The following is a 128,663-nucleotide window of genomic DNA, read 5'->3' on the forward strand; positions in this document are numbered from 1 at the left end:
AGCGCGAGTCCCGGCGGGCGGCAGCGGCGGCGGCAACCGCGGCAACGGGGCTCCATCTCCCGGCGCGCTTGGGCTCCCGCTCCGCTCCGGGAAGCGCCTTCTCGGAGCGGCGGTGCCGATGTGGCAGCCCGGGTGCCCCTCGCAGCGGAGGAGGCGGGGGGCGGGGGAAGGAGGAGGCTGGGCTCCGGAGGCAGCAGTGCCCTGCCCCGCTGCGGGGCTCGGCGGAGGCGCCGCGGCCCGCCCCCGGCTCGGCCCCGCCCCGGGAGCGCCGGGCCGGCCGGGTGTGCCTCGGCGGGGAGCCTCGCCGCCGCTGGGGGCTGCCGGCGCGCTGGGGGCCGCCTCAGCGGGGGCCGCCTCACGCCGCCCTGAGGCGGCACTGGCCGGCAGCCCTGTCTGTCTCCTGCCCCTTACTCAGGAGCTCTTCATTGACGGCAGAGCCTTGACCGGCGTAGTGAAGGGCGGGTTGTCTCCTGTCAGAGGAGCGCGGGGTTGAGGCGTCCTTGACTAGACGGTTGCTCTCGGGGTGCCGTGACATCTCCCATGAAGGCTCTGTTTGACAAACACCCCGGTTTTCTCCTCCCCTCGGGCCAGACAGACCTCTCCCAGCCGGCAGCCGGGGGGTTGGAGCTGAGGGGCGACAAGCCAAGGCCCCTGGGCTGCCCGGCTGCTGCGTGGTGCCTGGTGGCATCTCCACATCAGGCCAGCTCGACTCGCCCGAGCTCTCGGCTCGCATGCCTGAAGGCTCAGACATAGTTTTGGAGGGTTTCAGCCTGAATTTTGAGCCGTTGCTAGAAGGAGAGGAACAGCCTGAACACCCAGCGAGGGCTCATTTTCGAGGGGGGTTTCTGAGGATCTTCATGGAGCCTTGATGGCTTTGTAGGTCACTGTTGCTCTGGTGTTGCTAATCACAGGAGCCGTACAGTGCAGAAGAGGGTTGGTTTTCTTTACAGTGTTCAAACGCACAGTGTGCCCCAGAGGCGTTCTGTTCCTCTGCTGGGAAATTTGCAAGCATATATAAATGAGAATATGTGTGGGAGTTGTAAAGGTTAAAGGGTGGTTGGGAGAAAAAAACCCCAATTCTCAAAATGAGGAACGTAGCTTGAAGAATGTACTGCAAGTGTGTTCACTTAGAACTAGGCCGCTAGAAACAATATAACCCAGGCAATCCAACAAATCAGCCTGAAAAAAAATGACAGATGTCTTTGAGCATCACGGCAGAATAAAACAGTCCTGGGAGGCTGTCTTTATGCAGACAAATATCTCCAGCATAATCTGGTTTCTGGCTGTTACCTGCATCCGAATGTGAGCATTTGAATTTGTGTGCGCCCTTCACTTAACGATGCAAACACAGGCAGGGTGTACCTCCAGAATAATAATAATAATAACGGCAAGAAAGCCCTGCACTGCTGCTTGTAAAGGGTGATGGGCATGCTTGCACATTCAGGAAGGCATTTCATAGATTCATAGATTGATAGATTCATAGATTGGTCCAGGCCGGAAGGGACCTCCAAAGGTCATCTAGTCCGACCTCCCCGCAGTCAGCAGGGACACCCCCAACTAGACCAGGTTGCCCAGGGCCTCGTTGAGCTTCACCTTGAATATCTCCAGGGAAGGGGCCTCAACCACCTCCCTGGGCAACCTGCTCCAGTGTTCCACCACCCTCGGAGTAAAGAACTTGTTCCTAATATCCAATCTAAATCTCCCCTTCTCCAACTTAAAGCCATTGCCCCTTGTCCTGTCACTGCAGGCCTTTGTAAACAGACCCTCCCCAGCCTTCCTGTAGGCCCCCCTCAGGTACTGGAGGGCTGCTGTGAGGTCTCCCCGGAGCCTCCTCTTCTCCAGGCTGAACAACCCCAGCTCCCTCAGCCTGTCCTCATAGCAGAGGTGCTCCAACCCCCTGATCATTTTAGTGGCCCTCGCAGACCCGCTCCATCAGGTCCATGTCCTTCCTATATTGAGGGCTCCAGACCTGCACACAGTACTCCAGGTGAGGTCTCACCAGAGCAAAGTGGCAGAATCACCTCTCTGGATCTGCTGGCAACACATCTCTTGATGCAGCCCAGGATGCGACTTGCCTTCTGGGCTGCAAATGCACGTTGCCTGCTCATGTCCAGCTTCTCATCCATCAACACCCCCAAGCCCCTTGCCTCAGGGCTGCTTTCTAATACCTCATCCCCCCGTCTGTATTTATACCGAGGATTGTTTCGGCCCAGGTGCAGAACCCTGCACTTGCTTTTGTTGAACCTCATGAGGTTCATCTGGTTCAGCAAGCTGGGGATGGCTGGAAGTTCAGCAGAGAAACAAGAAGACTAAATATTAATTCCTGGTTTTTATACTAAGAGCACACGTCTCTGATGTGGATTCAACTTGTGTATGTTTTTGTTCACTACAGTTGCTTTCATAGAATACGAAAAAAGCCTGAGTGGAGGTGTCTATCAGAGTGACATGCTTTACGCTGCTCCTACGTTTCTGCATTTAAAGTGCATAACCTTGTGCTCGGAGCTGGAATGGATCTCCTGCTGCTGCTCCTAAAAGCTACAGGGTTCTGTATTTATAACCACAGAGAATGTATTTAAAAGGGACCGCAAAAGGGTACGAGGAATGTAATGGTTTATCTAAGTGACAGTCCTGGCATTAGACTCCAAGCTATAAAAATATTTTATCTAGTTAGTTATTGGAGTGGCTTCTCCAGTCCCTAGGAATATAAAGGCTGGAACTCCTTGACCTCATCCATCTGATCCTGGCATTGTACAGATCCTTGGAGCAGTAGCTCAGGAAGGAAAGGCAACACGCAGTCAGATATTGAGTGACACAGAGCATGGTCATGGAGCCGGAGCTGAAGTATCTTTGGATAAACATCCAAGCCAGGCCGCAGGAATTCAACAGGATGCCACGGAGCTGGGAGCCTCTCCCGCAGGCAGAGCGGATGGAGCTACAGAGCTGAGAGGCAGCATCAGCTGGCTCCTGCGAGGCTTCCCAGCGGGCTCTTACCGTCTGAAGTGGGAAGAAAGAACAACCTCACACACCCTTGAAAATGTGCCAGCTGCTGGATGAAACGGTCTGCCTTTCAGACTTTACTGGTCAGGGAATCATCAGATATTCCCATACTATGGACGATGCAGTTGCCGTGGTCTGATGATATAATCAAGGCAAGATCGGTACGGAAAAGCAGTTACCTTTTCACGGACTTAGAAAACTAGACTACACTTAGGAAAACAGGCAAGCTCTTGAGCACACAGCTCCTGGACAAACACTTTGCGCTCCAAAAGATAGCGTGTTTGTTTGGTTTTTTCTCCCCAGGTAAGTTAGTTGATTTAGTGAATAATTTCCAACAAATGTTGTCTAAGCTGTTCTTTAAAAAAAAAACAAAAACCACTGCTGGCCTGGTTAGCTTCAGAAATTATTTGAAGTAATAGGAATAAAAAAATACAGGTTTAGTATGTACAGGTTTAAACAATTACGTTACATCAGCTAAACCTGTTCCTGTGCTTCCTCAGACTGAGTTACTTAGATTCTCCTTAAACTCATCTATCATTTGAGCTGACTTTTACCTGTCTTTGTATTTTATTTTGGTATTTTTCAGCTAATCAACTTAAATCTGAGAGGCACAGGGTAACAACCGGGGGACTGTTCTGCTTCAAGAAAAGTGTTTCTATAGAAAGATGCTCTGGATCTTGTACTGGATTTTGAAGGTCTGTACTGGATTTTGAAGAATTTTTCTCATTTTCCAGGCCCCTGTTGTAGATGCAGGATAGTTCCTTGATCTGGCACGAGCAACTAAGAAACGCCATTTTGCATTTTGAAACTCTGTTTCTCCCGTCTCATTTTTTATTTGGAGGGATATTAGCCCGCAAACACACCCAGCTGAGTGTGTGAGTCATCAGATTGGAACGAAAGACGTGACTCATTTAGGCCCATGCGAAATGCGAAATTCAGGTCCTCTCTGAACAGGGGTCCTGAAGCTGGAGAGTAGGATACGTTAAGCCCTGAATCAGGAGCTAAAATAATTCTGAGTTGCGAACTCTTGAAAACTTGCCATAGTTATTTCTGAATTGCTCTTTGGGAGGGAGAAGCAGGAGTTTTTTGAGAAGTACACTCCAGTGTACTCCTAAATGCCTGTGCTGTTTAATTCCATCGGCATTAATGTGAAGGTCCTTTGGTGGGAACTTCAACATTGACTAATTTATGTCAGGAGTAACTGTTCTTTGGCCACAGCAGGGTGTCGCTAGAAGTGCCTCCACTTTACCTGCAGTCCTCCTTGGCGTATGTTCCTTCACATCTACATGGAGGAGGGTGCATACATTTTGCTCATGCAGGGAATATACTTTTTGCTGTTTAGCAGAGGATGAATTGCAAGGATTTGGGGGAAGATATTAGCAAGGAGCAAGCCATGACCAGAGGAATTGTTCTGGTAGACCAATTTTGGTCTGCAGGGCATAGGCTGGGCACCGCTGGTTTGGGCCATTATATTTTAAATACATATGCATTCACAGCTTTGTCAAAGCGAATGAGAAGTATGCTAAAGGAAAAAAAGCCATCATTGTAGCTTTATATGAGATTGGTTACATTCCCAGTGAAAGGTGGTAGTTCTGAAGTTGCTGCATGAAGAACGGGAGGTGCAAGAGGAGAAATGGCGCTATTAGCAACTTGGGATCATTCAGTGTTTTAATTTTCTGGACAGGTATCGATCAAGATGTAACAAAGCTTGTATTGCTTTCACCTTCATCTAGATCACAAAAGATCTTTAAATAAAAGATACAAACATAAAAAATGAAATGTCTATAAACCTCAATAATGAATCCATTAAAGAGTACTACTTTTTAAGTCTTAGCGTGGGAATCCAGACTGTGTTATTTTGCAGCTTGACTGATGAGGTACATATAGGACTAGAAATGTTATTACTTTACTTACAGTCCCAGCCTCCCAGATAAGTGCCATACAATCATGTTAAAAACATTGAATGCTTTATATGCCACCATAAACTCATATATTTGGAAAATTGGTGGGTTTACTTTCATACATGTTTGTACATAAAAATATGGTTAATGGAATTATTTTACTAGAAACATTTCAAGCAGATTTTATTACAATTATATATAAGATGTGAACAAAAATTAAATACAGTTAAGCGATGTGTCGAAATATTTACATTGAAGGGAAGATTCCGAGACATCACTCTGGTATTAGTTATTATATGAACAGTGACATACCTAAAACAAGTCCATTTCAGTAGAGCTGAGGACTTATGATGACTTGCCTGATATTCCTTAGAGTGTCCTAGCCCAGAAACAGCAAATGAGAAACCTTAAACATCCTTATACATAAGGCAAAAATACAGCTATATGCTTGGTACATCTATCGCTGTTTCCAGCTGTTGCAGTAATGGAAAACTTAAACTAAATTACTCTTAAAGACTCACATGGGATTCTTCCTTGCAAAAGGATATCCTTAGGTTGACAGAAGAAGCTTCCGCCAGTTTTTCATTCCATGAAATGACTGCTTTGTTGCCAAAAGGCCACATCAGTCAGGGGCGGTTGGGGTAATGCAGAGTAGCCTGAAGTTTGGAAGTCACGAAATTGCTCACAAGGACTGGAGCAGCACTGGCAGCCCTGGGAAATGGTAAGCTATAGAAGAAAAGACCAAGTTTATTACAGTCGTAGTGTCCTCCTGAATTGCACAGTGCAAACATTAGATGCACCTCAAAATGTTAACCCTGGAATTCGTTGCTTCTACCAGGGTCACAAACTGGGAATCTACATTTTCATGCAACAGAATAATTGAGGCATTTCTTGAGAGAGAGCACTAACATTTAGAAGGTGTGCTTTCAAAATGAATTTTGGGTACCATGAAATAAGGTACAGTGAGCAAAGTTTATCTGAGGAATAGGAAACTCTCAGTAAAGTATTTTACTGAGGTTGTTTACCTATAGATTCTTCTCCATTTAAAAGTCACTAAAAGAAGAAGTGTATCTAAATATATCCCATGCTCAGGGCATGTTTAATGGGAGGGATTTAGGAAAATGGAAATGTTAGCGTATCCTTAGTGTCACGTTTTCATCAGTTCCCACGTATCTGTGGCTTTCTAGCAATATATTTTGATATTCTTCAACAAGCTACCGCATTCCTTTTGATACACCTGCAACGCTTTTTACCCAATCCCATAGGTAAAAGCTGTATCTATCTCCCTTTGTATTTATACTTTTAAAGTATACCAGAGTGAGTTGCAAAGCAAAGCAGACTATTTTCACTATTTCCATGGCAAGGGTATAGACCTAGCAGATTATGGATTGGAGGTCAGTTTCTCCTAATATTTTTGGATCAGGGATTTTTGTAAGAGTATTTAATGTTAAAGGTCAACCCAAGATCCAAAGATTCTGTTTTAACAGCACGATAATATTTGACTGAGTTTTACTAATAAGCTTTATGAAGCAGCATTAAGGTTAGCTTCAAGTCAGCACTGAAGCAGAATGTTGTATTTGAGTTTGTGGGTTGGATAAACAGACACATATTTAAGTTTGCTGGTATAAAGCAGGCTGCTGATCTCAATTACAGCAATCTGAGATCAGAAAGAAGCTTGCGGAATTATTTTTTATACGTTGCCTTGATTTATAATTAGCTTTTACTTGGCAAGGTTCGGGCAGCCCTTTCCCATCTTTGTTGTTATTCCTTTATCCGAGAAACCACAATGTGGTAACTGCCGGCAGCCGTTGAACAGAGCAGGGTTTTATGCCTCTGAAGAAGGATGAGGATTGAAATAAACCCAGCTTCTAAAATCAACGGCAGAACCCTTGTCTGGGTGTTACACTCTATCAGGCCTTGTTGCTGCAACAAAGCACAGTTGTATCACCCTGCATGTTTACAAACCTTGTTGTAGTGTATCTACTAAATTATTTTTCTTAGTTTCCAGCCAGACTAGCTGATGAGTTACAAGGAGGGAAGGAGGATTCACAGGATTTGAAGCCTAATTTGCCTCCCATTTTAATTGTTATGGCCTCACCCCATGCAAAAGAGCATCTTAACTAGAAGCCCCAAAAGTCAGAGCAGGGTACCAGCCTGGCTCTCCTCCGCCACGTGGTTGAAAGGAGCGGCAGATTGTGGCTGAGTTTGGAAAATGGTTCCCCATCTCTTCTCAATGGGCTCACCTCTTATGTGCTGAGACTGCAAACAGAAACTCCATTTTTTTTGTCTGCTTTTTCTGGTGTCTGCACACCTACTCCAGCAGCTGAGATAATGTAGTTCCAAGAGCAGCAACCCATTAGGGTCGCAATAAAGATTTTGCCAAAGGCTTGGAGTGTCCTCTCTTTCTTTTGAAGGGTTCAGCAGACCTCAGCAGGCTTTAGCGGGCACTTTGGAACTCGTAAGAGGTGCTCCACATCAAGCAGCTTAGGAGATAGGCACAGAATGCAAACAAATGATTGATCAGACGAGACAGCCAAGGCTGACAGGACTTAAATAATGTTAATGTTGAAACCACATGAAAAAAACAAGGACTGTGTGTTCTTTTCACTCTTGTTCCCCCTGCCCCCCAGTCACAAAAGGTGCTGTAAACATAAAAATGCCTTTTAGTACTGCTTAAATGGAGTTATACGGGAGAAGGCACAAGAAACAGGGCAGGGGGACAGGGTCGGTGTGTGAAAGAGCCTGGTCTCTCCGTCCCGCTCTGTCCTCCATGGAGACTTCCATGCACCGTTTTCTGCACTTGAGGGCAGCTTTTCCACGGCAAGAGGGAGGAACCTCTAACGCTGTAAGAGACAACCTTGCACACGGTAATTAAGATTAGCGTGTTTGCTAAATATGAAGCCTGTGTACAGGGCAGATCTCTAGAGGGCACACAGCTTCGGCAAGTAGGAGGCATGGCAGTTTGGACTTTTGAAAACAAACATTCCCAAATTGCACCTCTTGCCAGCTTCAACAGAGCCAGAATAACCGTCTTAAAAAATATTTAGGTGTGTTGAAACCATTTGTTGACTTTGAGACTGACTTAAACTGCTCATACATTGATGACAAAAGCATGTGTTTAAACTGAAGTTATTGAGTAAACTGGTATAAATGATATTATTAAATAAAATCGGAAAAAGGTTTGCAAAGAAATAGCAGCACATGAAGTTTAATCATACAAGGAGATACTTCGGTCTGCCCTCTTTTTACTGTATTCTGGGCACAGTTGTGCTTTCTGCAGCCAATAAAACCCAAACAAATATTGCAAACAATTGCATACAGCGTTATTAAACACACAGAAAAGTTATACATGTCACTGGTAGCCATGGTCAGGCAAAGACATCCACAAAAACCTGAAAGCATCCAGCGGTTTCCATTGCTGTGCTTTACAGCTCATCTATTATTTAGCTCAGATCTTTACCTGGATTTAGGGTTAGTTTGTGAAGGTGGCTGGTTGCGGGGTTTGAGCCATCTATACCGTTGCTGCTCGGTCGTTATTATAACAGTTTCAATTTCAACAGGTTTCTCTGGACTACAACAAATTTTTCCACTGTCTGGCTCACCTGTACTTTGCATCCTCAAAACACGATACAAGCATTTTGTGTCGGATTTATTGCTTCCGTCTCCCTTGAAGCACTTGAAATCACCTTTAGAAAATATGCATACATTAAATCAAGCAAATTGTACGTTTGAATGAATCTGCTCCAAAGATGCTTTCCAAGTCGTCAGGCAATACAGTCTGCAAACCCAGCTCTCCCCTTGGAAAATAAACACATGGGCAGCGTATCAAAGACATCCCAGGAAGATGTTCTCAGCCTCAAAATACGGTCTTTCCCCATTATTCCTCCCAAAGTAACAGGAATGATTATGTGAACCATTTAGCAAGTCCTAAGTTTGGTAGAGAATTTCTTCTTTGTTGAAAGAGCGCCTTGAAAGCTTTCTCCAGCATTGAACTTTATAAAACTTTATAAAAGCATTGTCTTTATAAAACCTCTATGTAATGTTTGCTTGTTTACTTCTTGTGATCAGAAATAAAACAGAAGGGTTAAGTTAGACACAAAGGAAATCAGTACCAAAATTGGGATCTGAAATACGTTCTTTGCTCCTATTTAGATTTTTCTTTTTCTCTCTTAAAAAATTTATAGAGGATTATTATTTTTTTTTTAAGTAAGTTTGTGCAGTGAGAAAACTTCTCAAAATTTTCCTTATGGTTTTTCACAGTTTTTGTAACATATTCTGAAATGGCCGTTTCAATGCAGTTTGTTTTCCTTCAAGAAATAACATGTTTTATTAATATACGGACACCTCGTACTGCTCCATCTTTAGGAAAATGTTAGCTTTCGCCATTATGTACGGTCCCGGTGGTAACACCGAACGTCATCCTTTTATTCCCCGTTTCCAGTCGATAACGGTGGGAGGTTCACCTCTGTTTTCCTTCCTCCTGTGTCCTTGCTGGCTTTCTGCCTATGGCCGCGGGGTAGCGGGTGTCTATTATTTCTTCAAGCAGTTACACCAGGAACTTCAGGCACGCATAGCTCTTCAAATTAACTTCTCCGTGCCCCTCAGCAGCTGCTGCTGCTGGTTTATCACTTTATTGCCAGATGGGCAGCAGGCACCAGTCCTGAGCCAGGACCAGCCGAGATGCCATTCCATCCTCAGAGCAGCAGCGCTGTTAAATTCCTCAGCGGAAACTGGAAAAGCTAATTAGCTATATTTTTTCATTAAAAATCACTTTCATTTTTCTTTATGCGTGTTATTAATAATTGCCAATAAGACAGGGCTAATTTTCTACCAAAGGAAATACTGAAGAGCTATTATGTGGACTTGTATGTATGATTCTTTCATGGGTTCTGAATGCAACTCCACACCACTCCAGCACAAAATTAGCCTTAATCTCAAGTATTCCTAATTTTCTTCTTTATTTGTCAAGCCTTCCGGATTTGTCTCACATCTAGCAAGACATACAAAAATATTAAATTTTTTTTGCTGTGAAATAGTTACATTTTAAAGGGTGAACTCCACCTCAGCTCCTCTAAAATGCACAAAAATTTCCATAAAATAATTATTTCACAGGGTAAAAAAAAAAAAAGACAAAAATCAATTACATACATATCAAGTTGAATTTGACATTTAATTACTTGAGCAAATAGTTACAGTGTGTGATAGCAACATTATCCTTTGCTATAAAAAGCAGACTGAGTTGTACTGCTAAATCAATTATATTTATTTCATGATATTCTCAAATACAGTATATGTTTATAGAAACTAACATGCTCTTTGCTAATTATGTCTGGATTAAGACCATGGCATGCTCTATTATGAGCCTCTCCGTTCCACAATAGCTTATTGCAATCATTAGAGAGAGGCTGCGATGCCTTTTTTCCTGACCTGTGACGCTTTCTGTAACACCTGCCTTGGTTCAAGGTGCCAAAAGAGAACAGCTGGATTCCTGCAGATGCCTTTACTTCCTTCCTCACAAAGCAGATGTTGTGAGCTGTTTCCTTCTAGATCGCCTTCATCGATTATATCATAGATGCACACTCCATTAATGACAGAGACGTAAATAATTGCCTCTAGTTTGAATTCATGGGCGAACAGTACTTGCAGTCCCTCAGGACCTGTACTACCCTCAGGAGCACTGACATCAAATGCGCAGATATCCCGAACTGTCAAGACCCAGTTCAACACAGGTAATATTTATTTTGCTAATTCTAAGGAAAATTGTGTTACAAATGCGAACTACTTGTCTGGATTATGCATGGTTAATGTGCTACTAGAGGTTGACAAGTACAGAGGAGGATCACATCTTTCTTATTGGCGTCCATGGCATTGAAAAGGTTTTGGTTTTGGTTTGTTTTTTCTCTTTGTTTCTATGTTTGTTTTGTTTTGCTGTAACTATTATTATTTTTCCTGGATTTTTTTTTTCTTTCTTTCTTGTATGGAGGTAGAATGAAGTCTCATCAATCGGTTCCTTAAAGAAATCAGAAAACTGCCAAGAAAACTCATGTGAAGTGTTGAGCTTCTGTTGAGAGCAGAGATGTAGTATCCTGGCTCTGTGTAAAGACCTTCAGTCTTTATGATTTAACTCTCTTGTTCCCTAGTGGCCCCTTCCTTTTAAAATTTGTCGCGCACTTCAAACTTTCAGCCCTTCAGACGCTTCATGTTACTTCAATATCCACTACTCCTTCAATATCCACTTGCCCATTTGCCCAAAACTTGCTGGGCAGAAAGCAGACTACATTTCGTAGGCAATACCTGTGGAGATTGCTTCAGAATTAAGACAACTGATCATAAAGTTGGTGTGTAGTGATAAAGTCAATCCCAGTAGCTTCCCAAGTGGTACAAGAAGCTTTTTGCAAAGTTACCCTTTACAGACATACCAAATACAGGAACGACTCATCGCACTGGTATTTGGAATCCATGAAGCATTTATTTTTTTTTTATTGTCTTGATTTTTAATTAGCATTTTACTTAGCTAATTTTGAGCAGCCCTTTCCCATATTTGTTGTTATTTCTTTATCTCAGAAACTACAAATGGAGTCCATTGCGGGTAGTCAAGTTGCTCAGGCATGATTTTCCTTTGGTAAATCCATGCTGACTGCTCCAAATCATCTTCTCCTTCACGTTTGCAGAAGACTTTATTTGCGCTGTGTGTCTTTTAGATAGCATGCAGAAAATCTTTAATCAGAGTATATTTTTATTGCTGCTACACCTTTCTCAGCACGTGTTTTATGGTACAGTACGTATACTACGAGCACTGAATGTCACCAATGGATAGCAAACACAAGCAGAGCTGAATCCAACCCCGGTCCAGATCTGAGGACTGTGCTGTGCGTGAGCCTTCACACTGCGTGTCTGAATCCATTTGCCACACTGGAAGAGACTAAAGAAGGATGGACAGGGAGAAGGAGAAGGTTAAGGGCCATGTTACCTGTCTCCCCTCCCTCCCTGCCACCCTGCATCTTCCAGTAAACTCTACCTGCAGGGTATTGTCCTCTCATTATGAGCTATTTCTGTAAATAGATAACAAACAGAAGGAGGGAGATTAATAAAAACTCTACATGACAAGTAGTTGCATAGCTGAGGGCTTGATCTGATTCAACAGAGCGTTACACTGGCTGTAGGACAAGTTATCCTCCTTGACATCAGAGGTTTTGCATGGGAAAAAGCAAGGAAGCACAGAGGCATTCAGGCTCACCTAGTCTTCAGCGCAACAGAAGGCTGCTTCAACAGCAGAGGCGATAAAGTAGTTGTAACTCTGCTGCAACCCATTACGAAGTTCCTAATTATGAAGAATTATTTAGGATTTCCCCCAAGGATTTCTTTTTAAAGAGCATTGGAGATTATCTCTAAAGACCTCTTCTAACGTGTCACACTTAAAAGCATTCCAGCTTCTCAGATGTGCTGCTCAGGGGAGCTCTTTCTATTTTATTGGTATCCACTAGAGAAAAATAAGCAACAGCCAAGTCATAAAAAGGTTGTTTTTTATTACTTAACATCACAGCAATTTGCTGTTGCTAACCTCGTTGGAAAATTGCAGGGAGCTGAAGATGAGTGGATGAGCTGATTCACTGGGGAACATGATTGATTGATGATGGGAAAATAATGAGAAGTCCCAAGGAAGCACATAGCAGAGAGAAACTTCAGCAAAAAGAGAGCTTTAAAGAGAAGCATTCTATTTTTCCTCTTTTTTTTTTTTTTTTTTTTTTTTTTTTCCCCTGAAAGCATCCAACATTTTCATGGTACACTTTGATCTGCACCTTTTTGCCTGGGTTATTTTCACGCCGCAGAAGGCCCTTCTTTCCTTTCTGTGCGAAAGCGAAAAGGCAGCACTTGCCCTCCCTGGAAGCAGCTGCAGGATTCACAGCTCACCCAGAGCTCCTAAGAAAGCAGATTCACACAGGTAGCTTCTGTTTCCTTCTGACAAGGTAAAACCAGCTGGTTTTAAGCTGTTTGATAAGAAAAGTCTAGAATAGCTCATCCGTGGTTGGAGAAAGCAGATGTATACCCCTCGTGACTGGACAATAAACTGCTCTTCCAGACGCCAGGATTTAGATCAGAGCAAAGCGCGGCTAAAGAGCCCCAAAATATTTCCCCGCCTGTTTCCTGCCCTTGCACAGACTGTAACAGTCTCTGTGGTTTGGAAGCAGAACCCAAGAGGGAAGGTGTGATTTCAAAGCGGCACGACATGAGGTAGAACGTTCAGTGTGGCCACAGGGTCTTCTGTGCCCGCTGTCCTGTGGAAGAGCCAAAAGGTTGCAAATTCAGGGTGTCTGTGGCAAAGATGACCACTTTGTGGCCTGGAACAGCATCTCTGCTTTACTGTGAGGGGAAATCAAGGAAGATCCAGTCAACTGAGGGGACAAACCACGGAGCCAAGGGGTTTCTCCTTTCTCAGAGCTCAAGCAGGACAAAAACGTGGCAAGGGATGATGATGACACTTTGTACCAAGATCTCAGAGAGGAGAGGACAAGCATACATGAGCTTTAGAAGAAAGCCATGCCAGAGGGAAGCCAACCTGCCTGCCTCTAGCAGAACTTTGCTTTCAGGGGAACTGTGGAAACGGGTGAACTTTCTGGTTCTTCCTCACTGCTGGTGTATACAGGCGGTACCGCATTGTCCTACCCTTTAAGGTATAGATTACCACACAAACGTGGTTCTCCTTTTTGAGTTTTTTTGGAGTTAAATTTAAACATACACTGCACTAGCATGGCTAGTGTTACTACTGCAGCAGCTATGCTTTATTTCCTACGTTTCTGCAATAGGGCGATTAAAGTAATGAACCTGCTTTTAAGACAGAAGAGCCTCCTGTAAAGGAAATAGTCTCATCAGCCTTCTGAACTGATCAAAGTAGTCCTGTTTCAGTGCAGCGCAGACCAAAATTACTACTACACCAAGGTGACTTAAACCTACAGTTGAGCCTTACGCCTTCCCAAGGGACTGCCACACAGGAGCTCTCTTGAGGGTTTTTTGGAAGCCCCATGTCTTGGACGCCGCAGGTCCCTTGGCAGCACCGCTGTCAACAAATACACACAACATCCCCTGATGGCATACTCTCTACTATGTGGCAGCAGAATCTAACACTGAAATATATGCCCTCAGGTATGGAGACAACTTTTCTTGAGAAACTTGGCCGGAGGCTGCAAGGCTGCTTTAGCAATTGTGCAGGACAGCTCTAGAAAAGGGGAGCAATTGTAAAGGGATTATTCCCAGTGCTTACTTCAGACATCACTTTCCAGCCTAACTATGTAACCAAAAATAAGAAAACAATGACTGTATCGTCATTAAGATGTTAATTAAATAATGACACAGGTAAAAAAAAAATAATATAAAAAACAAAGAGGAAATTATTCTTTTGTTTTTACTTCCTGAGCTTTTATTAGCTGGCTGACGCAGGCCAGCTCCCGAAAAAGCACTTCTTTGACAACTGGACAAAAATCAAAAGATAAATTTGAAAGCCATCTCCTTTGCAGCTCTCGTGACAGACTCTTTTCAGCATGCAGTAAGACTCCTTTAAAAATATTACAAGTCAGTCTATCTAAATATAGAGCATACCTTTTAGGAGAGGCTCTTATCTGCTAGAGCCGTTGTGTCCCACAATAATTTATTCTGTCTGTCCTCACCTAATGTTCAGGATATCAGCATGCCAATCAGATTTTCCCAGAGAGCATATTATTAACCTTTGCACTTTATAAAGTGTTGGTTTTAGCTGTATTGTATACAGTATGATCCCAGGATCCTATCAAGGACTCGTCCTCTATGAACCTCCCACAGCCCAGCAACATGGGGTCTTCTGAGAAAAACATGTCCTTTGGGATTTCCTTTACCATATGGGAGGGAGGAGAGGGAAAATGCTATTAACTGGAGAGAAAGAAGAGTAAGTTATACCAATTACAGTGGCTTCCGTATGACCGACTCTGAGGCAGTTTCAGGCACGCAATGGGATGCAAACACTGCAGCAGATGGAGACAGGCTCACACATCTCTCTCTGGAGCTCAGTCACTCCCGGATTTAGTCCAGGTTCCCTCTTGGGAAAAGCCCCCAGGAACGAGCAGCTCTAATTGCATTATCCAGAAAGATTTTGGACATGAGGAGCAGAGACAACTATGAATGAGACCTTGATACAAACGCTTAGCCTCTTGTTGACCTCTAGACACTTTTTAGAAAGTTTACCCCTTCTGAGTAGCTGTAATTCAGCAGAATTATAGCTTTGTGTAGGCTATATAGCTTTATGCAGCCACCTTTAGTGCTGGGGAGTGAAGAAAATAAGAATACTCAGAGCTGGAGAACCTAAGAGAAGGAGCAATGCAAATAAAGCACATCCAATAAAAGACGTGTTTGTGCTCGATTTAGATTCTGTTGCCATTTATATATAAAATAAACTGGTTAGTTCAAGTTATTCAGCACCTGGAACATTCTCTTTACTGCTTGCCAAAAATAAATTATTAAGCCTTATTCTTTGTGGCAAAGGACACTGGAAAGGGAAGACGTGGAGAAAAAGACAGGAGAGTAGGCGTTGGGAAATACTCAGAATACTCCAGGATGGGTTTGTAAGCATTTCTAAGTACACCTGAAGCCACTGAGAGACCAGGATTTCTGGCCCATGAATATGAGAGACTTCAGGAACTGCTCAGCCAGGAATGACGTGTGGAACAGACCTCACAAGTGAGGACGCCTGAGCCCTTGTCGTATTCTTAGCAAAGGAGGAAACGAATATTTCAGTAATTTTGCCACTGATTAAGTTTGAAATTCTAAGTGAAATAGAGAGCCTTGATGCTGTTTCCCTGCTCACAGACGTTTCCATGCATAGTTTTGTTCATATTTACTGCTATGCCAACAAATGTGCATCAAATGCCTTTCCACCGCTGCTTTTTTCCTCAGAACCTCTGCCAAACCATAGGATTGATTGGTTTTCAGTGTTTACAGACTGTTTGAGAGTCTATAAACTGTCATTCATGCAATATATACACAAAAGCAAAGGAAGGAGAGGAGTAAAAATGTCTTGCCTGCTTTGATGGCAAAATGGTCTGTACAACAAGGAACTATAAATTCTTTCATTCTTTTCTTTTAAGATTCAACAGCTGCCAAACTCATACTCTGCTAAACTCCAGTATTTCAAAAATGCAGTGACTTAACTGTAAGGGATTTTGCAGATGAATTGGAGTGCCGTCCCTCTAGTTCTGAAGCTGGCTTTTCCAAACCAGCTTGTACTGCCCCTCTTGTGTCTGGCTGTGGAGCTTCTCCCAGCCCCAACTTGGACCCCGTCTTCTAGATGTCATGATCCTTCCTCATATTCTCTCACTTCTGTCATCAAGAACCACTTTAATCCTTCAAACTAAATATGGAGATGTTAATTAGTACCAATTAGATTAATATACATGTTAGAGTCACACAAAGAACTTGTCGGTGGAACCTGAGAAAGGAAGAGGGAAGGAAGCAGAGGAAGAAGAGAGAGTTTACTTACGGAAACCACTTCATAAGCACCAAGGACACCTCTGGTTGTTATTTCTGACGTATAAAACCAAAGCAAAGTCTTGCATTTGGACCCATAAGCCTGGCTGAAACCAGAACAGCTGCCAAATAATTAGGCCATCTTGGGAAACTCTTTTTCAGTATTCTCCATGACACTCTTGTTTTCTCATGTGAGTTACTCAGTAGAGTCAGCAGGAGGAACGAGTCACTGGGTGAAGGAGAGAGGAAGTCTCCAAGAAAAGGGAGAATTAAAAGATTCTTCTTCTGGAAAGAGCACACAAAGCTCAACTGCTTCCCTCCAAAGAACTGTATTGGTCTGGGTGGATATTAGCAGGAATAACCGTAGAGGTGCTGTGAGGAGAATGAAGCAGAGCAGAACCATGCCACCCAGACAAAAAGCAGTTTAAAGCTTATGCAGAGAGGCCTGTGTTGGCATGGATTTAAAAAAGGATGGTGAAGTGATGCAAGCAGAGCAATAGGAAAATATTATCCCAACAACGCAGTTGCCACTACCACTCGTAAATTCTATATAATGGATAGTAATGAATAATCAGTCACCATCTTGATAATTAAAAGATAATTGTCTTACTCTATGTCTGTAATGTAAATGGAAAAGTGCTCACCCAACTGAAATTTGTGCTAATCGTACCCTTTTTCTGTATAGGCTTGCTTGAATTTGCTTATTTTGGAAACAAAGCAAAGCTTTAACTTCATTTGTTAAAACTCTATAGGCAGCAGAACTAGCCAGTATTTTACTCTGCCTCGTGACCTATTAGCAAAGGTCCCAGAATCAGCAGATTTACAGGTGCAGAATTTTTAACTGTTCCCAGTGTAAGGGATATAGGTGACTTATGGTTTGTGAGATTGACAATGAAATAGCTAGCTCTGACCTATGTCTCAATGATGTATGCCTCTGGTGGATATTTACCATTTTGCACCAGCACATTTCTGTGAGATGTCCTGAAGGTCTCCAGCATTAAAATTAAGACGACGTAGTCGGGTTTGGTCATCACTTACAACAGAACAGATCTAGACTAACACCAGCATTAAATTTACATCAGCAAGAGAATGAGACACCAAGAGCACTTGCCTTTTTTCTGGAAAGAGCCAGAGCAAAACATGTTGGTATTACCTTTCCTACAAGATTTTACATTGGCAGAAGTGATGGGAGAGTGGAGAATGTGGCTACTAATTCACCAGCCTCAGAATTAATTTCTAAACTTTATTATTGTCTCCACTGAGACTCTCAAATTATTTTTGCTATAGCATCATTCCAATTATTTTCAGCTGCTCAGCAATTAGAATTTGTAGAAAAATTCTGACTCTTTGAAAGTTGTGCTCATTCTGAATGGGAACAGAAACAGCTTTTTATAGTTTCTTAAAACACAAGTTTCTGGAGGAGATGCTGTTTCAGGAAATTTGAAATGCGTTACCCTAAGATAATTAACTAGTAAAGAACTTTGAGTTTCAAACATGACAATTTATTCTGAAAAGGATCAAAATTAATCACACTGCCATTGTTAGAATGCTTTTCAGTTCTTTTCATCAGAATTTCGTGAAAACCAATGCCTTTTTTCAGATGGTTCAGTTTTTAATGAAGCTTCATTTCCCAAAGGAGAAACTTTCCCACAGTAAATTTCTTACCTTTTTAATTTTATCTGTTGTTTTATATACTCTGTTCATCTGAAACTCAGTCACATAAATGCTGCAGATGCTTGTACCACCAGTACTGCCACTTTTTCTAGGTATGCGTCTCTTACTCCATCTGCCAGTACAAAAGTGTATTACAACACATACGTTTCAGCTCTACGTATTTGGCATTTAATAGTTCGAAGATTGTCTAAGGGTTAAATATCGATACCAAACTATACCAGTAAATGCTGTAAATCTACAGTACACCCCAGCTTTAAATCTAGTTTTCTGTGTTTGAAGTGAATGCTAGCTAAATGAGGCCCTTCTGCTTTTTAAGGTGATCAGAGGGAAATGGGTAGATTAGGAAAAGAAGCTTATCTAAAAAAAAATTAGGAGGGAGGAATAGGGCTTGAAGTTGCAAAATACAAGACAGTATCTCAATTAAGAGGAAAAAGCTTTCCAAAGAACGGATGTACTTGGAGCATGGTGAAGAAATTAATTGGTTCTCTTTCTTTAGGGTAATAGGGAATTAGAGAGAGGCTGGAGTCGCATTGCAGACCTGTTGTGTAATTTCCCCGTCTGCTCTTACAAATAAAGTGGATGGGGATTTGCTTTAGCTGGACAGCCATTTTCCCAAAGGCAGGGTAAAAAACTAAGGAATAATGCTCAGCTGTAGGTCCAGGCAGGACACAGCAGGGCCAAAGGGAGTTGAAGCAACAGATTTGCGGGTGGGAAACTCAAAGGTAAGCCCTGGCAAATATTTACCAGGCTGGGTTTGGTAGATTTGGACCCAACATCTGTTCTGAAGGACAGGAAAAAAAAGAAGCGTAGAACAAATACCAACACAAGAATTAAGGCTTGTTTGCCAGAGATTACAGACGTTTATTACTGAGCACGCAAATGGAAATCTGACCTTTGGAAAGAAGATATGATTAGACAGAGCGTGCACACGGCAGACAGCGCCGCTTTCCCACAGGAAGGGAAGGACACTGGAAGCAGCAGCGGCTGAAGTACGCTGGGGTTTATAAAGTGGAGGCTGACACATTCCGCACACGTGTCACCTGCATAGCAAATAATGCAGATTGTCCTGGGGAGGAGGAGAGGCTGCTCAACCTCCTTGCAGCTCTGGCACCTCGCCAAGTCGGTGAGACGCGTAAAATCTGGCCACAGCCTCTCCGGCAAGCCCAGGGTCTCTAACTTCTGCAGACGCATCTTTGCCCTTACTTTAGATGGTCCAGAGTTAGCAAGGGAGCTGTTCCCAGGCTCCCACGAACGGTGGTGATGTTCTTTCACTAAAGGCTGCTTTAGTGGCTTAAAAATGCCTTAAGATATAATTTGTGTCCTATTCAAGTGAGATCCACCTGGTAAGTACATGCATTTACTGTTCAACTGCCTGTACATTCCTCATTGTTGACAACATAAAGCAAGAAGGGATGGTAAATCTTAGCTGTTAATTAAGGCTATGCTGAGAATTAAGGACTCTGCTGTAATTGGCCATTTTATTGCCACACACAAGAACCAAGGAGCACAGCACGGACTGCTTTAGTGTGGGCTAAAAAATATGAAAGGTCAGTTTATATAACTCATCCACCAGCTGTCCTTCAGTTCATAGAACCATAGAATGGTTAGAGTTGGAAGGGACCTTAAAGATCATCGAGTTCCAACCCCTCATTTCCCCCAAAATTCCATGTAGATGATCCTCTGATGCCTGTCACCTCCCAGGCAGACTCCTGTTTTCCACGTATGTCTGCTGAGCGAATAGGAAGAATGGTCATAGAATCACAGAATGGTTAGAGTTGGAAGGGACCTTAAAGATCATCGAGTTCCAACCCCCCTGCCATGGGCAGGGACACCTCCACTAGAGCAGGTTGCTCAAAGCCCCATCCAGCCTGGCCTTGAACACTTCCAGGGATGGGGCATCCACAACTTCCCTGGGCAACCTGTTCCAGTGTCTCACCACCCTCACAGGAAAGAATTTCCTGTCAGGACTAGAATGGTCCGTACAAGGCTTTGCACAGTGCGAAGCAAGAAGGTTTGTGGGAAGGAAGCTGGGATGGGGATAACAGGACTGCAGAGGGAGCTGAAGAGAGTGACTCCTCCGGACCAAGGCCCAGGGGCTATGAGAATCTTGTCTGTTACAAATAAAAAGAGACATCAGCTGGGATCCTGCAAGTGTTTAAAAAAAATAAAAATAAAAGGGCTTTTTTGTTTATTAAAAAGATATAATATTAATATAAAAATAATACAAAAAATATTTTTAAAAAATTATTAAAAAAAAATACAACTGCCATACATCTCCATAAACTTTCTCATCCATACAAGGATTTCAGACATTAAATCCCCTCTCAGTCAAGAAACTGGAATTGTCTAAGAATATTCACGTTGGCAAATCAAGCGCTGAGTAAAGACCGGTGGGGAAAGGATTAAATCTGTCACTTTTTTAATTTTTTGTGCATTGTATCCATCACAGATTTTTTCCTTATAGTCACCAGAATTAAAGCTCCCTCTTTGTAATCTTTTCAGATAATTCAGTCACTTTCCACCTTGAGAAATGGAATCAGGAGCCAACAGCTTTGAGTTATTATAGCATCACAGAATTGTCTAGGTTGGAAGGGACCTTTAAGATCATCTAGTCCAACCATCAACCTAACTCTGATAAAAACCATCACTAAACCGTGTCTCTAAAGATAAAGAACATTAAAGATGATCCAGTTAAACACACAGTGCTACTAAGGAGAGAGGAGCATCCGACAGACTGTGCCAGCTTCTGCAAACAGTGCACATCCTCCTCTTCACGTGGCCATGGGGGAAGAGTGCTCTCTGTGTAAGCACTTTCCCTGCTTTAGTTTGTGGTTTGCAGAAACTGATAGCCCATTAGCAGGTATCTTAGGTCATCATCCTAAGATTTCCTGGTTTAATCAGATACACCACAAATGCTACCAACGCTTGTAAACTCCCGAATTCTTATCTGCGAGGAAGGCTTAGTGTGGGCACTGCTCTTTGTGCAGATGGAGTCTGTACACCGATGCATTTTATTTCCACTGCTCTCATTTAACCTGTTCATATCCTTCCAACTGCAGATGTTTAAATGCAAAATGGAGGGAAAGAGAAGAATATAGGAGGGGAACCAGATGTGGCTGGTAAACCTCTTTCCGTGCACCACAGACTAAACAAAATTGCTGAACGTCATGCAGGAATAGGAGACTAGCTTCGCACAGCTTTAAATCTCTTGTTTTAATGACTTAGTAGGTAAGATTCAGAATTTCTAAAGCGTTCAGTTTCAGAAAGTCACTGGGAATGAAAAAGCCAATAAAACAAAGAAGTTACGTTGTTCCAACCGCCTTCATGCTGTTTCATCAGATAACAATTCTGATTTTTATTTAAATAGAAAAAGCTCAAAATGAGTTAAAATGACTAGAGACACCATGTTTATACTTCAGAATATAAATTAGAAGTTTATAAACTCTATTTTCTAAAAAGATAACATAAATTTCCTGTTCCTTTTACATTTTAAGGGAGAGTGATCTGAGTATTTGTCAACGTCATTTCAATGTTTTACAACTTTTGTCAAATGCATTATTTATTTTCAAGCGTGTTTGATGATTTACTTGTTTAGTTCTGAGCAAACACTTTAAAGTGCGAGGTTGGAAAGATTATTCAAATATTATTGTTCTTTTCCACCAGCTCTGGTTGAGAGCCAGAAGGCGGCATGTTTGCTGAAAACCCACTGTTCTAACACTGTAATTAGGAGAGACTGGAGAAAATTCCCTAAAGCTTTTGGCTAGATGGTATTAGGCTGCAGTGTAAAAAAAAAAAAAAAAACAAACCATCTAAATTAAAGGAGGAGTGCTCCTCTCGTGCCTGCAGCCTGGGTCGTTTTTGCTCGAAAAGTGAAAACAGTTTGGCTTTCGTACGCTTTTTACAACAACATTGCAAGAGATGAGAAGAGAAAAACTACAGATGTCTGAGAGTTAAGAGTAGACTGTTTAAGATAAAAATCTAAGAGCCACGTGCTATTCAGAGACTCAGTTTTGGGGGGGGGCCCATTGGAGGCAGAGCATTTGCCTCTGTGGCCGGAGGAGAGCCGGTGGCTTTGTCTCTGTGGCCAGAGGACAGCCGGTGGCCGTGCCCCAGCAGCCCAGCTGGGACAGGGACAGCCCTACTTCTAGACCCTTCACATGTGGTATTTCTGTCCCGACTTCTCCAGTGGAGGCTGCGACAGATGTGAGGGCAGCATTTCCTACGGCTGTAGCCTGAGCTGTACCTGATCTGTAGATTGACGGAGTTTCAGCAAGCCCGGCTGTTAATCTCCCCTTTTCAGGAAGATGATATGTATATTTATTTATACTCGCATTGGTACTCATGGATGTAAAAGCAAATGTGAAAGGAACAAAAGGAAACCATTAAAGTGGAAATAAAAATGAGGCTCGTGGGAACTCTGATTTTTAATTAGAAACACTGCACATCTATTATAATTTTAGCTCACAGAGGTTAATAGAAAATGAGATCAAAGGCAGCATGTGTTTACCAATGGTAGAGCATGCCAGACTAAGCTTCTTTGATGTGCTAACAGATCTGAATAGGAAATGCAGATCTCATCTATCTGAACTTGAGGAAAACATTTAATGTGCTGCCACTTGGGACTGTATCTGTTAGATGAATGAGAAAGGAACTCATAAAAGAGCTGTAAAAGTGCATGAGGTTTGGAACAGGGCAGATGACAATATGATTCTGTTGAAAGGAAAATGGCAGTGCTGGAAGGAGGTTAGTAGTAGACATCCTTGAGGATTTGTGGTGGGTTCAGCCATCTTCTGTAGCAGTACTTACACAGTTCCTCCTCCCCCAAGCCCATAGGTTCCTGAGGGTTTTTTTTAACCAGATGCTCCAGGGCTGCTCAGCACACAAATGTGATGCTGCCCTGGACCCTGGGCTGTGTCACCCAGCTGGTGGGAGCCCATGTTGCAAGCCCCATCCCTGCCTGCTTGAGAAATCCTCACTTGTGCTGCAAATGTTTGCTCCAGGGAGGGCTTCAGTACCCGGCAAGTGCAGGGCTGGCAGTGCTTCCCACTTCCCTCCAGCATGGACCACACGAGTATCATAAAACCTTCTGGACTCAAGTCCAGTTGATAGCACTGCCAGGTCATCTTTCAATTGGTAAAGAAAATAGGCTCCTGTGTTGGTTGGAAGCAAATAATCATCATAGAATTTTTGTTCTTAATCATAAATTCTTAATTTTTTAAATTTTTAATTAAAATTGCAGATGTGACAAAGCAGAAGACTGCAATATCATTCAAGAGGAGCAATGGAGGCACAGCAGTGCAATGAGCTTCCATCAAATATATTGTAGGGCCATGCCCTTTGGACCTACAATAAGGTTTGTGTTACAGACTAGGAGTTCATCATCTGGGGAGATGATGGACCAAGGATGCATTTTCAAAGAAGCAGAGATACCAAGAAAGTATCGTTTGAGCTACTTCTAGCAAAGAAAGATAAAACGACATTTTCCTTGCGAGCTACTTCTGGAAGATGGCATAAAAGCCTTGTTCCTTGCTTTGAAAAAGAGAAGCAAACATGAACCAGTGCAGAGAACACAGACATGACGAGGGAACTGACAACTTCTTTTAATGAGAGGAAAGCTAAAGAGTTTAGTTTAGTTTAGTTTAGTTTAGTTTAGTTTAGTTTAGTTGTTTAGTTTAGCTAGTCTAGCAAAACCAAGGCTAAAAGAGGAAGCACTTATTCTCTGTAAAGCTATCAAGACCAAACCTCAAGGAAGGAAAAAACTTTTTGGCTGACACAATAATACATGGGAAGAAACTGGCCACGAATATGTTTAATCTGGAAAACAGAAAAATATTTTTAACTATCAGGGAGAAGGTTGTCTCTAAGTAGAGGCAAATAAAAGCGTATGCAATTTTAGGGCAGCCCCTAATCAGCATATGGAAGGGGCCACCTTGAACATTGCCATCCTAGAGCAGGAAAAAGAAGCTGTAAGGCGTTTCTAATTTGCAGCTGGACATACAGAAGGCCAAGGGATACCAAATTGCATGGCAGTAAAACCTCCTCTCAACAGGAGACACTGCTCTCTAAGCACAGGTTATTAACACTGGGATTAAAAGGCCAGTCCTACACCAGAACAGGCAATTTCTTTGATCTGGAGTTAGAAGTGAAACTGGAATTAACTGTGTGTAGTCCCTGTAGACCTGCTCCTAAAAATAAAGAAAGGCAACGAGAAGTGCAACCAAGCCCACAATAAGTAGCTTCAACCAACATTCAGATCCGCAGCTGAAGCTGAACTGCAATGGCAGAGGGTTGGTTATAAATCCTCTGCTTTGGAAAAAAACACGCGACATTATAGAAAAGTTTCCATACACTTTTGCGCTGAATTACTGAGACTCCAGGTAGGACGTGCGTGCATTTAAAGAAAAAAAGACCTCTGGACGTTACCACGATGACAGCCCTTGCACTCCCTGCCTGCCAAGCCAGGAGCCTGCTGACCTGAAACTTTGTTTTGGGCATGGATCCGTCTGGGAAGCATCCTCTGCTAAACAGAGCGGGTGGACTGCCGCCTGGGGGGGTGCCGTTTGCTTTGTGCCACCCTGGCTGTGACTGGTGACAAATTGTGACACTTCTGATTCATTTCCAGGCTGTAAAACGTGACAAGCTTTGTGCAGACCACAAGATGGCACAGCTGTAGTAGCTATATAGAACTGGATAAGGCAGCCCGGCATGAGCTGATTAAAAATAAAAATTAACATAATATTTAATATCAATTAGAGATGGGGGGGAGGGTGAGCAAAAAATATCCTGTTCTGGTGAAAAAGCTCTTATTTCTAATTGAAGAGCAGTGTTTTCTGAGCCTATAAACAACAGACAATGCTGAAATCTTTGATTTTCAATAATCAACTGCTTATATATTTTAAAAAAAACATTTCAAAGCAGAAGGGACTTTTGAACGAGGAAACCAGTTTTGTCTGAGATGTAATAGAATCCTGTGACTCCAGATTATTTTCAGTTGAATGTTACAATGATTATGGAATAGGTTTTTAGTGTTGGGGTTTTTTTAAGCTGGAAAATTCTTTAATACCAACAAGCTCCCTCTATCCCACGGACAATTCCATCTGCAGCCACTTTCAATTTTTGAATAGCAAAAGAGTTTGAGAACAATCCCTAATAAGATGTCAGATACCAATGACCTTTTGAAAATAGTCTTTTTACGATACAATCCACAAGGCAATGAATGCACTCTATGAGACAATAATGTTTCTAATGTGGATTTATGGGAATCAGATTCACTGCTGTGAATGACCCAGAAAATATTATGGAAATTTAACCCAATTATTACGCTGGCAGCGTATCACAAGGAACTGGATGAGATAGGTTTATTGTCTCCAGGATATTTGTTTTTATTATCCCCTAACTACTGAGATGATTTGAAGTAAAAAGAAGCAGACATATACTGAGGACTATGCAAGGAGGTGGAATTTCATTATATTTATGTTGTGGTGTTTTTTTAACAAAAATGATGTGATTTGTGTCATTCATCAGTGAGTTTTGCTATTTGTCCTGCAGCTGTTCATCATGTAGCATAACAGGGTGATGACCTGTGATAAAGTTTTCTATGAGTGTCTGCAAGAAAAATATTAACTTTCCGTCTGTTTATGTACTGCCATATTCATCAATATTTTTCACAAATGCCAGAGATTTGGAGCAGTCTCATTATGGCAGAATCTAAACTCATGTAGATACTGATATATGTCCATCAGAAACATCTATATCTAGTCATCTAATCAATATCCAAAAGGAAGGAAAATAATAATTTTATTAGTCAGGTCCTCCTGGAGAAAATCAGAATTCCTCATTAGCATCCAAATGAAAAAATGGCCTTTCCAAATTTGCTACATTTCATCCCAGCAAACTGTTCTCTGAGTTGGAGAGTGAGGAGGTTCACAAAAGCCTGCATTTTTTTTTAAATGATATTTGAAATTTAATTAGCAAGTTTTTCATTTGGGTTGACAGTCTTCCTTATTTTAACTGGGAAATGCCTGTGTCTGTTCTTGCTATGTCTGGTATAATATTTATAGAGAATGTCTTAGTAAGTAAAAATCTAAGTCGCTGACATTTGCTGACAATCATGGATACGACTTTTCAAAACAACCTGAGGGATTTGAACGCATAATGTTCTTCCCCCTCTAATTCTTCCCGTACTGCTGTCATTATTATCCACTGCAGTGCTGGGTCTACTTCAGGGCTCAGTCCTACAAACACAGAATGCAGTTCCAGGAGGCCTGGAGTGATGGGGGGCGGGGTGTGAGTCTTCAGATTAAAATCTTTCCCAGGGAAGGAACGCACACTCAGAGCTCTGAAAAAGGAAAAGGAAAATAAGGAAAAGAGGAGGAGAAGAAGAAAAGGAAAAGGAAAAGGGGAAAAAAAGGAATAGGAAGAGAAGAAATGGTGCTTGATTCCTACAGCTCTCATGCTAACTGAAATGAAAGGAGTCGACTTCTCCCACTGTTAGATCCCCTACTCACACCAGCAGCATTGCTTCAGGGGGCTCTCCAGAGCTCAGCAGACTGACACCAAAAAATACAATTATTCTTTTTTCGTATTAATATAACAGCACAGAAACAGACCAAAGAAGTATCAACTGTCTATTTGTTTTTTAACTGAGGATAATAAAGAGTCTGTAAAATTTCACAGCGATGGTAAGTATTCCACGCAGAAAACTCAGTCTTGCAGTTCCCATTAATTTTAATGTGATTTGCACAATCGCTTCCTGAATGCTAAAAACGCCTCTCACAGTGAAACACATACAATGCCCCTGTTGTTTTATCACGTCCTTTGATGATTAAGTTTGTGTATTTTGGCCTTTGTAGGGAATACACATCCTAAAATCTTGTTTACAGTTCCCTGCTAGTATTGCAGCGAGTGAGTGCTTTTTGAGATCATACGCCTGGCGGTAGAATTCTGTTTTCCTGCCCCTATGTGTATATTTATATGCACTGATGAGGCCCCCCCCAAGCCTTGCCTTCTCCAGGCTGAACAGTCCCAGCTCTCTCAGCCTTTCCATGCCACCAGTAACTAGTGGTGCACCACAGGGGCTGATACCAGGACCAGTACTATGTAACATCTTCATTGATGACGAGGATGGTGGGACAGGGTGTACCCTCAGCAAGTTTGCAGATAATTCGTGGTTCCAGGGGCTCCTAGGCACATCAGTGTTACTGAGTTATTTGTCTAGGACCCTACAGAAAGTCTGCCATATGGCCAGGAATTTACCCTAGCTGTCCTGGGACTTCACAGGACTGACTCCGGGACAACGACAGCATTAGTGGGATGCATTTGTCCAAACCACTTACTGCTATTCTCAGTCTCCCAACTCATCTGTAAGTAGAAATTCCTTGGGAGTATTTTATGTATAATTTCTCCAATATTCAGAAGCAGGCCAAAACTTTGACTTTCATTACTGAAAATTCTCTCATTTTGTGGCATTATTCTCCTTAGCCTAGGATTGAACATGATAAGAGCTGGGGAGCAAACAGAGTGCTTTTCACTGAATGCTCTGGCAATATAAAGTTGCTAGAGATCTTTTTGAAATAAGATGGCTCCACATCTGCTTTTTTCTGCAAGAATTCAGTCCCTGAAAAAAAATCCTCTGAAAGCAGAACAGAGTATCAGCTACGCTTGTAACCGCACAATCACAAACATCAGTCAAAAAGACATCGAAGAGCCCTTGGCTTTCCTTCAGGTGGGAAGTACCAGGAGATGTGCCACCAGGCTGTGAGCATCGCCCGTGGCAGGAGAGAGGGCTGCCCACAGACTCCGTGAGCGTGGCTGTAAGTGGTGAAATCACTGAGCTGGAATAAGGCAGGTGGCCATTTCCGAGAGCAGAATCTCAACGTCTGCCAGGGGTTTTCAAACTGAAAAGCAAAGGAAAGAGCTGGCATCATCACATCAGGTACTACTTCATGGGAGATGTGTACCTCAGGAGCAGCAGCAGCCTGGGAGAGGTAGAGATAAAATTCTTCATTTCACAAAACCATTGGAACAATATAATTTTTCTAAAAAAAAAAAAAGAAATCAAATTTTCTCAAATCCAGCTATAGAAATGGATTTGAGACACTCTTCTCAGATCCATGATCTTGTTATTGGATTCGTGTAATTAAATCCTTGTTGCATATGAAGAATGATGGCCTGCAGCTAGAAAAATATTTGGGCACCTAAAGCAGAGCTTAGCCACAGAAGTTTCGCCATGACTCCGTGTCATAGGTCTCAGACACCCTCCCAGACTGCTGTGCTATTACATGTATATGTAATATGTATATTACATGTATATATGCATTTACTTCTGGCCCAGTTGTGAGGCAGAAAGCCTTTGGCATTTTCTTAGTGGCAGTCCTCAAGCACTTCTTAATTCAAAACATGTTACTCATAGCTTGGCACTGGTGGGAGGGTACACAGGCGTGGAAGAAGAAACAGTAATTATTTACACACCCCAACAAGCCTCAAGCACTTGAATAAATTAACCAGACTCTTAAATTAAATTACTCTGTAGTCAATGGCTTCTTGAGAAGAGACCAGGGCCCTCAAGACTGGACTTAACCCTCTCTCCCTTCTTCAGCTGTGTGGAAAACTGTCCTCCCAGGTTTGACTTTTATTTATTTGTTTATTTATTTATTTATTTATTATTATTTATTTATTTATTGACTGAAGCTTTGCAATGCAAATAATCTTATGATCGCCCTTCTGAAGGGGAAAGGAGCTGGTGTGTACAGACCCGGCTCAGGCCCACTGCTTGTATCTGAGTCTACTGTGAACTGGACCTCTTTGGGTTTGGAGTAAGTATGAAATTATTTTAGTCGTAGACTAACAATAGCAGTTTTCTTCCACCTTTTGGCTGGGAATGTTGCAAATACAAAGAATGAAAGTGCATCTTTTTTACTGTGCTGTTGCATTGTTATGCTTCTGACTCTCTGTTTTGATCTTTTCCTTTCTTCCTTGTCTTAGATCTGATAAGTAAATATCTGACTTAGCCATCCAGCCACACAGCAGGCTTTTTCTCAACACGAGCTGTAGCCTCTGCTGGATGCCCTATTACAGTCATTTTTATTACACTGCTTGCTTCCAAAATGCTCCTGCAGGGCTGGTCATAAACAGAATGTACATAGGGGACTCCACATGGTATATTAATTATCATCACACATCTTATGCATTTCACACGTCCCTAAAAATTTGCCCTAAAATCTACCAAATTGTCTGCATCCACCTGAAAGTGTGTGTAAAAAAAAAGTGTGTTACATCTTGCAAGGAACAACCAATATTCCATGTACAGTGATGTGTATATAGTTTACTCGTGCATTTCTAACGCACCGCTGTGCATTACTGACCCAGACCTCTTCCATCTTTACTATGTTTATCTTTACAACCATAATTGTCTATCCCAGGAGTATTCTGTGTCCCCTCCAGACAGAAAGGGGGCTGGTAAAGAGAGGCTGAGGTTCATAGCTGCTGGTCTAGTGCCTGCCTTGGATTCCAGGAGATCCCGGGCTTGGAGTTTCCTACTGGCTGGGAAGAGTCTGTCAAAGGCTCCAAACTATTAAGAAAAATTAGGCTTGGAAACCTACATGAAAACTGGATTGAACGAGTAGGTCTCCAGTGATTTTTTGCAAATATTTATAGGGAAAGCATGCAAATAAAAAGAACAAAATCACGTTGTAGTGCAAGATGTGTGGTTTCCTGCTGCAGGAGCTCTTACCGACACCGACACAGGCATCTCCCTGAATCCCTCATGTGTAATTAGGACTTTACCTTACATTTCTTTTCCTGGTGATTTAGAAAAGAGCTCCAACACACACAGATTGCATCCAGGCTCACCTGCTGATGTACAGCCCGCATCCCAGTTGCCTATGCTGGATTGCTGTTGGAGTGCCCTGTGCTCCAGTCCAGCCTTTATCTTGGGTTTCCTGTCCACCAAAGACTGGCTATGTGACCAGAGGGAAAGGACGAGGGCAGGAGGGGCATGGAAGCAGACTCAGGTCTTGCCCCAGGAGTGATCAGGATGAGGATCAGTTTGTTCCTGGAGCTGGGGACTTTGAGGTGCTTTTCATTCATTGAACTAGATGTAGCCCCACACTCCCTGTATAGGTAGTTGACCCAACGTTATTCCAGGCTCATCATCACTCCTTTTGGGATTCAGTACATCTGTCGTTGCTGTGACTGGCACAGATACCATATGGAAGGGGACTCACTTTTCCATCCTCACAATGCCATTCATGGAAACGTGGAGCTGTAAAGATACTGGCTCCTCACTTGGGTCAGCTTAGTCCATGTGCAAGACACAAGGTGATGGAGAACAAGGGTGGTCTCTAGCGTCCTCTGTTAGTGCTCATATAACAAGCCATGGCTGCACACATACTAAGTCTGAAATTTATCTTTTTTTACAGCTTACAGTCAAGAAAAGTCATGAAGGAGCTATTATTGGAGGCAGCACTTGAGTACTCAAACCAGAGGCTGGTTTGGGGTTGGCCTGCAGAGCACCAAACCGGGTGGTCAAACCGTGACAAAACAACGTGTTTTGAGAGGGGAAAGGAGCCATCGTATCATGCTAACTCAACTCTTTAGATAGGTACCAATCAACTCCTGCGGTGAAAAAAGGACCACAAAGCAGATCCATTTCCTTAGCTGTGGGCAGAGAGTACTTTTCACTACAGAACCGTGGGGTACCCGAGCGTGCAAGCCGTTCTTCTGCTGGGAAGGTTATATTTTGACATAAGCATTATATAGTGTTTTTCCCATCATTTAGAGGCAACACACATAGCTAACCATCACGGAGTGATTTAGAAACTTGATTAGACAGTTAGGCAGCTCACATTTCCTCAGTAAAAAGGAAGCTTTGCTGTCTACCTGTCTCAGCATGGATGGCTCTCGTTGCACAGTCCACTGCGCACCAAGTGTAGGGTAGCTCTTCCTGCCAGTTTTCATTTGTTTGTTTTCCCCAGATAAAAGGGCAAAATCATTAAATGCTGGCTGACCACTTCATTTCACATGAATGAAGATGTTGGTACAGTAGGCTGCTTTCTAAATAAAAGTTTAATGACTTGACACACGGCAAGGAGAAGAGCAGGCACTATTAAGTTTTATCCTCATCCTCACGTGAAACAATTCTTATTTCTTGTAATAGATGAGGAGCAGCACGGGTCTGTGGCTGCAGAAGTGAGCGTGTCGCTGGCTGCTGACCTCTGCTAGCTTCGCCTGGGCATTTCACAAAGCCATCGTCCTCCCGTCAAGGCAGCAAGTACCATACCTGTGCCCCCCACATCACGGGGAGCCACGTGGCGCGTTCCCCTCTCCTCCGCCTCACAGCCTCTTGCTCGGAGACACAGGGAAATCGTTGAATGAATGGGGGTAAAAATTCAGAGCTTTCATCCTGCTCGTCTTGTTGAAGCTGAGATATTGCTTCAAATAATTTTAAAGCGGTATAAATAAGCATCACCAGTACGTCATGCATATAGTCTACTCGCAGATTTGTTTGATCGTCTGACCCTGAGAACTAAATTCTCTAAAAGTGATTACTTAAACAGTACTTTCATGTTTCCATGTCATGCAAAGGCGGTTTGCAAATAAGTTTTTTAATAATGGAAATAATGCATCCTAATATAATAAAAGGCATATGAGTCCTATGAGTTATTTTTTGCTTCTTACAATTTAATTTTTTGCCCTAAAAATATCAGGATTGCCCCATTTTTTTTCTTACTGTTTTAAGATTTCTCTAGACAAACAAAATATTCCCAGTGAATGTTAAGACTAATCGAAGGGGAAAGATACCGTTTCTTCAATGGCAGTCTTTTCATTCCAAGATAGTAATTAGTCAATAAAGATAATAGGCAAATTATTATTGTTGATGTTGTTTTTGTTATAACAGTTAACAAAACCCAGCGTGTCTATAGTGTGAAGAATCTTTCCCTGATCTCCACTCACCCTCCTGGTTCTTGAGACGACCTTTGGACTTTTTTTCTTCTTTTTTTTTTTTCTGGAAAGAAATACATACTCATACTTCCATTTTTTTCATACTCATAAAAATAAGATTAAATATAAGCCTTTCAGTGTTATTGAAAAGCAAGAATAGCCTGAGATGATTCTTCCATCTCTTTTTCAAGCCATCTTTAGGAAGTGAGATAAAAAATTCTCACCCTGTGTAATGCCTTGTCTTTCCTTTTGGACAGTTCTCTCTCCCCTCTCTCAGGTTTCCTTCTGAAATGCGGAAGGGGGGGGGTGAAAGAAGCAGGAACACCCATGCCACAGCCAAGGCTTTTCATTGATGAAGGTGTTTTAAAGTAAAAACTTCACTCTTAACATTTGTTAGGTGATAGCAGCCATCCAGTACTTAAAGGGGGCCTACAGGAGAGATGGGGAGGGACTTTTTTATCAGGGAGTGTAGCGATAGGACAAGGGATAACAGTTTTAAACTGAATAAGGGTAGATTTAGATTAGATATCAGGAAGAAATTCTTTACTGTGAGGGAGGTGAGACACTGGAACAGGTTGCCCAGGGAAGCTGTGGATGCCCCATCCCTGGACGTGTTCAAGGCCAGGCTGGATGGGGCTCTGAGCAACCTGCTCTAGTGGGAGGTGTCCCTGCCCATGGCAGGGGGGGATGATCTTTAAGGTCCCTTCCAACCTGAACCATTCTATGATTCTGTGATAATAATCTATTATATAATGTATAATATATAATATTATTGTAATATATCATGTATAATAGCAAAGCCATCCACTGGTGGTGTGTGGTGGGAGATCAAAGACAAAGCCCCCGGTAGGCAATGCCCGTGCAATAACTTGGCATGTGTCTGAAATAACACCCGGGGGGGGGGGGAACAACTGCTCTCCCCCCTCACCCCGGCATCCTCCTCCTCACCTGCCCTTACCCTACAGAGCCTCCTCCTGCCCCATCCCACAGCTCTCCACTTGCTCCCCCAAAAAACCACCAGCACTTCCAGGTCCCCACAGCCCCTGGGTTTTGGCGGGGCCGCTTGGAGTGGTGTATTATACTCAAGGACCTCATTTTCAAGCCCGAGTGCTTTTGCAGAGTGCAGCCCCCAGGCAAAGCATCCATCCCCGGGGCCGGGCGGGGGGGACCGGACCGCCCCCCCGGCCCCGCCGCCGCCCCCCGGTCCCGCCGCCCCTGCGGGCGGTGTCGGCGGCTGCGGCGGGCGGATGGCGGCGGAGCCGGGAGCGGGGCTGCGCATCTTCCGCGATGTGAGTACGCGGCATCCTTGACAGGAACCCTTCCCTCCGGAACAGGCAGCAATTGCAAGACGTTGGGGGCGGAGGGGGGATGTGGTGTGGGGTTTTTTCTATCTTTTTTCCTTGGCTTTTTTCCTCTCTCCTCCTCCTTTATTATTTTTTCTTTTTTTTTTTTTCTTCTCTTTTTTTTTCTTTCATCTTTTTTTTTTTTTCTTTCTTCTTATTTTCTGGAACTGCAATTTCCTCCCTGGGGTGGAAGGGGGTGAAGACCAGCAAGGCTGTGAGTCTTTCCCTTTCCCTTGCCCTTGCCCTTTCCCTTTCCCTTCCCCTTTCCATTTCCCTTCCCCTTCCCTTTCCCCTTCCCCTTCCCCTTCCCCTTCCCTTTTCCCTTTTCCTTCTCCTTCCCCTTCCCCTTCCCCTTCCCTTTTCCCTTTCCCTTCTCCTTCCCCTTCCCCTTCCCTTTTCCCTTTCCCTTCCCCTTTCCCTTTTCTTTTCCTTTTCTCCTTCCCCTTCCACTTTCCCTTCCCCTTTCCCTTTTCTTTTCCTTTTCTCCTTCCCCTTCCACTTTCCCCTTCTCCTTCCCTTTTCCTTTTTTTTAACACTTTTCACCATTTAAGATATTAATGAGGGGAAGGAGTTTGCATCCGATGGTGCGTGTGCGTGAGGAGAGCAGGTTAGCAGTTGGGGGTCATTAGGAGAGGCGCTGGGGTAAAAGCGCTGTCACTTTTCAAAATGCCTTGCTTGCATTTATGTTTTGTTTTTTTTTTCCTGGGCTTTTCACTGAAGAGTTTCTCACCCTGCAAAAGTTTGGTTTTTTTTTTCCCCAAATTGTGCAGGCTCCCTCCCATCCCGTTAGACGCTGATGGATTTGAGGTGCCCAGGGTTGTTGTGCAGAGCAACCCTGAGCCCCTCAGCCCTTTCGGGGGGGTACCAGCGAGGTGCACCTGGCCATCCAACCCTTCAGGGGTGCTGTGCTAGACTGTCACCAAGGGCTCAGCATCTCACAAGATGCAGCTGTAAAGTTGTTTTTTTTTTCTAAATTTGCCCAATACAGAGTGTTTCTTTGGTCCAAAACAAGCCCTGATAGGCAAACTCCCACCCAAAGATCTCCGAAGTATCCCCTGTCCCTGATAAGACCCACAAATCTTCAGACCAACTCTGCTGCCAGCTCTCCAGCTCTGATCTGCTTCAAACCAACTTTTATACTGGTGTTAGTCCACAATATCAGCTGGAAATGACACACTCTGTGTTAAAGGGCCCTTTATCTTGATGTTTTCTGTAATGTGCCCACATTAGCTTCCCCAGCCTTTTCCTCACATTCCTTCAAGCAGCCCCCCCATCTGCTCATCTCCTGATTTTTCTAGCCTCTATGAGAAATCATTTAAGTTAGACTCTTTATTGACTTTTATTATTTCCATTCACGTGTATAATGGAAATGCAGCTTTTTTTTTTTTTTTTTGTCTTGTAAATATCTCTTGTAAGAGAAACAGGAGAGTCACAGGCATGCATCACAAAGACAGAAGAGAACCCTAAGTTGCCAGGAAAGAGTTAAAAAACACCAAATGGAGCCAATTTAACAATTTAATTCAACACACTGTGTTAGGAAACTGCACGTGGTCAGAATATCTGATAAACTGAAAACTTCTGATTTCACCCAAAGTATAAAAAAATAATTAAAATGAAAGTTATTTGTTTAATTTTCAGCAATTTCTTAAACCAGTGTCAGGTTCATATTTATAGAGAAGCAGATGCCTTGCACAAAACTGATGAAGAGGAGAGAGGAAGGCTGCTGCCGTACTTCTGCTTTTACATCTGGAGGAAAACCTTAAATTTAAACCTAGTTTCTGCCTGCTTCAAAGCAGGGGCTGGACCCAGAAAAGGCAGGCACTGAGGTCCTGGTCCCCCTGGGGGAGAGGATGAGAGTGAGACCTGATTTCCAATGCGACCTCCTTCCTGGCCTTGTGTCAAAGTCCCTGTCTGCTCGAGGGCACCACTCTTCCCTTTTGTCAGCTGTAGCTGGGCAGAAGGAAGCCATTAGATCTCAGAGCATCATGTTTTCTCCACCCTCCCCAGATTTCACAAATCTCTCCACTTCCAGCTGAAAGTCTGCAAAACCTTTCAGCACACTGGCTTCGCCATCTCTTAGCATACAGTTACTAACTCCAGAGCAGCACCGAGTCCGACAGGCAGCATGGAGGTGGGTCCCTTGACAAGCAGGCTGACTTTTCCTCCAGGTGACACAAAAAGGAGACAAGGCTGCTCGCCAATGAGACGGGAGAAAGACCACCAACCCCCCAAAAATCCAGCCAAACCCAGCAGGAATCTGGAGCTGTATCTTACCTGTTAAGCTTTGTTCAAAGAGTTTTTATTTTATTCTAATAATGCTTTTAATGATCTTTCCTTTGGTCTGCATTTAGTCTTTATTTCTCACTAGGAGAAAACTTAGAGTTTAAGAGTAAAAATTAAAGACCCCTACATGGTCCAATCTGCTTACTGAAAATTGAGTTGCAAAGTATGATTTATTTGGATATATAGGGAGGGAAGACGTCGTCTCACTAAGTTTATTTCATACTTTATGTGCTGTAAACCTGGTCCAATGCAAAGTTCAGCTTAGAGACCATCAGTGAAGTCCTGGATGTGGGTCACAATTTCGTTAGTTCCCTGCCAATTCCACGTTACAGAATACAGTCACAAAGATGCTCTGACAGAGCTTGGCGCCTGGATCCTTGCGTTTCTCATTTGGTTTCACCTCTAGGAGCAGAGCAGTTGTGCGTGTGCTGGACAAGCTGTTTAAATACTACTAGCAGTTTATCAAAGTGGAGAACGTTTCCATGGCTGTCAGCTCTCAAAAATATATGTGCCCATTTTGAAACTCTTTTCTTTACTGATATTCATAGCAGCAATAGAAACTATATTGGGAAGATGTGCTTTCTTCGCTTGTCTAAACTGGGTATAGCATTGCCCAGGCGACTCCCCATTGCGGTTCAGGCTGAAGTAACGATGGGGACTGCATCTGGAAATGAAGCAGGGTGACAACGGATGCACCGGTGGCCAAGAAAGCCAATGGCATCCTGGCTTGTATTAGAAATAGTGTGACCAGCAGAAGTAGGGAGGTGATTGTCCCCCTGCACTCAGCACTGGTGAGGCCACACCTGGAGTATTGTGTCCAGTTTTGGGCACCTCAATACAAGAGAGATATCGAGGTGCTAGAGCGGGTGCAGAGGAGGGCAACAAAGCTGGTGAAAGGCCTGGAGAATAAATTGTACGAAGAAGGATTGAGGGAGCTGGGACTGTTTAGTTTGAGGAAGAGGAGGCTGAGGGGTGACCTCATCACTCTCTACAACTACTTGAAAGGACATTGTAGAGAGGTTGGTGCTGGTCTCTTCTCACAAGCAAATAGCAATAGAACAAGAGGGAATGGCTTCAAGCTGCAACAGGGTAGGTTTAGACTGGACATTAGGAAGAAATTCTTCATGGAAAGAGTGATCAGACACTGGAACAGGCTGCCCAGGGAGGTGATTGAGTCACCATCCTTGGATGAGTTTAAGAGTCGCTTAGATGTGGTGTTGGGGGATATGGTGTAGGGAAGAACTTTGTAGAGTAGGGTAGATGGTTGCACTCGATGATCCCAAGGGTCTTTTCCAACCTAGGTGATTCTATGATTCTATATCTGAAGTGTCATATGGTGACCAATGCCACAGCAAAACCACCTCCTATGGAGAGGAGGGAGCAAAGAAACTGGAGGAGATCCCCTCTGTTTCTTCCATTCCCTATCCCTGATCCCTTCTTCAAAGAGTGGACTAATGTGGTGGCACCTGCAGTGGGACACCAGCAGGGACAGGCAGGCATACTGGTGTGTCACCAGTAGTAAGACAGGGCCACTGCACCTGCATACAGCCCCAGATGGATTGGTGCTGTGTCCTCCCACCGATGGCAGGGCTGGTTCCTGGGAGGCTCTGCCACCTCTCCTAGCAGGATGCACCCCTCCGGATCCTCTTCTCAGACTTTGCACAGGGAGTTACAGACTCTCACCTACATATTTAATTAGCTTCTCCAGCCGGTGCCATTTACAGTGGGGAGGAAGGGCAGATCTGCACACCGTGAGGGTAAGCTGGGGTCACACACAGGTGGCATGGCAGAAGTACTGCAGGGAAGGATCTACAGCCCTTGCCTTCCCAGCATATAAACCTCTATGCTTTCCCTCTACCCTTTCTTCTGTACCTGGTTTCTACTCGCTATCAGAGCAATCCTCAAATTTGCTCCCACACATCTGATCTCACTGCCTCCCACACACAGTCTGATCCCTTCATGCCACCCAGCCCTTCTCCTGGCTTATCCCTTTGCTTCCTCCACCCACACAAACCTGGAGTCTTTCTCACCATCTCAGATGCTCAGCACATCCTCCCAGCTATCATCAGCCTTGCTCTGCTTCTTTAAACCACTTCTCTCAACCCCGGATCCAGTATCACGGTAGCCATATGGTATCAGGTTTTGTGCCTGAACATTGTCCTTATAAGCCATGCACAAACTAGAAAATAAAACTCATTCTTATTAGGGTCTTGGTTTTCAATGCACACAGCACAGGAGGAGTTAAAGACAGCAATACTCTGAGGGAAGGATGGAGACACACTAAGAGCTTTTCAATTTTACGCAGCCTTGCGAAAATATGACGTAGAGCTCAAACTATAAATGCCCACTAAATGCAGCATTGTGTGCTATTAATCCATGCAAAAAGAAGTGATTCTGTTCTCTCTCTCTCTTTTTGTTTAGATATTAAGAAGAGCAGACAAGAATGGTAAGACCCATCATGTGTCTTCCCCCCCTCCCTTCAGAAAAAAAAAATTCCATCACTGATTCAGCATTTTAAGTCATGCTTTAAACATCCTAACAAGAAAACAAGCCATCCATCATGTCATTTTATGTTTTCTACAGGTTCAATGCAATGTATTTTGTTGGGCACTGATCCTCCCTACAGGTTCTTTAAGGGCAGATCTTGTGCTTTCACACTTTGGCAAGTGTTTTGATTTGCACTTTAGGTGCATGTGGGTGTTTTCTTAGTGACATCGTGTTCACAAGCAGGTTTGAAATACTTCTTAGTAGCTCCATCTTATTACTTTTTAAAAACACCATGGGCTATATCCAGCAATTAGACTTGTTTCCTACATTTGGCAGTTATGTATTTGTTTGGCATGTCAGTAGGCAGAATAAAGCCTTGCATTCAACTCACATATTTATAACACAAAAGGTATGAGGTTTTTGTTATGTTCTTAATTGAAAGTTTTGCCCTTGTGCTACTGATTAATTTTCCTTCCACATGTGGTTTTTCCCTTATTTAAATTCGGTAAGTTGGAGCATAGTACTATAAGGCTTCACAGATGCTCCCAGTTTGGCCTCAGCAGGGGAAGGGCCTTGGTGTAAGGACTACGATGGTAACCACTGGATTTTTTTGCTGGTGTACATAGTCATGGTCTTGAACCTGGCTTTAACTCCTTTTCCCATCTCAGAATTGCTGCACCGTTTTGGACAAGTTACATTGTCATTTTTGTGCCACATACCCCAGCAGAGAAATGAAGCCGTTATCAAGTCCCTGTGTCACACAGAATATGAGATTCAGTGTGTTTGAGGCTATGAAGAGCTTCTGTAGCTCTGCAGTTACCATAATAGTGTTTATACTTAACTTGGGTAACCAGATTTAGATCTTGCAGGATGGGAGGGAAACTCAAGCTTGCAATTACTTAGGACTGTGATGCCGAAGTACGGGAAGAAGGGAGATGCGACTTCTTGCAGACGCATGGGCCAGACTTTGGTCTTTTCCTGAAGGCATTGAACAGTGTCAAACCCACAGCTCAGACAGGTTTAACCCTGACAAGCAATTCCCTGTCAATCCTCAGAAAACAGGTATTATGCAGGTTTGATAAAGTGTACTCACAGGTATCTGAAGGCAAATGGCTACCATTTAGAAAATCAGAGAGAATAACTTTCAAGGAAGACCTGTTGGACAGTAAGGGGCTGCCATACAGTTTGATGCTATATCTGAGCCTGTTGAACAACCGTTTACCGTTGCTGAGAGGGCAATCCCACCCCACAGCCCACCTCCTCCTGCATATTCCTGCAGGTGGTAACTGGCACTTCCCACAAAACCATGGCAAGCTCCTTCAGAGAACTCTGGAGCCAAAAAATCCATCACTGTGGTTTTTTGGTAGTGTTTTTGTTGTGTCCCTCAGTCAGCTTGCCAGTGGCTTGCGAGGGCAGTGATGGTGCAAGTTGAATCCCAACATGAGGGCTGGGATGGGGAGGAGAAGGACCTTCCCCTTCAGCAGTGCCTTTCCAGCTTAGCTAGATGCCAACCGCAGCCAAGCTCTGCTGGCATCCCCCTCAGACCTCCTAGTGGTGTTTGGAATAGAGGTTTATCTGTCTACCCCAAAGACTGATGAGAGTCAGAGCGCATGGTGCAGAGCAGCGGTCATCGTCCTCCTGGAGTCAAAAAGAGTCCCTACTGCTTCATGTCCCTGTCTTGGACTTTGAACTCATGCTCTCTCCCAGCTCACATGGATCCACAGCACTTCTCTGCATCAGGAAGACCTCCAGTCCTCATTGGGGTTACCTCACAGTTTATTACTTAGATGTTGCTATTAAAATGGGGGAAACAGCTCACACGATCAGTGACAAACTTGCGTGTTCCAGAATGGTATGAAACCACATCAACCTCAGAGACTTTGGTCACTGGCATTCGTACCTATATATGGATGCGTTACAACATGTTATTGGGAGAAAAGTGGCTAAGTTCGGTCCCTTTAGTTCTATTAATTTAAGTCCATGAACTTGAAATGGTTTCAGCTCTTATGTGCTTAATTGTGTTTGCTCAATCACCAGTTGCCCGTGGGACTCCCACTTTGCTAATCTAGCACTGCAGAGGCTCGGGCCACATTAATAGGGAGGAGATTTGTTTTAAGGCTGGGAAGTTAAGTACCTTCTCAGAAAGGTTGTGTGATATGTGGACGCTAACCTGACATGTTTACACTGTTGTCAGCACAGATTATTAGCTTTTGTTAATGACTAGGATACTTAACGCTTCCAGTGTCATCCTGCTGTAAACCAAACATACTGGTTTCCAGTGACTAATGCTATGTTACTGTCCATGACGCCTCCCTGTTAAGTTCTCCCATGAACTTTTGATGGGACTCTCTCAGAGCTGCCGTATTCATTCTCTCTGTGAGATTAAAATACCCCCAAAAAAATTTATCATCAAAAACCTTACTAGCTACTTTCTTGAAGGCAAGAAAAAAATACATCCAAGAAAGTGGATCAAGCTGATAAACAGGAGTATTATAGGAGATAGCGTTCTTACTATGAATTTAGGGACTGTGGGACTTCAGGTTAGCCTTCGAAAACAAGGAAAGACAACTATTCTTGCAAAGAAAATATAAAATAAGGGATCAAAAGAGCCAAGAAATCCTGTTGAATTGCTGTTACTCAAAAATGCTACAATGATTTGTGACAGGGGGGTTTAATTGAGAAACCTTTTCCATCAAACAGTCACTCCCCTATTCGAAAGTAGCCATATAAATGTTGTTTCTTCTGGGGTGGTAGCTTCTTTCTTTGCCAGCCCAGGTACATATATCACTCTGATACCCTCCCATTTCTGGGGATACCAGCTGTGCACAGCTTCCACAAGAGGATCAGCTTCATAAGCTCTATCTATAGCTCTTATTTCATGGCTGAGGATCTCCGCTCTCTATGGAGCAGATCGACACTCCTTCCATAACTCAAAAGGTCAGGTGGTTTTCTTAGAGGGAGAATAAGGCATAGGGAAGGGATATCACATTTTGAAGAAATATATTGTTCGTAATATTGACAAAAGCAAAAGAAAACCCTGAGGGAAAAAAAATGCAATTTCATAAAGGTGAGATGTTGCACATTGACCTTTTTGGAAATAAAGTTTCAGGCTTGCATGTCAAAATGAGTTTTTGGTCAGGTTGACTTTACGAAACTCCATGCGTTCAAAGGAAAGCATGCGGATTTCACACAGAACTAATTTGGAAAAATTCCAGCTAAAAGCAAAGTTCTTCATTTATTTCATTCCTTTTGCTCTATGAAACAAAATCAAAATCATTAAATCTCTCTCAAAAAGTAAAACCTTGTCCCTAGCCTGCAAGGGAGGGGGTAAAGAAACATGGGAAACTGGAACTGCCAAATGCAGTCTTTCCCAATCAAGAAAATTTTTTACCTCCCTCATTTCACAGGCGACAGTGGTTGCCACACACACATGTGACTGCAGCACCTGTATGTGCTTGTCTGCATGAGGTGTTTCTCTTACCTTCTGGTACAATGAGAGGGATGCGACGCACCCTATTAGCCTTGCAGTGATTTGCAACAACGTGAAATTATATCAGTTGTTGGGAAAGGTCACCCAGGGGCCTCTCCTGATCACGCAGCTTTGACATGTGCCCCATTAGTTTAGCCTCATGCTATAATTCCCTCCTGTTAGCACAGGAGTAGAAATTCAAATATAGACTATGTTGCAGAAATCCAATCACAAACAGTCTGACTGTCAAAATGGAGAAGAAAAAAAGGTAATAATCTACTGAGAATGAAACTCTCAATCTTGCAAACATAAAAGTCTTCCTTCAGCTGAAGGAAGATGCTTCAATACTGGTGGTTCGACACTGAGCAGAGTCAAGGGGTAGCACAATATAACTGGAGAGCAGTGCCCTGCCTTTGCCTGCATCAAGGTGGGGGTCATTTCTCTTCCCACCCTCCTGGGGAAAAAGAGGGCTGCTTTTCCTTTTTGTCAGAGTCTTTCTACTTTATCATCTCCAGCTTTTTCTTGAGGGGAGCCTGGCTGCTGGAGATCTATTCTCTTATGATGATGGAATGACCTCTTATGACCAGGCTGGATAAGGCTTTGAGCAACCTGGTCTGGTGGGAGTATAAGCTATATCCCAAACATCCTTACAGCTCCTAAGAGGAAGATACTTGAAAACATCATAGGTAATGTCTCCTATAGAAGCAGAGACCTTCCAAAAAACCCAACCAAACAACCTTAACCGCAAGGAGCACAGTAAACAGTACGCTGCAGGCAGCCAAGAGTGACTGCCACCAAACGAGGGAAAATTAAAAAATTGACTGAACAAAAGAAGACTACAGGTCCAGAAATAGCAAAACCTGGATATCAAATACGCAGCACAGACCAGCAACAAAATGTTATTAATGCCAGAACCAGTGCATTTATGTCTGGTTTCATTTTTTCTCTGATATTTCCAACAAGCACTCACTGAAAGCTTCCCCCCCCCTCCCCCCCCCAAAAAAAAAAAAGTATCTTTTATAATGTCACAGAACTAGAATCTGTAAAATGAAAAATACAGTCAGATGAGACTAATCGTCTCATTCTGTCATGTGTCTTCATTCAGCACCCCCTGGTGTGCATGATACAGAGCAGGGACACCACACGTTTAAATGTAGGATTCTAAAACTGTGTAAAATAGCATGATAATACATGCAGTAGCAAAATCGTTGATTGCAGTGATCTGGGAATTTCAGCCCAGCTCTAAAACCATGTGAACATTAGCTCAAAACAAACCCTGTGGGTCATACATAAAGGATCTTTTAAAATAAGGCAAGTGCAGCAGTAGCATCCTATTGCTCCCACTGGTGTCAGTGGAAGAGCATACACATTTGAGTCACCTGACAAGTTTTCCACAGAATAACCAAAAAGCCACCAAGCTGCACCTGTGCGATGGTCAAGAGAAAATCTCACAACGCTTACTCGAAGAGATCAAAATAGGTGTTTTCATATTCATCGTTTATTGACAGTGCCATTGCTGGACAACCACTGGCCTCGCAGATGAGTCTTCCACCTGCTGCATCTGCTCCTGTGTCTCCAGGTGAGCTCTGGCAGGATGGTAGCTGCCTCACTTACAGCAGTTCTCAGACTTCTGGCAACTTCTCAGTGGCTCTAGTTTGTATATTTTTGTCTGCCAGTCAGGAGTGTTTTGGCTCCAAGGAGGATGGGCAACTCTGCCTGTTTTTGAAGAAACCCTGCTTTTGAGAGACATCAAAGAAGATACGCAAAAGCGAGCAAGTCTTGCAAAACAGCTTCTTTGAGATAACGTTGCCAAGGCAAACGCTGCTGAAGATTGATTTGTCTGAGGGATGCATGGCTTCAGAAAAGTTTGTCTTTCATGAATCATCCATCCCCTGTTGCTTTGCCAGCGACAAGGATGGAAGCATCTGCAATAAAGGTTTCTGCTCAGCTGCTGTGAAGCACTTAAACCAGAGAGTGTTCATCTGGGCGCTCCGAGGGCAGCGAGGTGTACCCCAGGGAGGCAGTGCAGAGGATATGTGATGCAGCCTTTAAAATTAAAGCCAGTCTTGACACTTGTTAAAAAAAAAAATCAACTGGCTAGGAAAAGGTGTCTTCAATTAAACAGCACAAGGAGGGCTTGTCAGGCGTTGGTTCTGAGCTTCATCTGAGCACTGAGGAAGTGCAGGGGTGGCCTGGGCCACCAGCAGCTGAGTCCCCAGCTGCACGAGCAAAGCAGTTACACTCATACAAGATCAGAGAAATACACTGGAGAACCAGAGCTTTTTTTTTTCAGTAAACATAACTGTATGAAGTCTATAAGTAACCAAATGGGTTTAAATCTCCTTGGGTTTTGCCAGCAACAAGCTCAGTGATGTGTCACTCAATGTCAATAACATTCAAAATGTTTTGGGGAATAAAGAGCAATGAAGCAAAAGGCAATGTTTGCTCTTGGATGGTAAAATTTAAAGAAAATAGCTAAAGTGCCCAATTTGGCTGTTGAAAGATCATCGATTTTCTGGATTGATGTAAAGCCAATGATCCTGAAGAACAGTGATAAACAGACAGATGTTTCAGGTTTTGTCATGCCCAGATTGTTCTGTAAGTAAACTCATAATATATTTATCTCAGAAAAGTTGCCAAAAATCACAAGTTTCTTGAGTATGTGTATAACTTGCATGCAAATCACCCTTCCCAGCAAAGGCTAAAGCTGCAGAGGCAGTTTGATTAAACAATCAATTGTATCTGTATGAGCCAAAGGAAGCATAGCTGTGAAAAGAAGCTCATTTCAACACGCTCAATATTTGATATTCCTTCTCTGTAACCAGTGCCAAATGGCAGATGTTTTCAGATTCTCAATTAGGTAATCATGGCAGTTCTGTCAAAGAAAATTGCTTACCTTCAACACAGTACTGTGCCATCTTGGTTTTTAGCTCTTGTAGATCCTGACATTTTATTTTGATCATAATGATGATTATCTCCAGCTACAATCTGTCTTCTCGTATTAAACATTTCAAAATGTTTCTGGTGAAGCAGGCATTCAATTTGTCCAATTTTGAAACCTCTTGAAGATTACATATTCGAAGCCATATACTCAAGTCAAAGAAATTATGAAATAAGAACAAGTAAAAGTCTGAGGAAACTCCTCAGCTCCACTGTTCAAATCTCTATGCTGTAGTACAACATGTAGTTACAGGATTCAGATGCTGCCTTTATAATAGTTTCTTCATCACTGTAAAATTAGGCCACATACATTGTAGGTTTGTCTTGTGCTCAGGGCATCAAAGTCTTATGCTCTATGGTTGTTTAGTGCCCTATGGGTCATTCAGTATGTTACTGAAGGAAGAGAAAGAGTCATGTGAACTTAAATTTAGTGCTACCCAAAACAGAATTATGAAGACCTGGGCTCTGAAAACATTCTCTATGCTTCACGCAGGGGGCCAATCAGTTTAGATACATTATTACTTAAGTACCGTTTAAACATTCCAACTTCTAAGTAAAAGCAAAAGGTGTTTTATTTTCTTTGGCTTTTGTTTGCTGATTATCAATCTTGCACTTAAAACTCACTCAGATACACTAGTCAAGGAGGAACAAATTCCTATAAGTGTTTTAATGGAATGATGGATTTCCCTTATCCTGACCCATGCGCTTCTTCTGAAGTCATGCCTGGACAGCAAAGAAAAGAGGACACTTGTTCTTCAGGACAGAAGCAAATATCAGCTGTTGTTGAGGGATCCCTGGTGAAATCTCATGGACTTTGTGGGGTCAGCTTTCCATTTACAAACAAAGGATGGGAAGCCCACAGTCCAGCACCTTCTCTAGGATTTTCAGAGATGCCTAGATGAAGTGAGATACAAATATGATCCCTTATTCAATGAAATGGTTTAGTATTTATTGTAATACCCGTTAGAAAGCATTGATGGTTGTGCAGAGATTGATCTGACAAAAGGAGGGTAAAGCTTCAGTCTTAAGTGGTAACATCCTGAAAATACCGGATGAATCTCTGCTTAGCACCTCTCAGTGCAAGGATTTTGCCTCATGTAGTCAAGGGCTTGCTATAATTAAAGCTAAATTAAGAAACAGATGAAACAGACTCCACTAAATAATGCAGTAGAGATTGTAATAAGGACTTACTCTTCTTGAATTAATGTATAACCTATTACTGTTCTTCTAAATGTTATCACATGGTACTACCCCTCCCTCTGAGTCCCATTAGTCCTGTAGACACTTCCTAACTACATGAACGTGTTATTGATGATGATCAGGACCCATGCGGTGATGACTGGTGTCGTCCCAAACAAATGAGAACAGATTCTTAGAAGATAAAGTCAACTTCTTCATAGCTGGGCTTCACTGTATGTTACGTGGCCAATCCAAACTCCATCTGGAAATCCATCTAAGGATTTTGAATGACCTCTGATATATGTCCAAAAACAGTTTTCTCATTCCAAATTTTTGGCGTAATCTCCAGATAAATTACATGCTGACAAATAGAAATTTATTTTCTATGCTGACCAAGAAAATTAGCTGAAATTCTTTCCAGTGGAAGAGGACACGAAGCTGGCTTTCTCTTGCATGAAAGTTGAACTTTCTTTTATTTATTTTGTTAATTCCACAACAAGCATAGAACTTTTTGAGAAAGATATATTTTATGAAGAAAGAGAGAATCAAAATCCTGCAAATTGGTGCAGTGTATTGATCAGTGTCCTTTAGACACTAATCTCCTCTAGAGAGGAGAGCCAGGGTCAGATCCCTACTGCGACTGAATTGTGTGCTAGAGTCTCAGTCTCTCACGTGGGAGGCAGGGAGTAGAGGAAAGAAAGAGGAGGAAAAGGAAAGGGAAATAGATAGCTCTAGATAGGATGAAGTAAACAAGCAAAGCCATAAATGAAACTAAGGCACTTTCCATTTCTTCATTGTTTCAGATGATGGAAAACTGTCCTTTGATGAATTCAAAGCTTACTTTGCTGACGGAGTTCTGAGTGGAGAAGAACTGCATGAACTTTTTCACACGATTGATATACGAAATACTGAGTAAGTGTCCCCTTCTTACAATCCGAGTGCTACTCTCTGTACCTGAGAATGGAAAAAAAACCCACATCAGGCTGATTTTAGAAAACAAATCTAAGAAGAAAGCTGCTTCAGGGAAGCTAGGCTGTGTCAAATAGCTCTAAACTGTACAAGTGAAGTGTTCCTAAACCTTGTAGAAATAACTGCATGTTCCAATAAATGTGATTTGGGTACTGAGAACACAGGGTGGAAACTGGATGCCTTTTATGTTCCCCACCCCTAATAGTAAAGAAAAGGATTAGTGTCTTCCTTGAGGCTTAAGTACGAGTTCCTCAATTCTTGACTCCGCTGATGCACTACTTGAGATGAACAATTAGAGCAGATGTTAAGCAGGGAAGAAATAAATGAAGCAATCACAGTAAAGAGCAGAAAAAACAATCCTGTCTGATGCTGGCATGGTTATTGTGTTGGTGTTGTCACTTAGGCTGTTTGGACATCCCCGTTACTGTTTGGCTTAACAAGGCTGCAGGCTGGGGCTGTGAAGAACCTTACTTACTGCTTTCAACAGAGCCAAACTTGTGCCATTGCCTGCTCTCTTAAGCTAACTTTTCCTTATCTACAGTGATTAAGGTGAATTGAAAACTGGATGAATGAGCAGGCCCAGAGGGTGGTGATCAGTGGCATGAAGTCTAGTTGGAGGCTGGAAACTAGTGTTGTACCCCAGGGGTAATACTGGGTCCAGTCCTGCTTAACATCTTCATTAGTGATCCGGATGGTGGGGCACAGTGTACCATCAGCAAGTTTACTGATGACACAAAACTGGGAGGCGTTCTGATATGCCAGAAGGTCATGCTGCCATCCAGAGTGACCTGGGGAAATGAGCTGACAGGAACTTCATGAATTCCCACAAGAAGTGCAAAGTCCTGCACCTGGGGAAGAACAACCCCGTGCACCGATACATGCTGGGGACCACCCAGCTGGAAAGCATCTTGGCAGAAAAGAACATGGGAGTCCTGGTGGACACCAAGTTGAACGTGAGCCAACAATGTGCCCTTGCCGCAAAGAAGGCAAATGATATTCTGGGCCACATTAGACAAAGTATTGCTAGCAGGTCAAGGGAGAGGATCTTTCACCTCTACTTAGCACTGGTGAGGCCACATCTGGAGTAGTGTCCAGTTCTGGGCTCCTCAGTATGAGAGATATAGACATACTGATGGAGAGAGTCCAACGATGGGCCATGAAGATGATTAAGCAACTGGACCATCCCTCCTGTGAGGAAAGGCTGAGAGAACTGGGATTGTTTAGCCTGGAGAAGTGAAGGCTCAGGGGGGATCTCATCAATGTATATAAATACCTCAAGGGAGGGTACAAAGATGACAAAGCCAGGCTCTTTTCAGTGGTGCTCAGTGACAGGACCAGAGACAATAGGTACAAAGCAAAACACAGGACGTTCCCTCCGAGCATCAGGAAACACTTTTTTTCTGTAAGTGAAAAGAGTGACTGAGCACTGGCACAGGTAGCCCAGAGAGATCGTGCAGTTTCCATCCTTGGAGATATTGAAAGGCCATCTGGATATGGTCATGGGCAACTGGCACTAGGTGGTCCTGCTTGAGCAGGGGGGTTAGACCAGAGGACCTTCAGAGGTCCCTTCCAACCTCAGCCATCCCATGATTCTATGACCGAAGAAGAGAGTAAATTTCCTTTTTATTTGCTTTCTGGCCATCAGCAGTTATTCACAGCAGATCTCCCATTTATTGTTAATTAGGAGAGTGTTACTAAGCTAGTGTTCTTTAAATTGGACTGTTCCTGGGGTAGAGAAGGTCCCAAGGAGAGGCCGTTTATTGCTTTTGCAAAAAGGTTATGAAGACACCGTGTAGCAATCATGGTTACAAGGAGCAAGTACAAAGTCAGTGTTGCTTTCCTCAACTGCATACAGTGGAGCAACAAGTACTAAGATGCTATCACAGCCCTGCTCCCAAGTAGGAGCTGTAAAACAGGATCTCATCTCATCCAATGCCAAACTATGTTGTGTCTCTGGAGTTTTTTTAACTCCCACAGGGAAAAAAAATAACACACTTATTTTATATTTCATCTACCTCATAAACACCCAGACACTAACTCACAGTAAGATATTAGTAGCCTTGTTCCTCAGACACATGAATTTGGCCATCACCTTAATACTTTAGGACTTCCCCATTACCCCAGGTAGCTCCAGACAGGCCTTTCCCCTCGGCCAGTTCTTCCTGACAGTGGCTCTCCTATGACTTTTTCTCCTTTGGATGTCTGTGTCACAGCATCGCAGCCCTCCTTGCTCCCCTCTTCCTCAGCTCTTGCCACTCCTCCTCCACGAGCACCCAGTTCTCGTGACAGTTGTCTATCATCAGCCCCAGATGCTAACCTGAGCCCAGGCCCACCACCCTGGAGGCCTGTCAATGGCCAGGCGTGATGCTGGCCATTGACATGATGACTACCCTTGCAGCAGAAGGCCTTTAAGTCCAGCTGAGGGCTTTTTTGGGAACCAACTCAAAGCTTATTTTTCTGAAGAAGCCTCACTGAAGGCCTCGTGTGCTTGGAAGCTTGTCCTTTTTTTTTCCACCGTTATCAGCTAGTCTAATGAGTATATTTTCTCTCCTTGCAAATTTTGCCTCCCTCCAATCTAGGCGGAATTATTAAACCACTATACCTTTTCCAGAAAGCGTGAAGAAAGGAATCAACTGAAGTCTGAAATCTGATCAATGCTGTACAAGTGTGTGCTAGGGAGCATGTATCTCAGTTTATGATCACTTATGAACATCTTCCAGGGTGATAAATGTCAAAATTTTAGAAACATTTCTAGGTTTCATTAGCCAATATACAAATATTTTTTGGTAAAAATATCAATAATTAAAGTAATTCAGATATTAACTATTTAATCTATTGCTTATTTCAAGCCATTTAAATATACAGTCTATATGCAGAACCACATTTCTTTGCTGTCTTAAGGGCTTGGTTGCTTTTTTATGAAGGTTTCTGAAGTACTTTCTATAAGCAGTATTTTCTGTATGATTATATGAAGCCATGAAATGCCTACAGTTAGGAATCCACTTTTAGATCTGTTCTCTGCAGTCCTAAAAGCATTCACATAGGCACCTAATTCATATAAAAAGAGGAATATATCCCCTAGGAATAAACGCCTAAATTACTCTGTGGTTTTGTTTTATAGCTCTGATCTCACTTATGTTTCTGTAAATCAGGCATAACCTCCCCAGAATCATTAGATTTAAGCCAGCACAAAATGGAAGTATGGAATTGGACTCCTAATCCCAAAGCATCCAGTAAACCTTCCTATGTTGAAGACTCTTGGTACTAGAATGCAACAGAGAAACAGGTTTCTCAGATGTATTGTTCTCCTTAACAGACAACACGGGAGGAGCAGCAATATTAAAATGTTCTCTCTTATGGTAAGAAGAGACAGCTGTCATTGTTTCCCTAATTTCCCATATTTCCCTAATTTGTCAAAAATATTTACATGCTATAAATTCAAAGCAGAAGGTTGCAGAAATACTGCTAAATAAATAGTTGTTTACTGTGTACAGAAGAAATAAGTGTAACATTTCAATTTCCTCGGGTTTCTTAAAATCAGTGGCAAAGACTGAGAAACAAATAGGATCTTGAACAAATACAATGCATGCAGTCTACCTAATCCTACCAAAATGAACGACACACTTCTAGGAACAGCATGGGAATTTGTTTAGCAGATTAAGGGCCTTCATGAAAATTTTTAACTCCGAGTCAAAAGACTCATTTCACAGTCAAGGACTCATTCATACAGCTTTGGACTTCCTCGTGTGTACCACATATCTGCATAAGAGCAGTTTTATTTTACCATGATTCCATTTGCATTCGTCAGGGAGCATGCTGATAAGGGCAAATGTCCCGGTTTGAGTAAAACCGAACCAATTTTCTGTTCTGTAACTTTACACCCTAGCTAGGCCTCCTCTAACTCTCTGAAATGAATGGCATATTGTGGAGAAAACTGCTCCTTCTCAGAATGATAAGACCAATGTTTGTGCCACATGCCAAGGGATGGTGAGCAGAGAGGCCCTTGCTTATACTTATTGCTATAACAACCAAGGGCAGCCAATTTTGTTATTTGCCCCCTTAGAGGGTCGAAAATGGAAAAAACGTAGAGGGGTCACATCGGTGGGGAGGAGTGGACAGGAGAGGTGACCCAAACCTGACCAACTGGGGTATTCCATCCCATCTGCCCCATGCTCAGTATAAAAGCTGAGGGATCAAAGGGTCAGCCCCTTCCTGCGATGGCCGACGTCCAGAGAGGACTCTGTCTGTTCATCTGCCTTTGATCCCGATCCGTGTGTTCCTGACTCCAGAGCAGTTCCCATTCGTCACTGAGTCCAGTTTGGGACTTCCCCAGTGCCTGCCAGTGACGTGACTGTCATCCTGGGAGCTTAATACAGTTTTGTATATATTGTATCTATTTCATTATTTTCTTCTTTATTTTTATTTTAATATTAATTCTTCATTAAAGTAGTTTAGTTCATTCTAAACTTCTGAATCTCCTTATCTCTTTCTCCTCCTCTCTCCTCTTTTGGGGGGGAGAAGGGGGGGGGGCGAAGGGCCATCTGTTGGTCTGGTTTTGGTAAATTCGGCCGAAACCACGACAGCAAATATCCTCGACGACTACGTAAGATTTCTAAGAAAAAAGACAGGTGTTCCACATCTATTTTTTCTTTCTTTTTAAGCTTGTAAAGCCTTTTTTTTTTAATTTGTAAAATATTTTTATTTGTAATTTTTTATTATTTATAAACCTTTTTATCTTTAGCAGAGAATATCTGGACTTGAAAAATACGTAGAAAAGAGAAAAGTGAGAATAATATTACCTTTTTCCTCCCGGGGAATAGGTATACCTGAAGAATAGGTGCAGCTTTGTCGAATGCTACAGTTATTAGCCGAGAACAAGTAATGAAACTGGCAGAGCAGCTGTCTGAGAGAGACATCATTCTCACTGTCCAGGAAAAGACTGGCAAAAAGCAGAGCACAAAAGTCACAGAGAAAACGTACTGTGGAGGATCATATTTTCATGTATTTCAGGGAATTGAACAGGTGGAAGACTAAGAAAGCCTACTAAATCACCTTTTCCAACCAGAAGAAAGAGTGCTTTCTATTGACTGGTTAACATTTGTTACAGTGTAGAACCTAGATATAAATAAGAAAACATGCTTAAAGCTTAGATTTAAAACAGCAACAAGATGCTTTGTGAGCATTTTTTTCATGAAGTCTTTAACTGATAAAAGGCTTAGTGCCTGACTTTGCGGCTGAAAAGCATTCTACACTGCTTGATCTTTCTCTTTAACAGAAGCAAATACATTTTAAAAGCTTCCCTTTAGTACCTTTGAAAGTTTTTGAGAACCCTGCCGTCATGCAGGCAGCAAGATGGAGCATGCCAAATATCGGATATAGCAAAGAGAGGCAGCAGGGACCGTATAATATAAATTCCGTGTTAGTATAGCTTTCCAGCAAAAATCACATGAAGCAGATATAATAAGGAGGTGAAAACTTTACTCACTGGCATTTGCTGAAAAGGGCAGATTATGTAAAATTTCTCGAATTAACCAGCTAAGAAAAGCAGCAAAATGTTCATTGAACCTTGGGAAGTTTTGTAATACAAGCATTAGGAGAGTCATGTACATATCAAACAATCCCCAAACCACCTATTTTGTGATGTTTTCACTTGCAAATTACCCAAGGGAATGAAATTAAAATCATGGTTTGTCCCAATAATTCCCAAGTAGCTTATGGCTGGTTTTGAGTAGGGGAGGGTGAGAAATTCTACTCAGCTGTGTATCTAGTAGAAGAAGATTCGCACAGATTATTTTGTCTCTCTTATCCAGTTAAAATACAGACTCTGTTAACCTCTAGGCAAGTCATCTGTCTTCTCTCTGCTTCACTTCACTATTTACAAAATGCAGACTGTCGTTCCCTATCCAGGAAATATTTCGTAAGCATTGAGATTATGCAGTGATTTACACTACACGTAAATGCCCAGGACAGATGGCTTGGGAATCATGTCACGATCTGCTAGATCATTTCTTGGAGTATCTCAAGATTTCGTATCTAGCTTGTCACAAGAGCAGACTTTGGGTTGTTTCCACCTGCATTAAATCTTTTAGCTGTGCCAGCATTCAAAACCTCACTGTCTGTGTGCATGGGTTTTTGTACTTCAAAGCCTGAAGATAAAAAAGGAGAGGTGGCCTTGGGGTGATATCCATGGGCCACAAGCTCAGGAAATCTCAATTCCTCTCTCCGCTCTGCTGCAGCAAGCTTTCAAAAAAACATTCAAAGCATAAAAGACTTACACTGACTTAACACGTTTTAGGGAACTAAATTAACCAGGTATTAAAATCCCCTGTTACGCAGGTCCTAATGTCAGTCTTGTTGAAGAGAGACTTAGAAAATCATTAGCTTTTAAAAAGACCAAGCCCAGCTAATGTAACGTACCCATTATAGGGCAGATAGGTTATGGAAGACTGCTAAAATGAACAATTACCATTTTCAGTGTGATAGCAGGGCAAATAATAGGGGATTTAACTTCCTGGTAATGAAGGTTGTTTCTGCCTAACCAATTCTGATCCCTGCACCTTGCTACTTGGTGCAGACAGGTATTATCTTTTTACAAGGTGAAAGAAGAATCAATTGGTACTGACCAGAATCACCAGGAAAAAAGGATGAGTAGGAGTTAGTTACCACCACATAAAGTTTCCAAAAGATAAGTGGAATAGGAATCCATTATGCCAGGATGAATTTATAATTACAATTTGTCTAGACCATAAAGTGCAGGTTATTCATCCAGGGCAGATCATTGCTTTTACTGAAAATTTGCATTAGCTAAGGATCTTCCTCAATACATCATTTGGGCATATATTTTGCAATTGGTGAATATACTTATGTGTAGACTGGCTATTTTTTCTATTTCATAAAATCTATGTATCCTTTTTATAACATTTTAAACATTAACTAAATACCAATAAAGACACATCATATAAATTGATTGCTTGATTGTTTAACTTACTTTCTTTTTTTTTGTTTTGATACAGCCTGAAACAAATGCATAAATTAATATACATCACATGCAAAATAGATTAATAATGATGCTCTCACTATCTAGACAACCAGATTAGGTGAAGTAGTGTGTCCATGCAAAAAGGAAGTATTTTTTCCCATATTCTAGTACTGCTGCGGTGTTTTACCTTTCTTGAAGATGTTTTAATACAAGAATTATGTTGTAAGAGCTAGCAATCTAAAAGATAAATTGTAAACAATTAAATTTGTGGAGAGGTCTTCTGTCCCCTTAACCATAACCCAACATAATAATTAATTTAAAGGCCAACTACTAGATACACAGAGTTACACAGAAATTCCCCCCCATGGACAGATCAGCTCATACCTGTTCACAAGGGCTTAACATAGGTGTGTTTTTTTAAAAAAAGCCTTCTATGACCACAAAGAAACAAGAGGACTGTAGACCAATGGGCCACTGTGGTGCCCCAGTGAATTCCAGTCTCCTGCTCATTAATCGAGGCAGGGAGATAATACCAAGAATTAAGTCATACATGAAATTAATTTTAAAGTTCTTCAGTGAAACAAGTACTTCTGATTATTCAGAGACACTGTGCTCCAAAAGCTACAAAAAGAGACAGTAAACTGCTTTGATTAAGCCATACAACTGTCATTCCTGATGTGTAATTACATATTCCTGATGTGTAATTAGCACAAGGTGACTGCTTTAGGGGAGTAGCAGTGAACTGTTCTTCCTTAAATGCAGTTCCCAGTGTTGTCGTTACTTCAGATTGAAGCTGAAAGCCAATTAGCCATTTGACTTCCACTGAAAGTCACTTCTCTTTGTGCTTTCCAGGGTCTCATGAAACCTTTGGGCAATCCCTATTCAATCACTTTAGCATTAAATTGTATAAAGAAGCTATTATGGAGGATCCCCACTCAGACATCCTCACTCTGCCAGTGTAAGGAAAGGCTTTGTGTTGATGCAGCAGTGATTAGCTCTGGGCGGATACAGCCAGGTCTCCAGGTTCTCACCCCTTAGCACTTGCATCTACTGCAAAGCAATGTCTTCTATTAAAAAACCCTCAAAAAAAAATGAAAGTATGGGCAAGGAATCAAGAACAGTGGTTATTAAAGAGTTAAGCTTCAACCTAGAGTTGTACAATGATCCTTTCCCCCCCTTATTCATAGCAGTTTGAGTGTTTTGCAGATAGCCCAGAAATAAGCACACTATAAGCATCCGGGCAACATTTTAAGCTCTGTTGAATGTATCAGGAGGCCATGGTAGATCCCCACAGCATGTTGGGTAGGAGTCAAGGCACTACAGCACAGGTTAGACCAACGTGAGGTCATGGCTGTGAGTGGGGAAGGAGCAAGAGGAAGAGCTTATCTTTGTCTCCTGATTTGACACATATTTGACATGACATCTATCTTATGTATATGTAATGTCATAGCTGGGAGCTTTTCAGTGCTTGTCCTGAGCCCTCAAAAAAACTCTATGCACTCTATGTGAAAGCTTTTCGGAGGGGTTTTGGGAGGATGAAGGAAGCCCAGTGTGGCTCCTCTGTCCCCTCCCCAACATCTCCAAGCTACACGGTGTTCAGTGAGGTCCTGCAGGGCTGGTGGGAGCAATGGGCAAGGTGTTGGAGGCAAATGCAGGTGCTGCAAAAGTAGCAGAAGTCTTTCCTAGGGCTAACAAGGAGGATGACCCCTTCCAAACTAGACTATTCTGTGACAACACACAGCTCATGGAGGACATGGTCAGCAGGTCATAGCTGAAGTAATTTTGAAGCTGAAGACCCACATGCTCTGCTGTCTTGGAGTATCCTAGTTATTAATGCCTTGATCGAGTGAACGTGAAACTTGTTTTGGGTGGGTAGCAATTTGTACTGTCACGGCACGAGTGTAAATCAATGCACACAGCTCAAGGCAAAGGTGACTGACGCTCAAAGCCATCTGGAGGTAGAAGTGAGCTGGTGATGTTAACAACAAGAAACACTTTACGTTTAATAAAAATTGCAGGCTTTTGCAAAGCAATAGCTGGGAAGTTTAAGGCTGAGGAGAGAAGAGTGGAGTTGTCTTGCAACCTTAAGCATTGTGTTTCTTAACATATTCTCCTAAGCACTACTTGAGCCAAGAAAATTTTACAGATTAAATAGGAAGAAGAATCATTGAATGTGACTGGCTTTTGCTGACTCTCAACTTGAAAAACATTGCAGAATTTTCTGGTGTTATTTCTGTTGCTATTTCATTTCTTGGCCCTTTCGAATTGCTAAATCATAACATATACACCAAACCCAAATCTGAAGATATTCTTCCTCCCATATTTGCATCTAATCAAGAACAGAAGTCGTATTTTTGTTGTAAACTTGATATTTTAAGTACTTTAACAATGTGAACATCATTCCTACTGCCTAGTTTGTATCTTAACATTTCTATGAGCTCTCATCTGGTTTCTAAATCCAGTGTGTGCATATGTTCAGTGCAGCTGCTTGGGGTTTGTAATACTGCTGAAGTATTTAAACTCCCAATTATCCCAGCTCAGAAAACCTCAACTTGTGGGGTTAGCATTCTCTAAACAATTAATTGATTGCATTACCTGCACTTCACACCTGCCCTTACTGAATGCTAAACAGCTTGCATGCAGCACAATTCAGCTTCAGGGGAGGTAGTTCGGTGGAAATATAGCGGTTTTGCTTGCATGTGTTATTGCCTGAGTAATTGTACTGAAAGTAGAGAAAACTATCAGCAGCACAGCTTTTTTTTTTTTTTTTTTATACATGGAGAGAAGTATTCAGGAAAAGTTCGAAATTTGTGGCTTATGGGGTGAATGCTTTTACAGCTCATTTCCTTGGTAAATCTGCCCCTGCTTATTTCCAATGTCAACTCTGGCAAGCCCATGCTTCAGCAGAGCAAGAATCCTTGACATGGTTAACGGTTTAGTGAATAGGTTTTAGCAGTCATGGCAAATGTAAACCTCCCTTTTACTCTTATCCTTCTCCCTTCCCTTCCTCCCCCTTATAACTTCCATGGAAATTGTTTTTGCATAATGGCATCCTCAGGGAAAAGGTGTCAGAAGGTAATGAGAAGATTTGGCAAAGTTACAAATTAAGAGATACGCAGAGGATCTCGAGGGGATTCAGTCTGCAGCACTGCCGGAGAGATAGTGTGATAAATGCTTCACTGATTACTGACTCATACGAGTCAGTGGGGAATCAGTCTTGTTTTTCTCACTTTTCTCACTGGTAAAATGAAGTCCTCAGCCAGGACCTTAGTTACAGGGTAGGAGGGTTGCTGGAACTATTGAGGTAGACCTGATAGGTATTGAGGTTGCACCAGCAACCTCCCAAAGGCAGGTATCCCATTAGGCTTTTGTGTGTGTCACAAGTTATAGATAAACTATGCAGAAGCCGGAGATGAGCTTGGTGAGGACCTGGCAGTCTTGGCCACCTGCAGCTCTGAGCTTATGCTGGCCATTTGGGAGAGTCTGTCATGCTGCATGTCCTGCACGTGTAGCAATGGGACTTGGCACTATGGAGAGATGTCTGCTCTTGCCTGTGTATGTATCAGCAGGGTGTCTAAGGCTCCCTTATGGCCAAAGAAGTCACCTAAGAATTAATACTGCTCACCCAGGCTTCAGTTGTGTTGCCTAGGCGTAAGGCCTTTAAGATACTCCCACCTGAAACACCAGCCCAAGGTGGACAGGATGGCACAGGAGAAGCAGTTGGGAGATGGGTGGTGGGAGAAATGCTAGGGCATCTGAAACAACACTAGATACCTGTGTTATATCCAATTACTCAGGCTCCTGCTAGCTAGTCCACTGAAAATCCCCCAACTCTATTGAATACACTGGGGCTCATTTGCCAGGCAAGGGAGGTTGGACATCCAGTACACATACAGACATCTACATTCAGGACTCTGAGCCCCAAAGCTAATTCACATCCCTCCCACCTGCCCAGGTCTTCATTAGCAGAGCCCTAGCTCCTCCCTCGGGTCAAAAGAGAAATGCTGAGATCATCTGCCCTAACAGTAAACTCCAAAAGGATGCCAATTTGATGTCTGAGAGCAAGAGGTGGGTTAGCATTATGCTTGCCATTGTGGGAACCCATCTGACTGCGTTAGCCTGCAACCCAGTACTGTGCACTGAAACTAAAATTAAATGCATGATATATGGGACCACAGTGCTTCCTTCAAGACTCTGGTTCTACAGCTAATAGTGACAAATCCTCAGCAATGTAATAGTAGTCTAAGGATAGTAATTACCTGTGCCTTGGATATTTGCTTTTGTTTCAGTTGGAAGGCATATTTTAGTCTCATGCTATTGCTGATTTATCACGGTTCAATATAAGCGCACAGAAAAAAAATAATGAACTTCTAAGCACAATGAGGGGAAAAAAAAAGATTTACTAAAACCAGCATGAGATACAGACAGGCTCTTTAATTAGGTGAACTGCAGGTGAGTGAAAAGCGTTTTTTCTAAAGATGTGTTATTGAGTGCAAAAAATTGCAGGAGGAAAACAATACATTGGGTTTTGACCATTTTTTAAAACTAGATCTTTTAGATTAAATAAGAAATACAGGCACATGGTGCAGCACTGACATCAGAAAGGTGTGTTTGCTACTACTTAAGAGACATAATTGCAGCTATTGGCTTTAACTCTCAGACTTTTCAAGACAATAGCTACAGAAATCTGTTTGGAAATGAAGTACAGAGGAAAAGCCAAGATACTGGTCAGAATGAGCTGATTATACAGTTCAGCATTTCATGACTGAACAAAACCAGTTCACTGAGAATGATTTACACAGTCTTGATACTGATGGATCCTCTGGTCAGACAGACAAGCTGCAAATAGAGTTGGCTGGACATTTTCCATATGAATGGTTATTTTTAATGGGAAATTCATCTTTCTGCAGAAAAAAATGAGAATCACTCACACTGGGAAAGTCAAATGGTAATAAGTAGTTTCAATTGCATTGACCTAAATGGAGCTGACCTCCCATGTTTCATTTCATTTCAGTTCTTCAGAAGATAACATTGGCTTCCCAGCAGTGAGCTCATTGCTTAATGGCAGGTTTAACTTTCAACTTTTAAACTCTTAACTTTGAGAGCCTAGTCCCTTCCACAATCTGGGTCTCCCAAAAAACCATAGCAGTTTGGCATCTCTATCCACATGTGCATTTCCAAGGAGCTTAATAAAGCAAAATAAACATTTTATTTCATGCAACAATAAGTAATTTAATCTCAGTTTAAGAAAAAAAAAAAAATCATTTGGGGGCAAAACCAGAAGTTGATACTTTATCTTCTTCTACAGGGTGAAAACTCTGAAATTTGCTCCTTGTGGCAAAAGAGCCACCGTGATGTTACCTCTCATCTCCTCGTTTAGATTGGTGTGATTCACACTCTGCTAAAAGATGATAGTTCTGCAGCCCTTGTACATTTCTCTAAAGATTTTAGCAAGTGCTGTAACTTTTGATAGTATTACTAAAACTCTTTTAGCAACACAGAGACTATTATAACTGGGGTGATCAAGGTGGCTAGCCAGCTATGTAGTCATCGAGTCCCTGTGAATCATTGCCTAATGCAAAGGGCTAGAGTTGGGTTTTTTTTTTTTTTCAGATGAGTTGTTAATCACTGAAAAAAAACCCCAAACCTTTATTGTCTCCTGTAGTCCTGCCACACGCAGAGCAGTAAGTGACAGTTCTGAAGTTATCACTTAGCCTGGAGCTAAGAATATGCAAAGTAGGCAATTATTTAGTGCAGCAAGATGGGGGATATTAAAACAGTCGTGATCCCACTGCCTGTATCAGAGCCCAAAAAGCCGAGCTGGCTGCTGCCTTTGAAAGGCCAGAGGGTGCAGAGCCCAGCCAGCCTTGGGGTTGAAGAGCAGCAGTGTCCTCAGGGCAGCGGGAAGTTTGTTTTCCCAGGGAATGGCCCCGGGAGCCCTGTCCCACTTTTGCCCATTCTTCCTCCTCTGCCTTTTCTGTGGGAAAAGGCCAACGGCTGGGCTTGTCCCAGCTCTGCATCCTACTGATGGCAAAAGGCAGCTTTGCCTCCACTGATAAGAAACCTTGAACAAACCTGAGCGAAAAGGTCTTCGCTGTTCCAAAGGAGCTGTGAAGCAGGATATCCTTAAAATGGAAGTGCACACATAAAACTCCTTTACACAACACCCTCTGTAGTGCTGGAGCACTTACCACGTTTTGCTGACTTGAAGGCTTTCTTGTTGCAAAGAGCTTACAGCTTTTTGGCTGAGATTGTCCACGGGTGACTATTCGGTGACCCTGGCACAGTCTAAGTAACACTTAATTCCTTTCAGTCACAAATTATATGCTTCTACTTAACAATCAGAGATAGCAGCCTCAGACTTCCCTCCCTAAAACCAAATTTAGCAAAGAGACATGCAAACGGGACCCAAAAAAAGAGTTGGTTCGAGCCTCTGAAATAAATCCTCCTCATATCTGAGAATGAGGAGAGATTGAAGAAGAAAGCATTATCTTTCTCCAGCTACGATAGTCATAGCAATGAATTTCCTAAATTAAGTTAGTTCATTAAGCCTTTCATATAGCATTGGATTCTTCAATAAAATAACTGCTTTAGATGACAGAGTCTGTTCTTTATATATAATTCTTGTATGTCATTGCCTCTTCTTGTGGTCCAGGGAATATACACGGACCTTCTGCTGGTACCTCTGCCTAGAGGTGCCTTTCATCCCAGAAAACGGTACGTCTCAGGTCAGTGGATGGGTGGAAGAGCTTTAACCTTCCCTCCTCCCTGGCTGGCCCCAGTCCACAGCTGACTGTGGGGGGCAGAACTAGAGCGCGATCACAGCTGCTTTGCACTCCTACACTTTGGGCCACTTCCAGAAGTACCACAAATAGGCACTTTTGCCACAGTTCATTCAAGTGGATTTGCTTACGTTTCTGTCACCGAGCAACAGGGATGATCGACTTTGCAGCGATCAGGACTGCTCAGTGCAGTGTTTGTAATAGCCCTTTGACAATAGCTGATGTTATTAGGGAGGGAACATTTTAGACATGAAATCAGACACGTAAAAGGACTGCACTTAGTAGTCAGAAAGCAAACTGAGAGCAGAAGTTTAAAAAATGATCATGCTGACATGACATGAATGCTTTTGGCTGCACATCATGGTTCAGGTCCTTATCAGGAGCGGAGTGGGGGTGCCTGGATGTGAGTCATCCAGCAAATACTGCAAATAACGTGTTCAGCATTGCCAGATTATAGGCCTAAATAGAAGCATTCTTGGCATATGTACCCACTGAAATGATGAACAGGTGCCCACCATAAACCTGAGTATTGAGTTGCAGAAACAGCCCTCTGGTGCGCACCGCACTCCTGTACTATTAAATATATTCCAAACTTCTTTAATTGCTTCTGTAGCATCCAGCAGGGAGCTCAAAATTGTTTGTATACAGAAAAAGAATTTTTACGTTTGTTCACGACTGTGTTTGAAGCAGCATGTTATTATTTCTGAGAGAATGAAATAATTAGTGACACAAAATTATAGTTTCCCAGCCTAGAAGAGCATCCCCTTCAAATAGGATGCCAAGAACAATGGAGCCTCAGATGGTATTTATAATAGAGAAGGAAACACTATGAGTATGCCAGACTCAAATCCCTGCTCTTTATGTCAATTCTGTGTTCTGTCACAGGCTTCCTGAAAGCTGCCACACAAATCACTTTGGCCAATAATTTTCTCATTATTCAGGTGCCCAATTCTAACTGAAAATGAATTCGGCACCTAAATACTTTTCCATTTTTACTCATAGTCCATTCGCAGCTGCATCGCTTCTGTCAATAGGACTAACAGCAATGTTCTGACGACAGCAAAGCTGAAAGCCTCCGAGCCACTCCCTCACTATATCACCACACTGCTGAGGATGCTGCAGAAGAACAAGGACCAGAATGGATTTTAATACGAGACTTCAAAAGAGCATGAATTTGACTGGCTAAAAACGGGAAAGGCTGTTTTAAACACAGTTATCAAGCTGTACATTAGGAAGCGCAGAAATGTCTTTTACAAAGAGAAGACATCAGGGCAGATGAGGAGGCAGAAAACGTGGGGACAATGTACAAAAAGTAGGCATTATAACAGTAAACTCCTGTCATTTAATATCACCATATTCTGTCACTGCTTTTTGAGTCGGGCAATTTTCCTGCTGTGAAGGTTTCTGTTTGCGTTCAAGGAGCAAACATCTGGACTGTTCCAGAAATAACTGTGAACTACAGAAGTGGTTGGTCAGACACGTTCCATCATTGATGCCATAGTGATCTGTGGTGAATAGCCTTAGGAGTCGCAGACACTTTTTCCCATCACATCATTTGTCAAGTTAAGAGTTAAGTTTCTCAGCTTCGGCGCTGATTCTTACAGACTATGAATTTCATCGTACCTGCTACCAAGGTCATTGGAAAAATCAGATGCAAGACCCCTTTGCAGCCATCCAACTTGGCCCGTTCAAATACAGATCAGGTCACCTTTAGTTAATAAAAGTTGTGGGAAAAATCTCATATATACATCATCAATTAAAAGTGTTCAGAAGTTTTTATAGCCCTAAGCATGCAAGTTTGTGACAACCGAGGATCCTGCCATTTCTCTCTGTTTCTCTCCCTTATGAAATAAAAGCCAGATGTATGGAAGTTAGAATTGGTGAAACTGACTTCAAGATAATACTGTATCATCATTTTATTAAAAGGTCAATAAAAAAGTCCATTTAAAAGATGTGAAAAAAATCTTGAGTGCAATCCGTCATTCAATATTCACCCTTCAGCAATATTCAAAAGGACATTTGTGCTTTTAAGTTTCTTTAATAATCAGTTTCTTCCCCTCCTTGGAGGAAAGTCAATATGCCAGCTTTCAGAATTGAGCTGTAGGTCAAATGGTTTATTTTTTGCCTATTAAAGCCTCAGAGAGAAAACATTACTTAACAGTTGATCAAAATGAAATCTGTTTGAAAGGAACAGGTTTGAATTGTATAGAATACTTACACACATTTATGTATATATATAAAAATAATGTTTACATAATGCCCAGTGAAGACTGCAAACAGGAGAAATCTGTTGGGTTTGCCACTCGTTTAGCATGGAGAGCTGAGCTCTCTGAGCCATGCTATCCAGCATGGCAGCCGCAGAAGAGGGATGCAGGCAGGAAGGTGGGGGAAAAAAAAAACAAAAAACCCACAAACCAATTTCTGGTGTTTAGATGCATTTCTGCCAGCACTAGGACCAAGCACGTAAAGCCTGAGGAGCAGTGACTGTGCATCAGGATGCACAAAGGCTAGGTGAGGAACTTCAAAGGGGGTTGTTGGCAAGTAGGAAGGTGCCAGTGGGAAGATGATTCGGAAGGGAAGCTGTGCCTGCAGCGAGCTACAGCCTTTGGCTTCAGACAAGCCTCCCTAAGGTGGCAGAGCAAGGGCAGAAAAGACCAGGTACTCACATCTACTACTACAGCCCAGGCAGGGAGGCTTCATATCCCAGTCAGGCTGATCTTTGAACCCTACTATTTACCAATCCAACATAAAACATTACGAAGCTCACTAACATTCTATCCTCTTATCTTTCCAGCAATCTTGACACGGAAGAGCTCTGTGGTAAGTTCCTTTTTAAGGAAGAACATAATGTATGCCTGCAGCATCCCTGTAGAAGCAAACATACCATGTGATATGATTTTTTTTTTTTCTGTTTAATCTTTGTAGTCAAACAGAAAATAATTTCAGTTGAAAGAACTCCTGGGACAATGCAGATGGATGACAAGAGCCTGAAAAGATTATAAGCCATTACGTGCAGAAATTACTTTGAAAATGTTTTTCCTAATCAATACTTCACATTCTCTGAGCTTCAAGTTCTGTTCTGATGTAAAGATAGACAGATAACTTTTATCTTATTCCCTTTTCATGTGAGATTTTTTTTTTTTCTAGCTAGTTCATCACTTTCAAAGGTATGAGTCTTTTGGCAATTTTGAAAGAGATTGTCATTTTAGTATCCCACTGGAGGAGAAAGTTCGTTATTTTGCTCTGACTTGATCCAGTAAGAACAGAAGTTTGACAACTTCTCTCATCCTTCATCACAAAAAAACCCAAACTCCTACAAGGCCTAAAGTTTAGCCCAGTCACCCATTTCTATGCCGTGTTCTGAGCTGTGAGTCATTTCCCCAAAACCCTGTTTGCTCTCCAACTGACCCGACAGCACCTGATCTAGGAGTGCTGCTTGCAGCAGAAAACAATTCACAGAAGACTTCTGCAAGTCCTCCCACAAAATATCAAAAAACCAGTTATGTTTGACAAAACCCACCTATTTCTGGGGGGAAAGATGGTGGTCTGATAAATTTTCCAATGGTCAACAACTTAGAAGACCTTTAAAAGCTGAAAATGCTGTCAAGTTGAAGACCAGAACACTTACCCACAGGATGACTCTACCCATAGCCAAGAACCCACTAAGAGACCCCCTCAAGCCTGTAGCTTATAAATATGTGACTAGAGACTCAGCTGATGTGAATTGGGCTGTGACGACTTCTGCTGGTTGAGAATCTGGCCAAAATTACATAAACCTGGCCAAGGAAGACAGGGGGTTTTGTTCCACAAGGGATTTAGTGCTGTTGATGTTGCACTGGAGGGTTATAGGTTTGCTTCACACCTGATCTCACTGGCTTCCTCAGGCTGGTCAGAGAGCTGAGGTGGGTCTCAGCCCAGCATCGCTTCTGTTTACTGTGTGTTTTGATCAAAACCAGGTTGTCACTAGGGTATTTCTCATCTGTGAATCTGATACTGAGTTTACCTGACATGTGTTTAAGCTAGTGATTATACAGCCCTTTCTGAGTTATCTCAGTTCTCCTCAGAAATGAAGCTTCGCTTCCAGGATACTAATTCACAATACGATTTCATTCTTAATCATTTCGTTCAACCTCTCAGCAATACCAAGGCATGTCGCAGTGCTTCTGAAACCTTCTGCTTTCTCGACTCCCCTGAGAAGCTCACGCTGACTTCCTAAAAGCCTCGAACTATTGCTATTTATTATTTCGAAAAGCTCCTATCTGATCTTGTTCTTCTTGTCTGCCGTTTAGATGTTGTTTTTCATGTTGTTCTGCGTGACCTGATGTCTAAATGCCTTGTCTAACACAGTCTCTAGCTTTAACATAATTGCCTGTCTTTATTTTCCACACTTTTTACTTCCTGCGCCTCCCTCTGCTGTATTTTGCCGCATCGACCAAATGGGAACTCGGGTCACGATTTCCCAGGTTTGCCGCCTCCTCTGGCGGCAATCCCTCTGATTGAGTTACGCCCCCTGATTTTACATCAGCTCTTTCTGTTAAAACGTCCTTTGCTTTCAGCAGCCGTGCAAGGACATCCTGCAACTTATGTTATTTCCGTGATTTCTGCTCAAAGTATTTGGCGTGCATCATACTTGTTGAAAATAATACAATCACAGTACCTGGGACTAGAAGCTTATCTGGCCAACTCATGGTCTCTTCGTCTCTGAGAGAGAAACAACTGGTCTCAGCTGACCCCGACTCACAACAGCCCCCACTTGATCTTATCTCCTCCACGGGCTTTACCAGAATTATTCATTTTTTGTATCGATATAATCAGATTTAGTACATACACATGAAAACTTCATTTCCTACTAGTAACTGTAAAGTACACTATTAGACTGAAAATCCCGTTTAGGAAGAAAACGTAGGTATTTTGAAAATACGTCTGTTTCAGCTCTCGAACTGGTATTTTAAATTTTTATCAATTTGGCAACTCATTTATTGAAAGAAAATGCTTTGAAACAGTGATTTTGATATTTTAAGTACTCCAGGAATGATTTTGAGGGAAATAATACACGATTTAAAAATAAAATCATCCCTTTCATTGTAACTCTTGTTCATTTTATATATTTAGATAGCTAATAATACTACAACTGAATTCAAATTTAATAAAATTGATATTTAACGAAATATTGATTTTTCAGGTCATGAATAGGTGACATGGGTTTTCTTCTTCTTTTAGAATATTTTTCCCAGCACTTAGGAGAGTATGAAAATGTTCTGTCTGTCTTGGAAGACTTAAACATAACCATACTGAAGGCAATGGACAAAACAAAGAAAGTAAGTAAAAATGGTGACATTTTCTTTACATTGTGTATTTTGTTTATTTGAACAGGTAAATATTTTTTATCTAGATAAAGTTACTAATTCATATTTAAGTTCTTCCACATATATATGTTTGTAGCGAAAGTCTGGTAGGAAAAATTCTGTCAAAATGGTTGAGTATCAAAGCTGTAAAGCTCTGTCTGCAAAGTATTACAGTTTGGATATAACCAAAATTGCCTTTGCGAGAGATCTGAAGAACGTTCTTCATATTGTCGTCCCAAAAGAAGGTTCCATGTCCCGTGCCAAATATGAGGCAGTATTATCAGCATTGCAACATTTGAAAATAATCTGAATTTGAAAAATTAATCCACATTTTTTTAAGTAGAAAACATGTTAGTAAAAGATACTAATGACTTAAACTATATTGATGCCTACCATTAAATTAGGCAAGAGTCATCTGGAGACATGCTGAGGAGTTGTATGTATGTTACAGTTAAATGTAGATTCCAGGATAGTTTAGAAAGATTTAAAAGGGCTGTAATATCTCTCCCCATGTTCCCTGAAGCTGAACTCCAGTACTTTTATGATTATAAAACCATCCTGTGGCAGCATCTGTGCATCCCGGCTACTTTAGTCCCAGAATATAACTGGCCAATGTAAATATCTTGAAAGTATTTCTGATAGTAACAACAGAAAACATATAAATTTGGGTTGAGTGAAACATCCTGACCGAGAGCAAGATTTCATTTCCATTTCAGGCATTTGAAACAAAAGCAGCGCTCGCAGAGCCAGCAAAGAGGAGGTGTTAGGGCTGTTGCCCACCAGCGCAGCAAGGGGTTATTAACTCCAGAGGGAAGAGACATTTCCCAGGAGGAGAAGCGCAGTTTCTCCATCCATCCATCCGGCAGGGGGTATAGCTTTGCTGTAGGACATGCTTGGTGGCCAATTCTCTTGGCACTCAATTCACTATCCTCATACCTGTTCGTATGTTCAGACCTCCTCGTTCGTACCTTGATGTCTGATCAAAGTGCATCAAGACACTAGCTAATATGCTCCTTTTCCCTGGATGAACAATTAAATATTCTGTGCAAGGTGGAACAGCTTCAACAGGTGAGAGAAAGCACAAACCAGGGAAGGAAGTGAACCTAGATCCTCCACACCCAACCCCAGGTTCGCACCACAAGGCTACTCACTGGAAGGCGAGCAGTCAACAACAGAAATTTCAGCCCGAAATTTTCAGTGAGATCCCACGAGAGGGAAAAAGATAATTGTTTTTTCAATCAATGGGGAGAAAGCTGTGCTTCTCTAACGAAGCTGTTATCTTTGGCATTCAGGTGTTTGCAAGAGTGCAGTATTCATACATTTTACATGAACGGCCAAAATAAAAAGCTGAAAGTGTAGCTTATTTATTTAGAGCTTGAGCCAGTAAGCAGAATGTCTCTCTGTTCGTGCTGTGAATCTTCCACTCCTAATGAATTGAGTGTGCACTGACTCACTGCCTCATTGGGCTGGACACTGAAAAGCAACAGATTAGTTTATTCTAGCTATGCATAATTAAAAAAAATATTAGCCACGTGTGTAAACTACTGCTAAAGGTCAGGACATGTCACCTGATAACTACTGGAAGTAAACAGAACACAGCATTTAAGAATTCACAAGTTAATTACAGAGAAGGAGTCACAGGAGACTAATCAGAGTTGTAATAAGTAAACATTGACCTGACTAGAAGAAGGATAAGAAAATCTGGAATGTTAATAAGTGTTTCATTTGTCTGCTTGAAGAACCCATCTCCAAAAAAAAAAAAACAAAAAAAAACCCCAAAAAACAAAACCAACCCACAAACACGACTTCTTTAAATTTTATTTTCCTGGCTGAAGATTCAAGCTTAGTGGGTTTTCTGTCTTGCAGGAATATCCCAATTGACTATTAGAAATGGCAGAACTAGAGCAAGGCTAATACTGGAAAAAAATAGTTTTAATTCCAATTAGTAGACACTGTGTAAACACAGTTAAACAAAAAATGTGTCCTCAAATATTCTAACATAGAGCTTCTACCAAGGACATGCCCAGCAACTATATAAAGTCATCCAGGGGACAAAATGTTCCAGTCTTTTACCACTTTCAAGAACCTTTGAAGTCAGACTTCCTTTTGCTGTCCTGAGGTCAGATCACTCCAGGCTAAACAAACTAAATAGCACCTTACCCTTTTAGTAGTCTCCTTCAAACAAGTAGGGGGTTTTCCCAGGTCTCGACGCTGTACGATGCGTGTGAGGGGAGCAAAATCCCAATTTCAGACTTTTTTACGAAGATAAAGTTACGGGGCAGCGTATCAGATGGGAAGACAGGAAGCCCTTGTTGGTGCAGGAACGGTTCGTGCTCCGTTGCTTGACAGAAAGGTGCAAAGCTAGAAACGCAGAGAAATAGAGACAGAGAGGAACATCTTTCAGCAGGGAAAAGACTGAGTTGCATTTGCCATCGACATACATTTAATAAAAAAAGCATCCTACCAGAGGATGCTGGGGGATCCCCTTCGGTTTTGGTTGTGCTTTATTTTTTTGTTTGTTTTGGTGCTGGTCTCTTGTGTTTTATTTATCCTTACACAAGGAAGGGAAACGCATATCTGAGGATTTTTAGAGGGGCTTGTGGCATTTGATATTTGATCATTTCTCTCCTTCGGGTGGAGAGTCTACGTGAGTTGCTCACAGAGGAGTGGTTAGGACAGATCAATCACTGGTGACAGCTGTCTTTCTTGTACCTGCCAGGTTGTTATTTTCCTGATCAAAGGACAAGCTGGGATAGTTCTGTTTATCTTGTTTCTTCTTCATCTCGTATATGGGAAGCATTAAAAATTAAAGTCAGCAAACCTTTACGAACGCATTGGAAGACTTGTTCCTTTAAGCCTTTTCTTTTTTTTTCTGGCATCTTTTATAACAAAACACAGAAGCATATTTCATTAAAATATGTAATCTTAACCTTTTTATTACCCAAATAAACGTAACACACTCAGCAAGCTGCATTTTTACTCCATTCCACAGCTTCCAGTCACATACAAATATAACGAAGAGAAACTTTGCAACCCGCAGCACAGAAAATGCTATCTGCCACTGAGTAACGATGTAGGTAGATAAAAATAGGCCAGTTTTTTTAAGGTGCTTGACATCTTGGCTCTATTGACTTGTGAATACTGAAAATCAAAAACTTGCAGACCAAAGAACGTGTCTCCCTTAAGTTATCAAGCCATAAAATTGTCGCTATTTGTCAGCTATTCAGTAAGAACAAGTCTTGCTCTATCATTTTTATTTCTGGTATTGCTATAGCTTATTGCAAATGCAACCTGCTGGAGGTGGGGAACTATTCTGTACTCAGTAAACTAGCAAAAGCTCATTTAATCACCAAAAATGTCATTTTCATATGAAATGGAATCGACCATATAGAAGTATTCAGGGGCTCAAACATAGGCACCTAGTGGCATTTTAGAAAACCTGGGTTATTCAAGGATGTCCAAGATGTCTGCACAGGCCTGACAAATAGCACACAGGACTTCTGGGAGACCCACGGGCAAAAGGAGACATCCTTCTCGGGCAGCAGCTGGAAACCAGGTGGGTCTCTGTATGGCCCCAAACTCCAGTTAAGGTACTTTAATAGCTCGGAGGTTTCCAAAGGATTTTTCCCAAGAACTATCTCATAGAGGAAAAGCTGGCAATGGCTTACCCTGATCCCACAGTGCCTTTTATCGAAGTCATAACACCCATTTGAAGTTCACTTTTTTTCACCAGCTGAAGTGCCCTCCCCTCCCTTCCCGCCTCCATCTCTCCCTTTTGCCAACAGCAGAGGGTCGTTTTCCAGGTAGGACGTATCCCCATGTGTCACCTCTGGCACCCGCACAGTGAAGGCTGGCAGCAGAGGCCTTGGGGGGAAGCAGGGACCCTTTCCAGGTTATTTTAAGCCCCCTGCTCCTCAGGGCAGTTTGTACCGCAGTGTTGGTGAAAGTCTAACCACAGCTGGCTGGTGGCCACGTGACTGTTCCGAGGGGGTTTCAGGATGGGACATGCTTCCTGCTCCGTGATTTCAGTGGCTGTTGGCTTGAGCCTCACCTAACAACGCATTAGTCTATCAGGGAGCTGATGATGGTCTTGATGTACAGCGTACCAGCTCTTAATTCACTGGCATGACAACTAAAATTCAGGCTTTTTGCATCGGCACATCAGCGAAATGGTGGGATTTGGGAATCGCTGCAAGCAACTGAGCCTGGCAGAGATGCTTCTTCCTCGGGAGAGTGGCCGTTAAGTGCCCATGTAGTTGTTTCTTTTTCCTTGCAAATGGAGGCTACCCTGTGAGCTGTCTCAAAAGCCACTTAAAAAAAAAAAAAAAAAAGTAAACTGAAACTGGCTTTTATGGTTAACAGCGCTAATAAGATGAAACTTTGATCCAGTGAATAAGTGGAGCTTGATCATATAAACTTTATATCTGAAGCACAAATCCAATAACTATAACGCAGCAGCAACCTCTTGGATGGACTTGGGTAGGGCTTTTGTAGAGTCAACAGAAAGCACTTATCAACAGCAAAAGAAGAAATTTAAATCTAAAAGTAAAGGGAACATCAAAATAACCAAGAAGGACACAGTAGGAAATGGTTTAAACAAATATTGAAGATCTCCCCTTAATCTGTTCCTCTGTATCTTCTTTTCATCATCTTTATTTCTTTGTCCTCATTCCATTTCTTTACATCTCTTTTCTTCCTCTAAATTACAGCAAGATCTTTCTTCCATAGATGAAAGCCGGCAAGTGGATTGGCTAGAATAGTTAATATGCACTTTTTCAAAGTTGAACCAAGAGAGAGATGACCTCCGAGTAGACACACCTCCTGTAAATACAGAGGTAGTATTCAGAAGAAGAACAGTTCTTCTTCGGAGACAAAAGCACTGCAGACTTCCATGGAAAGGAATGGCAGGCAGGTGTAGGAAATGAAGGATGGGACACTAACAAATTTCTCCTTTTCAGACTCTAAAAAGTCTCACACTCTTTGCTTTGGAGGGACTTCCTTCCCTCCTTTGCAACTATTTTACGAAGGACACCAAATGATCTGTGATAGCTGGGGGCCAGACTGGGTGAAGTAGCAAACACCACTTAAGCAGCAGTAACCACGAGTCGTTTTATACCCAGCATTTAAATATGCAAAACATAAATCAGCCATTATTAAGTTGGAGAAGGAAATGAAAGATAATTCTTACTCACTAGAGCAATCAAGTTCTGGAACTGCCTTCCAAGCATTTGGGGGCAAAAAAAAAAAAACAACCCCTAGCAAGCAGCATGTAAAAAACTGCAAAAAGAGAAAAGGGGAGTGCAAGATGCTGGATTCAGTGACTACACAGCATGTCTAATCCTTTCCTCCTATGAAATCGTTCACTTTTCTCCTTTGCTCAAAAAACCCCAAAGCTAAGTGAAGTCAATGCAGCCTGGTTATCACTGGAAAACTTCTTGAACGGTCTAAAAATAGGAGCCAGTCAAAGTAAGAGAGAAGATTATAGGAGCCAAAGGAGTATCACGGGGACACGCAATTTAGCTATTGATGGTGCATTTATAGTAATTATGCAAATCACTGCACTCTGGAGGGTTGATACCCATTCTAAACCAGAATACCTAGGTTTTTTTAATTGCAAATTTGAGTAATAGTAAAAGTAGCGATTATGTAAGTTATATTGCAAAACAAAATGACGGGCAAAAAAAGCTAGACAAACATATGTTGACAATGGAGTTCCACAACTAACGTTCTGTTTGAGCAAAAATTAATTTTTAAATTGCTTTTTGTTTGTTTTGTTTTTTTCAAAATCTGTGTTAAATTGGCTGGCGCCACTTTTTGCATGTGATTATAATTTATTAACAGTTTCCACAGAATCTAGTTTGGCTGTCTTTGAAATTACATTTTACAAATGCACCTTTTGCAGAATGAATGTAATGAGTAGCTGCTGACAAAGAATAATTTAAGGCAAGTTTATCCTGATTAGTAATTTTCAGGCATTGGCTTTGAATCCAGTTCATTTGTTCCTTGCATCCATCACTAAGTCTTTTTCAGGTCAGCCACAGTCTAAAGTACCACAGCCCTCTCCCACCTTGATATTTTAAAGTGGACAAAATATCCAGATTCTACTGGAAATGAAAAGCCAGAACAAGAAGGAGCTATTCATTTTATAATTCCTTATAAAGAAATAGAAATCTGCTCAGAATAGAAATTCCTTATAAAGAAATAGAAATCTTATAAAGAAACATAAAGAGCAGCAGCGGTACGTGCTGCAGCAGGCAATGATTATTTTTAATAGTGTAGGCCAACTGACAGAAACACTGCAATCTAATGTATTTCTTAAGTGCACACAGTAAATTCTTCCTGTATATTTGATTGCTTCCGGCTGTCTTTTAATGACAGTTAACTCTATCGCACTTTAATTGGACATATATTGTATCTCCTTCCATTACAGTGACTAGGGGTTTTGATTCTCATAATCATTTAGAAGATGTAAGATGCTGATTGAAAGATCATAGATGAAGTTTCAGGAAGAGGGAGTACTTTCTGAATTCCACATCAGAAAACATCCTCTCAGAATATTTATCCTCCAGCTTGTCAAGCAAACTGCGGACTCAGGATTTCTCTTTCTTGCATCAATGGTGTGTTTTCACATCCTACCAGCTATCTTCAGGTACCTTCAGTGCCTAGGCACCACTTGCATGGATGTCATAAGCTAACACCGTATAGGGGAATGAGGATTGAAAGATTTGCTGTAAATTCCTCCTTTTCACAGAGGAGACAAAGGGAATGACAGAGCCAGGAAAAACAATAAAAGATGTAGCTGCCTACAGATTAGGCACTATGTGCCCGGCTCTGCCAGTTCCCAGCCTCAAGAATAAAAGCTGAATGGAGAAAAAAATTGTTGGGCCAAAAGAAGAACAAAAGAAGATTCTTTTTAATCAAAAAATAGTTCTATTTTTCATTCTAAGAAAAAAAAAACTACACAGCAATAATTTCCAAATTTCACAGATACTGTTCTTTCAAAGAAATGAGAGGTATGGTGCTGCTCCCATCTCCATTTCTCACAGGCATTTCATTCAGCTTTTATATCAGACCACACACACCCCTCTAAAATATTAACAGCGTTCAACATTAGATCTACGAAATGAGGATTCTAAAGCAATTGTTGAAATCCTAAAGACTGGACTGTCTTGACTGAACTCTGAAGAACTGTCAAAAGTTTTTCAGCAAAAAACAGAACAAAGCGGAGTAAAGCAGATGCCTTCAATGCATTTTTGTGTTGTTTAAACACAAGCTTTATCAAGTAAAAATTTTGGTGGGAATTTTTCAACCAATCCTTTTTGACTAATGAGAACTCGACAAAAAGATAAAAAGCAGCAACATCAAAATGCCAGAGTAATAAATGACTTGTTACTAAGCTCCAGCTGCACTAGGTTTTTAAAAACTGTTCCTATTTGCAGGCGTAGTTGTTTCTCATAGTCTATTTTTCTAGCTAAAATACCTATAAAACTTAATAAAAGCAGTCTGTAAATTTCTAAAAAAAATCCTTTTTAGGATTTCTTTTAAAAAATTATTTTTAAAAAGAAATTGTTTTGCTTTTAACCAAGGATGACTCGACCATGGGTTGGTTGGTTTTTATTTCATTCCCTAATTTTTGATGAGACAGACCTCCCAGTGGTCACAACTGGAGTCTGGATCCTTTTTGCATAAATCCATGTACTGAACTGTTCATCAGCTCTCTGCTGTAAACCCATCTGAAGAGAGGAATGCTGGTGACAGTGTGAAATAGATCACCATTTGCACCCTGCTACAAGGTGGAGAGATCCCTATGACTAATCAGCTAATGTCTAGGGACATTATTAAGTGAAATTGTATTCATTGCATCGGATTTTCTATCTTTAAAAATTATTCAAGATGGTGACTATTAATGCAGTCAAGTCCAACACAGATAAATTCCAAAAGCTGCAAGTGATGAATTCGGAGCAGTTGTGCAAGGATATTCCAGAGATTCACCCCTTTCCTCTCCTCTGAGCTCCTTATCAGAGTAGTGAAAACTCTTGGGAACTTCTTTGATCTTATACCTACAGGGTCAGAAAGAGACAGCACTTGAATTTTGCTGGTAGCAGAGAAGATGTGTTAAATAGTCAGAAAGTAAAAAAAAAAAACAAACCACAACACCACCAGAAACAAACAAAAAAAAACAACAAAAAAAACCCCAAACATAACCTTAATTAAGTTAATACCCATATCTTTAAACATAAAAGTACACAGAAATAAGTTCGCAGCAGGAAAAGAAACATTTAACCTAGCCATTCTCCTGTGGATACCTATCAAAACCAGCAGCAGCTTTGATGTTTTCCTTGTATTCTTACAACCTTCTCCTGGGAGCAATGGCACTACACACATCCCTGCTCCCTGCTTAGCATGAACGACAGCCAAACACAGTTTCTTGTCTCTAAGCTCCATGGTGCACTTAACAGCAGTTAAATAGGAGTTACTTCTTATCCATGCATGAATTCTTCTGTGCTGTTTGATGGACACTATTACAAACGCGTCTCAGTATTCTCCTACGATCACCCATGGCTGCCTATTTTATTTCATTGCTGTTATGCCAGCAGTGGAAGTGGTAGAGACTGCTGCTGTTCCAATTCTCTAGGCAGAATTCAAGCACGCAATTTATTCCAAAGGTAACACTTCAATAGACTTGTAAAGTTTGTGCTGCATTCTAAAATTGAATTTATTTAATAGTTTGATTTCATGGAATCATAGAATCATCTGGGCCGGAAGGGACCTCCAAAGGTCATCTAGTCCGACCCCCCCCGCAGTCAGCAGGGACACCCCCAACTAGACCAGGTTGTCCAGGGCCTCGTCGAGCCTCACCTTGAATATCTCAAGGGAAGGGGCCTCAACCACCTCCCTGGGCAACTTGTTCCAGTGTTCCACCACCCTCATGGTAAAGAACTTGTTCCTAATGTCTAATCTAAATCTGCTTTTTTCCAGTTTAAAGCCATTACCCCTTGTTCTGTCATTGCCAGCCTTTGTAAACAGACTGTCTCCAGCCTTCCTGTAGGCCCCCCTCAGGTACTGGAAGGCCGCTATGAGGTCTCCCCGGAGCCTCCTCTTCTCCAGGCTGAACAACCCCAGCTCCCTCAGCCTGTCCTCGTAGCAGAGGTGCTCCAGCCCCCTGATCATTTTCGTGGCCCTCCTCTGGACCCTCCCTATCAGGTCCATGTCCTTTCTATATTGAGGGCTCCAGACCTGCACACAGTACCCCAGGTGAGGTCTCACCAGAGCAGAGCAAAGTGGCAGAATCACCTCTCTGGATCTGCTGGCAACACATCTCTTGATGCAGCCCAGGATGCGATTGGCCTTCTGGGCTGCGAGTGCACGTTGCCTGCTCATGTCCAGCTTCTCATCCATCAGCACCCCCAAGTCCCTTTCCTCAGGGCTGCTTTCTAATACCTCATCCCCTAGTATGTATTGATAGCGATTGTATTTATTTAATAGTTTGGCATGTTATGCCTTTGCTCACTCGTACAAGGAGTAAGATGCTGTAAAAGAAGTCCACACAGTGAGCACCTCCGCATCTGGCTTCTGTTGAAATCATGATTTTATTCTAACTCTGTTCTGATTCCATCCTACAGTCTGAAGAATTAGATCTAGACTGAAATGATAAAGGCTCGAATTTTTTTCATTTTTGTACAGTTATTCTGACTAATTTTATATCCCGGATTTAAAGTTGTAACCCAGGGGGTTGTCCCACTAATGTAGGATCTAAACACACGGTGCAGATGTTCCATGATCAAAGGAAATTTAAATAGCTTATTCCTTAATGAGTTTTATTCAATAATAACTACTTTTCAGTTGCCTTGGGGATATTTTCTGTAAAGATTAACACAAATATTTTTTATCAAATTATTTTGATAAATGGATCAACGTGGTGTCAGGTCTCCCGAGGGGAGAGGACGGAGGCTGGCATCAGGGCTTGAGAGGATCAAGAGAGTCGCTAAACCTGTGGTAGCCCTGAGATGTGGACTCTCTTAGGCAATACCCAAGTCCTGCCTCCTCCACTTCTATAAAACCTCTTCTGCACCTTTTGAGAGAACCGTAAGCCAGTTTTAAAGACCACGGTGACCTTTTCCACAGGGAATTTGCTAATTATGTGTATTTTCAATTGCATTAATGGAAACTCAAATCTTCGCTGCTTACAAAGGTTGCAGTTGTCTCTTGGTGAGGAAAATGTGGAAAATTACCCTCATTCACTCACAACCAGTAAAACTAACAAGCAGAATGATATGTTAACACAGACTTATTTCATCTGGACTGCCCAAACTGCTGTGCAGTATAATGTATATGCTAATGAACAGTAATTTACAGCTAATGAAATTCAGGGAACAGGCCATTTTTCTAGTTTATGTACAGACACCACCAGTGGGTCCCATTATTAATTGGCGGTGCAGGGTACTGACAATACAAATGCTGGTCATGCCAGTTAAGCTGATTCTACCACAATAATAGACTTAATAAATTGATACAAAATTTTCTTAATTCAGAATTAACATTTTCTTTCTTCTGAAATCTTGTACCAGTATGCCTTTAGTAAAATGCAAATGAAGGCACTTTTCTGTAGGAAGTAAGGCGGTGAAACGGTAACAAAGCATGGCTGGTAATTCCTCACTGCCAAAACCTGGAATTGATGTTGAAGTTGAATTGTAACAGACAATCTTTTTCCCTCCATGACTTAAATTATAATAATGCTGGCAATTTATATATGCTGAATACCTTCTTCCATAATTTAAGAAGAATTTTAGAAGGGCAAGTAGGAGTAGTACTCTTTCAGTGGGAAGGAGTGGAAGTTATCTAACATTGCTGTCAGCTCAGAATTGCTGGCCTCAGAGCCATTATCTAAAGAAAAATATTGAGTAGCCATTTGCCCAACTGGGTGCATTAAGCGAGTTGAGTAGTTCTGCATAGAAGAGTTGTAAACACCAATACTTGCATAAAATATACATAAGGAAAGAGTCTTTGATAATTCTAGACGCCTATGGATGATGTTAGCATCTCGCTTCCCCAGCCCACCTTTACAAAAAAGCTCTATGTACCTGATAAGGTAACTCTAAGGCATATTTAAAGATCACAAGGACCTCTTCCATAGAGAAGCCTTTAAATATAGAACTTATGGGGCAACGTAACGGGAAGAAAAAAGACTAAATCCTGGTGCAATGCACAAACCTGGAGTAGTTCTGGTAGAAAAAAGCACCTTAATAATTCTCAGATGCAGGAAAGCATTTCTGCAGGAGTCAAAAAGCAGCCAGCCTCAGGCAGTGGCAGGTATTACACAGCTCATGTTTACACCATCCTCCCGCCAGCGAGGGCCCACCTGAACAGTCTGCAAACTGAAACAATAAAAATGTACATTTTAAGTTGTAATTCAGCATGCCAGTGTCAGACTTACCGTGACTATGAGCAGAAAGCTATACGGAGTTATCCATAGCGTTTACTTTTTGGATACCCAGAATTTTAAAAAACTTTGATTATCCTCTCCTGGGAGATTGCTTTGGTATTTAAAAACTTACAAGGAATGGTCAGTTCTGTCACGTTTTGTTCACTTGTTTCCAGGTACACTGGTGAAAGCTGAAAAATTAAAACATATCTTGGATTTCTACTTCAAGGTTTTCTTTAGCTGCCCATGCCACACAGATTCACCTACGTTGCTCTAACACGCAATGTAGAATCAAAATTGTTGGAAATTAAATTATCTGTCAGGTGCACCAAAGTTTTAAATCAGGTACAACAGAGATAACTTAGAAGAAGAAAAAAATCAGCATTCCTGTTGCATAATAAGATGTAGTAATTGTAACAGTTGCCATAAACGTTATTTACAGGTCTGGTGTGAGACCCAGGTATTCACTTAAAAGGTAGAGAAACAATCTCTCATGATTATTTAAAAATTTTATAAATAAGAAATTATTTTCTGGAGAAGTGACTCACACCTGATTAATCTGAAGACAGAAGTAAATATAGAAAGCCATGAAGTTCCAGGCTACATAAGCGACTCTGATGATTCACAGATGGTTTAACATCTGAGATTTCTGTAGCAGAAGTCTTCCAACAAGAACTAACTTAATAACATATATTGTGAATAGATTGCTCTCATTTGAGAACAAAGTGCTTTTAAAGCCATTATCTTAGAACCTTTTATTTTACATTTAAACATCTCATATTTGTATTCTGATTGCAAACACATACATGAAAAAAGAAGTCTGAAAGTCAAAAGGCATTTCAGCTGTAATTCTCATTGGGAAGAACAGGGAAGAGCTTAAAAAAACCCCACAAGCATTGCCAAAAACATTCAAATAAGTTCTCAGCTAGAGTAGGAGGCAACGCCATTTAAATTATGAGTTTTTTTAAAGCTCAGAGATAACAGACCGTCATCTATCTTCAGACAGGGTGACTAGAGAAATCTTTCATTCAATGCCCCTTGTATTCTATGAAACCATTTTAGGTGGAATTGTACCAGAAAGCTTTCAAGATCAGCTGAACAGATTTTTTTGCACACATAAACAGACTTAGGGCATACAAAACATGAATATCAGCGTGCTTTCACCAAAGCAGGAGCCAAAAATTTAATTCTGAGTTAAGGAGATGGAAGTCCATTTTCCTTCTCTGCTCCTGATGAGAGCTCTACACAGTAAGCAGAGGCTCTAGGAGCCTGCTCTATCCTCTTGATTACATTTACCAAGAAGAAAACAACAAAGGGGGTTTTCATATTATTGTGTAGGTCACCCCTTCACAAAAAACTTACCTGCATTATCACTGTTTGCAGAACTAAGTTTTGCAGATCTGGGCTTGCTGGAAACATTAAATTTGACCCCATCTGTGGAAATACAATTCATTGGGCAAGAGAGAGAGCAGAAGTAAGAATTTATTTCTGAAATTATCTAAACAAAATAGGAATAAATATTTTCGAATACATAAAATACATTGGAAATGTAGTCACACAAAGAAACATTAACGACCGCTAAATAGAGGTGCAAAGAACACTACTAGCCAAGCTCCAACTCAAAGAACACTTAGCTGCATTTCGTGTAACTATGAAATAGATAGACATATGGTTTCTATAAAATAATGAAACAAATAAAAAGGATAAAAATCAGTCAGAAACTGTTAAATTCAAAAAGCACTCTCTCTGGCACAGGCAGTCCTTCAGCCAAACTGCTGGTGGAGTTTTCCCAGGAAGTATTTCCTCCTCAAAGGCTGTCCCCATAATTACTGTCAGAGGCAGGTCAGTGGGCAAAATAAATGTTTTTTCACTGTTAGAGTTGTCAATCGTATTTTGGCTTTTCCATACTTGAAAAGCAATGTGGTACTGCCATCAACTGGAGTTAAGAAATGCAAGGAAAAGGAGTTTTTTGAGTAGAACTGTACAACTGTGTACCTAGGCCTCTCTCAGCTTGGGCAGGATCAGTGTCTACACCTGGAAATTCAGAGTATATATAAAATTTGTCCAGAAACATAAAGGTTGCCTATGCACATAAAAGCACCAAAACATCCAAGCTCCTTCATTGCTGAATTAAGTCTGAATCTTCCCTCACATATTTCTAACAAGGTAGGCAAATCCTTACCTCTTTTTTTTTTTTTTTAATGTAATTTTTAGGACTATCAGGAAGCTTCTAACTTGGAGCAGTTTGTGACTCGCTTCCTTTTGAAGGAAACACTGAACCAGCTTCAGTCCCTCCAGAGCTCCCTGGAGTGTGCCATGGAAACCACGGAGGAGCAGACTCGGCAGGAGAGGTAAGCAAAATTTGTGCCCGGCTGCAGTGAAGGGAGTGAGGAGTGGGGTCACCGTGAACCTCCAAGACCGTTTTACATTTCACTCAGCAACCTGATGTAAGGAGTAATGAGAGAAATACGGATACGCTTTTTATTCCACATATGAACTCACTGACAGTTTTCCTGAAGTTGCATCCAAGCAGGTTCCAATCTGATCCTGTGGTGGGCTGCATGGAGGATGAGCATTTTGTTACATCCTAGGCCCGGCTTCTTTGACTTCTTTTTAAATCCATTAACTACTTAATATCAAATGCAGAAGCCAGACCACTGCAATGAGCAGAGCTCTGAAATTACCGAGACCATTGACTGTCTCCTTGTTTGTTTCTTCATTGGCTGATTATTAATAGTCAAAATCTGGAAAATAATTCCATGGTCTGAATAGGTATTTCTCCTTTTCTAATTCAAAAGGGAACGTGCAAGCATGTTTTGTGAGAGCAGAGAAAGGAAGTCTCTCCCACCTGTTTTACCTTATGAAGTCTTCTGTGTTTCTGTGCAGACAAGGCCCAACAAAACCAGAAGTGCTCTCCGTTCAATGGCCAGGAAAACGCTCAGCTCGAAGGCTTCAGAAAAACAGCCTGTTGCCAAATAGCCCTCATTTTAACACAGGTATGGTATTCTACATTTTAAATATATTTAAAACACGTGCATACTCACACATAAAAAAGTTCCATGTATCTTCCTCTCAAAGATTTAATTTAGACATGGTAACTCTCTCAAGTACTTTACTGGCAGAAATCAATCTTCAATTTAATATAGAAAGTATTAGCTCAAGCTGTAATGATAATATTTAGCTATTTATCTGAACTGATGAAAAATGGATACATAATTATGGGCCAAACTGTGATATGTTTTGGGGCGCTGGCTTGATTCAACATTTCTTAGGTAACATTTGTAGCCTGCAGACAAGAATGCAAAGGTGAAGGCTATAACTTATACAGAGCCAAGGTCTCTGTCATGACTTTAATCCCAGCTGAGGGCAACAAACAAGAAACAGAAAGGAAACTTGAAAGAAAAAAACATTTAATTTATGACACCAAAATATCTGAAACGGCATTTCTGCTATGGAAAAAGTGAGAGGGTACTTCAGCAAACAGGATTCTTTGGAAGCATTGACATTAAGCATGAGGCTGCAATGAAGGCATCTCCAGGCTTAGTGATGTCCCCCTTAGTGATGTCACCAGGGTATGCAGATGACTGAAATGCCAAAGTACGCGATGGGTCAAGCTCACTTCTTGACCAGTCATGCAGATCTCACCGCTTGCAGCCACGTGCTTTCCTCTTCCTTTTTAACCCTCTTTTGAAGACCCTTCTGTCACTCACATTCATGACTCACTTTCTGCCACTCACCGAATGATGCCATTCATTCGGCACAATGATGCAGGATGATATTTGGTCCCTCCCTGTGATCTACTGGTGTTCATTACAAGGAAGGACACATAGCCTTGTCACTGCGCTCCTAGTTCACAGAGTTCAGAAGGAACCCAAACATATGAATGCTCTACCAAATCTACTTACTCTATTAATGTAATTTTAAAGAGCTAACAACTTTCTCCACAGCTATTCTAATGTACTTTGCTAGACAAGATTTGTGTTTGCCTTGGCACTTCATCTTCCTCCTTACTACCTGCTGCCCACACGCACAGTAACACTGTAGGTGTGTATGCACGCTCAGCCCTGAAGCCAGCATGTATCTGTTCAGGTAAAGCCATACTCCCCTACGTATCACATGCGTCATATGTCGCCAGCATTAGAATTTCTTTCTTTGGTCAAAACGTAGTCCAAGTGCTGCAAGAACTCTCAGATGGAAAATGAGCAGGTTAATGAATGTACACATCAAGAGCATGTGTTAAAAACCTTCAGTTTCTGATGAACAACTTACCAGTCTTCCTGAGAGCACTCACTTACGTACACATTCACATGGTGGGTAGCTTTAGGAACTGCTCTCATAACACTAGTATTTGTTTCCTTGAGTATTATCCGTTCCATCTGAAAGACAATTTTCTTGAGACTTTAGCAAAAGCAAAATTTTCAAGACTTCAGAGAGGCTCAGAGATGCTTGTGCCTTTGTAGAACAACATTTTCTAGCTTCACCTTTGCTATATGATATCAGGTCATTATAAAGTCACGAGTATGACTGCAGTAGAGATGGAGAGCTAGAAAGTCTTCTGAAAGGGGGATGTCCTATCCATATAACCTTGTCTTACAAGACACAATTAACATCCAGTGTCTTTAGTCTTTCCTTTTCTGCTGAATTTGCTGCAGTCTTGAATTGTTCAAAGTTTGCAGGCTCCACAAACATAAATTACGCATCTCAAAAGCATAATCTCATTGTAGACAAATCTAGTGTAGGAAGAATCAGTCCTAATAGTTATACTTCTGCAATTCATCAAGCACCCAGGAACACAGTTTGGTTGGAAAGGTGGCAACATCCAGTTAATGTTATTAAATCAGCTACAGAGTCCACTGCAAGTTTATATCCATAGTTAATGGAAGAACACAAGAAAACCCTTAAGACACCATATTGCAGATGACTGAACAAAATTGAAATTCCCTCAGAGTGTAAGTAAAAATCAGCTGTTGCAGCTAAATGAACAAAGAGAAAGCCCTTTATTCCTAATGCATTCAAGACATTCTGTGATGTTAGGAGGCTCCTTCAGATCCCTCAACGTATCATGCCAGAAACCTAAATCATTTAGCTGCACATGTACCCCCGCTTAACTCTTTTCTGCTGTTCATAAGAATGCATTTTTTTATTGGGAAGGAACCTTTGAATAATCCTGGAATCCTGCTGAGCGAAGCACTGTGTCAGGAACCCTGCGAGCACCAACAAGCCAACCACGGCAATGTCCTTGCAGTCGGGGCCCTACAGCAGGTTTGCTATCTCTCTGCAGGAGAAAGAAAGATCCTTTCGCCTGAGTTGTATTGGCCATGCCAGGATATTTAAGACAATCTTGACTGCATTTCCTTCACCTTCACCAGTGCACCCAAGGGTGGACTGCAGAAAAGACACAGCACATGGTCCCTCCATGGGAGGTATTTGAAAGGAATCCCAGAGAGAGGCTTGCTATGCAGCAGAAGAGCTGACTCTTACTTTTATAGAAAGTTTCATGTAAAGAAATGGCAAACTAAGAAAAATATTAAGACAGAGAAAGCTTTAGTTCACTCACCCTGCCAAGACGATTTTGCATTTTGAGCAGAAGATGCTCAGGTTATGAGCTGGTTCCATCTGTGGAGGAGAGCATTCCTTTCTTCAGGTATCAGCATGACTTCAAAAACACTGGCATTCATCTAGAATATAGTTTTCATTCTATATTGGATTTCTATTGTATCTTAAAAAGAAAGAAAATAATTCATACAGTCAAAATCATGCTTTCCTTAGTTACACCTAAATGAACATTGAGCAAGTTGCAGCACGACCTTTGATAAGCAAAATAAATTGCAAGCTAAGCTAAACATTTTATTATAAAATAAATGAATACACTATGTTCCAGCATTTAGTAACATTTTATAAATGTTCATTATTTATGTTTTCCAAAGGTTGGACTGAGGAAGACAGCCAGTGGATGACCCAGATAAACAGACTCCAAAAGCTGATTGACAGGCTGGAAAAGAAGGTATGTATGTTTGTTGTCTCACTTTCAGTAACGCAATCCTTAAACCACAAATGCTTTCAATGTCCCAAGTCACAGTCTTTCCAATCAATGAGTAAAACTTCAACACCACCTAAAAGAGCTAATACTCATTAAATGTCTACATATTCCTTTCATCTTCTTCTTTCATGAAAGCCTTACATGGTTTTCCCACACTCCCTTTCCCATCACCGTAGATCCAGCTTTTTATGAAGAACTGAAATGTGACATTACTCTATGACCGGAGGATGTTATTGTATTTAGTTATGCTTGTTTTGGGGAACATGGGACAAGCATCTCTTTTTAGGATCTGAGTTTTTTCTCTTCCTCTCCAAACTTTCCCAATAAAGCTTGACAGAAACTTTTCTTTCTTCCATCCCTGTCAGAGGACACTAATTTATAAAGATCAAAACACTTCCCTAATAAGTACAGTTCAACCAACAGCTGACGCAAATCCCACGATCCCACCTGGGAGCTCTGGCCCCCAGAGCCCTGAGACCGCCTGCGGTTCCCACGGCAAAGCACAGCCCTCCCGGAGTCTGACAAACGACCCGTCTGATCCAATGGTACCAACGCTTCCCAGGGCTTGTAAAAACCAGAGCAACATCTGTCTGTGTGGAAAATGTCTATTTCTTTTGTTTTCATGCAGATTTACTGCTACCTTAGGTGGTAAAAGTTGATTTGTGTCTGTGTATGGTGACTTTTTTCTTTGCGTGGGGGAGCAAAAAGAAAGTAGAAGAAAAAGTAAGGTTATAAATTCCTGTGTTGTTCTCTACATAAAGTGTCCCTATTGAAGAACAGACAATTTCAGATAGGTCCTAAGGGAGTGGCCTGAATTCAGTGGATCTTAGGACCTGGGGTATTTCTTCCTCCTGGTCCAGAAGCAAGGCTTTCAGTTGAAGGGCTCTCAGACCCAAGAGTTGCTCCAGTTCTGATGCTACTGATGCTGCCCATCCCTGCAGGAGGTCAGTGCTCACCAGCAGCGAGGCTGTGCATGTACTCCAAGGACACAGATCCACGCACACCAGCACGGGTGCCCGTCACCAGCACCCCCAAACAGACGGGCAGTACTCACAGAAACACGAACACGCAACAGCCTGATCCTGTGCCTTCTTTCCAGCTGATCAGGATGGACGTTCCCCCGTGAATGTTATCATAGCTTTCAAGTCCATCTAGTATTTTTGGCTGGATCCATCCCCCTTACCTAAGCATCGGCTCAGACCTTGGGTCCTGGCAGACAAATGGCTCCTACTCACCCGCTAGCCTAACTTGAGCAAATTATATACCTAGAAAATAGTTAAGTAAGGGATTTAACAAGAAGACACAATAAACGGTGGTGATCCGATACAGGGCTCAGCAAGACAGGCATGCTGACCTTTCTCTGCCATTGCTCCCTTCCGAACGAACAAAACACCCCTAATTACTTTTTCACTTTGGTCCCAGTTGGGGGCCAAAATTTGGTCTTTCTGTTATCTCAGCCTTATTACTGATCAGCTGCATTACCAGTGCGGTCACCCCCAGCACTGCTGGTCTTGCAAGAATCTACTCCCAAAAGGGAGCCCAGTAGTCCCTTTGGTTACCCCCGAGGTCTGACGGTCTCTCGCATCGCTTCTCCTTACTCAGCTGTGAAATTCGGCCGTTCCTTGTGGCACCGTCTGTAGCTTCTGTCAGCTTCTCACTCTGTTCCTTGCTATGCTCAGCAGCTCCTCATGGTCTGCTCAGTCCATTAAGCCTCTGGCCAGGGCATACTCATCTGCCTGCACACACACACCAGCTTCCTCCCAGAGGTCTTTTCTGCATGAGAAAAGCAATTACACAGCAGTTGCCACGTTAATGACATTTTAGTAGCAACTTGATTTTTTCTGAATAGCTATAAATTGGATTTTGAAATGTCAAAGTCCGTCATGAAATGTAACTCTCGCTTTTGGTCCAGCTTTACTCCCAGCTCTGCTTCAGAAGCAGCAGCTCCACAGCGACCTCCCGACACGGACTGATGCAAAAAGGAGTTAAAGAAAACTTAACATTTAAGCGAATGTTGTCGAAAAAAGAAAAAGAAACCTGTCGTACAGCAATAATGCAATGTAAGCATTACAGAAAGTAGCCAACTATTTTGTAGTAAATAAACCTACAACAAGGATGTTATAAAATGATGAAATCTGCTACACATAAATGACAGAGAGCCTCAGTTTGAAAAGAAGCTCAGTGCCAAAGGGAAAGAGGGGCAGGGCAAAGAACTTCCTTAATTACCTCCTTATCAATATGAAACTCAATTAACAAAACATAGCAATTAGACAAACCTGCTTTTGCCAATAGACAGACTATACCCACCTTTGCCTAACTTTGCATCTGCTTGACTTTGTATCTCATGGCCAGGTCTAACTGTGAGACATGGGAAGTTCACCATTCCTGCAGCTTCTCCAGGACCACCTCCTTTGATTGTTCTTCTCTCAGCACTTCTTTGTGGCCCCTGTGAACTAAAAAACCCATGCATGGCATGCAACTTAGAAACCATAAAACTTCTGGTCCTATAAAGTATCCTAAGGTGTATCAAAAAAACTGTGAGAAAAAGACTTTTATATTAACTACATTCCCTCTTGTCCTAATTTTATTAGAACTTACATTTCATTACGGCAGGAGGAGCTCCCTGTGATCCATGTTTCAACAGCATCTTGCAAAACAGTGTCTGGATCCTGACTGGGACAGGCATGTATTGCAAAAAGGATGTCAGTGCTTCTTAGGAGGAGACTGTCAGCCCATCTACTCTGTTCCAAAGCCAAGTCAAGAAAAAGCAAAGCTGATCGCTTGAATGACCATGGACTTCAGACTGAAATGAATTAGACAGAAACATCAAGTGGTGACCAAGTCATCCTCGTTCCCACCTGGGATGAGGCTGCTACATATGCCATCTCTCAGCAGTAACTTAATCGTTTTTAGCTCAGATGATGTTCCAGGTTAGCTCACCACATCCGAGCAAGTGCTGCATTTCAGCTGTCTTTCAGCAGCTACTAAAGCTCTTCTTTTTTACATTGCCCTGAAGCAGATCAGAAGGATCACGCAATCACACTGAGGCAATTTCAGAAGCTACCGCTTCTTAGCTGAGGTGAGGTAGGACCGATACCTGAGTGCTCTTTCAGCACTGATGAGGACTATGTGCCAGTGCTCACATGCTCCAAGGTCACAGCAAGCTGTCTGAAGAAAAGAATCCTTTCCTTGCTACCCTAAGAGAAAGCTCGCAGTACAACTCGAGTCATTCCTTTCCTCTCTTTTTCCATACTTATCCCGAGAAAAATTTTGCACTGGAAGTACAGAATATGCATTTTCTCCTCAGGGTTTTTATCTGAGGCTTCTGCACTGACAAATGAGCTATTAAAGCTGGGTGTTTCCTCCCTCCGCCGCCCCCATTTCATGCCTTTCTATGCACGTTCTGCGGGGGAGGTGCAGCTGCACAGCACCTACTGCGTGAACCCCGCTTCACTCCTGCCTCGCTCTGCAGGTCCCCTGTTCCTTGGAATTCTACCTGCCCACCTCTTGATGGCTTTTCGGCGAGTAAACAGTATTTGTGCAGGCAAAATGCCTGCTACCTGAGGTTAATCGATCCTCGCCCAGCTGCAAGCAGAATAATTTTTTCTAGTCTTTGTTACACAAGAATTGTTTGCAACGAGAAGCGAAGCACCCCCAAGAAAGAGCGCATTTTGCTTCAGCTGCTTATTGCAAATCGATCTGTCCTTTTTTCAGGCATATGGGTAATTTTCAGAATATCCATACGGCACTGGGTTAGAGGGTGCTGGGTGTGCCTGGCATGTAAGGGATAATTATTTTTATATATTATATATATATAATAATTAAGGGAGCCTTAGTTCATTTCAAGGGGGATGGAGCACCTCCCCTATGAAGACAGGCTGAGAGAGCTGGGGTTGCTCAGCCTGGAGAAGAGGAGGTTCCAGGGAGACCTCATAGCAGCCTTCCAATATCTGAAGGGAGCCTACAGGAGAGCCGGAGAGGGACTCTTTGTCAGGAAGTGTAGGGACAGGACAAGGGGTAATAGTCTTAAATTGGAAGAGGGGAGATTTAGATTAGATATTAGGAGGAAATTCTTTACTGTGAGGGTGGTGAAGCACTGGAACAGGTTGCCCAGGGAAGTTGTGGATGCCCCATCCCTGGAAGTGTTTAAGGCCAGGCTGGATGGGGCTTTGAGCAACCTGGTCTAGTGGAGGTGTCCCTGCCCATGGCAGGGGGATTGGAACTCGATGATCTTTAAGGTCCCTTCCAACTCTAACCATTCTATGATTCTGTGATTCAAATGACCATCCTTCCTCATCTTCATTATTCACATGACAATTTGAGAAGGCATCTGTCCTTTCTGAATTAACTCCAACATAATTTGTGAGCAAGCGGATTTATTACAAATGAAAAATTACTTGCTCAGCATTATAAATAAAACTTTACAGAACAGCCTAGGTTGGATTTAACCACTGAAACATGCAAGATTCTGCAAACAATGCTTGTGTTTGACTTACAGCTAATAAAGAAGGGATTTAATTATAACTTCTGGAGATACAACAGAATCTAGCTATTGGAATAGCTTGTCAAATAGGTAAGAGCAGAACACAGCTGTAGTATTGCCTCTTACATTTCTATTTTCTTTTCAACTGCCTGAAAGGACCTAAAGCTTGAGCCATTTGAAGAGGAAGTTTTGGAAGAAAATGCAAAATCTGTAAGTGCTTTTTAAGATAATGACTTTTGACATTTGATTTTCTATGCCAGCTATTGAGACAACAATCTCACTCGACCTCTTTTGTTAAAAAATAATAAAAAAACAATCACCATCCTCCCTTTTCCCAGTGATAAAAATCCATTAGTCAGCAGAATACACTGTGCAAGACGCAACACACCAACACTTAGAATATGTGGGAGAAACTGTTGATTTTGGAGAAACTTTTATATTAATTTTTCCATTGTTTTCAAAGGATACAGTGAGCCTCAGCTCACACAAGGAATTAGAGGTGACATTTATATGATTTACTGAATTTGGCAGCAGCGTTTATGGGGCTTCTCAGCTCCCTATCACCTAATGCTGCGTGCATGCTTTAAATCATGGTTGTAGAGCCAACCAGCCTCCCTCCCTCTGTTCCTCCCTCCCAAAACTCTATAGGAAGCCATACCAGGAAAGATGGGGGAGCATCTATTCTTAAGCAGTAATCAATATTACAACTTAGAAAACCAAAACCATAACCATAAATAAACTTACTTTTAGTTAAGTTCGTGTCCCAAGATCAGTTTTCAAATACACTAGCATTCCTAAACTCTAGGCTTTGAACCTAACAAATTGCAAATCAAACACACAGGAAAAAATAGCCAAAATAGATGATCCATCAAATTCCTTATTAGATCACAGAAGCTGCATTAAATTTTTTTCTTTTTTAAATGAGATTTTACAATATTGCTAGACAGGCTGCTTATGATGGAGGGATAATCCATCAGATAAGAGTATCAATAATCAAGGAAGAAACAAGTCAAAAAGCCGCACAAGAGAGGAAGTTGTATTAATTAAGAAGCACATGGTATTTCTTTATATATTTCATTAGTAAAATTGACAAGCTTCAATGGATGAATCAATATGTAAACTACTTATATTAACTAAATGATAACCATAATAATTCAGGATAAATAGTTTTTCTGTACTGCCAAGTATTTCCATAATCCTTTTTATAAAGATTGTTCATTTTTTGCAGAAAGGTGGAAGGAAAAATACCCCTCTCTGTGCATCATTTAACACAAGCTACCTTAGGCATCTCATTCGGGTGCGAGTCAGAGCTCTGAGAGGCAAGAGACTACAAAAGCACCTCAATTAAAGTAACACAGCAAATTCCTGCAATCTGCACTGGATGCGATCTCAAACCTCACCCCTCCTTGCATAAAGATTAATCCAAAGAAACACGCTGACTTTGTTGCTGAATATTCCAAAGATAAACATTTCCTTTGCACTCTTCTGAAAAGGCTCTCTCAGCCAGGTTTTGGATGACTCTCAGGTTCTCTAAGGTCAACACTAATTTTGGGTGTTTCCATTCTGTGCCTCAGCCTGACAATATATACAAGCTACATTCGGATGTTTCTACTTCCCCACTCCAAAGCACTAAAACAAGGACTGCAAACTTCAAAGGATCTTTTGGGTTTTTTTCAGGGGGTGGGAGGTGTTGATGATTGTGATTTTTATTGTTTTATGGTAGGCTTTTCAGAGTTTAAGGTACAAGGAATTCAGAGGATGATATGGCAGTAATATTGTAATGTTTTTATATCAGCACATAATGATTGTTCAACGTCAAATGTCTGTGATAGAAGAAGAAGTCGAGGAATTCCGGCTTGCTCTGAAGCAGTACGTGGAATCTGCTTCTTCTCAGGGTGGTTGCTTGCAGTAAGTACAATGTTATTGCCCCTGGGCTGAAGGAAGGAATGTAGTCTGACTTCTTGAATCTCCTCGAAGTGGAGCTGCATTATTTATAAAGAGAGAACCTGTAACAGCTTCTTTCCTGGCTGGTTATGTGTGTAAGACAAAGCTTTTCAAAGACAACTAAAATCAGAAAGAGATGTCAAAGTGCATGGGCAGACTTTAAGTAGCATCTCAAAATAACAACACAGGCTGCCCCAAAGATGCTAAACAATCTTTTAAGACTTGTCAGCTCTACAGGTCATCAGTTCACAGCTTCTGGATGCTCCTAGGCTGGCTGACACTCTTTATTGGAAAACTCATTTACCATCCTTCATTTGTGCTCACCTGGCAAGGGAGCAACTTACCAACCTGATTGCCAGTTCTCTATTTGGAAGCTTTCAAAATCTTCTCTTTAGGCTGTCATTCCCATAAAGAATGGGAAAAATTAAAATGCAAAATTTTCAATAAAACAGTGTATTTCTGCTTTGGTCCTTTTAGAATGAAATCATTAGATCTGGGTTAAAAATAAGTTTTAGTGACTCACAACTGTATTGAATTTCTTAATTTAACATACTTGAGAAAGTTACTGCCATACACACTACAGACTATCATGAAATAAATACTTTTATAATGTTTACCAAATACAGGATCTTCCTATATCTTCAAAGGCTGCCTACCACATCCCTAATTTATGAGCCTTGTTGCTATGAGATCATCACACTTAATGGTGATCGTATCAGTAGTGTTCACACAGACCAGTAAATATAAGTTAAGCCAGAAGAGGAAAAGCACGGCCTTTTTGCAGTGGTTCACTTGTAAAGGCAGACTGACGAGGAAAATAAAATTCTCTTGTGGGCCGAGAGCTGGAAAAAAAACAAAGAGAAGCTCCCCAGCCCCCTTCCAAAACCAAACATCCAGCCAAACATTGTAGTGACTTTAAACATGTCAGGGTGGAGAGCTTACGTGACTTCAGAATGCAATTTAACAAATGATGGCAAAAAATTACTTTCTTTCCAAAGTTTACAGACATTTGGTAAGTCTGTAATGCCACCTACCGGTTGTTTTTCACTGCAGTTGTTTATGACTGATGTTTTTTCCAGCAGTTCTTGGTATTTTTGCTATTTTACAATGTACGTTTGCATACAGCTAGAAAAAAACCATAAATCATATGAAATTTCTTATTACAGCATGAAATATAATCCGAGACCAGTTTGCAAGCACATCAGTAGTAAGAGCAGCAATTTCACACTTGGATACTCAGAGAAATACATCTATATATTTTTTGTGCTATACATCTAAACAGCAATTTGAGTACCCAAATGCCTAAGTACCCTACATGCTAGAAAGCCATTATGCTCAGAATAATAAGTGGGATGACTCTGTGTAGAGGATCAGCAGATATTCTGTGGGTCATTTTTCACCCATGATAAATTGTTAGCTGAATGACTTAAGGAGACAAGTAAATAATACCAAAAGGTATTTTTTTTAAAGCATATCTGCAGCAGACATCATCCTGTCTGTCTTTATACTCCATTGCTATTTGCTTCCAAAGCACGTAAACTCTATACCACTTCGACACATCTCTCCTACAAAAGGATGACTTCTCACAGTGTAATTCTTCAAGGAATCAGCACAAGGTACTCTACAAACTTGAACTGTTCTCTATGTGCAATATGTTGTATTACCTGATTTTCCCTGAACTACAGTAGTTTGATTAGTTTTCTGTATTACTGATTAGCATTTCAGATATATTACGCTATTGGAGCAATATGAAAAATTAGTTTCTCAAGAGTCAAGATAAAATATTAATAAATAAAAAGCCATGAAGATATCCCATGAGTTAAAAAAAAAAGCTCAGATAATTCACAGTATACTTCCCCAAATCACTTATTTGTTAAATTTATTATTTGGGGCTTTTGTTTGTTTTTCCAAAAATCACTGCATTTGGTTCATACTCATACGCAATTTGGAATAAGATGTGTGTGTCCAGTTACTTTGTCATGGTTGATTAAATTAGTTCTATCCTATAATTCTTAGTGTTTCCATACAGAAGCTTCCAGGTGATTCCCGCTTCATTGTTTATGAGTTCTGGGAGAACAGCAATGCCTGGAATAGGTAATTTTGGGTGTGGGGGGGGTTGTTTTGGGGGTTTTTTTGTCCTACAGAAAGTTTTGAAGGTTAGAGAGCAGTTGAGTAAAAGGACTGAATAACTGAATACAAATTACTTTAAATAGTGCTAATCCATCTCTTGCTAAATATCTAACAGTTAACACCTCAGAACAATACTTCAATTGCTAAAGAATAAAACATACTGAAAGATGTAAATAAAAATGTCAGAAAGACACAGCTGGTTCAAACAGAACAGAAAATGTCCGAAAGCGAGCAGAGAAAGGTATGGCATCGGATGTACGGTAGCTGATCAGAGACAAAAGAACAGGGAAGCAGCAATATTACCACAGTTCAACGATGGCAGTGAGAGAAATGAATGAGGCGGGAGGTGCGCCATCCAGCAACGCACTCGAGCTTGCCAGCAGTCCTGGGGAGCTCTCCCGAAGCTTCCCAAATCCACATCACAAAACCCCATCCTACAGATTCCCAGAATGTCTGGTTTGGGCCCAAAATAGAAGTTATAGTGATTAAAAGTCCTACCAGCCGAGTTCTAGCCTGCAGCAGGCAGAGGGCTGAGAAATTGAGTAGAGATAAAAAGATTTTCCTCAATTCCTTTTACTATTTAAAAAAGCCCAAACAAAACCCACAATCCTAAATCTGTAGACAGAAACCATTCTGAAGGAAGACAGAGAAGTCTCTTGAAGCTGAGTTTCTTTCGTTTTAAACAAAGCCCCAGTTCAGAGTTTACTTCCAGAAAGACTCGAGAACACCGGTAACACGTCAACACACTTGGAACAAGAACTGCTGTACTGGGTCACAACCAAGAGATGAGCATCAGGGTACCAGTTAAGCAATGCAGAAGAAAAAGTGTATTTAAAATAACATGCAAGAACTTCACAGCTTATCTGCTCTTCTCTCCCATTATCATCATTTAGAAGTTTTGAAGCACAAAATCTCTGTTACGGCACTAATTGTAAAATTTCTGATGCTCATAAAAATGTTTAGCCCCTTTAAAAAACTTGATTCTTCTTTTCTTTTTTTTTTTTAAAACTATTTAGCCACCTTCAAATGAATTACAGCAAGACATTCCAAAGAAGTAACGTGGACTTCTTGGAAACTCCAGAGCTCATCACAACAATGCTAGTCCCAGGTAAATACCAATTTTTTACGTTCTTTTTTGTTTAGTCCATGTGAAGAGTTCTGCTGTATTAGTGTGTTCCATATGTAGGACCACTGCAAAATATCGCCCTTAGCTTTTCTTTGGGAAAGTATGATAGAGAAAGGGACTCCAAATGTTTTTATTTCAAGCACAGAAATGTAAAGTGCATCAGCAAGAATAAAACCCACAATGCTTTATCTTATATGGTGGAAAGTTATGCTAGCATACACTATTTAAGAAAATATCTGCAATAAACAAAAAAATAAAAATACTATTTGTGATTAGTAAAATACACCCGGTTTAAGATTTTCAGGCAAAAAATAGCAGGTTAATGAAGACTTCAATTTAATCATATTTACATTGACTGACACAAGTCTTAATTACTAATTATTTCTAGTTATTAACCAATGTATTGTACATACTTCCAGCTATGTTAAAATGGATAAAAAACAAACTACTTTGAAAATGCAAGGTGTTAATGATTCCAAATTACTATTTGTAATACAAACCGATGAGCATGCAACATCTTCTTTGTCAGAGAAATTATAGTTAAAGGAGACAGTGCAGGATGAAGCAAAGCAAGCATCAGTCCCATATTTTCAGAGAGAGGACAGCAAAATTTTTATCTTGGGCAACACAAATCTATTACAATGAAACCCTATTTTCCCCTATGTCTGAGTGGAGACTAAATTTAAAATAATAAAACCCCATCTATTAGGAAAAAAATAATTACATAGTCCTATACCTGGTGTTTCTCCTTAAAAGGAACCAGCCAAGAGGTTTTCAGACCTCATGAGCCTGATCTGAAAACACAATTATATGCCAGGGATTCCTGCAGTATCAAGAGATTGCACTTAATGAACCAAGAATCCCTTCCAATCTTGTATCTTACTGGGTAAATTGCTGGATTTAATACAAACTTGGCTGTAGGAAACAATGTGGCCTTTTTCCAAACTTCTTTGTGCCCAAGAGCTAGGCTGGGTATGACCCAGGAGTGTTCACAGCTGAAGTACAATTAACATACAATGAAATGTAAACATCATTTATAAATGCCTAAATATAGAAGTGTCTGAAACTGGATTCAAAGCGCTCATTAAAGCATCAACTCTTGCCTGCTAAGAAGGATTTCAGTCTGCAGCACTCTACCCTGGCAGACAGTTGCCATGGAAACAGCATTTCTCACTGGGGGGGAGAAGGGGGGGGCAACGGGTAGTAATTCATTCAGAGGTATTTTTACAATTTTACAGATTATCTATTATTTAGAAATCTGTGCAGACACTTGAACTTTCGTTTCATGTCAAGTACTTTGTGCATTTGACCTGTACAAATCATATTTGTATGTGAAAGAGAGAAAATGTTCATGAAATAAAAAAATGATGGCTGCAGTGCCACCAGTCTACTTCATGGAAGAATTTTAGACACCATAAAGTGATACCACTGTAAAATCAGGAAAAAAACCCCAACCTCTCTGCAACTAGCACATAGGTAGGGCTCTGTTTTAAAAACAAATTTACCCTAGCTCAGACACATCTGCAGTTTTTTTTTTACACATCTGGTTAACTGAGAACTGAAACAACTGTAAACTGTAACGTGAATCTGATTCAAAGATCACAACCCAAGAGTCCTCACTCAGCTGATTAATTAAAGTTAATAAGGATACACTTACCGAGCTAAGAATGATTCAGGAAGACATGGGATTTCAAGACTGTTGGATCCAGTATTATCCTAAAGCAAACACATTTACTATCAGTTAATAGGAACCAAAACTTATTATAATCACTTGCTCACCTGTTATCCCACCAAATCCCTTCTGGGCAATCTACCAGGGTGGCATCAATCACTCAGTTCATCCTCAGTGAATGCCTCATCTTTACATAAGATCCGGACCTGAGGACAATAGAGAACCTATTGGTGAAGAAAACAAAAGCAAAGGGAAAAGCACTGAACACTTATGACACTGTAGTCCATGAAATAAACTCTTAAACTGGCATTTTTTTTGGCCAAAATTAATTAATCCACTGATGTGTCAGGGACTAGTAGGACAAATTAAGGTAGGATTCTTAAGTATCTTCTCAACATTCTTCTTCAAGAATAACATTTGGCAGAAAAATGCCATAAATGGACGGATTTGTGGACGTGTTTACAGAAGCAAGCTGTGCTAAGGAATTTAATCCCCAAATTGTGTAGTGCAAAACCTCCCGAGCCTAGAACACCCCTCCGCTAAGGGGCCTTGGCATCTCAGATACAGTCACGATTGACACGTTAATGCCTCCTTGGTTGTTACCAACAAGAGATATAAATTCTTGTGCTAAAGCTACCCCACCACCACCACCAGTTATATTCAGCTCTCCTAGTATTTTAAGTATTCTTCCCCTGCCTGGAGAGGTCTCATCCTTGAAAGCATGCAGTTTTCAAATAAAGTAGTATTACCTTCATATATAAATGAATGTTTCTTTATATGTTATAGATATTTTATCTAGGATTTTTACAAGAAGTAGAGAATTTACATTAAGAAATGAGTAAATAAATTCTCCTCTCTTTCAGCATCGTGGTGGGTCCTCAATAACAACTAGAAGCTGTGGTTCCAAGTGATGTTAAAGTCGCATTGTCTTTCATTACAACAACATTCCTACAGCAGAGTACAGGTGTGCCTGGGTTAAGAATTGATGATGTGATACTGTTTGTTATCGTAGATGTGGTATTTTCCATTTTAAAATATGGAAACCTGCACATTTATTACCTTCTCTTCTTCAGTGAAACAATGCATTCTAAAAGCTGAAATAAGACAACTACGCTGAACTGTTTATTGTTGTATATTCAGTCCAAACTGTCACATAAAAGTGCATCTTGACTGGTATGACTAAATATTTGTGAAAAGTTTTAGTCTTATGTTAATAAACAATTGTTACTTAATGCTGCTGTTTTCTCCTTTTACAGAAGAAACAGGTATGAACATGAACACGTGTTTTCATAAATATCTCAGGCTTCAGGGGACATTTTTTTGTGTCAATACAGAACTTCACTCATACAGAAAATTTTCTGCCCACGACAAGGCAGTGCCATTGTCCCTTTACAGCCTACCCTTCACAGCCTTGTCCCTTCACAGCCCCTACCCTCGCAAGAGGAAACACAGACTTAACATTTCACAACCAATTTTCTTTGAACCCTACATCCTAAACACTTGGAAAATATTTTAATTTTCAGCTCACTGAAAACTCCTTAGAGAAATCACTACTAGAGCATAAATAGTCAAAAACCTGCAAGTAGAAACACCTTCTTCCCTAAAAAGTCTTGCTGTTGTCCCCTGCATCTGAGTGGTAGCTTTGTCCGCCAGCCCAGGAATGAAAGACAAGTGACTATGGTAACCTCACACCTCCATGACAGGTTGACAAGCTCTACACGCTAAATGACCACTCTCCACTCATCTAGCCAGTCCGAAGTTACAAACCGTACCCAAAAAGTAACTTGAAAGTCATATTCAATTAAAAAATCTTCACTGTAGGATTTCTCTATTTTTATTTCAACTCAACCAGCGCATTACTGTATGTAATTACAAGTGGGGACTTTAGCTTACAAACGAGCAATGAATTACCTATAGGTTGTGTGTCATTTATGCCAGCCCCATGCAGCTGCTGCAGATACCCTACATGCCTCAGATGACACCAGGTGCCTACCTTTGGGCAACTGAATCAACCCCCTCAATTGGAGCTCAGGTTCTCTAAGCAAAGGTGGATGTCAGAAAGTGGTACCTACACACCTAAATTGAGGTCTCCATGTTAGAGACAAATTTCACTTTTAAATCAGCTAAAGTGAACGCTTTCAATGCTGAAGTCCAAAGCTTTCCATATTGACGTGATCCAATTACACATCTGTTCACCTTAAAAAGGCACCCAGACACATATACTACAGTCACAAATGACAGATCAGCGAAAAGTTTAAAGGTTTCTTGTCTTTAGCAAAGTAAAACTACTCACATTCCTAAAGATCTGGCTGGCTTTTTTCTTAAGACAAGATGTCAGTCTGGTGTATAGCATGTTTTCTTTTGTCACTACTGGTCTACCGAGGAAGGAAACACAGTGACATGTGACACTGCTACAGGGTAAATACTTAAGGGAAAACTGACACACTACAGTAAGGCTTAAGAAATTTTTCCTTTTCACTGAATAAAGTATATTAAAATTATTCTTAAGATAACCTGCTTTAGAATTTCATGTCAATTAGGTGGTGGAAGGGGGAGAAATTTCTAGTAGGTCGTATGTCCATCTAACAGTTATTCCCCTTTGTGTATTTACTAGTAAAAAGCTACTTTGTTGAATCATACACAAGAACAAGTTTTAGAAGTTTCACTTAAAGAGTTTTGAGACCTACACACAGAAACTGCCTTCAACACGTAACGGGGAAAAAAAAAAAAAGAAAATCTACAGGACTCACTCGAAAAAATTCCCAGTGCTTACAAAACCAGCAAAAAAATATTTCAATTCTTTGTAACATTACTTGGAAACAACATGGAAATAGAATACACTTGGAAGCCTAGTTTAATTGCCCAACTACTGCTAAACATAAAAGAAACTGCATTCAAACAAGTTCAGTTGCATAGTTCAGGGAAAGAAATTTACTGTCTATCAAATGCAACTTGTAAGTTTTCTGCACCATTGCGATTACTATTCAACACATTTTCCTTTAGCTTCCATTATCATTTGTGACAGAGGTTTAAAAACTGCCTTCAGGCCTTCAGTTCCCAAATGACATCATCGCAGGGCTGAATATAGGTTTTGAAGGTAACAATATTCATACAAAATAACTACTATTGATGCTTGTCAACCAAAGGATACATTCAGGAAATATTCAAACTACTGCTTTCCACTTCACTATTAAATACTATTCTAATTTACGAAAAAAAGTTATAGAATTAACCATGTATTGGTACACACATTTACTTAGATGTGATTAAAATGTGTCTTGTTCCTCAATTTTGCCCGTTCCATACACATTTCTAAGTCAAAAACACTGGACAATTATTTACAAAGAACTTCAAGGACTGGAATGCGGAGACAGTTCTCCTGTTCTGATCCATGATGAGAGAAGACTTCCCATTTTAGTGAAACTGTTAGTTACAAGAGACTTTATCCTTAAAATACAGTATGTACCCACAAAATATTAAGGAATCTCTTGTGTCAAGATGGAGATTTCAAATGAAGAAAGGAAGCAAGTGAAGGTTTGGTTGTTTGAGTTGTGGGTTGGTGGGGTTTTTTTTGGGGGGGGGAACAGGGGGCAGATATAAGCTAGAGAAGTACATACCCTAGACCATCTGAGAATTGACACAGCCGGTTTTTGTTGTTCCACTATTAATGCTAAGGAAAAAAGGTGAGAGCAAGCAAAAAAAAAAAACAGTCAAGTATTGGCTCAGAATTTATGGTCAAACTATATGGCTATATAACACAAACAATTCAAGGACAAAATTCTGTCACAGCAAAATGTAAAATTATTTATTTTCACTGTAATTGTATTACCATCTCAGGCATTACAAATTAAAGGTTTGACTTTTAAAGCATTGAGGCAATTGCTGGAAGAAACAGGCATTTCCATAAGTTTCGTAGGGTCCTACTTCCATCTGTAGGCACCCAAGTAACTTCAAAAATCATAAAGATCTAGATCAAAAGGTAGCTCCTTCATTGATGGATTTGTCATCTTCCAAACAACCTGTCATTTCTTGCATATGTCAATAAAAGGGTTGCTCTTTTCCTGTAAGACAAACAAACCCTCAAATTACTTCAGTTGTAAGAGATCATTGAAAACAAGTTTTCATGGGTCTGCTTTTAACTCTTTTCTACTCCACGTACATTTAACAATTTGATTTTTTTTTTTAATTAATGCAAACAGTTCTACATTCATTAATCAGAGAGACTTAATGTGAAGTCTTCCCAGCAGACTTTCTCAACACGGTAACATCAGTTCAGTTCAAATGCTGAGCTATGTATAGGTAGGCCTGATCCCCACATCTCAAAAAACCCAGGCACCTTTCGGGACAAACGCAACCCACAGCCCACTGACTATAACAGCATCTCCCTTGTACACGTCACTCTAGGAAGCTTTCTCCATAGGAAAACACAGCTTTCATTCATAGATGGGCATATGCTTCTTCAGTGACTTCAAAAATTGAGAACTAGGGAAGTCTTAAGATGGGCAAGAACCACCCAAATCCTCAACTGAGCGGCAAACTGTTGACAACCACCTGCTCCTAAATGCAAGCTCACTGACATATTGTAGGACTGCCTGTTCCTCATTAGGAATTTATTTGGAGGCCTCCTCCTGCCCCTTATAAGCACCATTCATTTAATTTACTCACGCATCTCATTGATCCCTCTGGTTTCTATGAAGAAAAATGGTGACATGGGATCAGTCAACACACTGGAATTTTCCCATGTAACTACAAATGTGCTGCATGAAGGAAACTAAAGTGCAGGGGAAAGAGGATGGATAATGGACCAACTGAACATCACTTACTGTTCAGTGTTTAAGCAAATTACGTGGTTTTGCACCCTCCATTGAAAACAAGTCCTGAATGAATCAGGATACAAACATTCTACTATAATTTCCGTTACTGTTCTACCAAAAGAGTACTGTCGTTAGATGACCTGTTATCAGGATGCCACAAGCAAAACTGCAAAGAAATTCACCTCAGCACGCACTTTTGAGATCTCAGGAACAGCAATATCCAGATAATTTCTCACTATCGTATCAGCTCTGCTACAGGTTGTCCTTAAAATTAGATTATATCTCTCCCACCCTTCTAGAAACCATAACGGCTCTGCGGAAGATTTGTGATTTATTTTTTCTTTTTAACTAATGGGAATATTCATTAAGATCTGATGGAAGAGACACAGCTTTCACAGCCTCCCCAAACCAGTTGTATTTTCACTGTGACGGGGAAGCACTGCAACAGGCTGTGCAATCTCTCTACAAAGTGGTTGTTAAGTCTCTGCCTGTGGAGATACTCAAACCTTGACTGGACACAATCCTGGGCAACCTGCTCCAGCTGACTCTGCTTGAGCAGGGGGGTTGGACTAAGTGATCTCAAGAGGTCCCTTCCAAACTAAATGATTCTGGGAAAATTTATTAAAAGCGACCAAAAGCATGCTTACAAAAGAAAAAAAACACCAAAAAAAAAAAAAAAAAACCAGCCAACTTTAAATTTGGAAACATGCCTGATCTTCTTGAAAACAAAAATAAACCATTTTCCTTTGTATGGTACTTGCCATGGTTAAGATGCCAAATACCGACTGGGGGAGTTATGTACAAAAGTAACAGAGCCAAGCTGCACAATCTGTCTTTCGAAGGTTTTATCCATTTGGCAGGCTAGTCTGAAGAAAAATGTTTCCTATCACATGGGTTGTCAAAACCTCCATGACTGTTTTTATAACTTCACTTAATACGAAAAATGCTTTTACTTACTGGCTTTTCAAGTACAACTGGGTGATCAGGAAGAAACTCTGGCTTCTTCTGAGAGAGAGAAACACTTGAAAGTTTCAGAAGGAAATCTCTGCTGTATTTGATCCTTTCTGTGAATATACAAAATTAAGTTCAACATTGTTGTTTAAGGCATTAAGGTTGGGAATTCAGAGAACTGAACTGGTTTCTTAGAGAAGGGTGGAAATACTGTATGTGGAATATAAAAATCAATATTAAAACCAGCAGTAATTTCAGTCTGACCTTGCATGAGGACAAGTTGTAGTAAATTACAGAGCATTTCACTTTAAATCTATCAAATTGACTTAATAAATATGGAGGGCTATTCCAAGCTAATAAGGGTTGGTTGTTTTAATACAAAAGAACACAAAAAGGTGAATCCAACAGTATAGTACTGCAGACAGTATTATACTATATCTTGCTCTAATTAACAGAAACACCTCAAACTGATCTTGAAGCCCTAGAAGAAAATCTGTCTATAACTCACACCAAAGTGGCACACATTTCAACGGGACAGATAACAAAACTGAGTGTCTCTTCTCTTGGAGCTATTAAGTTGATGTTTTTCAACAGCTAAAAGTAATGATGAGATCTGCTGCATGAAACTGGCAGAGAGATTAATACCAATTAAATAGTTTTGAGGGTTTTACACTGAATCAACAAGAGTCAGGGGCTTTGCTTAGAATGTGCATGTTATTATTTGAGTTTGTAGCACTATCTCTACTCTAGCATAGCCTCAGATATAATATGCCTACCCATGTCTGTATTTTAAGCTGATATTCTCAAACAAGAGCAGAAACAGGAGGAAAGGAATAAAGAAAAGGGACAAACTTTATCTCTGGTCCTTGGTGACAAAGAATTTTATTCCTTTAGGAATAATGGGCATCTTGTAAGACTGTTATACAGTCACTTGATTGACTACAGTTTTTGCTTCTCAGGCTGTTGACAAGAGAGGCCACGAAGTCAATGATGAAAGGGATTTTTTTCCGCCTTTGACCACAAGTGACTGGAATAACTGCTGAACTTATGTGAGGGCATGAGGATAACTTTTAAAAGAATTGTTTAAAGAACGTGAGCATACTTGAAAACTTACAGCTTGCTTTTTTTCCCCCCTCTTGTTTAAAAACATATGAAGAAGAGAACTTCTGTAAGCCCTTTGACACAGTCCCCCACAACATCCTTCTTCCTAAACTGGCATCAAAAGAAGGGTGGGCAGCAGGTTGAGGGAGGTGATTCTGCCTCTCCACTCCGCTCTGGTGAGACCCCACCTGGAGTTCTGCGTCCAGCTCTGGAGCCCTCAGCACATGGACCTGTTGGATTGAGTCCAGAGGAGGGCCACAAAAACGATCAGAGGGCTGGAGCACCTCTCCTGTGAGGATGGGCTGAGAGAGTTGGGATTATTCAGCCTGGAGAAGCAAAGGCTCTGCGGAGATCTTATAGCAGCCTTCCAGTACTTAAAGGGCGTTTGTAAGAAAAATGGGAACAAAATTTTTAACAGGGCCTATTGTGATAGGACAAGGGGTAATGGTTTTAAACTAGAAAAGGGTAGATTCAGACTAGATATAAGCAAGAAATTTTTTATGATGAGTGGTGAAACACTGGAACAGGTTGCCCAGAGACATGGTAGATGCCCCATCCCTGGAAACATTCAAGATCAGGTTGGACAGGGCTTTGAGCAACCTGATCCAGTTGAAGACATCCCTGTTCTTGCAGAGGGGTTGGGCTAGATGACCTTTATAGGTCCCTTCCAATCCAAACTAGCCTACGATTCTAAGAGAAAGAAAGTGACTGAGAGCAGTAAAAAGCACTTAAGAACTTTAGAGACAGGTAATTGAGGGCATATTACCACTGAACAGATATCAAATGGAAATTAGTATCTAGAACTTCATTTACATGGTGTGGAGATAAAAACGGAGTTCCAGTGGAAATTTCACAGTGTGATGCAAGAGACAAAGAAGGGAAAAAAAAAAAAAGTCTTATTTACAGGCAGTAGCTGAACAACATGACCTCTAAAGTTGTGTTATTCTGAGGGAAGGCATTACAACAGTCATCAAACAAACAAAAGCCCTTTGAAAACAAGTGCTGGAAAAAGTCTGGCATTATGGACAAATGCGGAGTAGAGCCAGGAAGGCATCACAGAGCAATTAACCACTAAACAAGGTCCAAAGTGATGGTGTATACAAGAGACCAGGATCTGATAAGAAGGCATTGAAAATCTTGTAGAACACAATAACCTCTACACACCACAAGCAGAATCAACGAGACTGGATCAGACATCAGAAAACCACCACCAAACAGACAGAACTTGATAAGCCTGACAACAAACTAGATCCAAAGAACGGAAGATTATTCTATTTACCAAGATCAAGAATCAAAGAAATGAACCTGTGCCTAAAAGGGGATACACGGAAGACTTACTTTTAAGTCAGTAACACACAACAGCGTAGAATTACTACTAAAGAACCTGGGTGATGGTAACCTCAGACTGAGGAAAAATAGGAAAGGCTCAATGAAAATTGAAGGAATTCTTTCAGTTCTTGAGTACTAAGAGCAACAGAACAAACCAAGTCTCCAGAGATTACTTAAGGATTGGAGATTACCAATGGAGATTTGAGATGTCCAATTAAAGGAAGACATTAACAGAAAAAATTGTCTCAATGAACTGATGACTTAATCTTGATCACCATCACAGTTCCTGTGACACGCTTAAGAATGAAGAATCAGGCAGGAAGCAGCGCAGAGGAGGACTGTGAGAATACGTTTGGAATCTGAGATTATCCCTTAATGAAATAAAGAGTAGAAGTTCGGCTTGTTTAAACTTCCAAACCATGACAAAAATACTATTATGCTTTATGAGTACTGCGTGACAGATATACGGAAAGAAAAGCATAAGGAGCAAACCTTAAGGACAGTGTTGACACAGGAACAAACTGTCCAGGACTAATCATAAAAGAAATCAAGAGATTTCTAAACATCAGAAAATTAGTATTTCAGAAGAACTGTAGTAAGAGTAGGAAAAGAAAGCCAAACTACTGAATTGTTAAATTGGTTGCACGCAATTATCTTAAAGATAGTATGCTATGACTGCAACAGGCTGAAGGATGCAACTCAAACCTGTACTTCTACACACAGAAGCAATTTATAGAAAACCAGGATTTTGTGTGAAGAATTTTTTTTTATGCTCAGGGCTTGTTTTTACTTGTTTTGTTGGTGTTCTTTTTGATTGGCTGGGGTTTTTTTAAAACAAAAACAAAACACAGGACAGGTACCCCCTTATATGCAAGCAAGTCAGTTAAGGGCCAAGCTGTACCCTTTCTCTAGAGTGTTATGTGAAAACCAGGAAGGTTTCATATGTCAGAAAATACAATTCTGACACAGATCTCCATGCAGTATTTTACCTTTTTTTGCTTCTGATTCATGTTGCTTTGGTTGACAGGGCATCACAGTTTGAGTTAAAATCTTCACTTCAGTCATTTCAGATAACTAAAATAGGGAGGAAAGAGTTAAACATTTTCTGATATAGTTGACAAAATTAAGTTATGAAGCTTGTTTCCTTCAACCATATTAAAACAAGGACGTATGTTTCTGGGTTTCTTCATTAAAAATAACAGTTGTAGCACAGTTTCAGTAATCAATTTTGCTTTCACCAGTCACTAAGATTTTGGCCAATTAATATTTTCTGCGCATGAAGAAAACTGCATTCTGTTCAATTTTTCTACTCCTTGCAACTGAATCACCATCTTCTTTAGAATTTAAGAACAGTGTGAAACGAAACACTCTTGCACCAATTAAACTGTAGTCAGAACTGTAGCTATTTATAACAGTTATAGAATCATAGAAGTTGATGCATCTCTAACTTGAAAGATGAAGTCCTACAAAATAACTGCAGAAAACTGTAAGTAGGATATACTGGTAACGTAAAATGCCTGAGAAGTTTAATTTGAACCTGTAGAATGCTTGTTACTCTATTACATACTGTAAAAGAATAGTTCAACGACCTACAAAACAGTATAGGTAAGCACATTTGAGACAGCAAATTTTTTAGACCTAATTTTACAGTGCTATTCCTAGTTTTGAAAACGAACATAATTATCTCCTCCCTTTCTCTCATCTCACCCAGAACACAGCCAGAAGATGCTACACTGGGGAACAATAAAAGCAGGAAGGACTTTCGTTAAGACCAAAAGAGAAACTTGGATTCTCTCACTTAGCAAAAGGTTTCCTAAGTATCAAGACCCAACATCTACAGTATAACGCCGAGTTCCTTCCAGCTGCCACAACCTTGAAGTGAGTGTTTTGGAAAGTAGGAAAGAAGTTTATCCTCAACAATTTGTCTTGGCTCCCAAACGGCTCCACAGGTTTGGCTGAGGAATTTTAATCTCATTCTGAAACAGATTTGGGGCACGGGGGCAGGAAGAACTGAAAGTTTTGGGAAGCATTTGTCAAAAGCGGAAGAGATCCTATTTTCTAGACAGAGACATCGGTTAATACTTTGTACTGCAACTGCACCACCAGCTTTCATGGTGTGCTAAGACAAATTGTGAAATGCTAAAATATTTCCAGTACATTACTCATCCTGCCTGCACTTCCATTTTCTGTGGCTGAAGTGTAGTTACCTTTTTCTGATTTGCCTAAAACTTCTGTGAGAAAAATATCTGAAAAATCTAGGGATGTCAGACTGAAGTTAACAGAGAGCCATACTTCTAATTCTAACCGCTATGTGATGTTCAACTAGTCTTCACAAGTCTTAGCTATTCAAAAGCTTTCTCCAAGTACAAAAAAGGATTTAACACATTCTCAAATCACAAGAAAAAAGACAAGCATAATAAAGCAGAGTTTAAAGCCATGTGCCAGACAATGTCACCACAATATTTTTACATTTCTTCTGCACCATCTCCCATCACATCATCTTGCCAACTGCTTAATATCAAAAGTTCTACTATGCCTGGGTTTTGGTCCAAAACTTAACATTTGAGTATCACCACTCACAATACTCTTAAACATGTTCCTATCTGAAATCCATCTACAGAGAATGGAATCCATCTATAAAGAATATCCCTAGATCAGGGCATGTATTTCTGAAGCTCAATATAATTTTCAAATGATAGTTAAGAAGTAGTAAATTAAAACTGATACTGACTGATGGAGACTTTTCAAGCCTCTCTCTCTACCTTAAATAGAACTGAGGTAGTGGACTCAACACTCTCCAGATCCTCTGAAAATTCTTTGCATGCCATGAAGGAATAAAAATTATTCTTTGCTTTAAATTAGCCAGTTAAGGCACAGTGAGTATTCAGGCACTTTCACTCTGAACACCAGTTTGGCAAAAATTCCCTGGAATCAAGGCTAACATCTTCTTCAGTTCTTTCACTGCTTTAAGAACCTGGTTTGTCAGAGTTGGGCTTTTTGTTGTTGTTGGTCCCTTCCAACGCCTATCATTCTGTGATTCTGTGATTCAAATCATTATCAACAGAAAATCAAATTCAGACTATGAAACATCAAGAATTCCAGTTGGAACACTACAAACTGCATTTTGCAGCAAACAGCTACAACCAATTTCAAGTTTGAAAGACACGTTGTACCAAGTCTAAAAGCAAGTATTTTTGGCAATAAAGCACTAGAGTGCTTCTGGTTTTTTGAACGCTAAGGCCCATTTATTGCCCAGTCCAGCAGAGTCAATGGAACAGAACAGAATGCACTGGAAGTTCTTCTGTGAAGTTTGCTGCCTCAAATGAATTTGTGCATGTGCTAACAGAGAAAAAATTTCTAATGTTACTCTTTACACATAATAAGCAAAGACTGAATATGCGTACTTTAAAATAGCTGTCTTCAATTCAGTGAAGAGTAAAGAAATGCCACACAAACTTTCATAAGACTCTTAAGTCACTCAAAAGGTCTATTTTTCAGCTACTAGTGCATGCAAACATCAGGGAAAGGCATTTCTGAAACTCATACTTCTAACATTGCTGGTTTATAACATACAGATTCAAGGACACTCCTAGCTGGAAATACAGTTTACTTTTCACTTGGTAAAATAAGGGATCAGCTGACCTCCAATTTATAGCACTCTAGAACACACTCCATCAACTTTGTCATCTACTAATTACTCAATACTCACCCAGTCAACCTTACTCCGCAAACGTGCTTCAGAGTTGCTAGGTAATTCAGTCTGTAAGTTTAACGGGATGCCTGATGCTGGTGAAGATAAGAGAAAAAAATTAAGAAAAAATACTTTAAATAAACAGACTCCACATTTTATTTTGTGATACTTGACAAGAACATTACTGAAATTACAGAGATTATATGGGCATTTATTCACAACTTAAAAGCTCTAGCACCACAGTACCGTTTTTCCGTATCTTCCATTAATTTTAAACAAAGTAAAAATTTATCATGTCACTTAGCTTCTGTCCACATTATCACTGCTGTCAGTTTCTCTGGCCACCAAACATTTCTACCTTAACAGTAATAATAGCTGTAATACTGCAATATCTAGAAGGCATACAGAGATTTTTAAAAAAACAAAACCAACAACAACAAAATATACACACCTGACATAAATATTGCATGATTTTTTTTCTTGGGCTTTTTTGTTTGTTTTAAACTCATATGAATGCTAGACAAGAACGGTATGGTACAGTGTATTGTACTTGCAATAAAATCTAAACAATAATCTAATTGTTAAATTATGTGTTCAATAACAGGAGTCAACTAACTCGAGAAATCCAAATTTTATAAAGAAGCCTCATTCAGCTTTCTGAAGCAAGAATTTCAGATGTCAAGTTAGAAGAATAACACCAAAAAGTGTTCTGCATAAATCTAATCTATTTTAAATTCAGATTTTATCACAGAGATGCTGTAGCAAGAACAACACACAGCAAGATATTTATACATCACTGTAGTTTGTAAAAAGACATAAAAAAATCCAAGTCACTTTACACATCCTTGTTATTTCCTTAAAAGCAAATTCAAGCTTTGGCAGAGTGAACTGTATCTTAGCCATGCTACTCACCTTGTTTAGAAGGCAGATGACGCACAGGTCGTGCTGGCTGAAGGGATTTACCAATAAACTTTTTAGTTTCCTTTAACATTTCGAAGCATCACACTTTAAAAAAGCAGCAGAAATCAGTACAGAGCGTTGTTTCACAGTTTAGTGAGAAGAGCAGTCTGTTTACCACTCCTTAGTTGCATTTGACAAGACCATATACTATTTTTTAGTATCTGGGCAGGAAAAAGCAGAAAGGCCTAACACAGAAGTTTTCTTAGATGACAGAATATGCTGGATACAATTTGCATAAACAGAGAATTAGACTTCTCTCTCATTTCTCCTTCCAACTGAGCTACTTCTCAAAAAGACTTTTTTCCTATAAGTATGTATGTACACTTGGAGAAAGGAGATGGGGACATGTGAAGGTATTCTCTAAAAGTTAATTTAAATCAATGGGGTTTTAATTAGAATCATAGAAATATTTTGGCTGGAAAAGACCTTTAAGATCATCAAGTCCAACTGTTAACCTAGCACTGCCAAGTCCACCACTAAACTATGACCCTCAGCACTACATCTACACGTCTTTTAAATACCTCCAGGGATGGTGACTCAACCACTTCCCTGGGCAGCCTGTTCCAATCCCGGACAACCCTTTCAGTGAATAAATTTTTCCTAATATCCACTCTAAACCTCCCCTGGCACAGCATGAGGTCGTTTCCTCTTGTCCTATCGCTTGTTACTTGGAAGAAGAGACCAACCCCCACCTCTCTACAACCTCCTTTCAGGTAGTTGTAGAGAGCAATAAGGTCTCCCCTCAACCTCCTTTTCTCCAGGCTGAATAACCCCAGCTCCTTCAGGAGCTCTTCGTAAAACTTGTGCTCTACCCCCCTCACCAGCTTCGTTGCCCTTCTCTGAACACACTCCAGTATCTCAATGTCTTTCTTCTAGTGAGAGGCCCCTTTTGTATTCACAAAACTGAACACAGTATTCAAGGTGCGGCCTCACCAGTGCCCAGTACAGGGGGATGATCGCTTCCCTAGTCCTGCTGGCCACACTATTTCTAATACAAGCCAGGATGCTGTTGGCCTTATTGGCCACCTGGGCACACTGCTGCCTCATATCCAGCCGGCTGTTGACCAACACCCCCAGGTCCTTTTCTGCTGGGCAGCTCTCCAGCCACCCTTCCCCAAGCCTGTAGCACTGCATGGGGTCCTTGTGACCCAAGTGCAGGACCCAGCACTTGGCCTTGTTGAACCTCATTCCATTGGCCTCAGCCCATCGATCCAGCCTGTCCAGATCCCTCTGTAGAGCCTTCCTACCCTCAAGCAGACCAACACTCCCATCCAACTTGGTGTCATCTGCAAACTTACTGAGGGGGCACTCGATCCCCTCATCCAGATCATTGATAAAGATATTAAAGAGGACTGGCCCCAGTACTGAGCCCTGGGGGACACCACTTGCGACTGGCCACCAACTGGATTTTACTCCATTCACCACAACTCTCTGGGCTCAGCCATCCAGCCAGTTTTTTACCCAGAGAAGCATACATCCATCCAAGCCATGAGCAGCCAGTTTCTCCAGGAGAATGCTGTGGGAAACTGTGTCAAAGGCTTTACTAAAGTCCAGGTAGACAATATCCACAGCCTTCCCCTCATCCACTAAGTGGGTGACCTTGTCATAGAAGATCAGTTAGTCAAGTAGGACCTGCTTTTCATAAACCCATGCTGATTGGGCCTGATTGCCTGGCTGTCCTTCATGTGCCACATAATGGCACTCAAGATGATCCGTTCCACAACCTTTCCCAGCACTGAGGTCAAACTGACAGACCTGTAGTTCCCTGGATCCTCCTTCTGGCCCTTCTTGTAGATGGGCATCACATTTGCTAACCTCCAGTCAACCGGGACCTCCCCAGTTTGCCAGGACTGCTGGTAAATGATGGAAAGAGGCCCGGTGAGCACTTCTGCCAGCTTCCTCACTACCCTTGGGTGGATGCCATCCAGCCCGATAGACTTGTGTGAATCTATGCGGTATAGCAGGTCACTACCATTTCCCTTTGGATTATGGGGGTTTCATTCTGCTCCCCATCCCTGTCTTCCAGCTCAGGGGGCTGGGTACCCAGAGAACAACTGGCCTTGCTACTAAAGACTGAGGCAAAGAAGGCATCAAGTACCTCAGCCTTTTCTTCATCTTTGGTCACTGTCTGTCTCCCTGCATCTCACAGAGGATGGAAATTTTCCTCAGTCGTCCTTTTGTTGTTAATGTATTTATAGAAACATTTTTTATTGTCTTTTACAGCAGTAGTCAGATTAAGTTCTAGTTGGGCTTTGGCCCTTCTAATTACCTCTCCGCACAGCCTCACAAAATCTTTGTAGTCTTCTTGAGTGGCCTACCCCTTCTTCCATAGGCCATAAACTTTCCTTTTCATCAGAGAACTCTTTAGAGTCTGCTAGCTGCCTAGGACTTTCTTATATATATACATAAACTTGAAAAAAATTTTTTTAATATCTACTTTAGCTAAATTAATACAGTTTTGCATCTTCCCGCTCAGTTTATCTGCTATAGAAGCACAGATAACTGCTAAGGTGGTGCTGGGCTGACAAGTCTCCCCCTATAAGTAAACTAGCAGTCATAATATCTTAATGTGTAATATCTGTATCTGAATTCTTCTCCTTTCCGCCCCCATCTCCTTTGTCAACTGGGAGATTTCATGATTCGAAGGAACTTCAGCTTCTTCTAGAGAAAAAGAATAGCAGAAATATCAATACAATAATAATGGCACTGAAATTCCATTTTCTCTAGAAGACTTTACAAGACAAGGGAAGAATTGTTGTAACAAAAAAGATTCAAAAGAAACTGTTGTGGCATCAAGAGTTAAAACTACAGAGATTATTCAATTCCAGTATGGAACAGGAAAAGAGAATGTAGGCTATTTAAAATATGATCCAGTATCACTTCCCACTTTAATTGGTCTTTGCATTATAGAAAAAAATAATCTATTCACTACACAATAACACTTAACTTTTACTATGTTCAAAGTAACAGTTTTCCAGTCTGAATCCATTCAGGTGTAGAAACCAATTTTTAAATGGTTACTGCCTGAATTAGAATAGCTGAGCTAAAGCTAGGGAAAAAGTTCTGGTTTGGTTCCCCGGTTTTCCTACATTCTCAACTTAAAAAAAGAAAGATTTGAAACTTGTAGTCAAAAGCAACAATGAAAATTCCTGCAGATGAATGAACTGTGACTACTGACATAGATGATATATTTCATTTTATCCAGATTAGGAATGTTTGTTTAAATCATATTTCTACTACATACCAAATTTCCACATAAAGCAATGCAGTAATGACATTTACATCAGAAGATTTTTTTAAAAAGCAAGTTTTCCTCCATACTCTGATTGCAATTGATATGCACACACTTTCTAAAAACTGGAAAAACTGCTTAAGAGGCTGGCTAGCTTCTAGAATGTAGCACAACTGTATTTTTTAAAGCTTTCTCCTGTCAATGAAAGTAAGATGACTTGTGGGGACAGCAAGAAAACACATTCCCTCCCCCCCCCGCCCCAATTTCCACAAGGAGGATGTCTTAAGAAACCACACACTGCCAAGGAAAGCAAAACAGATGAGAATATGAGAGGAAGAGGCGAATTGGGCAGGGGTGAAATGAAGTACAGTGTTCTTACAACTCTATTTCCTCCTTTAAATTGAAGGAAGAAACTAGAGAAGATCTCAACAAGTTACCCACCCTAATCTTCTGGATTAATAGTGTTCTATCTGACTAATATCAAGAAAAGGGGAGAAAGAATAGCTTTAATAGCTGAGGAACAAACTGCTTCCAGGGCCCCTCCTGCACCCCAAGACCTATGAAGACCATATCGCCTCTCAGCAGTTACTCATTTGTCCCCTGCCCACCAAGCCCTCTGTAGCGTCAGGATTTCTGTATGATCCTTTTTTTTTTTTTGAGCATCTTAACAAGTTGGGACATTCACAGTAGACAGCTTACAAGGGCCCATCAAAAATGTTCTTTGGAAGACTCTTTCCTGGACATGCGAGAGATTTAACACGTTTTCTTTGAAAAATCCCCTGAGCCCAGTAGGCCCACGAGTAACCAGAAACTGACCATCTCGCCTTCCCCCAAGGAAGCACGGCCATTTCACTCAGAGCCCTCAAACGCCTACCACGACCCGCAAGAAAACCAAACCGCCTGACAGAAGCCGCCTCCCAGCGGCGCGGTACCTCAGCAGCCCGCGGCGGCCCTCCCCGGCCTCTCACCTCGCCGCTCGCTACCCCTCCCGCCCCACTGTGGGCCGAGGGATGCCGAGGGCCGCCCCAGCCCACCTCCAACCGCCTCCCAGGGCCGCTTCCCCAGCTGCCGGCAGCGCCTCTGCCCCCCGCACCCCGAACGGGCTCCGCGGCCCCGCTCTCCCTCAGCGCCGGGCGGGGCGGGGCAGGGCCGGCCTTCGCGCGGCGGCGCTAGCCTCAGCCGCGTGCCGAGGGCTGAGGGCCGTTTAACGGTCGTGCCGCCAAAGGGCAGGCCCTGCTGAGGCGGGAGGGGAAGGCGAGGTGGGGCGCTACCCCTCGCTCCTTCTCGTGTCGGGTCTGAGGGAGACTGGAAATAAAGGTGGGGTCGTTTGTAAAGTAAGCTTTAGCTGATTTCTTTTTCCACTTGCCTTCGAAGTTTTGCCGTTTCAGGTTGCTGAGTGCTTTGTGGTTATGGGGTGGGGTTTTTTTTTCTGCAAAGTGGTTTTTTTGTGTGTGTTTTTTAATTTTTTGGGTTTTTTAAATAAAGTGTATGTTACCTTACAGCAGCTAGTGCACCACCGGCATGGAAACGGCAGGAAACCCGGGGTCTGTGTGAGGGAGGGTCAGTATGGTTTGTGCTCTTACTCTGAGGCATCCTGAGGGGGATTTCTGATCTCGATTTCTGAGGAAATCACCCTGCGGGTGATTTTTGCCTATAATATCCGTAAAAAGTGCAATTTAGGACTTGGCTTGCACCTGGATGATTTATTGGCTGAACAAAAAGCACTTTTCTACTGTTCCTCCCTAACGTTGTTGCTTAATGAGATTTCCCCGCTCTTTCAAAAATTAAGTCCATTTATCCGTAGAACTACTCCTTCGTTCCACAAAATGTTGTCCTGTTTCGTCAACGCCTTACAGTGGAAATGAGGAGAAAATAAGTGACTTTTGAACACAGATGTGAGGTCTCCACAACTAGACTCATCCGGGAAGAAAAGGAAAATCCACAGGCCTGGGAAAGGCGCCAAGTGTGGTTTGTAAACCAGAAAACAGCCCTTGCCAACTCGCCCGGTTGCACCAACCAGTTACACAGGTATGACGGACCAGAGAGTATCCACTGGCTTTTCGCTTATGTAAGTCATGGTGTCCTGCGTGTTTTGGAAATATAAATGTATTTTTTCTTACAATGTGCAAGTGAAAATAACAGTGGATACGCCGTGCTAACTCCCAAAGGGGCAGACTAAAATTCCTTGATGTCAATTTGCTAGATTCCAGGTAGTCACCTACTATAGTACACAAAGTTAACGAAAAATCCTTTAACTGTTTTGGTTTGTTTTTGTTTGGTTGGTTGGTTTTTGTTGGTTTTGGTTTTGATGTTTTTTATTTGCTTGTTTGTTTTTTTTAATGTTTCATAGGACCTATGAACCCTGACTCCAGAGGCTCAGGATAGGTAGGTAACATCAAGTATGTAGTGAAGCACTGTAGTGAAGCTTCCAGTAGTGAAGCACTGGAACAGGTTGCCCAGGGAAGTTGTGGATGCCCCATCCCTGGAAGTGCTCAAGGCCAGGCTGGATGGGGCTTTGAGCAACCTGCTCTAGTGGAGGTGTCCCTGCCCATAGCAGGGGGGTTGGAACTCGATGATCTTTAAGGTCCCTTCCAACAGATTCTATGATTCTATTCTATGTAACTTATTTATATAAATAGCAAGTACTTAAATAATAGGCATTTAATTATTAATACCCAATGTTAAGATTTACAATCCTGGTTTGTTTCACCTAAAGACATATGTGTTCCATTAAGCATTGTCGTTCTTTGCTGCAGTCTCTGAATGTTATTTTTCTGAAGTCAGGTATGCAGAGTTGAATACTGTCCCTGTAGTAGAGGCTAATATATAGATGTTATGCTCCTATAGTCTTCTCTCGTAACATACCATCATCCCCTCAGTTTCCCGGACTGATGGTGCATGGTGTGCCATCGCATTTCTTTTTGCAGATGCTGATGCAGTACGTCTGCGTACCCGCTAACCCACTTGCTGCCATTTAAAGTCTGTTTTGAAGTAATTTCTCCCAAGTGAATTGGTTTATGCTCAGACATACCGTGTTTGTTCTGACCCACCATCTATTCTCACAAGATTATCATGTAAAACAGTTACTCCCCTACTCATGTCAACCATTTCTGTTATTCAGCACTAATTATCAATTATTAATATGTAAGTGCACATAAATATTAAATGCCTGCTGTTATTCCAGAACAGATACTGACAGGAAAGTCAATGGGGCACCCGAGCGTGGTATGTTTCTCCATGGGGCTGTTGTGGTTTTTGAAAGACGCGTGCCAGGTGCTGCAAACCAGATTTGCACAAGACCCTTTCTGTGGTTGACATATCGAAATGGTACAGTTATGGTACAGTTAGTCATATCCTTCCAGTATTTTTGCACATTTAAATATGCTAAGGATTAATTAAACAGTGAAAAAAACCCACTTGTATATTTCATAGGGGCTGTAGACAGGGAAGCTGCTTTTAATATATAAGGGAAGAAGAAAGGGGAGGAGCAGAAATAGGAAAGTAAAGAAATGGAATGTGCCAGATATTTTGTAAGCTTGTTGCTCCTGGGCCTGCTGGGAAGATGGAAATATTAGAGCTGGTAATGGCTGGTTTTTGAGGCACTGACTATCCCAGCAGGAATAGTTATCACCTCACATGCTGCCCCCCATGAGTTGGCAATACCAGCAGCAGCAGTCAGGCTAGCTTTACTGCAGTCTGGCTTAGGCAGAGGGAGCACTGGACCGCAGCCATTTCACAGATCCTAGCAACCTGCTGCCTTAAGCAACTTTGCCCGTGCCTAGAGAGAATCCTGCTTCCGATTGTGGGAAATGAAAACATATGCTAACATTTTTTCTATTTTATAAATTGTCTGCCAGTTTGCCTGGTGCTGGTAATCAGCCTCCTGGAAATTTCAACTTCATTTGGTATTGTTTATGTTCTTACATTACGTGATGATAGTCTAGTGTTCTCTCAAACATGCAATATATACAATAATTAATTTAAAGAGCTGATGACAGGTCTAGCCAAGAGTCATTTATTATATATAGCAAAATAAAAGTATTACAGACTTTATTGCTGTGTGAACAAAATGCATATATGTAGAAAAAACCCACCCCGAAACCAACTGGCTTTTCCTAATTGGGAACTAATTAGAGAGATTATTTCTTCTTTTTTTTTTTTTTTTTTTACCATATTGCTTGTGCTCCTGAAGGCTGTAGGCTGCAGAAAGCCAGTCACACTTACTCCCTTTACTAGATATGGTTCAGGAAAGCATAAAACATTTATGAAAAGACAATATCAATATTGCACATGTAAAAATGAGCAATTGCACATCTAAATGAGCGTGTAATTGTAATTGCACATGATTCTAGTTTTGTAATGGATGGCACTTAATAGCAAAGTAATGGCTTTGTGCTGAAATGAAAGGACTCTTGGGTCAGCCTGGGGGCAGACCTGTAGTTGCAAGTTTAAAAAGCCATTTTCAGTGTAATTTGTCATTCAGTTGTGCAGCCAAATGTAATCAGCCTCTTTGCATATGTAATTGTGATTTATTTAGCAGTACTTTTTTGGGAGACTTTTTTTTTTCCTAAAGCCACTTTCAAAGTATTTTCATCACAAAGCAAAATGCATTATTTCCAATGTTATATGCTTTATTAGTCAGTCAATAGAACAAACACTGAGAGACAAGAATGTACGTGTAAATGTATATGTGTGCACACGGGATATTTTAGTTGTACGTTTGAGAAGTGGCTACTTCAGCTAAACTAGTGACTAATCCTGTGGCAACAGTGCCAGGAAAGTATGCAAAAGCTTTTTTACCCCCTACCTGTTCCTGAAGTTTAACTATTTACTGTATTGATCCTGTTTTTTCAACAGATTTGAGAATTCAGAAAGTTAATCATGAGTATTAATCTTCTTTTTGCCTAGAGAAACTGTTGAATTAAAAGTAGGAAGCTATTGCTGTATTTAGTGCTTCCCAAGTGTAACTGAAAAGAGGTTTGAATGTTTATGATCAGCATTTAATACTACGTACATTAATATATACAAATATCTTCACATACAAATTTCTTTCACTTCTGCCAACTGGCATCTTTCTGTTAGGAGAGGGATTTTGTATTTTTGTTTAAAATTAATTTTCTGGGATCATTAATTATAACATATTCTCATAATTTTTCTTCAAAATTTCTGGCTTCTGTGGAGAAAAATCTTGACAAGGATCAAAGGCACCATACGAGTACCAAAACATCGCCAAATGGCAAATAAAATGAATCTTATCAATAAATATATAAAAGACATATCAAAATTAAGCATTCATTATTTTGGGGGAGGACTGCCTTGCTGGTCTCTCATCACTGAAAGATGGCAGTACTGAATTTAAAGGTTAGTTACCGCACCTAAACTGAACAGTGCATTCAGGGCATATGAACTGAATATTCTCAATAACTGCAAACACAAAACAACAAAATTTCAACTAACCTTAGTTTGTAGGCTCTGAAAAACCACCTGCACATCCTTCTTCTCGAAGGGGATTTCAGAAGCTACTGCCAGGAGGATTGAAAGGCAGAAATTCCCATGGAACCCGTAGGCTCTGTTATGTCACTGGGGTTTTGCCCTGCTAGCAGGGTCTGCTCTTACTGCCTGGACCTGCTTCTCAGAGTTCCCTTTTGGGTTTTGGTAGGCTAAGCTGTGCCTCTGTTGAAGGAACTTCCACGTGGAGGGCACATCTCAGATACAGAGCTTTATTCTGCTGTGACTGCATTGGATAGTGGAAGAAGATTCCATGGGGCAGTTGGTCCCTACAGAAGGAAAACTGCTAGATTGCAGCTAACGGCTTGATGAACTAACTTTGTATATGAAAGAGGATGTCACAGAGTGTCAAGATCTCTCCTGTTTGCTTATTTTTTTGTATTAACAAAAGCATAAGAAAAAGAAGGTAAGAAAGAGTTGTGGGCCTACGTGAATCAATCAATAAAAATTCATCCACAGCTGTCACTATCCAGAACAACAAAGTTTTATAATCTATGTATACATACACGTAATAATAGACAGATTTAAATACGTATATTTCTCTCGTGTGTTTTTATTTATGTACAGGAAAAGAGACTCACATTTAATAGTTGATAATAATATCCTGGAAGAGTTCAATTTGCTTTGGGAGAACAGAATTTTGAAATCATGGCTTAATGAATTTAGTGCAGGTTTTGCATTTTTTTCTGAGTTTGGGCCAGAATATCACCTGCAATTTTTATAGATTCCTTTACTCTGAATTCTTACATCTGATATATCTATCATAGGTGAGTTAAAAGGCCTAAAAATCCTATGTTCTGGAGTTAATCTCTGACCCTGAAAAGAAACTTCAAGAGAAGTTGGCCCATGCTCCGATAGGATGCAGAATTTTGCTTTCCAGTATTTCAGTCATGGGGATTGGATTTAGTTCTTACGCTGACTGAGGTGGTTGTCATAGCTTTTAATACCAGGAGTATATATAGTGTCTTATGACTAAGACATTGCTACCTTTAGATTCAGATGAAATAAAGCATGATTCAGCAAATGCCACCAAAACCTCTACTGACAAATAAGGATATGGTAAAATGGGGATAGAAAAGTCAGGACCAAGAGCATAATGGGGAAAAAAAAAAAAGACCAAAGTTTGGAACGGGACACAAGGAAACACATACTAGCTCTGCAGTTGTAAAAACTACACATATTAAAACTATGCATTCATGCTTCTCTGGATTGAAATAGTCTGTTTATGTCACAGCTGTGGGAAAAATGATTATCACAATTGTTGACAATTTTCCGTAACATGCCAGATAGGAAATACGATTGCAAGATAATAAAACTGTTACGTGTTCAGATGTGTGTACATACATAAGAGGGTAAGAATAACCTAATTGAAAATTAATGATCCTTTGCAAATTAATCCATTGCCATTGTTTGACATTTGATGTGTCACTTTGAAGTATATTATTGTAAAATTATTAAATGCAAATTACGCATATTAGAATGGAATCATTCTGACCTTGTTTAGCTTTTTCTAAATGCAAAGTGTGACTGATTTATAAGGAATCAGAATAAAGTTTCTTACTTATATTGCTATTTAAACTTTAATTTACTTACAAGAGAGAGATATTAATATGCTTATAGCTTTTAAGTTTGTATCTGTCTTAAGTCAGTTCACTGTTCTTTGAGGTGGTAGTGTATATCTAATAGCTTGTAACGATGAAGTTCCAAGACAGCAATCAGTATAACTTTAGTGCTTATTGATCTTTCTGTATTGTGTACTGAGTTGCCTCTATTTCTGTGTTCTCTGTGCACATATATCAGGGTTTTAAAAGCTTTTTACAGCAAATGTGCTTTCCAGCCCTTTCTTTGGACCTGTATGTATACTGCAGAACAGCTACTGCTTCATGTGATGTCCAGCAGACATTCTAATGGTGGAAAAGGAGAGGGAGAACTAGTGCAGCTTCTGTGCAGATCACGCTTCCCATTCCCCCTGGAAGTGGGACAAGGAAAAGACAGGGGACAAGTCTTAGTCTTGTCCTAAAACGGAGCCTGGAGCATGCACCTACCTACAGGATAGGGGTCAGCTGGTTGCTGTGTGTGCTGCTGAAGGCAGTGAAAATGTAAGAGCATCATTCTCTGCTTCACTGCGTGGAACTGTGATCTCTTGCCATGCAAACTAGCACGGGAGAACCAAGACACTGCATTGCAGTGATCTGGGAAGTAGCAGTTAAGAGGAAAAGAGAAGTCTAGCACTGGAGGTCTGGTCTATCCACTTAGCAGCTGCCTTTTCTCTGCCAGAAATAGCAGTTTGATGGAGTTAGTGAAACGACTCCTGCCTGAGCAGGGACTCCGTGCAATAGAAACCAGTTGCCAGAAGCAGGACTGCTCTGGCAAGTGAAGGCTTGCACAGGGGTGCACCAAGGGGGAGTTAATGCGTTGTGGGGCTTGGCTTGGCATTGCCTGCTGGAGATTACCCTGCTAACGGAAGCCAGAAACTGTACAGTTTATGCTCCAGTACACTCCTGATTTACTTACTGTCAGTTATCTAAGCTTGCCACTTCATTCTAGTGATGGACCCATCGCATTTCAGCTGTTTACATAACTTGGGACAGCAGGTTCTTCTGGCCAAGAGGGTTGTTTTTCTCACCCAGATGCTCTGGATCTTACTCTATAATTTGCTGTGTGCCTCTTAAACACTGGCAAAGGCAGGGAAAAAGGTAAGGTCACCAAACAGCAAATGAGAAAAAAGAGTAGGCCAGGAACAAAAGAATTGTTGCCAATATTAACCAAACATAAAATTAATTTAAAAAAAAAAACACACAAAAGCAAAAATAGTGCCAAGAAACCCTATTCTGGAATTGAAGCCATACAGTCACCACAGGAACCAAAACTAATTTGATTTTTCTAATATGCAAAAGTCTCTTATTTAGTATATGAATTGGGAAGAGAAACTCGCTGCCTGCAAAATGAACAGTTGAAGTCTTTGACATTGAGAGTAAGCACAGAATGTGGCTCCCTAACTGGCAAAAACTAAAGGATTTTTGATTCATCTTACTAAAAAAAGGAAACATTAAAAAATCATATCAAGTTCTTATTTCTGCGTAGAAAATACTGTTAATTAGTCTCTGAGCATATGCTTACAGAGGCATTTGGTCTCACAAGGTAGGTAACAGGTTCTCCTTTGTTTTCATTTATAAACCTTATTTTCTAGGGGTTTAAAAGTATTAGAGTAATAATATGCCTTGGCCTTGGTCTGGAACAAATTTATACCAGTACGTCATATCTCCCTATTTTATATTATTTTACCATAGCTTATATTACAAGTTTCAAAAAAAATGTTTTGGGATAAATAATTTTACAAAGAGTTTTAATCTAGACTTAATGTTTATCATAGAAGTGTAGTGAAAGGAATTTGCAAAAAGAAGGTCTCTGTTCGTGTAAGAGGTAGCAAAAAAAAGACATTTTTTGTAAAGGTTGTAAATATAAAAAAGATTTTTAGCCAAGTATTTCACTTTCCATGCTGTCTTTTAACTGCTGCTGCCAATTAAAACCAAGGTTTATGAGAAACTTGAACTTTTCTGGAATAGTCTAATAACATATTAATTGCCGTTTAATCAACAAATGCAACCTGTTTTCACATTCATTTAGTTTTTAATCCAAAGTTTTTAATTAAGCACTAAAGCATTTCGGAAGTTGAGAATTTGATGGGAGTCTTCCCAGCTGTTCTTCAAAGAAGTCTCTTCCGAGGATATGCGGTTCAATGAGAAATCATCACCTGAGCTGCTGGGACCCTCTCCCTCCAGCCAGGGGTACGTACACGTATTTTGGAACTTAAACACGGCTGTCGGTGCCCCATTCTGAACATTAAGCTGCCCTGGGTCAGGAATTTCTTGTTCGGTTTGATCTGGCTCCTGGAAAGCAACTTCCAAGGACTCCAGTGGTATCAGTCAGTCTCTTATCAGCAATACCATTTCTTGCAGGATAAATAAATCCTAACTTTTGATGTCTTGAATTCAAGCAAAGTTAGCAATACGGCCATGGGTGAGACTATATTACAGATAGTGGTACTAAACAGAAAATGTTACATCATTCTAGTCAGAGTTAGAAATACTTATATTCATTACAGCACGTATTCTTCATCGATTTAGAAAAGATTATAGATTTAGAAGAATGACAGAGATTCCATAAATAATAATGAAATAGGAAACTTAGGGTTCAGTCAGCTCACATAAATATCTCATTAAATCAGCTCACACCAAGGCTTTCCTTCAAGCCAAGATTAGGATCTGCTGTTACTTGAAAATTCCATTCAAGCTTTCTAGCTCAGCCAGCCTGTGCTTACAAGTGTGAAACTAAAAGCAGATAATCCTAGTAGGGAAGTAAATTAAATTTCACAAACATAAACATTTAAATTGTAAATTTTACCATTTTCTTCTGCCTCTGCCTCCTCTCAGAAATCAAATCAGTATTAGCAACAGTCCAATACACTTAGCGCTGTATTAAAAATACATGAGCTGGTTTGAGCATCACGAGATTATAAATTGTGCTATGGTAATGCTGTATTTTCTGTCAATGCTAGAAATTCTTGCTCCTGTCACTGTGCTAATGGCCGGCTACTGTTACAGCCGGGCTACTTCTCCGGTGTGGAGAAGTGCAGTCTCCCACCAGCCACAGTGCCACGCGGTCTGTGCGTGACAGACACACTGCTTTTCCCACGTGCAGTGAAGCGTGGCATGGAGTCCTCCACGCTCTTGACCTGCTCTGTCTTCTGAACAGTAAAAGCAGAGGAAAATTAAATTGTTTGACAAAGCCTGAACGAGAGGAGGCAATAATATTCTTTCTGTAATTCATCAGGTAGAAAACTATGGAAAGCTTTCACTTACTGTCTCCCAAAATGAGATATATCCCAAGCTTTTCTAAAGAAAAAAAGAAGTATTTAATTTTTTTCCAAGCCATTAGCACTAAATTTTGGTTTTAAACTAAATTGAAACAGAAGGGCTGCTGAGTGTTTCTGTTCTGGTTTAATGACATCAGTTTAAAATCACTATATTACAGGTTATGTTTTCTGCTTTTTACTTTTAAACAAAGATATGAAAGAAAAAGGTTTATTCTCACTCACTTAAACTTTGGTGATCTGGAAAAAGCATTCTTGTTAAGCTTCCTGCCATAGATGAAATGCCGGGAGTTCTGCCTTTGCAAAGTAAATTGCAGTATGTTTGTACATCTGAGGTTTTATTAGCAGTAATAGCTGCTACGTTATGTTTTCCAAATTTGGAAAGCAAAACCTACTTGTAAGGTTGTGTCTTCTTTTCACTGTTAACGGTCACAAAAGGTGTTGATTTGCTGCGAGCCCAGCAGTCGGTGAAGGCTATTGCCTGTCACCTCTGATACCGGCGACAGGGCATTTTAAACAAAACTGGAAGTATTTTGAATAGAAATGCAGATTCTGACGAGTTTTCAGGAAACCTACAGCAGCTGTTCTGTTCAGCAATATGTAAATGAGACCACTCTAGTGTTTTTCTAATCAGAATGAAATCCATGAATTTGGGGACAGTTTAGCACTGTACGAGACAGCAGGTACACGGTGACGTTTGCAGCGAGGAGCCTTTCACCTTTCTCAGGGCTAGCAGAGAGGCGGGCTGCACACAAACCTAGAGATTAATATGTAATGATGATGAGAAGCTTCTTTTTTGTTTTTTTTTTTACAGCCAGATTTCTGAGGAAAATCTAAGCTGTTTTGTAGCAGCCTCTGATTATTTTGGTTGGTTGGTTGGTTGGTTTGTACTGTACATGCATTTTTAACAATTTGACTTAGCTCCATTAGCTTCCTAGTGTCCTGTTCAGACAATCTAAATATAACATTAAATACGACAGCTTTGTGAGTGACATTTACTCATTTATGATTTAAAGAATGCAAAAATTAATATTGCCTTTGTGGTTCTTGTTTCTTAGTCGTTTGTGCTCTTGAGGGGTGGATTTAACTCTAAAGTTTACATTGCCGCCTCCTTTTCCTGGGGCGTGCAGGATATCCCAGGGTATTTCTGCCAGGGACTCCAAGGTCCCTCGGTCACACGAGACAGCACTGATGGAGGCAACTTGAGGGGATCACAAGTGTGCTCTTCATCTCAGAGGGGAGTGTCTGAGAGGTGTGTCTGAGTTTGAGTAGGGCAGTGATGGTGCCTCTGTGCTGTGTTCAGTTCTGGGCCCCTCACTACAGGAAGGACATTGAGCTGCTGGAGCGTGTCCAGAGGAGAGCCACCAAGCTGGTGAGGGGTCTAGAGAACAAGTCATATGAGGAGAGGCTGAGGGAACTGGGCATGTTTAGTTTGGAGAAGAGGAGGCTGAGGGGGGACCTCATTGCCCTCTACAACTCCCTGAAAGGAGGGTGTAGAGAGGTGGGTGTTGGCCTCTTCTCCCAAGGGAATAATGACAGGACCAGAGGAAATGGTCTGAAGTTGGGGCAGGGGAGGTTTAGATTAGATATTAGGAAGAATTACTTTCCTGAGAGGGTGGTCAGGCACTGGAACAGCCTGCCCAGGGAGGTGGTGGAGTCACCATCCCTGGAGGTATTTCAGAAACATGTAGACACGGCACTTCAGGGCATGCTCTAGTGCCCGAGATTGTTGGGTTGTGTCTGTTTGTGGGTGGGTAGTGTGTGGTTGTGGGTGTTTGTTTTGGTTTGGTTTTGGTGTTGGTGTTCTGGGATTTTTGGGGGGTTTTTTTGTTGTTTGTTGTTGTTGATTTTGATGGTGTGGGGTTTTTTTTGTTTGTTGGTTTTTGGTTTTTTTTTTTTGTTGTTGGTTGGACTCGATGATCTCAAAGGTCCCATCCAACCAAAAATATTCTGTGATTCTGTCTTGCTTCTACAGGTCTTCCAGATCCCATTACCTTATACAGGATAGACTGATGCAGACAGCAGCAGCGTTAAAAAGCCCAAAAGACCAGCTCATAGCCCAGGTTCCCTCCATTCTCATCCTTTTGCTGTGCAGTCAGGTGGATAACGATCAGCAGTACTAAAAGTGTATTCTCAGGGATGTGCTGCAGTCCTTTGTGGACTAGGTAGGATGCCAAAAGGCATACCATGCAAAAAAAAAAAAAAAAAAAAAGTAGCAGTCTGTATATAAGGGTTGGTTTAAATAGAATTTAATGTTGTTCAAGAAATTATTAGGTGTTTCTTCCTCATTTTCCATGGTGTGATTTCCTCTGTTCCTGTTCCTTGGTCTGACTCTCGCAGATTGTGTTCTCTGCCTCTGTTTTTTATCGCTGCCCCCCTCTAGGCTGCTTCTTCATCCTGACGCTCGTTACTTTTGTTGTTTACTTCCTTCACGTTGCCCAGTTGCCAACGAAGCGGTCCACAGTGCTGGAGGAGAGAGTCCTTCTCTTCTTTCAGGTCCAGTAGAAGGAGGAGTTATGGGCAAGCCATGTGTATTTCCTGCACCTCCGGAATGAAGGTACCAATTTAACCAGTTCAGAGGAAACACATATCCAGTATAAAACACATGTTCTGAGATTTTTTAGCTACTTCTAACAAACGCCTGTTGAGCACACACAGGTGAAATCTTTCTAAGTCTCGTAACTCAGCCGTATTTCAGCTCACTTTCGCAGGAGAGTTGAAAACATGCCTGACATAATGCCAACCGAGCCTGCCAAACTGCTCCAAAGCACGGGGCAGGGATAGCTGGAATTTCCTGGACATGTGGGTTTCTTTAAGCGTAAACAAACAAACAGTTTTTCCCCTGCTCTCATTCCTGGAAAAACAGTACTATTTAAACTGAAACTGCACAGCAAATATGCCAGTGACAGACACCTGAGACGGAAAATTCTGATCTAAAGGGTTAACGTTTGACACTGTAAGCACCAAAACAGAAATAAGAGACAATTAAAGTTCAGAGAATGGAAATGTTGGGCAAGTTAAATATTTTTTAAAGCACACTTTCTAGTTCATTGACCTTTCCAACAAAATAACAATAGTGTGCATTTATGTTCAAAGGAATGTAAAGTACTGTTTTCTTACTCCTAAATAAGAAAGGTACGCAAATTATAAACAGCACTGTAGGCTCTTTCAGCCCTTCAGCACTGATTAGAGCTAGCTGAGTAATTTTTGATGAAAAAACCCAATAATCGGAGAATGCCAGTTTGCCAAATTTGGATTTGAGAAGCATATTACTTTCACAGAAAGATCAAATCGAAAGTATGACAAGAAAGATGTATTGTACATGGCTAAGAGACTTCATTAAATAGCAGTGAAATTTTAAAGATGTTCCTTTGGAAATACTAGAAATTCAGTCTGATCTTTAAGAAGGAGTGTTCTTTAAGAATCTTAAGGTGATCTTTAAGAATCTCCTAGGGTGATTGCATTTTCAATGATGTACACGACATAAAGCCAGAGAGCTCCTGTGAAAACCTGCGTGCTCTCCGCTGGCTCATCTGCAGAGTTCTGGGGGTTCCTTGCCACGCAGCCTGCTCGGGGTGCAGAGCTTCTCGGGAGGTGTGTTGTACCTTTCACACTGATGTTCAATAGAAATCCTGTATTAAAGATTTGTTTCTTCAAAGTGCTTTAGGTTCTGTCTCTCCGAAATGGTTAGAAATTATGTTCAGTTCTTGCCTTAAGTAGGCAAGAATTCCAAGTATTTCAAAAGTTCAACTTGAGACACTGGCAGATACTACACACAGTAGTATCAGTTACAGATATAAACAATATGATAATCACATTACAAAAATAGAGAGGACCTAAAATACTCCAATAACACTGCATCAGCAAAATTTCAGAGGCAAATAATATAAAAATCAAATTCTCTACCTATTTCTTATTTAGGCAACTATGCTAATTTTTTAACAAATTGAAAGTACAACAAGAAAGATGTATTATACACAGGTAAGAGACTTAATTAATTAACAGTGAAAGTTTAAAAATCTTCTTTTGGAAATACTAGAAATTCAGTCTGATCTTTCAGTGAAGGTAATACGCTGTAAGTCATCTGACCCGTAAGCCTGCTAGCAACTTCTTTCTCACAGTTTGACTCAAATCAGTCTTGAAATTTCATCAGCCACATGGTTTTCCCTAGGAAATATTGCAAGAAAAATAAGCAGCGTGCCCCCAGAGGTGTTTTTCTAACCTCAGTCTCTTTGTCCCTCCCCCAATTTTATTTTTTTTTAAACACTAAGCAACATACTTAAATTTAAGCGAGCTGGAACTATAACCGTGCCATTACGAATTGATATAAAGCTGTGCAAAAAAGCTAGTATTAAATTCACTTTGAAATAAATTGTTGTTTTTCCATTACAAGATACACTGTTACTGGATAAAATCGTAATATGCAACTCTCCTCATGACCCCCATGCGCCTCATCTGGTTTTATCTTTTAGCCAATATTTATAATAAGTGTTCATAAACCCATTTGATAATCGTTTTACTAAGTCATTGCAATGACATACAACTTGTCACCTGGCTCAGCAGTTTCCAATCCATACTCTCTCATACCTGTTACTTTTGTTCACAAGATTTAGCTGAACATGCTTCTTGCTGATAATCCATTAGAAAGGAACTATAAAAGCAGCTGTACAGATCCAGATCCAAAATCTGTTTAGCTCTGTCCCTATTATTATTTTTTTTTCCCCCAAAGCAGCCAAGAGCAAATGCCTACAGATGAATATAAAAGCAGAGGAAGTGATACAGGGATCACTGATGGACTTCTCCAGATTCCAGTGAAGTGTAACGTGATGTGTTGCTAGATAATCAGGCTAACAAGTAGCTTTATTGTTCAAAAATAAAAGCTCTTCTGTGGTTAAAGCTGTAGGAAACTGAGCCTAGATATTCTTTTCTTGTTGGCTCAAATAACCGTAACAAAATCTTGCAAATAAATCGGATTAAGTTTCTCTCTCCCCTCTCCTTCATGACCTCCAGTCTTTTGTTCCTTCACCTTCACGCAATCTGCTGCACATAGACGGTACCAATAAAAATCACTGAAAGCAATCCGAATTAAGGAGGCACTTTTAAAGTTATTTTCAAGCCAGTTCCCCCCACCCCTGCCGTGATGGGTGTACAGTGCAGGCCCCGATACTCCTCTGGGAGTACAGCCATGCTGTCGAGCCGTGGGACGGGGATGGACACAACTGGAAAGCTGAGCAATGGGGACATTTCGCTATCAATACATACTAGGGGATGAGGTATTAGAAAGCAGCCCTGAGGAAAGGGACTTGGGGGTGCTGATGGATGAGAAGCTGGACATGAGCAGGCAACGTGCACTTGCAGCCCAGAAGGCCAATCCCATCCTGGGCTGCATCAAGAGATGTGTTGCCAGCAGATCCAGAGAGGTGATTCTGCCACTTTGCTCTGCTCTGGTGAGATCTCACTTGGAGTACTGTGTGCAGGTCTGGAGCCCTCAATATAGAAAGGACATGGACCTGATAGAGAGGGTCCAGAGGAGGGCCACCAAAATGATCAGAGGGCTGGAGCACCTCTCCTATGAGGACAGGCTGAGGGAGCTGGGGTTGTTCAGCCTGGAGAAGAGGAGGCTCCGGGGAGACCTAATAGCGGCCTTCCAGTACCTGAGGGGGGCCTACAGGAAGGCTGGGGAGAGTCTGGTTACAAAGGCCGGCAATGACAGAACAAGGGGTAATGGCTTTAAACTGGAAAAAAGCAGATTTAGATTAGACATTAGGCATAAATTCTTTACCATGAGGGTGGTGGAACACTGGAACAGGTTGCCCAGGGAGGTGGTTGAGGCCCCTTCCCTGGAGACATTCAAGGTGAGGCTCAACGAGGCCCTGGGCAAACTGGTCTAGTTGGGGGTGTCCCTGCTGACTGCGGGGAGGTCGGACTAGATGACCTTTGGAGATCCCTTCCAGCCCAGATGATTCTGTGATTCTATGAATTTAGTCCGATACGGCTGAGACAAAAGTGGTTTGTAACTCCCCTGTAAAGAAAATAATCTTTGGTATGAGGGGGGACTGAATATAATGAGAGATTAGAATTTTCTATTGCAAGTAGTTCAGTGATGCTTATTCCTCCAACACTGATCTGTTTCTCAACACCAATTTTTTTGGAAAGGCTTTGTAAATGAGAATCACACATAAGTAAGAAAACGGGATGAGTTAAGTTAATGCAGTCATTCAGCTGGCTCTCGGTGTCTATCAGCAAGGTGTGAAATAGATGAAGTAAACAGCACACTAACGTTACTGAAGTATTAAATTTTTCCAAATAGCTGGCATGTATTTCCACATCCTCCCTGTTATCACTAATATAATAATCACTATCTTTGAATAATTTTACTGATGTGTTTCTCAAGCTTGCTTGGAAGAACATTTCACAGGTATTTTTATAGAGGGCATTTTGCATTCAGTGCAGAAATTTTCACCATCAGAAAAGGCAGCAAGATTGATCCAACGTGACAAATCATCTTTGCTGCTACTCACCTGTTTATTACTCAAGTCCTTATCGTTAGCTACAGGGATTTTCTAACACTCGGTATTAAGCTGCTGCCCTGGCCCTCCCTCTGTTTGTAAAGTCATACACTGTTTGAAGGACCAGGAGAAAGCAAAGATTGCTCATCATCCATCTCTTGGCAATAACTACTAATGACTCCACGGTTGCTTCAGCATCTTCTCTAAGCGCTTCATGGTGAAGTTCTTACCAGGCTGCTTCAAAACCTCTAGCTTCTTTCAACGTGCTACTCGTGACAACGATGATCCGATAATCTCATTTGCAGAAACACCACCCTCCAGTCTTTATTTTTAAAAGACGACGTATCAACGTGTATGACAGATACAAACAAAACCCAGCAAAACACTCACTCAGCAGTAGGTTTGTAATTGAAAAATAAAACACAGTTTAAGGTCTAAAGTGTTTTCTAGTCACCACCACTCAGTTCGTATGTAAACTCCTTGGTGGGAAGGAGAAAGATAAAACCTGGAAGCGCAGAAGCCCTTCACTATGAATGCAAATAGTTCCTTCCCCCGTCTAACACAGAAATAATACATTGAGGAGACTATTAAAAGTCAGCAAAAGAATTATTTTAAAAGCTGAAAGTTCTGCTAGTGATCAGTGTGCACGGGGCAGGATTACGCTGGGTTTTTTTTTTTTAGCTTAGAGAAGTTTAATGGACCGAGATGTAGTCCAGCACAGCCCATCGTGACTGGCTGCAAACAAGCCTGCTCCACAAGTAGTCAGATCTATTCCAGTCCTTTACGGAGGCCCTTCAGATTCTACCATTAATTTTCTTACATGGTCAAAATACTACGATTCTTATGTCCCCAGATGAGGTTGAAGCGTCACGACACGATACATTTCATATTTTACAGAAATAACTGCAATGGTTCACTTGGCAAAAGGAAGGAGTAGCAAATCCCGTGCTATTATCCAGATTCAGACAAAAATAAATTACTTTGTCCACGTTATCTTCCTTTCTGATCAAAAAGGTTGAGAAGAAAAAGCAGAAACACAAGGCAGAAAATAAAAGTACAGCTTAACACAGGGCAAAAAAAAGTTAAAATTCCTTTGATT

The 128,663-nt window shown here is 41.2% G+C and overlaps 2 protein-coding genes across 2 annotated transcripts; one reads left to right on the forward strand and one right to left on the reverse strand.

Annotated features, from left to right (window-relative positions):
- Nucleotides 1-38,005: 38,005 nt before the first annotated feature.
- Nucleotides 38,006-95,488, forward strand: NECAB1 (N-terminal EF-hand calcium binding protein 1). The gene is given in 12 exon segments (XM_074145938.1): nucleotides 38,006-38,075; nucleotides 46,508-46,616; nucleotides 63,229-63,254; nucleotides 65,655-65,752; nucleotides 79,416-79,552; nucleotides 80,088-80,197; nucleotides 83,129-83,205; nucleotides 87,881-87,934; nucleotides 89,520-89,632; nucleotides 91,685-91,762; nucleotides 92,815-92,906; nucleotides 95,460-95,488. Coding segments are annotated over 12 exon segments (993 nt in total).
- Nucleotides 95,489-98,618: 3,130 nt separating this feature from the next.
- C3H8orf88 (chromosome 3 C8orf88 homolog) lies at nucleotides 98,619-107,473 on the reverse strand. Its single transcript, XM_074145820.1, has 5 exons — nucleotides 107,395-107,473; nucleotides 106,501-106,571; nucleotides 103,781-103,865; nucleotides 100,368-100,474; nucleotides 98,619-98,657 (listed from the first exon to the last, which is right to left on the reverse strand). Exons 1-5 carry the CDS (start codon nucleotides 107,471-107,473, stop codon nucleotides 98,619-98,621), a joined length of 381 nt encoding a protein of 126 aa, XP_074001921.1.
- Nucleotides 107,474-128,663: the final 21,190 nt, after the last annotated feature.

The sequence above is a fragment of the Numenius arquata genome, chromosome 3 (genome assembly GCF_964106895.1).
Source record: "Numenius arquata chromosome 3, bNumArq3.hap1.1, whole genome shotgun sequence".
NCBI classification, from domain to species: domain Eukaryota; kingdom Metazoa; phylum Chordata; class Aves; order Charadriiformes; family Scolopacidae; genus Numenius; species Numenius arquata.

What these genes read in the sequence shown, in the direction of transcription:
- C3H8orf88 (XM_074145820.1), bottom strand. Translation starts at nt 107,473, where the DNA reads ATGTTAAAGGAAACTAAAAAGTTTATTGGTAAATCCCTTCAGCCAGCA. An exon ending in TGAATCAGAAGCAAAAAAAG is followed by an intron (nt 100,475 to 103,780) that starts GTAAAATACTGC and finishes GTATATTCACAG; the next exon opens with AAAGGATCAAATACAGCAGA. An exon ending in CAGTTGTACTTGAAAAGCCA is followed by an intron (nt 98,658 to 100,367) that starts GTAAGTAAAAGC and finishes TTTGTCTTACAG; the next exon opens with GAAAAGAGCAACCCTTTTAT.